This window comes from Magnolia sinica, chromosome 12, assembly GCF_029962835.1.
Source record: "Magnolia sinica isolate HGM2019 chromosome 12, MsV1, whole genome shotgun sequence".
In the NCBI taxonomy this organism is placed as follows: domain Eukaryota; kingdom Viridiplantae; phylum Streptophyta; class Magnoliopsida; order Magnoliales; family Magnoliaceae; genus Magnolia; species Magnolia sinica.
The window spans coordinates 68,214,713-68,358,891 of record NC_080584.1 but is presented as its reverse complement, the minus strand read 5'-3'; the positions used below and the strand labels follow the sequence as shown (position 1 = coordinate 68,358,891).

The window sequence follows — 144,179 nt, the reverse complement described above, 5'->3', positions numbered from 1 at the left end:
TTATAAGAATTGAGAATAGGTTAAGGTTTAGGTTTAGGAAATCGGGTTCTGGTTTGGGATCGAGTTTAGGTTTGGGCTTTCAAGTTTACGTTTAGGTTTAGGTTAGGGAGTTGAGATTAGGATTAGGTGTAGGTTTAGGTTTAGGTATTTGAGAACACATTTAGGTTTTAGGTTTAGGTTTAGGTTTTAGGTTTATGCTAAGGTTAGGTTATAGGTTATAAGTTTAGGTTATAGGTTATATGTTAAGGTTTTAGGTCATAGGTTTAGATTTAGGTTTAGGTTAAGGTTTAGGTTTAGGTTTAAGTTAAGGTTTAGGTTTAGGTTATAAGCTTTAGGGTTATAGGAATTAAGAATAGGTTAAGGTTTAGGTTTAGGAATTCGGGTTCGGGTTCAGGATCGAGTTTATGTTTGGGTTTTCAAGTTTAGGTTTAGGTTTAGGTTAGGGAGTTGAGATTAGGATTAGGTGTAGGTTTAGGTTTAGGGATTTGAGAATACATTTAGGTTTTGGGTTTAAGTTTAGGGATTTGAGAATACATTTATGTTTTGGGTTTAGGTTTAGGTTATAGGTTATAGGTTTAGGTTAGGTTATGGGTTAAGGTTTAGGGAATTACGTTTAGGTTATAGGTTATAGGTTATAGGTTAAGGTTTAAGGAATTGAGTTTAGGTTATAGGATATAGGTATAAGTTATAGGTTATAGGTTAAGTTTTAGGTTTAGGTTATAGGTTTTGGGATTTGAGAATTGGTTTAGGTTATAATTATAGGTTTAGCTTAGGTTGTAGGTTAAAGTTTAGGAAATTGAGTTTAGGTTATAAGTTTAGGTTATAGGTTATAGGTTTAGGTTAAGGTTTAGGTTGTAGTTATAGGTTTTGGGATTTGAGAATAGGTTTAGGTTATAGGATAAGGGTGTGGTCCCTACAAATACAGATATAAACACGGCCAGCTCCAGTTGGTCAGGCCCTTCCAATGCTGTTCATAGGAAATGGACAGCTTCATCATGGTTATAACAGCGGTTCCTACCTTTCAAGAACCCCCGCTCATCCGGATAGCTCCGACGCACATCCGGGTCTGCTCCATTAATGGCGACCAAATACATAAACACGGCCTGTCCAAATGGTCAGGCCACTCCATTGCTATCCATAGGAAATGGATAGCTTCATCATGGTCATAACAATGGTTCCCACCTTCTAGGGACCCCCTCTCAACATCCAGATAGCTCTGGCGCACATCCGGGTCTGCTCCATCAATTTTTATGGATTATGAATGTCCTGCTCCTGAGCATGCCTAATATTGTCATTGCATGGGATTCAGCACAAATACCTTTTCATGATTCAAAGAAAGGAACTCAAGGGTTTTCCTTACATTCCATTGTATGGTTCCAATGTGCAAATGGCCCCTGAAACACACATACATCCTAGGAATCGCTTCTCAAAACTGCAGACTGTTTTGTTTTGAAACTCGATCATCTCACTTGAAAACCTGTCACATAATGAATAACTGTAACCACAATGATAACTATTATGAATGCACTATAATGAACAAATTATTATTATTATAGATAAATGTAATTACAACATAGCTATCATGCACACGATATCACATAATATATTGTTTAATGAACTACACATGTGCATTTTTCACATGAGACGTACCAGATGCTTAAATTTGAAATATACAGCTCTAATCCTCTCACATGCAACATCCACCTGAAAGAATGCGCATAACCGTCATGCTTGAGTAATCAATACAGGAATGTACAAGTAAAACCATAAAACCAGAGATACTGCATTTTTAGGATCTTCTCCATAGTAAACGATCTTATTCTAAATCCCTTCTCCCTCCTCCTTTACCCGGGCTTGGGACCGGCAATGCAAGGAGTTGCATTGGCGGAGTTAAAAAAGGGCTTAGGCTCCATTTGGTTTTAAAAAATATATATATATATATTTTCATAAATACTAATGTGATAACCAAATGGAGCCTAAGATTATAAATATGTTCAAATATAGAGTACAAAATTCATTCAATATTTTTTTTAAAAAAGTGCCAAATTAGTTCAAAATTAGTTCAAAATGCACACTACACATGTTCACTTATAGAGTACCAAATTTGTTCAAATTATTGAATTCTCAAAGCCTCTTTCCCCCATTGCACAAATGATCCCAGACCGGCCTCTCCAAGTGTAGATGCGAACCCATCTTCTTTCCTCAAAGGAGCGTGAGGTTGTATAACCTCAGTCAGGACAACAACAGAAGCTCCATCCTCCAACGGTTTGCAATGGACAGTTGCATTTGGATTAACTCATGTACTTTATCATGAACAACTTCACCACGTTTTCCAAAACCAAGCAAGTCGCATCTCTTACCGATATATATAATATCTGGCTACATTTACACATAAAATGACATTGATATTGTTAGCATTTATAATATAATTATAAGCTCAATACAGAAAAAAATTTATACTTGCATACCGACGATGCCTAAGTAAATTTAGCTACTGTTGGTGATGAGAGATTTTGAGTATACTGTCTCTCTTTTTGCATATCCACCAATGTTTTCTTCATCTCAACTATATCTTCAGTCATATTATCCAATTTTTTCTTCACCTAAAATAACTCTTGAGTTACGCTCTCTTTTTCTTTTATCACATTCTCTACCTTTGAACGAGCAGGGGCTGACTTCTTCCGTCCTAGCTTGCTTATTGAGCAACCTAGACCCCGCATTCGCCCTCTATTGTCAGAACCAACCAACTGTAAAATATTGTAAATCAAGTTATTAGGATATTCATAATTATCATAAAACTTAAGTAATTTTTAAATTTTATTAGTACCTCTGTGAGGGCATCATCCATGCCGGTCATCCTAGAAGCAGGATTGCTACTATAGAGCTCATCTAGTTTTTCCTATGAAAAAATACAAATGAATGCAATATAATTCAAAGTTATACATAAACTTTTCATAAAGGAACTAGTTAGTGGTACAAGGAATGCACTTACAGCAAGGCCAGGATACTGGACCACTTTGTCCTTCCTTATATGGGCTCTTAAGAAGACTTCACATCTACTTATCTCGGCATCAGAGGTAAGATTCTTCTCCATCGCCTTTGGCACATTACATATCATTCAAATACAATGAATGATAATTCAAATTTAAATTTAATTTTAAACTATAATATCTATTTTTAAATACATACAATCTTATGGCAAGTAACAGCCATGTTGTGCCTCCCAAGACATGCAGGTCCTTTTAGCTTGGCCCGAATAACTTTATTCCTTGCGCTTGCCCTCTTGAATTCCTCGATGGTACGTTGATCCACGAAGACCCTCCAATCCTCCATAGGGATACCTGGGAGGGCAGGACCATCTCTCACAGCAATAGGATCCTTGTTATTAATATATTTTGCAGTCAATCTTCTCTTGTAATTCCTTCATGCTTCATTGATGTGTTTTGTAACGTAATCAAGACTTGCATCCCAACTTTGACCCTCAAACTCATAAAACTGTGACAATGTTTCTGTGACCATATGAATTTGTTCATGAGGCACCTGGCGAAAGTCCGGGTATATGATCGGGATATGAGAATGGGTGAGGACACCGACATGCGATGCAAACTCTCTGTGATCAGAACAGTCCTCATTCGGTTACCTGAATTCATTCGTCTTTAAGACTTTTTTCTTATCAGGTTGCACAAGTAAAGAGACCCCCCTAGTAATGCCTCTCTTTCTAGATGAAGAAGAAATTGACACAATTATATAAAAAGAATAATAGTTATATATACACATCATTGAGTACCGCTAATATATAAGAAAAGTGAAATTTACATATATAATTAAGGAGAAGTATCATATTACCTTTAGTGTTGCTTGAATCTGTAATCCCAGGCACCTGCGCACCCAATACCTCTAGTTGTGAATCCATGTGCCTATTTCTTCCCTAATATGAAAAGAAAAAAAAAGCTAATGGTTAGGAAATAATTTAGATCATAGATAAAGTATAAAAAATTCACTATATTATCCAAACCTTGATTAGATTTCCTCCAATAAATATCATTTTGTTACATGCTTAGAAAATACAAACAAATCAGTAGATTCTCTTTGATCATTTTCTTTTCTTTGTTTTCTCAACCACAACACTGACATCTTCAGATTCATTGAATATCAACTCATCAACCATTGCTAATGAGGTGAGATCAGGTCCTGCATCGGCATTACTTACAGCCTTTAATCATTCCGATAGAACGCACGTCTCTTCTTCGACAAATTTTTTTTTGAAACCTCCAAGACCACATGTCAGTCAGGTTTTTTTGGATCTGTGAAGTAGAAAACTTGCGTGGCATGCTCTGTAAGAATGAAGGGCTCATCACCGACTTTGTCTGAACTATAAAGACTAGACAAATTTACTAATCTCAAATTCGCTTCGACATCAAAAGAAACACCATGATGTGTCACTTTCACCCAATCACACTTAAATAGGACGGGTTTGTACCCTGTTCGATACTCCAATTGGATAATTCTACGAAGGACTCCGTAGTAAGGTTAATTTTCATCCACTATATTGATATCCTTAGCACTTGATCGGAAGATTGTCATACCCTCTATCCTAACCCAGTGTTTTGGTTCATTTTATTCTCCTCATAGTCCTTAGTGACAAAGAGGAAACCATTAATACAATACTTATCGTATTGCATAGAAAAAGCTAGAGGTCCTCTCACTACATCTTTAAATTCATTATCGTCAGATTCAATAAAATCTGATTGCCTCATCAACCAAGATATGAATTCGTCCTTACTAGGCACCCTGTTGGTCCTCTTATAGCATTGCTGCAAGAAATCTTTGTACTTCCTGTGCGATATTCGATAACATTATTATATTGAAATCGCATAAAGTAAGGAAGATATATATATATATACATGTATATATATACGTATACATATATATATATATATATATATATATATATATATATGAGCTTATTGTACATACCCTTCCCACTCGTCATAGCTGGGATGACTCTTCAGTACCCATGTATGAGCTTGTTCATATTCGATACCAGCTAGGATAAGACTTTGACCCGAACCTACTGAACCAACGTCATCATTATTAGGGTCACCATCAACGATATCTTCCAACTTACGAAGTCCTGTAATGACTTTGTTAAACCGTTTTTTCAGCTTTTCCAGTAGGCTTGTTTTCTATTTTTCTTTATATTGGTTGCAGAATATAATTCTCCTCTTGGATGTACTGCTCTGCAATACAACCCTCAGGTCGTGTCTTGTTAAGGACATAGGCCTTGAATGTCTTCATGAATCTGACAAAGTTAATGATACATTATATATATATGCAAACATAGATGTTAAGCCGATTTATTCTTATCAAGCTCACAAAGTACCTTTCGAAAGAATACATCCATCGACAGTATACAGGACCACATATGTGAGCCTCGTAAGCCAAGTGGATCGACAAATGCATTATAATGACAAATATCGATGGTGGACATATAGTTTTAAGCTGATGTAACGTCCTAGCCATGCCCCTCTTGAGAGTAAGGAGTGTTTGAAGGTCCACGGTTATCGAGCACAAGGCATTAAAGAAGGTGTAAAAGCTTGTAATTATAGGACGAATGACCTTCCTATCCCTGAATGCATGCTGGATGAAAACTGGAAGCAAATGTTGCATCAACACATGGTAAGAATGTTACTTCATTCCTTTTAAATCCACGCAATCTTCCTTTACGATGGTCCTCCAATTCGCACTAAAACTGATCGGAACACGCATTTCATGCAAAGTCTGGATGAAAAGTTTTTTCTCTTCTTTTCTTAGACAGAAAGGACTCTATTTCTGAATCACTTTGCCATTATTCTTTTTCATTCATAGACGCTTCTTAATTCCTAATTGTTTCAGGTCCCTATGTGCATTAGCATCATCCTTGGTTTTGTCAGGCGTGTTCAACATCAGGGCAACAAGGATTTCACATATATTTTTCTCAATATGCATGACATCAAGGTTGTAACACACGGGAATATCTTTCCAATACTCCAGATCAAATAATATAGAACGTTTGAAGAACCACGGTGATTCAACATCATCTGCTAGCTCTTGTCGGCCTCCATCAATACCCCTTATATTACTCTTCACAGTTTTCCCCCACTGCATATTCAAGTTCGCGGTTTGTCTTTTAACCTCAATCCCATCCAGACGAATCGGTTGACGTCGTATCCCCACCTTCTTGTTGAACGTGCCAGCACTTGTGTCCTTCCTAGCCTGTTCTGACAATGGCAACCATCGTCTGTGGCCCATATAAACATGTTTCTTTCCATATTTGAGTGACAAAGAATTGGTGTTGGGACCACAAACAGGACAACCATACTTACCCTTTGTCCTACAACTAGAAACGTTTCCATATGCTGGAAAGTCATGGATTGTCCGAAGCAGAACGACACACATGTTGAATTTATTTTCATGGTATGCATCGAACGTCGTGACCCCTTCTCGCTATAACTTTTACAGTTCATCAATCAATGGCTGTAAATAAACGTCAATATCCTTTCTTGGTTGTCGCGATCCTTCAATGAGCAAAGTCAACATAGTAAACTGAGGTTTCATGCAAAGCTTTGGTAGAAGGTTGTACGTTACACACATAACGGGCCATGAACCATGAGACATACTGAAAGCGCTGAATGAGTTAAACCCATCTGTAGCCAAACCCAATCGAACATTGTGAGGCTCAGCTGAAAATCTGTATACTTGTCATCAAGATTCTTCCATACAATAGAACCAGCCAGATGCTCCATCTTTTCATGTTGAAATTTCTTGGTTGAGTGCCAAGACATTTCTTTCACCAACCATGGCACACTGAACATTCTTTGTAGCCCTGGTGTTAATGGAAAATACCTTAACATCTTCCTAGGTATTTGAGATTGTTTTCTCTCAGAATCCATTTCAATCTTGTACCTAGGAGTTTTACAATTTTGAAAAATGGTTTTCATCTCACTCTCTCTCTAGTATAAGATGCAGTCATTTGGATAAGCATGAATTTTCACATAATCAAGACCCAACTTTGTAATGATCTTCTTCGCTTAGTAGGTATTTGTTGGGGCCTTATTACCGGAAGGTAACACCTTCTTTAGTAGTTGAAGGAGCTCTGTAAAGCTTTTTTCACTCCATCTATGATTCACCTTTAATTTGAAAAGCTATATAATGAAAGTCAGCACGGTGAAATCTTGGGCCCCAGGGTATAGCTTAGTCATTGCGTCTCGTAGATTTGCTTCAAAATCATTGGTTTCATTTTCTCCAAAGACACCTTCAACTACAGGGGTCATATTCGGCTTATCCTGTACAACTTCATCTAGGTTATTACCACCAAGTTCTTGAACAATCACATTGTGAACCTCATTTAAGTTCAGGACACTATGGTATTGTTGTGAATTTGATTCACGTACAGTACACTTAGGTGATACACGCTCCCCATGCATGTTCCAAGCCGTATAGCTTGGGTCGAATCCATTTTTCATTAGATGTATTTCCATATCATCATAAGAAACTGGAAAATGTGCACATCTGCAAGTGGTGCATGGACAAGGAACGGATTCTCTACCAGGAAGGTTTTCTTGTGCAAATTTTGAAAAACTTCTTATTCCAAAAATAAAACGTAGGTCTGGGAAACTTAGTGTCATCCACTCCCTATTCATTACAGTCGAATCTTGATTAACCAAGGAGTCCATTTTCAACCTGCACCTAACCAAAAATTAAAGTTAGAAATTAGCCTAATGCACCATCCTCCTCAAAGTTGGAAATGAAGGAAGTTCTATCAGATGATTAGACCCAAACAGATATTATATACCAAATATAATGTATTAAGGAGTTTGTAAACTTTTTAAGAAATGGTGGAAATGCACATCTTAGTAGCTTCATGCCACTACTTGATACCTGACAAATGCAGTGAGGTGAATTAACATGTATTATGGAACATGTGTGGTGGATGAGCCACCACCATTTAAGAAATGGTGGAAATGCACATCTTAGTAACTTAGTCTAGCCCTGCAATCACATTTCTAAATGTATATGAATGCTTGTTCGAGTAACATAACAGACATTACACTAAATTAAAAGCCATTCAAATTGATCTCGCAAACTGACAAACCAACAAATTTTCTGGAATTCCCTTCAAGATTATATATATATATATATATGCTGAATGAAAGTTAGTTGATGTTTGCAAACACTATGACCAACTATTGCAGCAGTGTGCAACAAAGTCAGATGCATCTCAGTAGCTCCATACCACTGCTTGATTCTTGATGAATGCAATGCAGTGGATCAACATGTTTTATGACACGTGTGGTGGATGAGTCACCAACATTTAAAAAATGGTGTAAATGCACATGCTAGTCTAGCACTTCAATCATATTTTTCAATGTATATGAATAGGGGTGCACATTTAACCGTTGGAACCGTGTAACCGGACCGGAATCGTTGGATCGGTTCGGTTTGGTCTGGTTCCAGGGTGCTAACGATCCGGTTCCGGTTCCCAAATTTTCTAAACCGTTGATTACGGTTTGGTTCCGGTTTAAGGTCATGTAGAACCGAACCGAACCGTTGATCCGAACCGTTAACCGAACCGTAGAACCGATCCATGACAGGAACCATGGATCCAATGTACTTTAAAAAAAAACCCTAAGTTTCCTAAGTCCACGCCCTGCCCTCCTCGCGCCGCACTCCCTGCCCTCTGCCCTCTCTCTCGCCGCACTCCCTGCCCTCTGCCTTCCCTCAGTCCCTCTGCCCTCTCTCTCTCTCTCTCTCTCTCTCTCTTAGTTGGGGGAGAGAAATGTTTAGAGGTAGTGATCTAGAAAGGCTTCCTCAAAGCCTCCTCCCTGAAATCTTAACAAAGCTGGATGTTGAATCTCTGTCATTAACAGCTCTTATCTGCAAAGCCCTTCATTTCTCGACCTCCCAAGCTCTCTCTTTTCTCTCCACCATTGATTTCTCTGTAAGTCTCCAAAAACCCAACTTCTCTATAACTCATATTCTCTTCTAACCATGTTTTTAGAATAAGTCTCCAAAAACCCAACTTCTCTGTAACTCTTATTCTCTTCTAAGCATGGTTTTAGAACATGGGTTTTCTCATTTTCACCTTTTCTTATGAGGCTTTCATTTTGTTGAGATGGGTTTCTATTCTTTATACTCTTTTGTACTGATTTCTCTCTTTTTTGTGAATTTCAATCATTTTTCTTATATGGGTAATTTATATTTTAGCTTCTATGTTCCTTTTAATCTTGTTATTATACACAACTTTTCCTTCCTTTGATTTCAATCTGGAAAATGGGAGATGTGTCTTGTGAATTTTGCTCAAGGTATACTGAAGGCACACTTCAATTTTCAGTTTGTATAAAATGAGAGATGGGTCTTGTGAACGGTGGATCCGATCTGGGACCGAACCATTCTTCACGGTCCGGTTTCGGTTCAGTTCTAGGGTGCTAACGGTCCAGTTCCGGTTCCAATAGTTACAGAACCATTAGGAACGGTTCGGTTCCGATTTCACCCCAAAACCAGACCAAACTGACCCGTGTGCACCCCTATATATGAATGCCCGTGCCAGTAACATAAAAGACAATGAAAAAAGAAACATAGAAATTCAAATTGATGTCACAATCTGACAAACCCAAAAAATAAAAAAAAATCTGGAATTCCTTTTAGGATATTAAGACAATCCACTGACATCACCATCATTACCTTTAAATCCCATCCAATCCACCTTAATCCCTTCAAAATTACTTGGGACGTGTTTGGTTCAAGGGATCAAAAGGGATTAGAAGGTTTAATCCCGGGATTGGCCGGGCGTCCCAAACACACCGGAAATAGCAATCCCGAGATATAACAATCCCATAGATCTTGCACTAATCCACTGACGCAACTATCATTACCTTAAAATCTGTGCAATCCACTCTAATACCATCCAATTTCATCCAATCTGCATAGCCAAACAGGCCCTAATGGTGGGCGTTCAATCACCACACCATACCCACCTGAGATTTGGCCCTAAAATGAGTTGAAAAAAATGAATGGCCTGTATACACATATTATGATGGAGCCCACAAAGCATTTTTAGGGCCAGTTTAGCTAGGTGGATTGAAAGGGATTGAATGGTATTATGGTGGATGGCCTAAATTTCTAGGTATAAATGGTGTTGTCAGTGGATTGTCTTTAGATACATGGGATTGCTATATCCCTGGATTGATATATCCAGTCTGTTTGGCACGCCCGGCCAATACCGAGATTAAACCTTCCCATCCCTTCCAATCCCTCAAGCCAAACACGTCTCAGGGATTGAGATCAAATCACCGAGTCTGTTTGGCACGCCCGGCCAATCCCAGGATTTAACTTCCAATCCGACCGGCCAAACGGCCCTTAGATTTCAGAAACAGAAGGAGGGGAATGCGGATTGAAGGATTGAAAGATTTGAGAAAGAGATAAAGAGGGAGAAAGAAAGAAACTAACCGTACATGCTCCGTCTTCTTCTCCTTCTTGTAGCGAAATAGGTTTTTGAAAACAGAGAGGGGAATGCGGCCTTAAGATAGGGAGAGAAGGTGAGGGAGATCGGGAGATCGAGAGAGGGCAAGGGAAAGAGAGAGACTAAGTGCGAGAGAGAGAGATGGAGAGATGGGTTCATTAGCGAGCAGGAGAAAATGGTGGACGGGGGTTTTTGTTTTTGGAGGGGTTTGGGGTTTTGGAGGGGCGCATGACAGATGACACCTTGGACATTTTATGGTTTTAGGACCGTGGGGCCCACTGTGATGTATTTCATATATCCACTCCATCCATTAATTTTAAATTATTATTTTAAGTGCTGATAAAAAAATGTGTTGGATCTAATCTGTAAGGAGACCACACAACATATTAACAGTAGAAATTTAATTTATATTATTTCTTATGGTGTGGTCCACTTAGACATCTAATCTACATAATTTTTAGGCTCGTGCACTAAAATTATATATCAGAATTTTTGGACGGCTTATATCAAACACATATATTCCAATGGACCTCATGGATCCCCATAAGTACCATCTATATTTAATATGTTTTAAGTGGGGAGGTACGCTTTAGCTACAGAGCACTTAGGCTATAGCTACGGATTAAATCCGTAGCTAAAAGCTTTCAACTTCCATAGCCATTGCTCGATTTTTTGGTAGTGTAGGCCTGTCATTGGGACCTGTGGGTACATTTTAGATTGTCCATCATTTGTGTATCTTTTTTTTTCATCACATGCACACAAGCACACACACCCCACACACTCATGCAATAGTGGGATTTCACCACCTATGGATACTCGAACCCTTGACTAGGTGTTGAAACTCCTGAGAGTCTACCACCGGAGCAAGAGTAAGGATCCATCATTAGCCTATCCATGCATCACTCTAGCTACATGTTCTTATGATCAAGTGGTTCATCACATTCATCGTACCCTAATGTAGTAAGTGCATGATGCAAAGGACAGGATAAGGTGATTGCCTTTTTCATGATCCATGAATCCATAAACAACCTTAATCGCAAAGTAATCTTTCTCTAAAAATAAGAATATTATTGTGAATAATAATGAATTGTTGTTTTCCACATACCTGATGTGACTTATATAATCATGATATTCATGACTACTAATTCAATCAGAAGAGGAAGAATCTGGAAATGGTTAAACTTACTAAAAATAATAAAGATGTCTGAACCAATTCAAACTTATAAACCACTTTTAGCTAATCCAAAATGGACTTTGAAACAAGATAGGATACTCAAAACCCTAAATTGAAAATAATAATAATAATAAATAAATAAATAGCAACCTCAAAACTTACTAAAAATATAAGTTTTAAATTAAAGTAGAACTTTGTCCTTCAGTTGCCAGTGACTTGTTCTACATCCCTTGCGATGGGTAAAAATACATATATAAATCCAGTGATTAAGGGGTCTCCATTGGTTGGCCCCCTTGATAAAGGACCGAAAAATAATAATATTAATAATAATAATAATAATGGTCAGCTCTACAATTTTGAAAAAGAAAATTGAATGACATAAGTTTTGTATTAGGTCCCTTTGGAAGTTAGGCGAGACTCAAGTGGCTAACTTTCCTTTTAGGGTTTATGATAGGTTTCTGCTAGGTTATTTTTCTCCTGGCAGTAGCCTGAAATACTGTCCATGTTTGTAAAAATTTTGAGTTTGGAATGAAAAGAGGCCTTTTGTTTTGTTTTTTTTTTTTTTTAAAGTTTTGCATTAGGTAGTCAGGCAAGTTCCTCAACTTAGTCCTCGCAGAATGTGGTTATTCTATAAGCACTGGGCATGGAGCCTACCAAGGTGTGTGCATGGCATCCCAGCCATTGCATTATGTTAGTCCAACTATGAAAATTGAATGCGTCAAAAGTCAATCATGATGTTGCCCATCGCTCGAATTTAGAATTAATCTTAAGAGGGTTGTCCTATTGTTTTGTTTGACCCTCCTGCGATGTTGCGTGCATGTCATCCAAACCACGAATTGCATGAAGCAAATATGATGATGAGATCCCCCAAAAATTGGATCTATACAATAATTAGGTGGGCCACAACATAGATCAAGTTTGGAAGCTGTAGAAATTGGAGCCTATATATCTGGTAGTTTTGCATTTTGGAAGTAGTTGAACTACTAGAGATTAGAGGCATATTGTGTGGCATGCGATCATTGTTGTGTCCCAACCCAAAAACCTCGGTGACCCACTATAGATGGTTGGATAGGCCATATTTTTTTGTGGGTGTCCAACTTTCATTTTCATGGTTTGACAACTCTGTATGACAGGTTGGATGTCACAAACACACACCCTGGTGAGCCATACCACAACGGTTTGCAAAGGAACTGGTCTTGTCTGTATTTTGCATGAAGGTGGCCATGTAAGATAGGACTTGGCAGAGGGATGGTCAGTGTCATGCGATATTTCAGTCAGGTGGGCCATAATTAAATGGCCAAGGACGATGGAAGGGCATGTGAAGTTGAAGTAAAAAGTCATCTCTCAACTTTGTATTTAACTGAGAGCTTGGGAAGAACAATGCTTCCATATCATTACCATTCACGTGGCATCCAAGGACGAGATCAGAACCATTCATTTAATTGGGGTAATAGTCGACATCACAAATACCAAGTATCACATTGTTTGTAGTATTGAAATACTTAAGGCAAGTCTGCAATGCCTATTTTGGGTGAGAGAGAGAGTTCATTAGATTACTTGTGATGATCTAATTTGGCAATTTTGGTTCGTGCCGAACAAATGGAGGAAACCCGGCGGATGCACTGTTCTGATATTCATAAACGTTTGCCATGTGTAAAACACATAACATTGTAGAGAGGGATGGAGATTGGATCTCTTCCCTCCATCGGGAGCTATTGGTTTATTTGGATTTTGGGGTTTACCTTTGTGTAATTTCTTACTCGCCCAACTACAAAGGTAGATATAAGAACCAAACAGAACCAACCCTGAAACCGCTGCAACAGTAGTGATGATCGAAGTCATTGATCGCTTCTTGCATTTCTCTTTCTCTGTAGCAACAGTAAACCCAAGGATTAGTATAATATTCTTGTTGTGGTTAAATCTCAAATTTGGTCATGTGGATTAGTAAAATACTCTTGTTGTGGTTGAATTTCAAATTTGGTCATGTGATGAATGCGGGCATGACATAATTGAATGTGCCACTCAATTCAAACCAATTGATTAGGAATCCAGGCGCAGAAGTAGGCAGATACATTGTATGTAACCCAAATTAAATAAGATCGATCACCTATTCAGGCACTCACACAGTATTTAAAATGATCAAGAGATTATCAGAAGGTAGGGTTTGTCCTTTAAAAATGTGTTTCACCTTTGACTTCTGTACGAAAGGATCCTTTTCAATACAGATATACTAGAAACAGAAAAGAAATTTTTACAGTTGGCCGCAGAGAACAACTGCAGTGCACCTTTTCGAATGGAGGACTTTACTTGATACTTGAATTGAATCCAACTCATGAGTGTAAACTTGAATTATAGCTAAAGCTAATAGTTACTTGATTACTGTCATAGATTACACTATGAAATGTAAATGTTGATTACACTATGGAATATAATTGATTGGTAATGCTAAGGAGCATAAGATAATATTGAAAGATAAATTTAATTTGGTTTGTTTGGTTGTACGAGACCTTTTCTTCTACTCACTCGCCTTACTATTTATAACCTTAAGCTGATCATTTCAATGGTTCCCACATCCTCACGATTATTATAATTGTTTTAGTGCTACTTACTTTCCTTATTCCTAAACCTACCATATGTCCTTATAACTACTTCAGCACGACTATTTTTCACCCAGCCACACTCTCTTAGTGGATGACATGGTACTACTCAATAAATACCACCGTATTGCCATAAAATCCTCTCCGTATATTCCTAAATATTTTTAAATGCACCACGAAACTCTTCCTGATTACTTGCAACCTCTCTCGAATGGTTCTTGTATGAACTGACATAAATAAGGATAAACATTGCCTCCCATGTTGCTTAACCTTTTGGTAAAAGGTAAAAGCAATGTATGAGTCCTCATAGATATAGCCATCCTTTGAACCACGTGACAATGTTTCAGCTACCACCTCTAATCGAGATAATCCTGAATGTCAATTACAACTATTCTTTTTTTAAATAAAGAGTTATTCCCATGGCGATGAATGCATAAGCATCGTACCAAATGAGAAACTACTGATACCCTAATTAATACACTGAATTTTCAGTCGATATATGCTTTATATTAAAATATTCTCCTACCTCTCATCTTTTTCCTTATTCCTTTGTCTTTTGAAACTTTGAACTAACATTTTCTTTCTTACAATGGCAAACTCCTCATCTTCTACTGCAACTTTACAAGAAGATAATCTGATAGTCATCTTAGATAGCCCCTCCGAAAAGTTTTCTAATGAAATGATCTTCAAATCACCAATTAAATATTACTACTTATTGGGACTAGCTTTCTTTTCCTGAATCAAATTTGACAAAATTTACTCGGTGGATCCCTTGTTCCCTATCTCTCCATGCGAAGCAATACAGGTTCGATCCGAATTCGTCCTAAACCCCTCCAACGCTATAAAGAATCTAGGATCCTAGCCAAAAGCTCTGCCAAAATGGGCCAATTGGTTCAACCGCGTCGCTGCCCAACATCAAACATCTTGGAGAGAATCTGACATCTGTGAATGCATTATACTATCTCTATATGATTATCCATCGGATCCTCCTTTTCTTATAGTAGGGCTGTCATTTTGGAGCCCATCCGAAAACACATTCTTCTTTGAGTGTGGTCCTATGAGTTCAACGATTTTGGACATTATTGCTCAACCAAATTCTTTCCTTCAGTGAAGCAATCTTCCCAGGCTTTGCTCAAAAGGAATAAAAAGCACTTCACCAATAAGGTCGACAAGGCTTATTCACATATCACGCAAGTGTATCACAAATATGAAGGCTGAGTTGAGTATGAAGAACATACAACCTTCCTATTGATCTGGATTTGTCGTTATTTACTCTATGGCAATGCACTCCATATCATCAATAAATACATCCAATAGGCCGAGGCACTTGCACAAGATCAAAAACTTGTCCTTGTGAAGTTGGTCACATATACAGAGGCATCTATGAAATAACTACCAAAGGTCTATATCTCGATGGAAGACCACAATGGCTTTTCCAGATGTGGATCTACGAATACTTCTGTCCTACTCTTATACATTCTCCTATCCCATTTGACATTGTTTATACTTCTTATGGTCACCATGTCATTCATTTTTCTCAAGGGATTTGTACATTCTCCACTTATATGAACTCGTTATTATTTTATCCATACATTCTCCAGTTATATGAACTCCTTATTCATTCCCCTCAAAATAGGTAAATGTTGCCAAACTTTTACCCCTTTCCACCTCAAAGAATTTGACCCGGCTTAGTTTACCCACCGTTATGAAGATACTGATGAACAATAAGCTTCTTATATGCTTCTCGCTTGGGAAAGCTACCTCATATGCAGGGATCTTTCCTATGACAGTACCATAGATACTAGTAAAAATGATAAGGATAGAATCAACTAGTATTATCTGAATTTACTAACTCATCGATTTCATCTTGTCCAATGCATTCCATACCCATTTACTCAAAAAACTTGTAATCAATCTCCTTTCTCTCGGCTTGATTGCTGATCAAATCAATATACACTACTCTATTCATTCTACTTACGAGTCTACTAACATGGCTTTTAAGCTTCCCAACTTTCCAAAACAACCACAAATAATCAATACTTTCTCTGATTGTTGAGAGAGCCATCACAAGAGATTGTTTAATAAATCTCTCAAGCTCATCACTGCCCAATTCTATTCCTCAATGGAGTTGTAATAAAAGAAGAGAGACTCTCCCAATCGGCCATGACTTTCAGTCAAAAATTAAATAAGTTCAAGAATACGTCGGTCATTATCACAACTGCAGCAACTCTAATGACTAGGACGACTCTAAAACCAAAACGCCAAAAAGTTGTAGTGGAAAGAAATCTCCCATTCGACCATCTCCATCCACTCCCAAAAGGATTCTGGATTTGGTGACACCTCTCGGTCCGGCTCCACAACCACCTACTCTAGCCCTTCCTCACATTGGCTTAACTCCACAACCACCATCAGTGTGACCTTATTAATATGTTAGATGGTAAACAAACAATATCGTGGCCCTAGGAAGGTTTTAATAGTGGGCATCATTGTCCCATTGTGTTATATGGTGTGGTCCAATTCAAGTTTGGATCTGCCTAATTTTTGAGCTCATGCCCTTAAATAATCTTGTAAAATAGATGAAAGATGTGAATATAATACATACACCATGACACAATTTGGCCCCGCCAACACACCACCTAGGTTAGTGGTGTGTGCACATCACTCAAGAGAATGGATTAGGCCTCACCCAAGCCGGTGGCCCTAATGGTGGGGTTATCATGGGGCCTACCTTGATGCATGTATTATGTATCCAGGCTGTCCATCCATTTTTCCAAATCATTTTATAACATTATCCAAAAAATGAAACAGATCTAATTACCAAATGCACCATATGATAGGAAACAATGTTGATCGACCAATAATGCCCCACAAAAGTTTTGGATCAAGATATTATTTGTTTTATCCTCTCATACAGGCTTTATTTGACATTGTCAATAGATTGGATGATAAATAAGCACTAGGGAAATATTAAGTTGAACCTTAAGATGTTTTTAATGGTAGGAAGGTCAATCACCATTGTTTCTTATGGTAGGTACACATGACAATTGGATCTGCTTAATTTTTTGAAACAATGCCAATAATTCTGTGAAATGATTTAGTAAAACACATGAATGATGTAGATACATAATTCATATATTAAGGTGGAACTCACGGTAATCTCAAGTACGGAGTTAATCAGTCTCAGGATATCTACACTCAGCGCCAGTCTGACTCCCCGTCTTGGACATAAGTTGGGAAACTTCTTAGTTTGGTTGAGGACAACTCCTGCATGTTATTGGGGGATGGGCACAGTAACTTTTGGAAGGATAACTAGATGGGCCTTGGCCCTCTTCACGATTGGTTCCCAGGGAACATTCCTTCTCAACTCCAAAATCTGAGGATCCTAGATGTGACTGGGCCAAAAGGCCTTCTCTATAAAGCCCCTTTCCTTGCCTCCCTTCCCGACTCTGTTCTTCAACACATGATTGCTGAAGGTACAGCTTTGAATCAAAGTGTGGACCACGTTGTTTGGGCTAGAGAGAAGACAGGGAAATTCTCCATCAGATCAGCAAGGTGGCTTATTCGTCCCCCGAGCTAGACACGCGCTTGGGCCAAGTGGATGTGGCATACTAACCTTCCTCCTAAAATTGCAGTTCGTACTTGGAAGATTCTGAACAATACCATCCCAGTCGATATCGGTGTAAAGAGGAAAGGAGTTCGTATGGCTTCTTCCTGCGTCTACGGCAAGCCAAACTACCGCAAGGAAGAATCTCCCAACCATCTCTTCGCCAAAGGTGAGCTAGCTTCTTCCCTTTGGTCTCAGTTGTCTGCTATCCTCTCGGTTTCTTTCCTTTACGGTCAATCTGTGGGGGGAAGAGCTTCCCAGTGGTGGGCCACTACCAAAGATTCTACCACCTTGGGCTTCCTCAGAGGGCTGAGTCCAGCCCTGATCTTCTGGGAGATCTGGAAGGCTAGGAACAAGCAACGGTTTGAAGATATCCAGTTCAGAGTAGCCCACTCCATATGCCAGGTTCGGTCCTGGCTCTATAGTTTGTCCAATACCTTTCCCCTATCGGCAAGTAAAAATCAGGAAGATAGAGATGTTGTGGCTGATCTTGGGCTTGTTTCAGGGAGAGGCATTATTACTTCGGTGTCTTTTGTGAAATGGAAAAGGCCAAAAAGGGGCTGGGTGAAGTTGAATCTAGATGGCTCTTCCAGGGGCAACCTAGGGCCTTTAGGTAGCGGGGGCATTTGTAGGGATGATGTCGGAGATTTTAAGTTTGCTTTCTCTAATGGCTATGGTATGGGGTCGAGCTTCCAAGCGGAAGTAAAGGCAGTGATAGACGGCCTCATCATTTGCAAGGCCAATGGTTTCTCCAACGTTAAGGTGGAAAGTGATTCGCTAGCAGTGGTTGACCTATTCTCCAAGGTAGGTGATATTCCATGGATCATGTTCTATTGGAAAAATCGGTTTGATGCCATCTGGGCCACAACTACCATCTCAATCAAGCACACCCCAAGAGAGACCGATAAGGTAGCAAACAGCCTGGCCTAATGGGGTGGTACAAATCAGCAGAACGAGATTTTTCTGGCTGTCTCCGACCTCCCCTGTCTCTCTCGTGGGGAGTTGGTCCTGGATAAGACAAGTTTAAGTGTGGTGTGTGTTTCTTAATTTTTTTGATTATCCTCGAGTTTTATTTTCTGCCTAGGCTTACCCACCCAGCTTGTAAGAATTTTTCCATATCAATGATACTTTGAGAAGATTTTTTTTTTTTTTTTTTTTTTTTTTAAATCTCAAGTACGGAAAGTGCCGCACCGTGTTGGGTGAGGCCGGGGTCTCACCTAATCCGCTCTCGTCACTCAATCCGCTTCAAACGGGGTGCAACTTCGGTTGATTTGTGACTATGGGGTCCACTGCGATGTATGCACCTCACATCCACATCGTGCATCCATTTTGAAAGCTCATTTTTTGTGATGATTCGAAAAATAAAGCAGATCCAAATCTTAGGTTCTCAAGGGTGACCCTTTTCTGTTAAGGGAGCAGCCAGGGGCGAGACTGGGCAATCACCCCCCAATCGGTGGGGAGTTCCATACGTGTATCGTCAAATGGACAAAACCAACAAAGGATTGGGTCAAACTTAACATAGATGGCTCGGCTAGTGGCAATCCAGGTTTGGCAGGCGGGGGAGGCATATGTAGGATGGATAGTGGAAGCTTCATTTTCACTTTCTCGAGAGGTTACAGGGTGGGGACGTATAATAGAGCGGAGCTCCATGTTATTTACGATGGTCTTCTACAGTGTCTGGATAGAGGGTTGACCAAAGTCGAAGTTGAAACAGACTCTAAGGTGGTGCCCAAGCTCCTCTCTGGAAAATCTGGCACGCCCTGGCTATGGCAACCTTGGGTAAGGCGGATCTCTATCCTAGGGTGGAGAGTGTCCTTCCAGATTCGGCTCATTCAGCGGGAAGGTAATGGTCCGGCGGATGGTATGGCCAGTAAAGGAAGTAAGAGTCAGAGGCACGTCAATCTAAACCACTTGAGGGATCTGCCTTCCCATGTGCGCGGGCTTGTCTTTGTAAACAAAGTTGGTGTAGGTTCCATTAGATCTTCCCATGTGAAGTTGGATCTTAGGTGAACTACAGGAAGCAGTTGTGGTTGGATCCTCGCTCTTAGAGGTCATCGAATGTTTATTTTCCATTTAACTTACTGACAAGGTCAGAGGCCTGAATTAAGAGGCCACGGAAATATGATCAAAAGTTTTTGTGGCCCTCAAGTAAAAAATTAATTGACGATTACCACTGTTTCCTCTATTATTATCCATCCTAAAATGTTTTTTTAAAACGAATGGATATAAGACACGTCCATCAAAGTGGGCCCACAGTCTGGCATCCACCCACCGGTGGATCCGGAGAGCCAGAAAAGTCGCGCCCGTCAGTCTCAATCAAAGTTACAAACTTCACAACAATTAATGTCGCATCTTGAAGAAAAAACGGAACAAGGCGTCTGCCCGCACCATACGCGATGTGGAAAAACTCGCAGGCATACGTGCCAATATACGACACATGTGCAGGGACTGACACTCTCATCTGAGAGCGGATTGCATGTGCCCCGTCACCGAGATATACCTGTGCCGGGGCTGTTTGGGGCCCACAGAGATGTCCGTGATAAATCCACTCCGTCCATCTGTTTTTAAAGACTACAAAAGGGAAGGAATCTATAAATCACGCATATCCAAAACTCATGTGGATCATACAACATGAAACGGCAGAGATTGAATGCCAGGGTGGTGACAGAAGTTTCATACTAGGATGATATTTTTTAATACAGTTTATGCGTGTTAATAAGCATATGAACAGCTTGGATGTCATATAAACATCATGGTCAGCTCCAGGAAGGTTTCAACGCTGGACATTTCCGTAGCACTGTTTCATTTGTGAGGGCCCAACTTAGTTTTGGATCTGCCTGATTTTAAGGATCCTATCCTATTGGAGCATTTAAAAACAGAAGGATGGAGTGGATATTTCACAAACATCTCATTAGGCCCCACACAGCCCCAGGCACAGGTATATCTCTTTGCCTGAGGAACATGCAATCGGCTCTCCTTTCAACTGCTTGAAAATAAGCCCGTTTCCACACTTCAGACGGGCTACTACGGAACATATAAACTGATGGTTAAAACAATTTTTTGTAGACATTTATTTATTTTGTTCAGTGTGGCCCACCTGCCAATCCCTTGTAAGTAGGGAGTGGGTTGCATGTTACCCCGGTAACACATTAGTGGTTGTTACCCTAACCGTGGGGGGCCTACCTTAATGTATTCGTTGTATAGTGATCAGTCCATCTAATTTTCCATCTGATTTTAGGACCCATCCCAAATCATAAGAAAATACCAATATCAGGCGGACCATGCCAAAAGGAACGGTGATGAAAAACCATGAAATTTTATTTTATTTTTGTGAGACAAAAAGTTTTGAAATCAATTTGATCTTTCTAAATTGTCCTTCATCCAAATTATCTTCTTGAAATTTTATTAGTATTTATTTATTTATTTATTTTTGTTAGCTTGTTTGTACACCCCACCTAGGATCGATACGGAGACCTCAAGTGTTAAAACGAGGTATCTTTCACTCAGTCTACCACTTGAGCTATGGATCAGGGTGTAAATTATCTTTTTGAAATTATCAACACATTAGATTTCAAATAAACATTACCTAAACCTTATTATGGGCCCTTTTAAATTTTGAATGGTGACGCACTCAATCACCACTGTTTCCTGTCGTGTGGTCCACATTAATTTTGGATCTGCATAACTTTTTGTACCCCATTCTAAAATGGCCTGGATCAACGGATGGAAAGTATGGATATACAACAATCATCAAAGTGTGCTGCAAAGTAGGGGTAACATCCAATCCTCTATGGTGTAAGTAGATATTCTATTACATTTATGGTTGAAAAATACCCGTCCAACTCAGGTGCGTAGAACATTAGTATCACAAAAATTGTAGGCGAACAGAACAGTTTAATTTTGGGCCCAAAAATCTCCATCGTGGGGCCTACTATTTTGATAGTACTGATGCCGTGCACAAGGATGGCAGGTACCACAATTTTATTTTATTTTTATTTATTTTATTTTTTTAAAGGCAAAATTCATTGATGAAGAAGTAGTTACATTCGGGCTTCATCGGGGAAAAAAAAAAAAGGGACCTGGGAATCATAAGCCTCATCAAGACTAGGCTAAAGACAACCCAAAAACAACAAGGGAAAAAACGCCCTCAGGTACCGCAAGTTTGAATATGCAAATCGTATGTAAATTGCATCATTTGTATCCTGTAGATCCACCTCATCCACTGGCTCCCATAGCCCTAGACAAGCCAAACAAGCCCAATATTCAATATATTTTAGGGTGTAGAAACATCAAGTGAATTTTGACGATAGAAAACACTGTTTGCTATGCTATGGCCTACTAGAAATTCAGATCAGCTTTATTTTTCGGTTCAACGCCTAAAATGATCTAAGGAATGGAATGGACGGCTTGGATTAAATCCATACATCAGGGTGGGGTCTACTTGAGTGGCCCGCCCAAAAGCTTGTGAATTCAAGCTAATATTTTTGTTTTTATTGCACGTCCAGCGTCTCTGGACACTGGACAGTTTGGTATAACACATACCTAAGGTGGGCCCTGCTCAGGTGGGCTACCAAATGATGGATGGTGTGGATACAACACATATGTAAAGGGGGCCCCACCTACAGATGGCTTGGATAAAATACATGTTTCATGGTGGGGTCCATCCGAGTGGGCCACACGGTCACATCATCACATACAATAGGAAGAAATGAAAGAGAGGGGGAGAGAGAGAGAAAAAAAAAAGAAAGGGACACGTGTGTGATGGAGGGACCTCGACACTATAGGCCCTCCTTTTTAAGCATTCAATCATACATCAAGTGGGTCCCAATACATGTGGGTCCACCAAATAAAAAATCAATGGTGGAGATTACTTCTCCACCAAAATGGAAGGTCTAGATGACCTCTTTAGATCTTAAGAAAGTAAACATCATGATGGAGTCCATGGAGAATGACCCCATCATGGAATGATAATGAAAATCAAGGTGGGCCGTCGGCCACATCAAGGGTCCAAAGTGAGATCCATACCATCGATCGGTAGGCCTCACTTGGCCCATCATAAAAATATGAAAATCTAGCCTATAGAAGCACCCACCGTTCGATCTTCTTGGTTCGTTGGAAAGTCAGTCTCCTTGTGTCTCACTTTGATTGAAGATGATGAATGATGAATGGCTAGGATGAAGGATTTGGGATAGAAAAGTGGGCCACTCAACACTCTTTTCTCTCATGAAAAACCATGGACGTCCACACTCTTTTACTTCTTTGGTGTTGCTTGGAAAGTGTGAAGAGAAAGAGGGAGAGAATGGGATGTAAGGAGAAAGAGTGATGGGTGATGAAGTGATGAATGTGAGGTGAGTGATGGGTGAGGTGAGTGATGTACTTGACATGTATGGGTGTGTAAGGGAGAGGCTGAGAGAGAGTTGACTTGGTGGTTGCTTAATTTAGGGAGAAAGAAGGCATTGATTGATTGATTGATGGGATAGGTCGTAGATATTCTCTTGGGTTCGTAAATGCACGGCGTTTCTTTGAAATAAACGTTGGCCTACATCTCCCTGTCAGGGTATCGGATCGGTATGCAAGACACAGCGTTAGAACCACGGCAACGGTGTGGTCGCAATGGTACAAGTCTCGGATTAAGCCGACTCAAATCTACGGGATACGACTTAAGATCGCGCGCAAACATTGATTATAGGTTGCGGATTGCCAGACTTCGACGGGAAAGATCGCGGGAGTCGACGGAACAATACGGACTAAGATACGAGCCTTACAGCTATTTTTCACTCAACCATTCTCTCTTAGTAGATGACGTGATACTGCTCAATAAATACCACCGTATTGCCATAAAATCCTCTCCATATATTCCTAAATATCTTCAAATGTATCATGAAACTCTTTCTGATTACTTGCAACCTCTCCTGAATGGTTCTTGTATGAACTGACATAAATAAGGATAAACATTGCCTCCCACATCGCTTAGCCTTTTGATAAAAGGTAAAAGCGATGCATGAGTCCTCATAAATGCAGCCATCCTTTAAACCATGTGACAATGTTTCAACTACCACCTCTAACAAGATAGTCCTGAATGTCGATTACAACTTTCCTTTTTTAAAATAAAGAGCTATTCCCATGGCGATGAAAGCATAAGCATCGTATCGAACAAGAAACTAATGATGCCTTAATTAATACACTGAATTTTCTGTCAATATATGCTTTATATTAAAATATTCTACCAGATCTCACCTTTTTCCTTATTCCTTTGTCTTTTGAAACTTTGAACTAACATTTTCTTTCATACAATGGCGACCTCCTCATCTTCTGTTCCAACTTTATAAGAAGACAATCTGATAGTGGTATTAGATAGCCTCTCCGAAAAGTTTTCTAATGAAATCATCTTCTAATCACCAATTAAAGATTACTACTTCTTGGGACCAATATATTTTCTTTTCCGGAAACAAATTTGACGAAATTTGCTCGCTACATCCCTTGTTCCCTATCACTCCTGGCGAAGCAATACAGGTTCAATATCCGAATTTGTCCTAAAACCCTCCAACACTATAAAGAATCTAGGATCCTGGCCAAAACCTCTGCTAAAATGGGACAATTGGTTCAAACGCGTCACTGCGCAACATGAAACATCTTGGAGAGAATCTGGCATTTATGAATGCATTAATTTCTATATGATTATCCATCGGATCCTCCTTTTCTTATAGTAGCGTCGTCATTTTGAAGCCCATCCACCAACACATTCTACTTTGGGTGTGGTCCTATGAGTTCAACGATTTTGGACATTACTACTCAACCAAATTCTTTCCTTCAGCGAGGCAATCTTCCCAGGCTTTACTCAGAATGAATAAAAAGCACTTCACCAATAAGGTCGACAAGGCTTATTCACATAACATGCAAGTGTATCGCAAATATGAAGGCTGAGTCGAGTATGAAGAACACACAACCTTCCTACTGATCTGAATCTGCCGTTATTTACTCTATGTCAATGCTCTCCTGATCATTAACGAATACGTCCAACCGACCAAGGCACGCGCACAGGATAAAAAAACTTATCCTTGTGAAGTTGGTCACATATATAGAGGCATCTATGAAATAACTACCAAAGGTCTATATCTCAAAGGAGGACCACAGTGGCTTTTCCAGATGTAGATCTATGAATACTTCTGTCATACTCAATCTCATACATTCTCCTATCCCATCTGATATTGTTTATACTTCTTATGGTCATTGTGTCATTCATTTTTCTCAAGGGATCTGTACATTCTCTAATTATATGAACTCCTTATTCTTTCATCCATACATTCTCTAGTTATATGGACTCCTTATTCTTTCCCCTCAATATAGGTAAATGTTGTCAAACTTTTACCCCTTTCCACCTCAAAGAATTTGACCCAACTTAGTTTACTAGCTGTTATGAAGATATTGATGAACAATAAGTTTCTTAGATGCTTCTCGCTTGGGAAGGCTACCTCATACGTAGGGATCTCTCCTATGACGATACCATAAATACTAGTAAAAAAGATAAGGATAGAATCAACTAGTATTATCTGAATTTACTTACTCACCGATTTCATCTTGTCCAATGCATTCCATACCTATTTACTCAAAAAACTTACAATCAACCCCCTTTCTCTTGGCTATTGCCAATCAAATCGATATACACTACTCCATTCATTCTACTTACCAGTCTACTAACATGGCTTTTAAGCTTCCCAGCTTTCGAAAACAACCACAAATAATCGATACTTTCTCTGATTGGTGAGACAACTATTACAAGATATTGTTTAATAAATCTCCCAAGCTCATCACTGCTCAGTTCTATTCCTCAATGGAGTTACAATAAAAGAAGAGAGCCTTTCCCAATCAGCCATGACTTTCAGTCGAAAATTAAATAAGTTGAAGAATGCGCCCGTCATTATCACAACTGCAGCAGCTCTAATGACTAGGACAGCTCTGAAACCAAAATGCCAAAAAGTTGCGGCGGAAGGACCTGTTCTCCAAAAATCTCCTAATCGATCATCTCCATCCGCTCCCAAAAGGATTCTCGATTTGGTGACTCCTCTCGGTCCAGCTCCACAACCACCTACTCTAGTCTTTCCTTGCACTGGCTCAACTCCACAACCACCATCAGTGAGTTGGTCGATGTCGATTACAACGCGTTGGCGAAAGCAATGAGGTTCTTCCTCGACTGATGTTGTGTCTTCTTTGGAAATATATTTCAAAACCAAATATTAGGTAAGGCTCTCCATTGAAGACTAAGCCAAGAAAATTAAGGAAGACATCAAACATCACAAAGACGCTCATTACAATTAATTCTAGAATAACCGAAGGCAGGATAGGAAGAGATTGAATAATCCTATGGAAGTTTTAGATCAAGTTGATATTTATGTTTTTCCTCCATCCAGGCTATGACCTTATTAATAGGTTAGATGGTAAATAAACAATTTCATGGCCCTAGGAAGGTTTCAATAGTGGGCATTGTTGTCCCAATGTGCTATATGGTGTGGTCCAATTCAAGTTTGGATCTGCCCTAAAATAATCCGGTGAAATAGATGAACAATGTGAATATAATACATACACTGTGACACAACTTGGCTACACCAACACATCACCTAGGTCAGTGGTGTGTGCACGTCACTCAAGAGAATGGATTAGGCCTCACCCAAGCCGGTGGCCCTAATGGTGGGGTTATCATGGGCCCACCTTGATGTATGTATTATGTATCCAGGCCATCCATCCATTTTTCCAAATAATTTTATAACATTATCCAAAAAAAGAAACAGATTCAATTACCAAATGCACCATGTGATAGGAAACAGTGTTGATTGACCATTAATACCCATCAAAAGTTTTGGATCAAGATATTATTTGTTTTATCCTTTCATACAGGCTTTATTTGATATTGTTAATAGATTGGATGATAAATAAGCACTAGGGAAATATTAATTTAGGCCTTAAGATGTTTTTAATGGTGGGAAGGTCAATCACCACGGTTTCTTATGGTACGGTACACATGACAATTGGATCTGATTAATTTTTTTTGAAATAATGTCAATAATGCCGTGAAATGATTTAGAAAAACGCATGAATGACGTAGATACATAATTCATACATCAAGGTGGAACCCACGGTAATCTCAAGTACGGTAAGTGCCGCACCGTGTTGGGTGAGGCCGGGGTCTCACCTAATCCGCTCTCATCAATTAATCGGCTTCGGACGGGGCACAGCTTCGGTTGATCCGTGACTGTGGGGTCCACTGTGATATATGCACCTTAAATCCACACCGTGTATCTATTTTGAAAGCTCATTTTTTTGGGATGATTTGAAAAATAAAGCAGATCCAAATCTTAGGTGAACGTACAGGAAACAGTAGTGGTTGGATCCTCACTCTTAGAAGTCCTCCGAATGTTTATTTTCCATCTAACTTATGGGTAAGGTCACAAAGACTTGAATTAAGAAGCGCCATAAATATGATCAAAATTTTTTGTGTCCCAGAAAAAATAATAATAATAGTAATTGACGATTACCACTGTTTCGATTATTATTATCCATCCTAAAATGATTTTTCAAAACGAATGGATATAAGACACGTCCATCAACGTGGGCCCACTGTCAGGCATCCACCGACATCGGTGGATCCGGAGATCCAAAAAAGTCGCGCCCGTCGGTGTCAATCAAAGTTTCAAACTTCATAAGTACAGTCCGCTGTTATTGAACACTCGGTTTTCATTCAGATTGTAACTTTGGACTTGTACGACTGATGTCGCATCTTGAATAAAAAACGGAACAAGGCGTCTGCCCGCACCATACCCGATGTGGAAAAACTCGCAGGCATAAGTGCCAGTATACGACACATGTGCAAGGACTGACACTCTCATCCGATAGCGGATTGCATGTGCCCCGTCACCGAGATATACATGTGCCGGGGCTGTGTGGGGCTCACAGAAATGTCCTTGATGAATCCACTCCGTCCATCTGTTTTTAAATACTACAAAAAGAGAGGAATCCATGAATCAGGCATATCTGGATCCTTACTCTTGCTCCGGTGGTAGACTCTTAGGGCCTGTTTGGCCGGGCAGATTGGATGGGATTGGAAGATAGATCCCCGGGATTGGCCAGGCGTGCCAAACAGACACGGGATCCTGATTCCCGAATATAGCAATCCCATAGATCTTAAGACAATCTGCTGACATCACCATTGATTGAAAGGGATTTGAAGGTTTAATCCGGGATTGGCCGGGCGTGCCAAAGAGACCGGATATAGCAATCCCATAGATCTTGCACCAATCCAAAACGTGCAATCCACTCTAATACCATCCAATCCCATCTAATCTGCCCAGCCAAACAGGCCCTTAGGAGTTTCAACACCCAGTCAAGGGTTGAGTATCCATAGGCGGTGAAATCCCACTAAGGCATGAGTGTGCGGGGCATGTGTGTGTGTGTAAAGCATATCCAAAGCGCTGAGTTGAGAGCCGTGTATGAGGGCCTTGGGGCCTGCTGTATTGCACCAGCCTAGGCCTCGAGAAGGCTGTGGTCGAATCAGATTCTAGTGTGGTTGTAAATGCATTGAACTATAAGTCCGAAGCTGGGTGGAAATGGAGGTATTGGATAACTCAGATTTCTTCCATTAATCATCCTGGGCTTTGCTAGTTCATACACATCAGAAGGGAAGCCAATGGGCCAGCAGATGAGCTGGCGCGTGAAGGTAGCTAGTGAAAACAAAGCTATTGGTATAGTGAGGCGCGACATCTCCCTCCGTTAATCAAAGGGCTGATCTTTTTAGATATGGTTGTGCTGGGTTCAATTAGAGAAATTGAAATTGTTTAGGTCTGCATGATAGGATCCATCAGGGCCATTTTATTCCCTGTGGTTTTCCCAAAATACTGTAATTTTCCCACAAATGAATACAATGAGTGTTCCTTAAAAATTGAATAAAAAATATTTTTAAAAAAATTTAAAAAAAGGCATATCCTAAACTCATGTGGGTCATACAACATGAAACAGCAGAGATTGAATGCCAGGGTGGTGACAGAAGTTTCATATCAGGATGAAATTTTTTCCTATTTTTTCCTACAGTTTATGCGTGTTAATAACCATATGAACAGCTTGGATGGCATATAAACATCATGGTCAGCTCCAGGAAGTTTTCAATGCTGGACATTTCTGTTTCACTATTTCATTTGTGATGGCCCAACTTACCTTTGGATCTGCCTGATTTTTAGAATCCTATCTTATTGGAGTATTTAAAAACAGATGGATGGAGTGGATATGTCACAAACATCTCATTAGGCCCCACACAGCCTCAGGAACAGGTATATCTCTATGCCTAGAACATGCGATCCACTCTCCTTTCATCCGCTTGAGAATAAGACCGTTTCCACACTTCAGACGGGCTACTACGAAACATATAAACTTATCGCTAAAACAATTTTTTGTAGAGATTTATTTATTTTGTTCAGTGTGGCCCACCTGCCAATCCCGTGTAAGTAGGGAGCGGGTTGCATGTTACCCCGGTAACACATTAGTGGGTGTTACCCTAACCGTGGGGGGCCTACCTTAATGTATTCCTTGTATATTGATGCAGTCCATCTGTTTTTCCATCTGATTTTAAGACCCATCCCAAATCTTAAGAAAATACCAATCTCAGGCGGACCATGCCAAAAGAAACAGTGATGAAAAACCATGGTTTTTTTTGTTTTTTTTTTTTTTTTGTGAGACAAAAAATTTTGAATCAACTTGATCTTTCTAAATTGTCCTTCATCCAAATTATCTTCTTGAAATTATCATCACGTTAGATTTCAAATAAACATTACCTAAACTTTATTATGGGCCCTTTAAATTTTTGAATGGTGACACACTCAATCACCACTGTTTCCTGTCGTGTGGTCCACATTAGTTTTGGATCTGCATAAATTTTTGTACCCCATTCTAAAATGGCCTGAATAAACAGATGGACAGTATGGATATACAAACAATCATCAAAGTGTGCCGCAAAGCAGGGGTAACATCCAATCTTCTCGGGTGCAAGTAGATGTTCTATAACATTTTATGGTTGAAAAATACCCGTCCAAATCAGGTGGGTAGAACATTAGTATCACAAAAATAGTAGGCCTCATCTCGTCAAGATCACCCTTCTTGAAAATCAGGACAATATGATTAACAGATGCCGCATACTTGTATACTTGGTCAAACCATAAGTTGCCGGTTACTTCACTTTATGTCTCCGAACTAATGAACAGAGTAGTTTAATTTTCGGCCAAAGAAATCTCCATTGTGGGGCCTACTATTTTAATAGTACTGATGCCCTGCACAAGAATTAATGGCAGGTACCACAAGTTTGAATATGCAAATGGTATGCAAATTGCATCATTTGTATCTTGTAGTTGTAAAATGTTCACGCGGAAACGTTGTATGTAGACATTGACAGTGCTTTCCTTGTCACCAATAAGTGACTTGTGTAGAAAATATGATTCATCCTGAAGGGTCGCCGCCAGTGTTGTAACGAACGGATTGCAAACGACCTGACTCGATGTATGGGTGTGGCCCCACCTAAATAGTGAATTTTTAACCTATGGTACGTACAACCTGGATGATCATGCTCATGAGGCAGGCTACCTAGTTGACTTGGGACCCGGATCTACTAATATGGTCTTGAATTGAGCTGAGACTCAAACTGGATTTTGGGTAAATGGGATCGACTCACCTGTGTTCGGAGTGACAAGCCGTAAACCGTAAATTCTAGTTGTTCTAAATTCTCAAAAGTGAGATTAATGAAATTCTGTTTTTCTCATTCTTTGGGTATCGACCCCACTTGAAACTCACCTACTTCCATTTTACCTTTCCATGAGCGAGCGGGTAGTCCAATTCAACTTGGATGACTCATACGGGATTCGACCGAGTCTAAAAACCATGGTTATCCTATTGAAATGAATGGGCCGGAAATAGTCTGATTTAATGTATGGGAGTGCTCCCACCCAAAGTGTGCGTTTACGGCCTAAACCATGGTTATCCTATTGAAATGAATGGGCCGGAAATAGTCTGATTTAATGTATGGGAGTGCTCCCACCCAAAGTGTGCATTTACGGCCTAAGGTGAAACCAGATGGTTAACTCATCTGGCAGCCTTCATTGCTGAAGTCAATGGACAGCCGATGACCTGAATGGATGTGGTTCGTGCCTAATGAGTGGGTTTACCATTGGTGGGCTTTATGGTGCGCCCCACCTTCTGCACTATTGGGAAATTCCACCCAAGTGACACGCAACGAAAATAAAGTATTGTATATGAAATAGGGGTATGAAAGAAATATTGACACGCAACGGCCGTTTTGTAATCTCAACAGCTTAGAAACGATGCTTACCAGCAGTAGGGGCAGTAGTTGGAGGTGGAGGTGGAGGTGGAGGTGGATTTAGAGCAGTTGGCACTACAAGAAAAAGGGGCTTTAGCCTCGGTTCAAAACTATGGCTAAATAGGTTAAAAACTGAGGCTAAAGCCTTTAGCCTCAGTTTTGCCTCGATTATCCAAACCGGGGTTGAAACCCCGGTGGCTAAAGGCTTTAGCCTCAATTTTAGCAACCGAGGCTAAATTGACTTTTATAGCCTCAGTTCTTCAAGTGAGGCTAAAAACCTTTTTAGCTTCAATTTTCTCGAAATGAGGCCAAATCAAAATTTTAGCCTCCGTTATTTTCAACTGAGACTAAATCCAAATTTTAATATCAATTGCTTCCAACCGAAGCTAAATCTATTTTTAATCTCAGTTCTCAACAACCGAGGCTAAAGCCTTTAGCCACGGGAGTTGTAGTCTCAGTTTAGGTAACTAAGGCAAAACTGAGACTTTAGCCTTTGTTGACATCAATTGAGGCTAAAATCAATTTCTAACATCATTTATCAATAATCGAGCCTAAATCATTTATTTTAACCCATTTATAAACCTATGCATATTCAGGGGCCATTGATCAAATGGCTTGCATTTTTGTTCTCATAAGGTAACAACTCATGGAGAAAAACATGAGAATCACACCGACTTTTTAAATTGAAATTTTAGTTTCTATTTGGAATAGAAATCTGGGAAGAAAAAAAAAAGAATTCAACAACTGAAGCTTTGATCAACCGTCATCACTGGATTCTACTTCAGATTGCTAGATCTTGACTGCAACAACTGAACCCTCTGGTCCATCTCAGAGAAATCAGCCAACATGATGGAGCTGTAGTTGGAAGAGATCTAGTGCGTCATCGGCAGTGGAAGCTTTCCTCTGCCAGCGGCCATAATCACAGGATCGATGAATTCAACATCAACATAGCTGCTATTTCCAGCAACTTGTTGTTGCAGATTCAAATTAGCTAACTACCAAGGAACGATACTGTGCAGCTGAACCTGCCACAAGAAAGAATATAAGCATCCACAACAAAGAGAAAAAAGATCTTACCAGTAAGAAAATAAAAAAGGAAAATAAAAAATAGATGGTAGCAAAACTACAAGAATTTGAGCCAGTAGATCAATGGTAGACAGGGTGCATTTCAACATCGAGGTCTCAGATTTGAACCTTGCTTACCTGCTAATCAACAAAAACAAAAGAAAAGAAAAAGATTTTTAAAAAATAACTTGAAACTGCCAATGACATATCGGCATGTATTCAACAATGAATTATCAGACTTATAGATATTATGTTGCACCAAAAATCCGTGAATCTTGATCTTAGTAATGACACTGCTAGCAAAATAAGGTGAATGCCATTTTAATGGGAATCTACATATGTCATGGTTACAAAAGGGGATAAAAATGGTCATGCCTGAGGAATCGGAAATAAAACTAGAAAAAGACCTGGTTAGTGAAGCCGACTCCACACCTCAGGAAGATCCTTCCTATAATGAGCATGGCAAGGTTCTAGGCAGCTGCATTTAGCACCGCGTCAATGATGAAGAAAATCCCTGCAATGAGCAGGGTCAGCCTCCAACCGAGGTTTCTTGTGGTGTAGGATGCGAAGAAGGACGAAATCAAGCCAGCCATCGATGATGTGATCAATAGTTGAAGGCCGTGGTTGTCGTATTTGCAGTAATGGCTGTCCAAACCAGGATCTTTTGTCTTTTGATAGACGATTGGGAAGAACTTTATCAAGTAGGCGTCCATCGATGTTACATCACCTGTAACAGAGAAACCAATATACCACCATGTCAAAGGAGTGATTCATAACAATTAAACTTGCATGTTTATTTTATACTCAAGGCCCCGTTTGGTAGTCACCCAAAAAAGTGAGTTGATCTAATTGTTCAATGTAATGATTGATTTTATGCATTGGAGATCAAAATATCTAATATATAATTACTGCTATCTAGAGTGAGATTAATTCCTATGAACAATGATAACAATGTAGTTCTTTGCATTGCATGCATAAAGTATAAGTCTACCAACCAACATAACAAGTCAGTTCATCAGAGAAAAAGGAAAGAAAATAGAAATAAAAATTACATGTAAAAGATGCCAGATCGAATTGGTCTTTGAGTAGATCACTTTCACGGGAAGTAATTGCCGCTTCCCCTGAAGAAAAAGTAAGATGGTGAGATTGCCAGCTTTGCCATCAGCTGACAACTTCCTAAGCTCAGGAATAACAAAGGTGGCTTCTTTTTTATCTCCACTCCCAAACTCAGAGAAAGCTTTCAGAATGCATGTCCTCCTGAGCTGATAAACTGCAGAATGCTGTTGTACAACCACATCAGGGCTTATCCAGAAAGAGACAAATAGGCAGCATGCCACAGGAAATTAAATGACCTATGGAAGCATATACATTTGATATGGCATACCTCATACAAATACACCATGTCATTCATGGAGCATGTGATACATTCCTCCAAGCAACTCAACTTACCTCTGATTCTGAAATCCGTATTTCCTGAATCTGACAGAGCAAGACCAACTCAACCCACGTATCTGTCTCCAGACAAATCACTGGAGAGCTGCTTATGAATGGAACATGCCCCAAAAATATACTCCACCAGATGATCTTGATTTTCTGATAGGTGGCCTGAAATTTGAGGGTTTAGCCAATGGTCTGCATAATAAGAAAAATATTCATCAATTGCATGGATGGGATTTGTGATGGGGGAGATTTCAGGGGGGATGAACCAGTCATGTCATGTGGGTTCCACCAGATGGATGGCCTCAATTGCAAGAAAGGTGGGCCCAACTGTACAGTCACTGGAAGAACATAAAAGACAGTTTAATTTGGTTGAGTAGTGTATATTTCTTGTCCAATGGCTTAGCGATAAGATAAGATGACAGCATCATACTTCCTTTTTTTTTTTTTTTTTTGCATTAAATTTTCCATCTAAAAAGAGGTAAAAATGATGAAGAGATTGATAGAATAGGATATGATATTCTATGCTCGCAAAATGTGCCAGTTGCGTGAGAGATACACACCAGTCATCAGGTGCACCCCACAGTATATGTCAAATGCCTGAAAGGAGGCCAGTCTGTTCATCAAGTAAGAGAAATGTGTAAAAAAAGAAAAAAACTGGTGTTAGAAAGGATCATCAACAATGATGTGCATATGTGGGCCATGTGATGACAGTACTGGCCTGATTTTGGACCACTTCAAAAACCATGTAGGGCCCACTTGATGAACCCATACATGCCGGTTAGGACATTTGCATGCAGGACAAGAAACCCTACTCTTTCAAAGAGCCTTCGTAGCGATGTAACAGTTGCATTTAATTTAAACAATGGCTGTTTAGAAAACACATGAAACAAAAAAGCACTATGAATGCCTGCAAAACATGGGAGTAACTGGTGAAGATTTAAAGATACCTCACAGACAAGAGTGAGAATAAGGTAGTTGATAGTGACATTCCGAAACAGAGCCAGTGTAAAGCAAACGAGCAGCACCAAATGATGTACAAGGATGGACGGAATCCAACCGCTGTAAAGCCGGTAACGGAGCATGTCCCATTGATCATATGCAAAGTAACCGCAAGAAAAGCATAATGCTGTGTATGCCCAGGGCCACGTGCTGCTGAACAACCGTGAGTGGTCGAACATCACACTCAGACTATTATTCATCCACTCGTTAATCAGAATGCTAACCACTGCATGTCATCCACAGAAGTTCAGCACAAGGAATGAGCTAAAGCCCAAAAGCTAGTATATACCATACATGTGGCTTTAGAATAAACACAAGCAAATTTTCAATGTTGAGTACAGCCATGATTTGTTTTAGTTCATCTTTTAATTCTTTGAAAGTAGTTAGGCCACCTCTTACTTTCATAATTTAAAAACTCATTAAACAAGACAGGCTTAACCAACAGTTAAACATCACTTTGCAAACTGCGGGGCAATCCGATTTTATTGTGTGAAAATCATGGGTTGCTAAAGTGGGTTATAGATTCTAGCATTTTATGTGTATGTGGTCAATCTAGAGATGTGAGGATATGAAATCTATGGCTTAAAACCCTTTAGGACACCATGTCAGATATGACTCAACATGTCATGGGACCTGTGATACCAGGTAGTTTTTGGTATGTAATATATGGTATAAAACCATTCAGGACACCCATGTTAGATGCGACAAAACATGGCACAGAACCTGTGATACTAGGGCATAGTTTGGCATAGAGGTAAATATGTTATGGTATAAACATCTGGAGACAGTTATGAGGCTGTACAGCTGCATCAGTTGAAACTAATCATTTTGAGAACTTCCTCCAAGATATTAATAGGCCAAAGTATTTGTATATGGCAGTATGGCTTAACAACTATCAGTAGATATTTATATTATGTATTTTTCTACCCGTATTCTACTTGGAGCCTTAGCCCATACATAAAATAAAAATATTAGAACACAACTTCAATGTGCCCCAGGGAACGTGGAGAGTTGGTGCACACATCAACATCTGTCATTTAAAAACAGTTGGCAGGAAACTACACATTTCAAAATTTGAAATTTCAGAAGTTCATTTTGAAGTGCTTGTGAAGATTCCTACCATAATTTTTTGGAATACATGTGAAGATTCCGATTTACTCTCCTTGCACACCGAGTGCACACAATCTTTCCCCCAAAAGGGAAAAAAAGAAGAAGAGGAATTAATATAAAATGTGTAGTCAAGTCCCTGAACCCTGAGATTTGGGGGTCGAATGAGTCCAATGCATGGGCTAGTAGCAGCATCTGTATCCGAGCAAAATAGTACAAAAATGTTATCTAGGGGTTTGTCCTCACTGAAGAGACGCAGCTACGGAATCATAGTTCAACAAGATACTGTGGATCTGACAGTTTAAAAGTGCTCACATGTTTCCATATGTATTAATACTGGAGGATTATAGATGCTAGTTGACTAGGGCTTGCACAAGAACCAGCCAATTGATCCTAAACTTGCTGTAGTTCTGGTACAACTCATTTGATTGGAAGAGTTCTTCATAGACCAGGTGAGTTTGTAACTTCATAATGTTGGGCAAAAGTACATACTGGGGATTTTGGGCGAACAATTTTAAAAGGTGAATTCGGTCACTTGTATGTTCTGCAAATATCAACATTTGTTTATAAAAATACCAAAAGTGTCTATTCTCTGTTTCTAAGTTTACTACAACCCATGTGGGCATACCCATCTCTAATATCTCGATAGTAGCAGCGATGGTGTCTGGGCTAAAGGCCTCAGTTTTTAACCTATTTAGCCACAGATTTTGTGTTTGGTGCAGTGAGAAGGGGGTCCATGAATGTTGAGATTTTGTGTTTGGATGGCACCTCCTGGAAATCATCCCAAAGGGCATACCACAGAAGTAGATAGAAGAGTTAAGCTGCAAAACATGTGCCAACTGCCAACTTAGCACACATGCAAGAGATTCTAGCCATCTAATAACCAGGATCCTAATACTACCGTTGGACTACATCTAGTAGAGTATGCTTGCAGTAGGAATGCAGAGCAGAGAGCAGTTTTTGTTGAAAGCTTTGTCCTTGGACAACTGCATTCCATCCTTCCTCATGGCCATTGGAATATTCAGAATCAGCAAAAAACAGGCAATTACTGTGCTTTGTTTCATTTTGTTGCTAATGGTGGTAGTTCACAGTTGATGCATGTGGTGATAGGTACTTCTCTAGATACAGAAATTAAATGACCAACTTTATAGAAGCGAAGACTTGAATGAGGTAGCATCTCTATATGGAGAGTAGAGAGGATTAACACACCTTATTTGCTAGCTGTACAAGGCACTTCTCTAGAGAAGAATGCAGAGCAACCCTTTGCTCATTTATGGCTTCTCCCAATTTTGGTAATTCAATGGAGCACAGGAAGCATTTGGCAAGTATCTCATCAGGTCATTTATTGCACCAACTATAGCTACCATATCGAAAAAGAACAAAGTCTTTTGGAGTTCGTTTCAAAATGAGATCCCGCACACAGCCTCCAACAAGGTAAACGTCATATCCTGCACCAAAAGCCTTTAGAATTGCAAGGAGGATGATATGAAGATACTGCAGACACTGAAGTCAATGATTCAGAAAATCAAAACACATTGAAAGACTAAATTCAAACCCGATGCCTTATCAAGAAACAACATGGACTTGAAGAGTTTTTTATTTGAAACAACATATATTTATATCATTCAGAACAATTAAAAGAAATTTAAATTCATTGCTACCCAATTCACTAGTACACTTGTTGGAAGAGCCTCTTTTTTTGGAAGAGCCCAATATGTCAGCATATGCATAATTACCTATCTTTGATTAACGTATCCATGTGCAAAACCCAACATTATGGAGGTATCACACAATGCTCTCTTTAGCAAATAAGCCTTCATCACTTAGGCCAACAGCCATTGAGGTTAGGCTCACCTTTCGGTGATACAAACCGTTCGTTTTGGTGGGCCACATCATAGCATAGACCATGACTCCAAATCTGCCCCACAGAAGGATTGTATTCATCCATATATAGCCAGTGCTCTACCTTTAACATTAAAATGATCCGTCAATCAGATAGTTAAGAACATCCATTGACTTGCAAAAGCCTGCAACTCCCTAATGAAATCTAATATATACTTGCATACTTCTAGGAGACGGGAGCTTTTGATGGGACGCTTCTTTCTTCCAGCTTGAATCCATAGCTTTGTCTACCATGGGAACATATTCATCAAACTCTGAGAACCCTGCCCTTCCAAATTAGAGAAGCATGTCAAAAACAACTGCTAGACACTGTCACAGTATTTCTAGAAGACGGAACATTAATTAATTAAATACAAATAAAAGAATAGCCTCATTGAGAGTACATGAATCTTTGAAGTGGTTTTTCTATCGATAAAAGACTACACTGTCCTCCACAGCAGCCTAAAACCAGGGCCAGCATTAATGATAAACAATCGGTACAATGTCTGTACAAGAGCAAGTCCAATGTTATAGGCAAGCACTATCTAGATGCACATTTCCATTAACAACTCGAATTCCTATTTAATTTCTGGTCTGAACCAAATAATGATTATAAGTGACATCAGGACTCCATACTCAAGACTGCAATTTCTAATACAATTCTGCTTTATAAAACAATGTATATGGAAATATGTTGGGCGAATCAAGACATACAGATTTCTTTTCTTGGCAATATCTGTGGGTGACTTCCTGAAAGCATGCCAAGGCCAACACAAATACAATTCTAGCAAATCAATCATGGTGGGTGTACAAATCAATTCCCAAACAAGAACTAGGAACAGAGCACAACAGAGAATCAAAATTAGAAAACCTGAAGTCTTGTCTGTCTGAGACTGGAAGTTACTGAAATTTAGACTCCCAAGCCTTGAAGTAGACTTTGATTCTGCAACTAAAATCAATAGATGATAAAAGAATAAGAGGAAAATTTTGGATGGGATAAAGACATAGGAAGAAAAATCAATAAAATCAATGCATACCAGAAGCTTTTTCTGAAGGATGGTGGGGTAGCTGAAAAAGTTAAGGTTCTCTCAAATTCCACTATTATTTCTTGCAAGAAAGAAATACTAGATATAAGAGGGAAAGCTCGGAAGAGGATAAAGACACAGAAACTTCATCCAAAATCACCCCAAGTTTCTTGGGTGGGGTTATCAAATCCAGAAGTTGCTCAGGCTTTAGATACCATGTGTGTGGGACCCACAGTTGGGCGATCCAAACTGTTGATATGATGGGCTGCTCTTTCATCCCCCATCTCCCAAAAAGTCTTCAAGATTGGAAGACCCTATCCACCCAATCTTTGGCTCTCTCTTTTCCATTGAAACTGGTCCTATATTTTTTTCTTAACTGTTCATCTCTAGGCAATCAACTGATTTTTACTATCTTAAAAGGTGGAAGATTTTTGGGAGCATAGTCCATCCACTGCAAGCTCAACATCTCAATGGCCTAGATCACCAGACAACAGGCCCACACACAAGGAATTGAAATCCTCAGTAAAATCCACATTTCCTGAGGCTCAACATTCCATAATTCCTCACATAAAATGCCATTCTTACATCCCAAGTTATAGCTTAAAAAGATATCAAATTACCTTAGTTCAAAAAGCTATCTACAATATTCTCCTTTGTTGTTTTCATTTACAATGGGTAGTTATTTTTCTACTGTGTCGTCTTTTTCTCAGTTCGTTTCCTTGAATATGAAGTCTCAGCTAAAAGAAATGGGCTGCAATAAATTGATATTGGGACCATCTTGGCAGCATTGATATAGATTTCTCATAAAGATAGTCCATATGAGTTGAGTAGTTCTTGTGCCATCTGTTTTGACAGAGAAATTCAGATGTCTCCATCTTTCATTGAAATACCTTATCCACCACTAAAAAATCAATACAATTTTTAAATTCTCGAATTAATTAATCATTAGGTAAACTTGCCCGAAAAAATTTCGAATGTTGGGTACTGATTTCCTTAGAAAACCAACATGAATTACAGATCTAGCAGAGGGGCATTTGGAAAATTTAGCGCGTTCTTGAATTGAAGAGAACAGGCGGTTATGCAATCTGCAAGAGAGTTTGGTAATTTCTGCGAAATACGAAATAAGGCATGTAGTAAAATTTTTTTTAAAAAAATTGGTAGAAGGATTTAAGAGATTTTGTTGGATTTAAAAGGTAAAGAGATGCTTATTACTTACCGGAAGAATCGAATGAATCTTCGTCGGTTTGGCTTATGGTCTCCTCTTTGGATGAAAACATTCTTGGAAGAAAAGACTGCAAGCATCATGTATAAAAAAAATAATTAATTAAAAAAAACCCACTGTTTCAAAATGAAAATAAAAGAAGCAGACGAGATTCTTCTTCTACCAACCAAGAAATGTTCCAGAAAATTGGATTCTCAGGAATTAGAATCTAAGAAAAACAAAAGCCCTCTGAAATTAGAATCTAACAAACAATAGAGGATATACCTTCCTGAAGGTCATCTCTAAAATCTCTCCTCCTTTCAATGGAGAATGAAAAGTCTAAACTTTAAATACAATCAAACACCCCAAAACTTGAAATCTGTTATTCATGCATAAAAGATTCAGAAGAAGAATTTCCAATAAAGAGATGGGAATTGGAGAACACCCAATTTGAACAAGTTACTTTTAACTGGAAAATACAAGAAAAAAGAAAGGGAATCCTTTCAGTGGCTCTAGATTACAAGCCCTGCAACCACAAGGCATTAAGAGGAAAAAAAAAACCATAAAAAAAGACCAAATAAAATTATAAATGCAATAGATTTCACAGACTTCACAGCATAGACAACAACTCAAACCAATTACATAAAGTAGGAAAATGATGTGTATATATACATTCATGAAAGAAAATCCAGTTCCACCAATCATAAAATGCTCCAAACTGCTTGTTTTGAAATGGATAAACAATTTTGGAAGATGTGGTTGGCTGGTTGCAGCTAGATATTTGGTGCAGATTCTGTTTGGTAGTTTATGGAGCTATTACTTTATATAAATAAACTAGTAAAATGCATGTGTTGCACATGTGAGTATATCTTCGTAATTACATGGACTAATGTTGTTGATTAGCTTAATACCAACATTTAAAAAAATCAATTATATGTAATAATATGTAGAGTACTAATGGGAAGGGGAAGAGCTCGTCCACCGCTCAAGTGGTGTACATGTGCAGAAATTTAGAGCTTATAATTGTTGACTCCATTTTGAATAGAGATTGCATTAACACCAATCAAATAAACTTCAGTCATAGAATTTAGACCTTCACCATTTTAACTTTAACCATTCATTTGACAATGAGCACTAACTGAAAGAAATGACTGATTGCAACCTGTTTGGATCAGTAAAAAGGAAAAAAGATGAGCTAATTGCCAACTCTCTCTCTTTCTTTTCCTTTTTTGGATCAGTAATAGTAAATTTTATTGAAAAAAAAAGGTCCAAAGACTGAAAATATAGGCCAAATTAAAGGAACAAGAAGACTGATTAAAAAGGAGGATCTTCCCCAAATACAGAGAGGGGATTGCAACCTGTTGCTTCTGCCCAAGAGTAAACAAACTGTGAACTCTATATGAGACTTCGTAAGCCAACGAGCAAATACCATCAAACAAAACATGGAAGAGCCAGAGATTTAATAAATATCGATCACAAATTAAACATGTGATGTGAAGGTGCCAGTGTATTGATTCCTCATACCCTCAGCCTCTGTGGTGTGAGGAGAATGTATGAAACATTATCTAAACAAAGGAGAGGAACTGTTTGAAATACAACTGGACCCTGTCTACTCCAACAGGCTTACAACAATGCCAAATGTAGAACTATAATATTATCACTACTAGTTAACATTGACAAGATCCTTATGATGCACCTTCTAAAAGGAAAAGGAATACCGAGCAGTGCTGCCATTGTTACTGCAAAATCAAGCTGCAAAAAGTAGAAACAGTTAATGAAATGCACATCCAAAAGATAATAGAAAAATATTCTAATCAAATTTAGTGAATGAATGCGAATCCATGAGATCCACTATCTAGGAAAGAAAGCTAGTTCTTCCAAATGCCTGTTGGTCTTAATCACAGCTACATCACATCTATACCTACGAAAGACAAATTCATTTCATCCTCCCCAAGTTGCATCCATTCCACATTGCCGAATCTCGACATTGTTACAATCAATGCCAACCGGAACCATGGCCCAATGAGAAGAAAAGAGAAAGCAATGACAGATGGAATGGATTTTGGAATAAAAACAGGGATTTTGAGAGAAGCTCACCCACGGCATGCCTGAAATCCTTCAAAGATTCGGAGCTCACCCACCGGCGGAAGAAGAAAATGAGAAACCGAGCAGAGCTCGGGCGTCGTTCGAAAGAGGGATTTGGAAATCCCTCTTCTGAAATGAGATATTAGTTTCAAATCCGAAAACTGTGAGTTTTCCATAATTTAAGACATCAATTACATTAATACCCATACATTTAAGGGACCGTTTACTGAATGATTAAGATATTTTTATATACGAAAAGGTATAAATATTAACCATTAACAAGTAGACCCATTATTTAGATGGTCTGGATAATTCTATAGCATTACCACTATTAATATGAATGAGTCACCACTGTTTTACATCAAACACAAAACTCACATATTGCCTCTGTAGATATGTAACGTCACTTGCGCTTTCCATCTGATAGTGCTCTACGGGCCCACCATGATTTATATGTTTTAATCCATACCGTCCATCTACTTCTCCATATCATTTTATGGTTAATCCCAAAAAATGAGATCGATAAAAATCTCAAGGGGACTGCACCACGGGAAAACAGTCAAGATTGAACGTCCACCATTAAAAGCCATACCTTTGGCTACGTCCACCAAAAAATGAGCTCCATATAAATCTGTGTTATATCCACACCGTCCATCCATTTTGAGATATCATTTTAAGTCATGAGCCAAAGAATTAGGCAGATAAAATTTTGTGGTGGACCCCACCACAGAGCGGGGAGAGTGATTCCCACCTTTGAAACTATCCTAAGGCCCATCATAAAGTTTATTTAAAATCCAACCTGTTCAAATGTAAAAAAAAAAAAAAAAAAGAAAAAAAAGACATGAAATAAGGGAAAACACAAATATTAGCTTCATCTAAAACTTTTGTGGCCTTTAGAAGTTTTTAATGGTAGGCGTAACTGTCCCACAGTTTTTCTGTGTTGGGGTCCACTGGAGCTTTGGATTTAACTCATTATTTAGATATTACCCTAAAATAATCTCTCCAAATGGATGGAAGGTGTGGATACAAAACATACATCATGGTGGGGCCCACGGAACTTGTTGACGTCCCTTTTGTAGCTAGTCTCGCTACTCCCCTTGACACCAGTCCCGTGGCCGGTGGTCGGTGCTCTGTAGGCCCCACCATGATATATGTATTTTATCCATTATGTTCTTCCATTTTTAAAGATCATTTTAGGGATTCATTCCAGAAATGAGAGGTATATGAATCTCAGGTGGACCACACCACATGAAAACAATAGTGATTGAATATCCATCATTAAAATCCTCCTAAGGCCCACTGTACTGCTTATTTGACGTCTAATCCGTTTATTAGGTCATGTAGGCCTAGATGAAGGGGGAAAACAAAAATCATCTCGATCCAAAACTTTATGGCCCCCAAAATGTTTTTAATGGTTGATGCTCATTCAACACTGTTTCCTGTAATGTGGTCCATTTCATATTGGATATACCTCATTTATTTGTCTCATGTTGTAAGATGATCTTTTAAAATAGATGGACGGCATGGATAAAACACATACAACATGGTGGGACCCACAAAGCACCAACTGCCAGCCATTAGCTGGTGTTAGGGGGAGTAGCCAATCCGTTCTCCTTATTTATGGTGTGGTCCATTTAATCTTTGGATATGATTTATTTTTTGGATAATTCTCTAAAATGATCTTGAAAAATTGATGAACGGTGTGGGTTGATCCCAAATTTTCAATAAATCCAAAACTCAAGTGGACCATGTCACACAAAACAGTGTGGAATAATGATTTCCATCGTTATACCTACCTTGGGCCCATAGTAATGTTTATTTGCCATCCAACCTGTTCATAATATCAAAAAGATATGAATGAAGAGAAAATACAAACATTAGCTTGATCTAAAAGTACTTTTATGGCCTCCAAGAATTTTTCAATGGTAGAGGTTCAATTACACTATTTCCTGTGGTGTGGTCCACTTGAGCTTTAGATATGCTTCCTTTTGGTCCTTTAGACCTCAAATTATCTGTTAGCATGGATGAATGGAGTGGATAAAATAAATAAATAACGGTGGACCCCACAGAGTTTACTCAGTATGCTAAGGGTAATTAGTAACTCACCTAAATGGAATAAAGATGGGTTTCCTTAAAACATTTATAATCATATATTGGGCTCACCTAAATGTGATTCACATATCCAACCCACTAATTATGTGTATTCCACTTGGATGAGGGGTTAGACCAAGTTTCAGCCGCATCCAAAACTTATGTGGGCCCCACCAAGTGCTTATATATTTTTTAGGATGTCTTCACATAGTTTTAGATGGTATGGCCCACCTGAGTTTCGTATACGGATGGTTTTTGAGATATCTTATAACCTAAAAGGGACACATCAAATGCACGGTGTTGATGTTCGACACACATCATGATGGGCCCCACAAAACTTACTAACATTAATTCTTAGGTTATCGCTAGGTCAATAAGTTGGGTCACAATTTTGACCAGAATATTTGGCCCATTTTATATGTTTGGTCTATTCAATCTATTTTACTGATCAATACCCTCAATTTGACTAGTTACTCGCCCTGATCAGGTTACATATTTTTTTTCACAGATAAATTTTAATTTCCATTTAAAAATAACATTTTTTTCAAAATGTATATTTTTTACGCTTAATTTTTCTTTGAAAACTTTTAACAAAATATCAATTTTATTATAAAATATTAAAAAAATAAAATACAAATTCTGAATTTTTATTTTCAACATCTCAAAAAATTTCTCAAAATTTATTTTTCTCAAAAATTCCATAATGCCAATTTTTTTCCTTTGAAAGCATATCATTTTGTTTCAACTTTTTAATTTTCCTTTTTAAAATGATATATTTTTTTTTCTTTCAAAATCTCAATGTTTTTATAAATAACTTTTCCTTTTAATTTCAAAATTTTAACATTTCAACTATTTTTTAAAATCACAAACTTTTTCAACTTCTTTATTTTTTGTTTCAAAATGTTTGTTTTTTGTTAAAGTATCGATTCTTTATTATTGTTTAATTTTAAAAATTTCAATTCTTTCTAACTCCATTTTTTGTCAAAGCATTTATTTTCGAATTTCTCAATTTTATTTTATTTTTCAAAATACAAACTCTCATTTTCTTTTTTAAAAATTTTTTATTTTTCAACATTGTCAAAATTTTCACATTTTTTGAAATCTTTTTAATTTTCTTTTTCAGGATATTATTTTTTTCTCGAAATCAAATTCTTTTTTTTTTTCCAAATAATCAACTTTAATCAATATTCTTTTTTTTCCCACAAAATAGATTTTTTTAAATCACGATTTTTATTTTTTCAAAATCTCATTTTTTTCGTAAACATTGTTAAATTTTTTTTTCTCAATATTTTTTTTCGTCATATTACAAATCATTTAAATATTAGTTTTAAATTTTAAAAAATTAATAATTTCCACTCACTTGATATAAAAACAATTTTTATTTATTAAAATTTTTTTTTTTGCATTCAATCAATTGTTAAAAAATAATATTAGATACAAATATGTACAATTAAACCACTGAATTTGTATTAAAAAACAATTCGTAGACTAGAAAAAAACATGATTTTCCACCACTCTAAAAAAAAAAATGTCAAGGCAGAAGTCCTTTTACGACGGACCATGATCCGTCGCAAAAGCAACTGAAAAGCGTCGCCGTTTGGTATTGTAGGCGGGAAGCAAAATCAAAATTTGCGACGGATTTAGTCCGTCGCCAATTTACGACGAACCAAATCCGTCGGAAATACGTCGTAAATCAGATTTTAGCGACGGATTTCAATCCGTCGCGAAATTCTGCGACGTCTGGACTCGAATTTTTGAGAAAGTCGGGCATAGCGACGGACCTTTTTTATTAGCGACGGATTAAATCCGTCGTTAAACCAAGCAATTTTTGCGACGGACCAAGTCCGTCGCAAAAATACGTCGCAAATCAGCTGTTTTGGCGTAGTGTTTGAATATGCAAATCGTATGCAAATTGCATCATCTGTATCTTGTAGTTGTAAAATGTTCACGCGGAAACGTTGTATGTAGACATTGACAGTGCTTTCCTCGTCACCAATAAGTGACTTGTGTAGAAAATATGATTCATCCTGAAGGGTCGCCGCCAGTGTTGTAACGAACGGATTGCAAACGACCTGACTCGATGTATGGGTGTGGCCCCACATAAATAGTGAATTTTTAACCTATGGTATGTACAACCTGGATGATCATGCTCATGAGGCAGGCTACCTAGTTGACTTGGATGATTAATTGACTTGGGACCCGGATCTACTAATATGGTCTTGAATTGAGCTGAGACTCAAACTGGATTTAGGGTAAATGGGATCGACTCACCTGTGTTCGGAGTGACAAGCCGTAAACCGTAAATTCTAGTTGTTCTAAATTCTCAAAAGTGAGATTAATGAAATTCTGTTTTTCTCATTCTTTGGGTATCGACCCCACTTGAAACTCACCTACTTCCATTTTACCTTTCCATGAGCGAGCGGGTAGTCCAATTCAACTTGGATGACTCATACGGGATTCGACCGAGTCTAAAAACCATGGTTATCCTATTGAAATGAATGGGCCGGAAATAGTCTGATTTAATGTATGGGAGTGCTCCCACCCAAAGTGTGCATTTACGGCCTAAGGTGAAACCAGATGGTTAACTCATCTGGCAGCCTTCATTGCTGAAGTCAATGGACAGCCGATGACCTGAATGGATGTGGTTCGCGCCTAATGAGTGGGTTTATCATTGGTGGGCTTTATGGTGCGCCCCACCTTCTGCACTACTGGGAAATTCCACCCAAGTGACACGCAACGAAAATAAAGTATTGTATATGAAATAGGGGTATGAAAGAAATATTGACACGCAACGGCCGTTTTGTAATCTCAACAGCTTAGAAACGATGCTTACCAGCAGTAGGGGCAGTAGTTGGAGGTGGAGGTGGAGGTGGAGGTGGATTTAGAGCAGCTGGTGTAACGGCAGCTGAAGATTCATAAAAGGCGTAGACCTCGAACCTCAAATTACAACTCGCACCAAGAATTCGCCCGCCTAGCTTTCCATCACAGAACACCGGAATCTTAGAAATGGCATCTTGCAGGCATGCGTTGCAATCTTCATTAGTTAAATCCTGGGCGCACTGCACAAGCCCATATATTGTCTGATTGATCGTAGAATTAGCTTCTCCGATTGCAAACTTCGGAACCAAAGGATCGTACGCGGCCACAGAAGAAATATTAATCGTCAAACGGTTCAGTGTCGCTTTAAACTGTTCAGGGACCGACGCATTCACCACATTCGGCATAAAAAACTGTAAGGAATTATATGCGGGATCGTATACAGATCTCAATCTACGGTCTGAGTAACGCAATGTGCAGTAATCATACCATATGACTGCAGCTGTCCTCATGTGGTACGTCTGTTTGATTTCTTGACTGGCCTGGTTGACGCAGGTGTTGCAGAGGTCACTAGTGATATCTCCTCTGCAGAGGAAGATGCCATGCATTGACAATTTCCCCATCATCGCCCTTGGTGTCGTAGAAGTACTTGATGAAGCGAGCGTTCGAAGTTATAACGGAAAAAAGCTGGTTGAGGTTAGTTTCGAAGGTGCTGTTAGCAGTGTAATTAGCTCTAGTTGAGCAGATATGGTAGAGCTATTGGGCATGAGAAAGGGTAGGGAAGAGTAGAAGAAGAAAGTAAGTTAGATGGAGGCGGAAATCCAACGGCTTCGAGTGGAAGTTATGCATCTCTTCTTCGTCGGTTTGTATGAAGAGAAAAGAGAGTATAATAGTGCAAGGAAACTTGTTTAAAAACGTATTTCATATGGGAGTGCGGATTATCTGTTTCCTGCAAACAACGAGTAGCTGACTCCAACCTTATTATTGTTCCACGTCATTGTATTGCCACATCAGCAGTTTTTTTTTTTTTTTTTTTTAAATTATATTTCTAAAAGAAATCTAACAGAAAAGGAAACTTCTAATGACGCTTTCTATTTGAGATTTTTTTTGGATTCTTCATTTTTCTCTTAAATCTTTTTGATCTGCTTTTCAATTCCTTTCTGATTTCAATCATGGCTTCGATTAAAGCTTCGATTAGAAGATATTTTTTTGTAAAACGGTCATTTTACAATTACAAAAGGGGAATTCATAGCCCCTCTCTCTCTCTCTCTCGAGTGCATGCATACGGAATCAACCTAGAGTTTCGACACACTGCCCCCGATAGCTAATATCCGGGTATTGATGCCTCTTTCATCCGTTCTTCCCTCGATGATTTACGGCATTTTATAGGTTTTTCTCAATTTATTTTTTTTTCTATTATTTCAGTAGACCACATAGATATATAATACATACATCAAAGTGAGCTCCTCGGACAGGTCTCCATAGAAGATGTGAATCCGTACAAGTCCAAATGCAAGCAACTGCGTGGAAAAGTTTCCATCAACCAAGCACACTTAATCGTCTCCCTTCTTCAATTTCTACTACCTCTGGAATGTGTCGTAGAGCCTTCCTAAACCCACATGCATATGCAGTGAAGCTCACGTGTAAGATTCAATCCATCCATAAAAAATATGCCACTATGTTGCTGCCCTGGCCCAGTAATAAGATTGAACCACTTGTCAGGTGGGCCACATTTTGCCAAAAATATACCGGTTTAAAAAAATAAAAAAAAACCACTTGACTGAAGATTTCTATCCCATCCACTTGTGTCCAATATTGGGGTTCACATGTTGAGTGGACTAAATTTATTTTCGGTAAAACATTTACCAGTTCAACCTAATGGATGGATAGAATCTAGCACATAGGTGGAGTTTACATGAGCTTTATTGCCCACGTGTGCGTTCTTAGTAAAGCTTTGTTCCCTAAATTATATTTTAGGTGGTGTGAATATGTAAGCTACCTACTTTTCTAGTAAATTTTAGGATGTTTGGATAAATGTCCCTTGTATTTGTTGGCCAATTTTTTTATGTTATTAATGTAATAATGAATGCTAAATATATTTAGATGGCTTGATATACATGGCTGTTAAATAGAGATTGGAGTGGACACTACCTTAGGTAATGTCCCCTAGCAGGTATTTTTTCAGTGGTTATGGTGATTATGGTGTTTGAATTCGGAGGTTAAGGTAATGATCTTAGATGAATGAGAAGGAGATGGGTATATGCACTCTTCTAATGTGAAGCAACATGAACCTTTTTACATTTCAACATCTAAAAAGCCTATACAATCAATCTCAGACCATCTATTCGTGTTATCATTGATCTGATTTTTCATGCCAAACATGCCCAGATCCAACTAGATGCATGAGATTTTTAATTTATAGCCCATTTCAAAATGACCTTAATAGTCTTTTTCACCAAATGTTGACTGGTATAGACTACGAGCATTCATTTACTTGAAAGAGTTACAAAACATGATACAAAATGACTCTCTTACAATTGCAATTATATTGGTGAAAAACTAAAATAAAATTTCATTGGTGGTTTGACTTTAGCTAATGTTCGGCAATGATCGAGTTCTCTCATCCATCATTGCACATTTTCTCTGTTTCTTTTTAATTTTTTAGAGTCGATTTGGTTGAAGTTATAATTAGTTTTTTTCCCTCATTTATTATTTTTTATAGAATTTATTTTTAACCTATTTATTTAGTACCAAAGTCAACACAATATTGTTTCGTAATTGTATTTGGCCCACGACATTCGCTTGAGTCGATGGTCATTTTTGTTACACATGATTTTAGTAGTTCTTAATTAGATTATTGTTGTAAAGTATATCATTTATTTTCAAACATTGTTTTTTACCTTCTAGGTCAATGGAAAGTACACATTTGTTCAAATCATGTACACCATGTGACGTGGAGGACATGTCTCACTTACGACCTCATATAAACATTGAATCAAATATGGAAATAAATGAATTAAGAAGCTCTAATACATCTAGCGGTGATTTAGGAAAGAATAAAAAGGAATCGAATCTAAAAATTCATATGGAATTTGAAACTGAGAAAGATACATGCGAGTTTTACAATAGTTATAAATGGAAGTCTGTTTTAGTGTTTGAATTAACAGTAGAAGTATATATAGACCAGAAGACGAGAGAATTGAAAATGAAAAAATTTGTGTGCTTTAGAGAAGATAGACGATCATTTGATAAACGCAACATAAATGTGAAGCAACAACGTGATGAAACAAAAACAATTTATGAGACATACATGATCATTAGATTGGGAGTTAACGGTAAATATCAAATTACTAATTTTAAAAGTGATCTTAATCATATAATTATTGGATCTCCAAAAGAATCCCATTTAGTAAGATTCATAATAAAAACTTTTTGTAGCTCAAGTAATGGCAGTTGATGACAATGATAGATCGAGTATAAAGCTAAAAGCAACATTTGATTTAATGCATAGACAAGATGGCGATCGACAATATGTTGAACATAATATGGTAGATAAGAAGTACTTACAAACAAAAAAGCTGAATGCAATAAAACAATTTGATGCTGAAGTTCTATTTCAATTTTTTAAAACAAAGCAAGTTGAATATCCAAAGTTCTTTTACTCTATGCAAATTGAGATTAGTTTCAAAAGTTGTATTACCGTCTACTGCACCTTGCGAGGTTCTCAAGTTCCCCCTATTCATGCACAGGAATTGGCTCTTCATTTATTCGTTTCAAGCAAGGTAGCACAGTGAGTGTGGTATGAGATTGGTAGGGATTTTCAGATTGCTGTCATGGAGGCTATGTCGATTGAAGCTCGGCTTCAACAGTGGTGGGTGGTGGTCTTGTCGAAGCCAAGGAGAAGTCTAATCCAGATGCTTACGCCTTGCATCATCTTTTGAGAGATTTGGAAAGCTCAAAATGCAGCAACTTTTGATTCGGCAGTGGTGTCCGCAGAGTCAGTTTCTGGTAAAATCAGGTAGTGGATGGCTCATATTTCTGGCTCAACGGCGGGTGACTGTAAACCTGTCGTGGGTAGATAGTACCGTTAGCAGTTATCTCAGGTGCATTCTGGTATTGATTTTGGGGGACGAGCCTTCGTAGTGAAGTGGGAGAGGCCTCCGCATGCTTGGATTAAGGTAAATGTGGATGGTTCCGCTCGTGGAAATCCGGGTAGATCTGATGCGGGCGGAATTGGTCAAGATGATACTTTTTCGGTAGGCTATGGTATTGGAACGAACACAGTGGCAGAGTTATGTGCGGTTCACGATGGCCTATTCCATGCTCGCTCAAGTGGCATGTCCCATATCATTATTGAATCCAACTCTAGACAAGTGATTGATATGCTCAATGGTGTGATTAAGCCAGGTTGGAAATGGAAAGCTTGGATCTTCAAGATTAACCAGCTGCGAACGTGGGGTCATGTTATATTCGTGCATGTCCTGAGGGAAGGAAATTCTCCGGCTGATCTCCTGGCCCGGCATGGGAGTGGTTCCCAATCCTTTTCTTATTTCGATATGTATGTAGATCTTCCCCATCAGGTCAGAGGTTCTATTTTTCTCAATAAGGTTGGTCTCGGTTCGATTAAGTCCTTGTAAAGGTTTGCTTTCTGTGTGCAGTTAGTTTCTCAGGATAAGCACCTGTTTTTTGCCTTGGGGTGCCCAAATGTACAAACCGTCTCTATCAAAAAAAAAAAAAAAGAAGCTACTGAGCAGATAGAGTAGCAGAACTCATCGTATAACTGCTCTGCTTGAGAGAGGGAATTGAAGAGATAAAGAAGAAAGAAAGATAGTTGGAAAATATGCGTCTCTTCTTCCTTAGTATGGAAAGGGAAGAGAATATGAAACCTCATTCTAAAACTTGTATAAATTTCCAATGATCTCGTCTGCAGTACTTAGTCATACCATAGGGCCGCACATGAAGAGACGATTTGACTAGAGCACTCCATATTATTTCTTGCAGTGGATGTCCCACAATTCATAGCTGATGGTGATTGGGTGGTTTGAATCATTAATATAAATAGTTGAATTTTACACATTGAGATGAAAAATCAACACTAACATCCACCACATGAAATCAGCGATTAGGATCATCCATAAAGCATGATCCAATGCGCGTCTCATCCACAGCAATTCTATTAGCTGAGTTTGAACGACTACAAATATCCATTGAGAATGATCGTGGTTGGCTCATGTTCTAATTCCCATTAATTATTGTTTGGGAATGATCTATTTTCAGCTCGCATCCGTCCATTTCAGAAGTAAAGGATGATTAGATGATTGTATGTTTGGAAACATTATCTATTCAAAGTAGGGGCCACTGGATGGATGGACCTGCTTGATTCAATACATTGCCACTTGAACTATGGGGAACCGATCTGCAATATTCCAGTTCTACCGGCTCCAACTTCTCATCTCCCATTCTCTTTCATTGCTGCTCTACCTTTTCTACCGCCTACTATAGTGATTCTATTATCTGATAGGGTGGTAAGATGATCTCGCCGATGGTGTAGATATAATAAATACATTATGATGGGCCCCACAGAACTTTGATCTTCTTTCCATAGTTCATTCCATTAAGGAACGAGGACTGCGGGGCTCTTCTGCATGCGTACATACACCAGCAAGGACGCTGGTGTGTGGTGCAGCAGCTAATCCTCTTCCAGCGTCATGATCAACTATATAAATTTAGGCATATGCAACAAATTCGAAGGTTCAGATTGTTCTTTCAGAGAAAATTTTGAGCAGTAGACATGGCAGGACACAACATATCAATGTTCTAGATTGAGTAATGCTACGGTGATTATGTTGCAAAAATATTGATTTTAATAAAATATATTTTAATAATAAAATAATATATAATATATAAAAGTTGTTTTGAAAAAACACTTTTTTGTGGGTTTTTGGAAATAGTCCCACATGGAAAAGAGAAGAGAAAAACTGTGCTTTATATAAAGGATGTAGAGTATTATAATATTTACCTACCTAGTCCGTGGACTATAAACCTTACGTGTTCCAGTACTCGTGCTCGAGCTCGGGCACGGGCACGGGCTCGAGCACGGTCTCGGTCTCGGTCTTAGTATGAAGGCGTGGGCATGTGAGGCAGTGTAGCTGTAGAGGCGCTAGTGGCGCACTTTGCACTTCAGCTAGAAAATGGCTAACTGTTGTCTCACAACAGTCAGCATGCAGCAGCTTAATGGCCCATGCACAATAGTCAGAAAACGGCTAGTTTTCCAACAGCCAAAAATGGCTTAATGGAATTTAAGTTTCTGGACCATAACCCCCTAGCCACCATAGCTTATAAAAGGAGGACCTGGATGGGTTTCCAAACCATCTCAACTCACTCCAGCAAACCCATACGAACTGAGACAGTCAGCTCTTCTCCACTCAAATATTCTAGTGTTTCTAGCAACATAGCAAGGCTTAAACCTTAGCTTGAAGAACAGACCAACGGTGTGGTCTAGGACGGTTCAATTGAACCAGTGGCTGAAGATTTGAACTGACTTGTGCAGAAGTCGAAACCACTTTTTCTCTTCTTTTCTTCTTCTTTGGGATTTTTCTTTTATACTGTATTACCGCCAGAAAGTGTGTAATTGAGTTCCATTTGGTGGGCCTTCGTGTTTGCTGAACGCAGACCCACACCAGGCTCGTCGTATCCTGAAAGCTATTTGCCTGTAACCTATCAGCATACTCAATTCACTTGAGTAGGGGCAAATGACGCTTTAAGGACAGCGTTTCAGACGTGCTTCAGCCTGTCCTGATTTCCAATTATTTTGCAATTTTCGGTTTCCACATTATACAGAAATACATTAATCTGTATAATTTCAAACAATCTTAAAGCATTGTTTTACTGATGGAAGCCGACAGTGTTTCATCCATCAAGTTGATGAATCAGGACTTGATACGTTTTGATCGGTTCGATGGAACCAATTTTACAAGATGACAAGATAAGCTGAAATTTCTCCTGACGGCGCTGAAGATCTATTACATATTAGATCTAAATTTGCAAGCACTACCTGAAGCATCTGACAACGACACACCTGAACAAGTAGCTGTTCGCACCAAAAGAGCCGAAGACGAACTCTTATATCGAGGACACATTCTGAACGCTCTCTCCAACTGCCTGTATGATCTGTACCAACAGACATCATCAGCAAAGGAGATCTAGGCCGCTTTAGAATTCAAATACAAGGCTGAAGAAAAAGGTACCAACAAGTTTCTCATCGCTAAGTATTTTGACTTCAGCATGGTAGATAATAAAACGCTGCTGCCCCAAATCCAAGAACTGTAGCTAATAGTAAACAAAATAAAAGCGATAAAAATCGATCTTCCTGAATCATTCCAAGTCGGGGCTATAATCATCAAATTGCCACCGATGTGGAAAGACTATAGAAAGAAGTTGCTGCATAAAACCGAGGACTATACACTGGAACAAATCCAGAAACACCTCAAGATTGAGGAAGAATCCCGTAACTGCGATAGAAAAAATGATAACGTGAATACCTCGTCCAAGGTATATGCTGTAGAAAACACTAATAACAAACATCTCGAGAAGGACGATTCCTTGAAACCTAATCAAGAACAATTTTAAAAGAACACCCAACAGAAGAATGGAAAGTTCAAGGGCCCATGCCATGTCTGTGGAAAAATCGGGCACCATGCTCGAGTATGCCGTTATCGAAAATCTAAAAAAGAGATAAATGCAATAGAAGAAGGCGATATCGTGGCTATGATCACTGAGGTGAATACCATCTAAGGCAAAGTTCCAAGTTAGTGGTATGATACTTCCGCTACTGTACATGTGTGCTATGACAAATTAGCCTTCAAAACCTATGAGGAATTGACCGATGGTTAAGAAGTCCAAATGGGTAATGAAGTCCAATAGAAGGTCGTCGGCAAAGGGACTGTCGAACTGATATTCACCTCTGGAAAGAAAGTGATTCTATCTAATGTACTGCACGTCGCAGACATAAGGCGAAACTTAGTTTCTGGGGATCTTCTGGGAAAACCTGGCATACGGGTGGTGTATGAGTCAAGTAAACTGATTCTGTCCAAAAATGAAAATTTTATCAGAAAGAGATATACTTGTAACGGAATGGTTAAGTTTTCTCTGAATGAAAGTAGCACTTCTATGTATATGGTTGAATCCACTAAACTGTGGCATGATAGATTAACCCATATAGGGTATAGTACTTTGAAGTTCATAGCTAAGAATGGTTTAATCTCATACACAGATAATGAAACTGAAAAATGTGAAGTGTGCATAAGATCCAAAATGACAAAGAAACATTTTCCAAGTGTTGAAAGATCGTCTCAAGTATTGGATCTTGTGCACAGTGATATCTGTGAGTTAAACGGTATTCTTACTCGTGGAGGTAAACGGTACTTCATAAATTTTATAGATGAATACTCTAGGTATGTGTATGTGTATCTATTAAAGAGCAAAGATGAAGCATTAAACATGTTTAAAATATATAAAGCAGAAGTAGAGAATTAACTGAATAAGAAAATAAAAATTCTCCATAGCGATAGAGGAGGAGAATACTTCTCCAATGAATTCGATAACTTCTGTGAAGAACATGGATTGATACATCAATAAACAACGCCATACATACCTCAAAAAAATGGTATAGCTGAAAGGAAGAATAGAACATTAGTAGAAATGGTCAACTCAATGCTGATAAGAGCAAAGTTACCACTAAATCTATGGGGAGAGGCACTGCTTGCAGCATGCCATATAATAAATAGAATTCCATCTAAAAAATATAAAATATCTCCATATAAAACATGGAGAGGTAGAAAATCTAACCTAAAATATCTAAAAGTGTGGGGGTGTCTTGCATACTACAGAACCCGTAATCCAAAAAGAACTAAGTTAGGACCAAAAGCTATTAAGTGCGCCTTCGTAGGGTATGCATAAAATAGTAAAGCTTATAGACTTCTAGACATAGAGTCTAATACAACAATAGAATCAAGAGATGTTAAGTTCTTTGAGAACTTACTATCCTTGGAGTCAAAGGATAATGAAATCCAAACTCCTAATAGAGAACCAGATAGCACAACTTCACAGATAGTGGAAGCTCCTATTGAGCCTCGTAGGAGTCAAAGGACAAGAATAGAGAAGAGTCTAGGAGATGACTATATAAACTCACAATGTGTCATTTTCCATCTTGTAGAAGGAGATAGAAAATGTTATAAGAAAAATACCTATAGTAATAACTATAGAAGATGATCCTAAAACATATAAAGAGGTCATATCCTCTAGAGACTCAGCTTTTTGGAAAGAAGCTATAAACGATGAAATGGAATCTATACTATCAAATTAAACATGGGAACTAGTTAACTTACCTCCAGGTTCTAGACCCATATGTTGTAAGTGGGTATTTAGGAAGAAATATCACACTGATAGGACTATCCAAACCTTCAAAGCTCGAATAGTAGTTAAGGGTTTTAGACAAAAAGAAGGGATATATTACTTTGACACATACTCTCCTATAGCTAGGATAACACCCATTAGGATATTATTTGCACTAGCTTCAATATATCATCTTCACATCCACCAAATGGATGTAAAGACCGCATTCTTGAATGGTAACCTCAACGAGGAGGTATATATGAAACAACCTTAAGGATTCGTTTTACCAGGAAATGAAAACAAAGTATGTAGATGATGAGGGTCGAATATTGCATAGCAGACCCTAATTATTGTATGATTTTACGTACATGATAATGCTTAATGGAATATTTTAATTATATTTTTGTTGCAGGATGAAATCAGGAGCGTTGATGGAAAAAGAGTATTACAAGCATGGATTTGACACTCCGAAGTCACCAGAGTAAGGGACGCACTCCAGAGAACTAAGACTGAAGAATTTACATGCCAGGGATCCGAGGAAATCAAGCCGTTCACGTTAAAACGACCCGAAAATAGTTCGGAATGCAAGATCACATGGTTTTCGCCATCCGATTGACTCGAAACTTCATACATGGGATGGGGGGCATAAATAAACCGTACACATAAAATTTCAACCATTTCATATCTCGATAAGTGGCCCAACAGCCAGATCAGCCCATTAATTTCCAGTTTGGGGTCCACCTGCAAGCTGGATATGCCTCATCTTTGGTCTCAACACCTTAAATTATATGGAGAACCATATGGATGGAGGAGATTTTGTACATACATCATGATGGACCTCACATGTGCACTGCATGCACATAGTGCGGACGCACACCAGCCGTGCACCCATGCACTCAAAGTCGGTCAGCAGGCGCTGACCGACAAAATACAAACAAAAAAAAAAAAAATTTCTAAAAACGCAACAGCGTTAATGCTGTCCGGCGTCGGTTTCAGTAGTGGGGCCCAAAAATCATCATTTCACAAGATTTTAACCGTCCACTGTGCCTCTTGGGTAGGGAAGACCCTCGCCTAGGTGGCATTTTGGCCTCATACATGCGATCACACGATTTCCACCATCAAACGCAAGACGGACGGTAGAGCAGAAAATCAGGTGGACCGCATCAAAAGCAATCCAAAAGCAGTCATTTCCAACTGAAATTTCGAGTAAATTATAATGGACGGCATGGATTTCCAATTAGAATTCGATCATGGGTCCTCTGACACCACCGACTTAAAATGAAAATTTCCGTTTCTTCTTGCATGAAAACAGGGACTTGCAGTTCCCTGTTGTGGGCCACAATCATGATTCGTAGGTCCAATCTTGACCGTCTATCAGACCATAATGGCCTATATTACCATCACCTAGGTGGCAGTATTTCAGATGACAGCAGAGATCGGTTTTCAACCGTTCAAAAGCAGAATGGATGGCAAGAAGCGAAATCACGTGGGCTGCATCAACAGACAGTGAAAACCATCCATGCTCGACCAAAATTTCATCTTGCATCCAATGGACGGCTTGGATTTATCAATATAGCAACGAAGTGGGCCCCACCAATGTCACAGCGCGGTTAGTGCGAAAGAAGACGCCCGGACGCTGTCCGACTTTTACAGCGGTTGTGGCCCACCATATTTGATCAGATAGAAGATCTGATCCGTCCATCATGTAGAGAACTCAAAAACGTCCTAAGGGACGGTATTTATTTGGAAACTGAGCGAGGAAAGAATATCTGTTTTGCATCTGAACTTGGCTGCGAAAAGGAGTATGCACTCTGTTGCGGAAGATCTTCCGCTGTTGCTGCGTAAATAGCTGTCCAGCTCTCCACCGCACCTAACAGCTATAAAAGAAGGAGATCAGCAGAAGGGAGAGGTGGTTTTTGGAGAGAAGAAAGCAGAAGAGAAGAAAGGGGAGCCAGGGAACAGATCCAGAGAAGAAAAAGAGAAGAAAAGAGAAGAAAGAGGAGAGAAGGATGTTTTTATTTCATCAATTTTATTTTTCTTGCTTTCTAATTGATCACATGGATAGCTAAATTCCTTAGCTAGGGCTGAGATGAAGCCTCTAACTTGAATGATCCTTGTTTGTTGATTTAATCTTAACTCGATTGATTTGCTTCTTTCTCTAGTGTGCTTGACTGGAATTTCTGTACTTCTCTATGCTATGAGCTTAACCAAAGTCTAGTTATGGATGTTGTTTGGAATATTATTCTAGGTGCTTGTGTCTGACCATGAACAGGTTTCCTATAGAGGAAGAAACAGGAATCTACATCTCTTCATGTCTAACCATAGATGGAAAGATGTGATCCATATGCTTTAAGGGATTATACATTCTGTGTGCCCGACCAAGGACATAGTTTGTGATTTATTTAATTTATATCAATCTGAATAGGGTGAATCAACTGGTAAAACAAGGGTTAGGATAATTAGAGGTGGATTCGGAAGTCCTAGTCTTCTCCTTGATTGAATTTTCCTCATTATTCTCAATTATTTTCCGTATATTTGTGTTAGTAGTTTGCTCAATTATTTATTGGATTAGTTAAGAAGAATTGTAGATATAAATTGTGACAACCAGTCCTCGTGGGAACGATCTCGTAATACGTACCATATTTACATCTGATTCGTATACTTGCGAGTTTAAAATCATTTAAATCAGATTGGTTTAAAAATAAAACATCAAGTTTTTGGCGCCAAAACAGTGGCATTTAGAGGCAAGAGAAGTTTGATTTCAAAATACTTTCTCATGGTTTCATGCATAATTGTTCACTCCCCAAGTATAGGGTTGTGATGTAGTAATAAACTCGGTGAGACCGAGGTCGAATCCCAAGGGATTGATACTTATATATTACCTGAAACTAGGTAGAAATAGAACTAGCCTAAGATGAAATCTAAATCAAATATAAATTGATGAATGATGGTGAGAGATTAATGTAAAACTTAAGAAATTCTGAGGAAGGAAATTAGGGATTCAGAGGATCCACTTGTAGAGGTCAGGGAGATCTTATGCCTGCATCAAGAATCATGAAAATTAAACTGTACTTACTTGATCTAGTTTTCACGAGATGAAAGGTATATGAATTAGAATGGATTCCATTACCAAACCATGCTCAGGAGACAAAGCAAACAACAGAATTAAACTAATTATCAACCAGTCAACAATGCATGAAGGTTAGGAAGGATACTATCATCCGTCCATGCCCATGAGACGATGGTGAACAACAGGGCTTCCTGACGTCATAAACATCAAAAGGAGGAAGAAATACTCAAAGCCATTGCAGATCTATTGTAATTTTAGTCACAAGAAACCATAAAAAAAAAACTGAAAGTATCCCTTTAATTGAACTAAAATCAACATTAGTCAGTCTAAACAAGAGGCACAAGCAAAGTCTCTCCCATCAGACTACAAGCTTCACCTCTTAGCCTAGCTAAGAGGTTCAGCCAGACATGGATGGCTAGTTCTCTTAAAAATAAAATAAACAAAATAAAATAAAAATAATAGGAAAAAGAAAAAGAAACAAACTCTCAATCCCTGTCTCTCTCACGTTCGCAGCCTAAGCCAAGCTTCCCTTTCTTCTTCTCTTTTCTCCGTTCCCAGTACTCCTTTCCTTTTATAACAGCAGCAGGAGTCGGTGGAGAGGCTGGATTCGGTGTGCGTGAAAAACTTCCGCAGCAACAGCCGCGTGTGCAAAAAGGAGTGAAAACACCCTGCTTTTGAACTTGGATTGCTCAACTGACTGTCCAATTCTTTCGAAATTGACATCATGGATAGAGTTAGGACCACCCTTTCAAGAGGTTGAATGGTGTGGATCATCGATCCGATCACGGACGGCGGCCCGTAACTGCCCGTAATTTTCAGTTTTCTCGGATGCGCGTAAGGCTTACGCGGACGTGCTGACGTGTTCGGTGGGCCCCGTAGTGATGTTTTTGATGAAATCCACCCCATCCATTAGATTCCTCTCGTTTTTTCGGTTGGAATGGACTAGTTTTTGTCGAGTTTTGGTGTGGTCCACATGATTTTCCATATTGCCGTTCAACCTGCGTTTGAATGGTATTTTCCTGTGTATGCGAGCATAGATCAGGAAAAACCTCATGCGTACGGTCGGTTTGACCTTCTGAAACAAATGGACGGTCCAGATCATCCTGTTGGTGGCCCACACTAAGATCTCAAATGGGCAGCTCGTTCGTCTGTTGTAAACAGAGGCGGACTCTGTTGCGGGCGGAAATTTGCGGTCAAACGCAAGTTGACCTTTTTCCTTTGCTCGGTGCACTGCGAGTGCACAGCCCATGTGCACTCCCACGTACGCACGGTGGGCCCCAACTTGATGCATGTGAGAAATCTGATCCGTCCATCCTCTTTTTCATTTAATTTAAGGGGTTATCTATCGGGGGCCACCCGGATCGAAGGGTTAAAAATTTTTTACCTTTTTCCTCGGGCTTTATAACATTTAACCAATTAATTAAAATATTTGCATTATGGTGTCTTTAGGCGTTTAAATGGGGTGGAATTTCTCCACTCCCAAACCCATTTGGTCCCATAGCGAATGTTGGGATCTTATTTAAATATGTTTTAATCTCTTTCTAATCAAAGTCCTTATTACTCCTACCAAAACACAATTAAATTATAATATTAAGATTATCATACGAAAATCAAAAAAACCGTTGCATCAATCCAAGTCGTTCATTTCATGCGCCCAATGCTTTGAAAGTCAAATCGGATCATAGGATTGAAATTACAAAATTTCTTAAAATTGAATGATTTTGAAAAAAATCCACCTAGAACTATGTTAGAATTTGGGCTTACTTTCCGGACCGGGCACGATAACTTCATAGGAGCAAAGAATTAATCCCAATTTCCCAATTCTAAACTTTTCCATGGGGTAAGTTAATCTCATTATCTTATTAAAATTCACTTCTCTATTTTTATATCATTGGTAACCAATAAGAAATTCATACAACCAAAACTTAACCAAAACCTATCTAAATTTCCTTTTTTAAAAATTAAAAGAATCCAAAAAATTAGCTGAGATAAACTATACCATTGCCCACCCCTTTCTGTCGGCTTCTTTGGGAAATTGAACCTTCACCATGGGACAAATATGGTGAAGATTACGAATCCTTTCAATTTTCTAGGGTTCCCAGAGGAACCAAGTTAATTTAATACAAAAAACCTTAATTGAAAGCGAGATGTGACACTAACTAACTCAATCAATGTTTTAATTCTAATTTGGTTAACAATTCAAACTTAACTAGAAATCTAATGAATCGAACCAAGGTCTTAAATTACCAAAACAGTAGAAATTCCAAGTCCTTAATGGACAAAACACTTAATTCACAAGAAATCCAAAAATATTAAAAATTTTACAATTTTTCATTAATTTGAAATCTTTTAAAAAACCTCCCCAACCTAAAATCTACATTGTCCTTAATGTAAAAGATATGAGCATGCATTGCACATGGGACAACAAAAGTAAATGAGAAGTGATGGGAAGATAGTACCTAGAGGAAGAAATCAAGAGACTTTTCAAAAATATCTACTTAAGAGTGGGTCAGCACAAGAGAGAAACCAATAGAAGTAAAATAAAAATAACAAAAATAAAATCCTACCTACACCACTTTCGCAGGTGTTCTCGATTGCATTTAGCGTATGCAACAAGCTTTTAAACCCCTAAGTTGCCCCTAGTGGACGAGTTGTTGTCTCGTGAGGGTTTGCAGCAATGTTACCCACAAACATTGAACTAACTAACTAGGAAAATGAAACATAATGAAAAGCTGGGTTGGCTCCCAGGAGCGCTAAGTTTACTGTCTATCCTAAAACAGCATAAAGGAAACTATCCTAGTCCTATGAAAACAGGAAACCTACCTATACCTCCATCAGACTAGGAGATCAATCCTGCTAAACAGGATCAGTTAGAGGTATGGACATGTCCTCTGAATCAAATTTCTCGACAAATGGCTTTAAGTGATGTCCATTTACTTTAAACTCCTTGCCATTGTCAGGATCTCTTATCTCAACGGCCCCATGAGGATACGCAGTGACCACAATGTAAGGGCCAGTCCAACGAGATCGAAGCTTACCTGGAAAGAGATGTAATCGAGAATTATACAAAAAGACTTTCTGACCAGGTGTGAATGATTTTCATAGAATACGTTGGTCATGAAACGCTTTCATTCTATCTTTATAAATTCTCGAGTTCTCGTACACATCGTTCCGGATTTCTTCAAGTTCATTTAATTGAAGTTTACGTAGCGAGCCAGCGTTGTCCAGATTGAAATTTAGATTTTTGATCGCCCAGTACGCTTTATGTTCCAACTCCACAGGCAAGTGACAAGCTTCCCATAGACAAGTCTAAAGGGAGACGTTCCAATAGGGGCTTTAAAAGCAGTACAGTATGCCCATAAGGCATCGGTCAATCGGATTGACCAATCCTTACGATCAGGGTTAACCATTTTCTCTAGGATATGTTTGATCTCCTCATTGGAAATCTCAGCTTGTCCACTTGTCAATGGATGGTATGGGGTGCTCACCTTATGAGAGATACCGTATTTCTTCATTAAGCTCTCGAATGGTCTATTACAAAAGTGTGAGCCCCCATCACTGATGATGGCTCGAGGCGTCCCGAACCGCGAAAGGATGTTCTCTTTTAAGAATTTAATGACCGTGTGATGGTCATTATTTTGGCACGGAATTGATTCGACCCATTTAGTGACACAATCTACTGCGAGTAAAATATACAAATTTTCAAATGATTGGGGGAATAGTCCTATGAAATCGATGCCCTAGCAGTCAAATGCTTCTATGATAAGGATGGGGTTTAAAGGCATCATATTTTGATGGGACAATGCTCCCAATTTTTTACAATGCTCACAAGCCTTACAAAACTCATGAGTGTCCCTGAACATAGTGGGCCAATAAAAGCCATACTTTGAAATCTTGGCCGTGGTCTTTTTAGTAGAAAAGTGACCACCACAGGCCTGTGAATGACAGAAGGAGATGACACTCTGATACTCGTCAGCTGGCACACATCTCTTTAGAATTTGGTCTGGGCAATATTTGAATAAATATGGATCATCCCAGAAAAAGTTGCGCACCTTGGTAGAGAATTTCTTCTTATCTTGTGCAGTCCAATGCGTCGGTATGGAACCTGTAGCAAGATAATTAGCAATATCAGCGAGCTAAGGTGAATGGGAGACTCTGAACAGTTGTTCATCAGGGAACATGTCATTGATATGGGTCGCCTCAGAGGAATCAGAGGTATTAAGGCGAGAAAGGTGGTCGGCCACTACGTTCTCTACTCCCTTTTTTATCTTTAATCTCTAAATTAAAATCTTGGAGTAGAAGGATCCATCATATCAGGCGGGGCGTAGAATCATTCTTAGAAAGAAGATACTTAAGTGCCGTATGATTTGTACAGATAATGATCTTAGATCTGATCAAGTAGGACCTAAATTTGTCCAAGGCGAACACTACGGCTAAGAGTTCATTTTTCGTAGTCGAGTAGTTCACTTGGGCAGGATTTAAAGTCCTATTCACGTAATGAATGACGTAGGGCCTCTTATCTTTTCTCTGACCTAGAACCGCTCCAAGAGCATAATCAGAAGCGTCACACATAAGCTCAAAAGGACGGCTCCAGTCGGGTGGTTGTATGATCGGTGCACTAGTAAACATGCCCTTAAGCTTAGTTAAAGCTTCCTGACATGGCTCAGTCCACTCGTATGGTGCATCCTTTTGAAGTAGATTACATAAAGGATGAGAGATGAGACTAAAGTTCTTTATAAATCTTCTGTAAAACCCAGCGTGTCCTAAAAAGGATTGCACGTCTCGTATGTTCTTGGGTGGAGGTAGATTAGAGATAAGATCAATTTTTGCCTTATTCACCTCGATTTCTTTGGACGAGATAATATGTCCAAGGACAATTCCCTTATGAACTATGAAGTGACACTTCTCCCAATTAAGTACCAAGTTCTTCTCTTCACATCTTTTCAGCACACATTTAAGACTTTCTAAACACTTGCTGAAAGATGAACCAAAAATAAACACTTGCTGAAAGATGAACCAAAAACAGAGAAATCGTCTATGAAGACCTCTAAATATTTTCCCACAATGTCAGAAAAGATACTCATCTTACATCGCTGAAAGGTGGCAGGGGCATTACATAATCTAAATGGCATCCTTCTGTAGGCAAAGGTGCCGTAGGGACATGTAAATGTGGTCTTTTCCTGATCCTCAGGGGCGATTTCAATCTGATTGTAGCCCGAATACCCGTCAAGGAAACAGTAATAGGAATGACCAGCTAGCCTTTTCAAGATTTGATCAATGAAAGGAAAAGGAAAGTGGTCTTTCCTCGTGACGGTGTTCAGCTTCCTATAGTCAATGTATATTCTCCAACCAGTAGTAACTCTAGTTGGCACGAGTTCATTATTGACATTGGCTACGATGGTGATCCCAGACTTCTTAGGAACTACCTGAGTTGGACTCACCCATTGACTATCAGATATGGGGTATATGATACCCACATCTAATAGTTTAAGAACCTCAGTCTTAACCACTTCCCTCATGTTTGAATTTAGTCTACGTTATGATTGCCGAGAGGTCTTCGCATTATCCTCAAGATATATGTGGTGAGTACAAATCAAGGGGTCGATTCCCTTGAGGTCCGCTATCGTCCATCCAAGGGCTCCTTTATGCTCAATGAGAGTAGATATGAGCATACTCTCCTGTTCTTTCTCCAGGTGGACAGAGATCACCACTGGGTATGTCTCATCTTGACCTAAATAAACATATTTCAAATCAGAGGACAAAGATTTTAGGTCAAGCTTCGGCGGTTTGAGGTTAGACGGTAGAGGCACTACATCAGTTTAAGGCAACTCTTCAAATTGTGGCCTCCACCAGTTAACTTCAAGTACCAGTGCAGTATCAAGCAAGGCACACGTCTCCTTAATCATGTCATCATCAAAATTATGGAAGTAGGCCAGGCACGTCTCTAGAGGGTCAGAGGATAAGGTCAGAGGTGTCGTATCTTCCACTAAAGAGTCAATCATGTTGATGTCGTGGAAATCGTCATCATCCTCTAAGTTTCTGCCGTTATTAAAAAAGATGTTTGACTCCAATGTCATATTCCTAAAGGACATAGTCATGACACCATTCCTGCAATTGATAATTGCGCTTGAAGTGGCAAGGAATAAGCGACCAAGAATGACGGGAATCTGAGTGCTCACGTTATTGATGGGTTCGGTGTCCAGGATGAAAAAATCTACAGGGCAGTAAAATCTATCGACTTGGACCAACACATCCTCAATTATCCCTCTTGGTACATAAACAGAGCGATCAGTAAGTTGTAGTGTGGTCAGGGTGGGTTTTAATTCACCCAAACCTAACTATTTGTATACCGAGTAGGGAATCGGATTGACGCTCGCTCCTAAGTTAAGAAGTACATGATCAATTCGATGGTCCCCGATTACACATGAAATGGTTGGGCTACCAGGATCTTTGAATTTCTGTGGCACGTCTTGCTTTAGGATGACACTCACTTTCTCGGTCAAGAAGATCTTCTTTTAAATACTCTGCCGTCGTTTGGTCGTGCATAAGTCTTTCAGGAATTTGGCATATGAAGGTATTTGTTTTACAACATCAAGTAAAGGAATGTTGACTTTCACTTGTTTCAACACCTCTAGGATATCCTGAGAGTTAGAGAGAGGTTTTGGAGCAACCAACCGTTGGGAAAATGGAGCAACTGATTTTTCTAGAAGTTCCGATTCTAATTTTTGTGAGGCCTCACTAGATCCATTATTGTCCTCTTCTAGTTCTTGAGGTATTTCGGGCCTAACCGGAAGGGTTTTATCAATGATCTTCCCACTCCTAAGAGTGGTGATGGATTTAGCGTGCCCCATTTGATTTGAAGAGCTAGGATCACTTAGCTCATATTGCGGTTTAGGATTGGAGAGCGGTTGTGCAGAAAGCATCCCCTTTTGTATAACCGTCATACGTGAATCCATCTTTTGCATAAAGTCTCGCATTGCCTAGGTCAGCTCTTACATGGAATTTTGAACCGGTTCTTCTTAAGGTTTTCCCTGATTTGGATTTTGATTGGAGAAACCTTGAGGAGTAGCAGTTTGTCCATTTCTCCAACTAAAGTTTGAATGATTTTTCCAACCAGGATTGTACGTATTAGATGTTGGTCCATTGAAAGGTCTTTGATAATTATTTATGGCATTGGATTGTTCATTCAACACTTATCAAAAGGCGTGTACGTAGGACAATTTTCAATTGTATGAATGTTGCAATCACAGATGCCGCAAACACTTTCATTAACCTTATCCTTCTTTCCTTCCATGGCCTCAACTTTCCTTATGAGCGTAGTTACTTTACACTTGAGATCATCCTCTTCTTTCAAGAGATATAATCCACATTTCTCCTTTAATTGAGTCGGCCGAGACCTGGTGTTCAATTTTGGGTAATAATCCCATGATTGTGTTTTTTTAGCAAGACTATTGAGGTAATCCCATACCTCGTCAATATTTTTATTAATGAATTCTCCATTACACATTGTCTTGACCATTTGGCACATGGAAGATATCAGTCCATCGTAGAAAAAATTTATAACGCACCACGTTTCAAAGCCATGTAGTGGGCATGAACTGACCAAATCCTTGAACCTTTCCCAACATTGGTAAAATGTTTCATCCGCCTTTTGGGTGAAGTTCATGATTGCTTTTCTAAGGGTAATCATTTTATGATGTGGAAAAAATTTCTTTATAAATTCCCTTTGCATATCATTCTATGTGCTAATAGATCTATGATGTAGTGAATGTAATCACGTCTTAGCCTTCTCTTTTAAGGAAAAAGGAAAGAGTCTCAGCCTGACTGTGTCCTCAGACACATTTTGAAAATATAAAGTGGCTATTATGTCATCAAACTCTTTCAAATGTAGATATGGTTCTTCAGATTCAAGCCCATGGAACTTAGGAAGGAGTTGGATAATGCCTGGCTTGATGTCCATGTCCTGTATTTTCAAGAAAAATTATGCATGAGGGCATAAATAATCTCGTAAAGTACGTGGCGGGGGTACTTGATGCACCTTATTCTCATCCTGAATGTCCTCCACCCTAGGTTGGGATAGAAGAGGTTGGTTTTCAGCTATCACTTCAATTAACTTAGGGGATTTCGAGTGGTGTTTAGTCCTACGATGGATAGTTAACCCCTCAACCAATCCTCCTTCTGTCAAGAGACGTCGAGTGTTGTCACGGGCCCACTTGGGCATGAAACACTCGCAGACCTCAATCAAATTTGAAACCTAATCCTAAGAAAGGAAAAGAAAATCTAAAAAGAAAGAGAGGGTTGGAAAGAAGTTACCAAATTAGAGTCCCTAAGTTAAAAACCTGCAAAATATAACAAAATAAGTTAGATTCTAAAAAGAGAAGAAAAATCCTTAAAAAGAAAGATAGCAGTAAACTGATTTCTAAAAAAAAGAATTCCTAAAAGAAAGTGGAAATTTCTAAAATAAATTAGGAAAGTCCTAAACTAGAAAGTAAGTTCCTAAAAGAGATTTGAAAAATAGAAAGTAGAAAAAGAGCTTACCGAATTAGAAATTTCTATCTTAAAAACTTATAAAATAGGAAGGTTAGTTTCTAAACAAAAAGTCTACAAGTAGAGAATTTCTAAAGATAAATTAGGAAACTAAGTTAGATTCTAAAAGAGTTAGAATTAGAAAGTTACTAAAAATAAAAATAAAAAGTTAGTTTCTAAAAAAAGAAAAAATTTCTAAAATTAGAAAATAGAAAGTTAAAAGAAAAATCTAAATCTAAAATTAGAAAAGTACAGAAAGTAAGAGGAGAAGTTAGAAGGATGATACCAAATGTGAAGTTCCTATGTTAAGATCCTATAAAAGAAAACAAAAGAGATTAGTTTTTAAAAAGGAAAGTTCTAAAATTAGAAAGTTTCTAAAATAGAAAATCTAAACCTAAAATTAGAAAGTTTCTAAAAATAACATAAAGGAAAGATGAGTTAGTTTATAAAATTAGAAAGGATTTTTAAAAAAGGAAATAACTAACCTAGTTTCTAAAAACAAACTATTTCCTAAAAATAGGAAAACAATAGAATTTAACAAATTTCTAAAATTCAAACCCTAATTCTAAAAATAGAAAAAGTAGAGGAATTTAGAAAGGGATTACCAATTTAGAAGTTTGTATTAGGATTCTACAAAACAGGAAAGCAGGTTAGTTTCTAGAAATCAGAAAAATCTAAACCTAAAGTTAGAAAAATCCTAATCTTAAACTAATCCTAAAACTAGTTAATTTCAGAAAATGAAACCGTCAGTCCCCGGCAACGGCGCCAAAAACTTGTTCACTCCTCAAGTATAGGGTTGTGATGTAGTAATAAACTCGGTGAGACCGAGGTCGAATCTCAAAGAACTGATACTTGTATGTTACCTGAACGTAGGTAGAAATAGAACTAGCCTAAGATGAAATCTAAATCAAATATAAATTGATGAATGATGGTGAGAGATTAATGTAAAACTTAAGAAATTCAGAGGAAAACTAGGGATTCAGAGGATCCACTTGTAGAGGTCAGGGAGATCTTATGCTTGCATCAAGAATCATGGAAATTAAACTGAACTTACTTGATCTAGTTTTCACGAGATGAAAGGTATATGAATTAGAATGGATTCCATCACCAAACCATGCCCAGGAGACAAAGCAAACAACAGAATTAAACTAATTACCAACCAATCAACAATGCATGAAGGTTAGGAAGGATACTGTCATCCAACCATGCCCATGAGATGATGGTGAACAACAGGGCTTCCTGACGTCATAAACATCAAAAGGAGGAAGAAATACTCAAAGCCGCAGATCTATTGTAATTTCAGTCACAAGAAACCATAACAAAAAAAACTGAAAGTATCCCTTTAATTGAACTAAAATCAACATCAGTCAGTCTAAACAAGAGGCACAAGCAAAGTCTCTCCCATCAGACTACAAGCTTCACCTCTTAGCCCTAGCTAAGAGGTTCAACCAGACATGGATGGCTAGATCTCTTAAAAATAAAATAAACAAATTAAATTAAAAATAATAGGAAAAAGAAAAAGAAACAAACTCTCAATCCCTGTCTCTCTCACGTTCGCAGCCTAAGCCAAGCTTCCCTTTTTTCTTCTATTTTCTCCGTTCCCAGCACTCCTTTCCTTTTATAATGGCAGCAGGAGTCGGTGGAGAGGCTGGATTCGGCGTGTGTGAAAAACTTCCGCAGCAACAGCCGCGTGCGTAGAAAGGAGTGAAAACACCCTGCTTTTGAACTTGGATTGCTCGACTGACTGTCCAATTCTTTCGAAACTGACATCATGGATAGGTTAGGACCACCCTTTCAAGAGGTTGAATGGTGTGGATCATCGATCCGATCATGGACGGCGGCCCACAACTGCCCGCAATTTTCAGTTTTTCTGGACGCGAGTAAGGCTTACGCGGACGTGCTGACATGTTCGGTGGGCCCCGTAGTGATGTTTTTGATGAAATCCACCCCGTCCATGAAATTCCTCTTGATTTTTCGGTCGAAATGGACTAGTTTTTGTCGAGTTTTGGTGTGGTCCACATGATTTTCCATATTACTGTTCAACCTGCGTTTGAACGATATTTTCCTGTGTATGCGAGCATAGATCAGGAAAAACCTCATTTGTACGGTCGGTTTTGACCTTCTGAAACAAATGGACGGTCTAGATCATCCTGTTGGTGGCCCACACTAAGATATCAGATGGGCAGCTCATTCGTCTGTTGTAAACAGAGGCGGACTCTGTTGCAGGAGGAAATTTGCGGTGAAACGCAAGTTGACCTTTTTCCTTTGCTCGGTGCACTGCCAGTGCACAGCCCATGTGCACTCCCACGTACGCATGGTGGGTCCCAGCTTGATGCATGTGAGAAATCTGATCCGTCCATCCTCTTTTTCATTTAATTTAAGGGGTTGATACCGAAATTGAGGTATATCTAGAGATCAGGTGGGCCCAAAATCAATGGTTTATGGGTTGATCTATCAGTTGGGCCACTTTCATAGAGATCCAAGGGTTCAAATTTGCCGTGTATGGTTCATTTATGGTCCTTAGGCCATGTATAACGTTTGGAGCCGATTAGATGGTGAGAACCCTGTGATCTTGCATTATGGACGTCTTTGAGGCCTGTTTAAAGTGAGTGGCTGGAATTTCTCTGATCTCCAGCATTAAATCCTCTATTTTGGTCCCATGAAGTCCCATCCAATGCCTTGATGATGCTTGAGTGTTAAATCCATGCTTTTAATACTCTTTCTCAATCAAAGCTCCTTATTACATCCTGCAATAAAAACACGATTAAATTATAATATTAGGCATTATCGTGTACGTAAAATCAGGCAGTAATCGGGGTCTGTTATGCAATATTCGACCCTCAACAATAATGTAGCTGACAAATGCATATATTCTAAAGTAGATGGTAGTTACATCGTTATATTTGTCTGTATGTTGATGGCATGTTAATAATAAGTAATAAAATGAAAGGTGTAACTGAAACAAAAAGGTTTTTATCTTCCGTATTTAAAATGAAGGATCTTGGATAAGTTGATACCATTCTTGATATCAAAGTTAAAAAACTTTATGGGGGTTATACTTTGTGTCCATCTCATTATATTGAGAAGATACTAAACAAGTTTAACCATCTAAATATAAAGGAAGCAAAGATCTCATTTGATCCAAATATTAAGCTAAAAGAAAATACTGGAAGAATAGTTGCACAATTAGAATATGCGAGTGCTATAGGGAGTCTTATGTATACTATGCAATGCACTAGACCTGATATCGCATATGCTGTGAGTAAACTTAGTAGGTTTACTAGTAACCCTAGTATTGAACACTGGAATGCAATAAGTAAAGTCCTTGGTTACTTAAAAGCAACCAAAGACTTAAGACTATTTTATTCAGAGTTTCCTGCCATATTGGAAGGATATACCGATGCGAGCTGGATATCGAGTGCAGGGGACAACAAGTCTACTACAGGATGAGTATTCACCCTCAGAGGTGCAGCTGTATCTTGAGGATCCAAGAAACAGACTTGCATAACGCATTCGACTATGGAGTCTGAATTTATAGCCCTGGCTATAACAGGCAAAGAGGCTGAGTGGCTAAGGGATCTTCTATTAGAAATTCCTTTCTGTGTAAAGCCTATATTGGCTGTGTCACTACATTGTGATAGTGAAGCCACATTAGCTAGAGCCTATAACGGCACTTATAATGGTAAGTTTAGACATATTAGTCTTCGACATGATTATGTCAGACAATTGATTCGAGATGGAATCATTGCTATTTCTTATGTGAAATCAAGCAATAACCTGGCTGATCCTTTCACTAAACATCTATTGAGAGAGGTAGTAAAGGCTACATCTAGAGGGATGGGATTGAAACTCTTCAACCAAAGTTCCACCAGTGATGGTAACCCAACCTAAAGTTAGAAAATCTCTAATTTTGGGTTTAATGGGTAAGAACAAGTCACTGATATGTAGAAAGTTTTCAGCACTAAATTATAAAACCTCATTTATAATAGATAAGTGCTGAGCGTTACAATAGAGGGTTAAGTCTTAGAACTCTTAATGAAATCCAGTCTATAAGGACAAGTATCTTATAGTAACGAAGACACTGGAAGGATTTCACCTATATGAATGTAGAGATGGTGCCATCTCTCATGAGAGTTAGGAGTTTTTCTCTCGGGATCATTCATGAATTAGGATAAGCACATGACCATTAATTGTGCTGAGCAAGATTGTGGGAACTCTAACAAATACATAGCTAATATGTGTGTAGTATTTCCAATTCTGTTATCTAGGAATAACTGGTTCAAAGCTGCGGCTACTAGTTATTTCGACAGAGTTTTGAAATACTTACACTAAGAAAAGATTAAAATCGAAAGATATCTTTCTTTATGCATATAAGCAAATTATTCTGGCAATATTGTTTAACCGAAAAAATATTTTTATAAAATCAAGTGGGGGATTGTTGCAAAAATATTGATTTTAATAAAATATATTTTAATAATAAAATAATATATAATATATAAAAGTTGTTTTGAAAAAACACTTTTTTGTGAATTTTTGAGAATAGTCCCACATGGAAAAGAGAAGAGAAAAAACTGTGGTTTATATGAAGGATGTGGAGTATTATAATATTTACCTACCTAGTCCGTGGACTATGGACCTTATGCACTGGAACACCCGCATGCGCGCGGGTACGGGCACGGGCACGGGCTTGGGCTCGGTCTCGGTCTCGGTCTCTGTGCAAAGGCGTGGGCATGTGAGGCAGTGTGGCTATAGAGGCACTAGTGGCGCACTTTACACTTCACATGTCCGCATCGTGTTGCAGAGGGTCGCTCCTTCGCGACCTTGAGCGAACTGGAGCGAGATGTGTGCAAGTCGCGGTGCGACTAAGTGGCTATGGCGGGTGCCTAGTTAGCAGAGAGACTAAAGGATTGGGAGAGAAATCTCTCAGTATAAATAGAGGGACTGAAAAGAGCTTTCGTTTTTATTAGTCTCGATGCGATGTGGGTGTAGATACTTCTTCATGTTCTAGCCCAAACTAGAAAACGGCACCAGGTTTGCAATCGAACCTCCAGGCCCAATCTGATTGTGTCTGCTTCAACAGCCAGAAATGACTTAATGGAATTTAAGTCTCTGGACCATAACCCCCTAGCCACATAGCCTATAAAAGGAGGACCTGGATGGGTTTCCAAACCATCTCAACTCACTCCAGCAAACCCATACGAACTGAGATAATCAGCCCTTCTCTACTCAAATATTCTAGCGTTTCCAGCAACATAGCAAGACTTAAACCTTAGCTTGAAGAACAGACTAGCGGTGTGGTCTAGGACGGTTCAACTAAACCAGTGGCTGAAGATTTGAACTGACCTGTGCACAAGTCGAAACCACTTTTTCTCTTCTTTTCTTCTTCTTTGGGATTTTTCTTTTATATTGTAATACTGCCAGAAAGTGTATAATTGAGTGCCATTTAGTGGGCCTTCGTGTTTGCTGAACGCAGACCTACACCAGGCTCGTCATATCCTAGAAGCTATTTGCCTGTAACCTATCAACATACTCAATGCACTTGAGTAGGCATAAATAACACTTTAAGGACAGCGTTTCAGACGTGCTTCAGCCTGTCCTGATTTCTGATTATTTTGCAATTTTCGGTTTCCACATTATACAGAAATACATTAATCTGTATAATTTCAAACAGATTAGCTCTTCTATTCCTACAGTGGGCCCACAGATGTTTTTCTTGTGCGATCACTCCAGGTCCATTCAAACGGGAGGGGGAGGGGACATGTTTCGCTAGTGCAGGCGAATGTTGAAATTGGATTACGAACTGAGTTGAATAAACTATGTTGGGCCCACCGTGAATGTATCATGGTTTATCCACGCCGTCCATCCGATTTTTCCAGCTCATTTTAGGGGGTTGAGCCCAAAATTTAGGCATATCCAAAGATCAAGTGGATGATACCACAGGAAACAGTGGGATTAATGATCTCCACCATTGAAGCCTTTCTAGGGCCTACATTGATGTTTATTTGTCATCCAACCTGCTCATAAGATCACACAAATATGGATGAAGGGAAAAAAACAAATATAAGCTTTATCCAAAACTTCCGTAGCCCCTATGAATTGGTTCAATTCACACAGTTTCATGTGGTGTGGCCCACTTGAACTTTGGATATCTTCATTTATAGGTTCAAGCCCTAAAATTATGGGGTAAAATGGATGGACAGAGTGGATAGAATTAGTAAATCACGGTGGACCCTACAGAGTTTACTCAGTAACTTAGGGTGCACGTAGTCGGCTTCCCCTAGCATTACTTTTTTTTTTTTTTTTTTGGGTTAGCTTGTTAGTAGACCTCAAGTGTTGAAACGAGGTATCTCCACTCAGTCTGCCAGTTGAGCTATGGATCTGGGTGTCCCTACTCTTGCATACCAACAACCCAGCCACCTTCGTAAACCTGGCCACCTTCGAAAATGGTGCAGACCCTACCAAGACCTCAAGTGTTGAAACGAGGTATCTCCACTCAGTCTGCTAGTTGAGCTATGGATCTGGGTGTCCCTACTCTTGCATACAAACAACCCGGCCACCTTCGAAAATGGTGCAGATGCCTCTGGAAAGCGGATTAGGTGAGATTCAAGCCTCACCCAGGACAGTTAAGCCTTTACCGTAGGGCCTACTTGGATGTACGTATTATGTGTCCATGCAGTCCATTTTTCCAGATCATTTTTGGGCATTATTTTAAAAATAAAATAGATCCACCACCCCCCCCCCCCCCCTTTTTTTTTTTTTTTTTTTTTTTTTTTTTTTTTTTTTTTTAATACAGGCACACACACCCCACACACTCACCCTAGTGGAATTTCACCACCTATGGATACTCCGAACCCTTAACCAGGTGTTAAAACTCTTGAGAGTCTACCACCCGATCAAGAGTAAGGATCCAAAAAATAAAAATAAAAAATAAATAAATAAATAGATCTTATTATCAGGTGTACCATACCAACAGAAACAGTTGTGATTGACTGTCCTACCATTAAAATTTTCTTAAGGCAGACCTTAATGTTTCTGTATTGTGTATTTACCGTCAAATAATTTTAAAAGGCCGCCTGGATGAAATGAAAAAATAAATATCAACTTCATCCAAAAAATTTTAAGTCATTAATCGTCAATCGATACTGTTTTCTATAATTCTTCTATAATTCGGTCCACCTGATAATTGGATATGTTTCATTTTTCAGATAATATAATAAAATAATCTAGAAAAACGTTTGGATGGCGGATACATAATTCATAGATCAAGGTGGCCCCACGGTAAGGGCCGCACCGTCTCGAGTGAGGCTAGGGTCTCACCTAATGTTGACGTCACCAAATTCTACAGGCCCACTATGATATATGTATTACCATCCAAACCGTCTAGCCATTTGGCGAGAATGTTCTAGGCTATAATCCCAAAAATTCAGACGGATTTAAAGATCAAGAGAACTACACCATAGAATTCATGGGGATTGAACTTCTGCCATTGAAAACTTCTTGTGGCCACTGAAATTTTAGATCAATCTGATATTTGCTATTTCCGTCAAGGTTTTTGTGATCTTATGAACAAGTTAGATGGAAAATAAACATCATGGTGGGCCTTAAGAAGGTTTCAACAGTGGGAATCATTGTCTCCACTACTTACTGCTTTCTGTGGGGTGGTCCACTTGAACTTTGGATCTACTTCATTTTTCGTCCTGTATCCTAAAATGATGTCACAAAGCAGATAGACAGTGTGGATATAACATATACATCATGGTAGGGGCCACAGAAGTTGATGACATCAACACACCAGGGACACCACACAATCGGCTTCCGAAATAAAGGTCATGATAGACAAGCCGACGGAGACTGTTGACATTACAAGAAAAGGGGTCTTTAGCCTCATTTCAAAATTGAGGCTAAAAAGGTTAAAAACTGAGGCTAAAGCCTTTAGCCTCAGTTTTGCCTCAGTTATCCAAACCGAGGTTGAAACCCCCGTGGCTAAAGGTTTTAGCCTCAGTTTTAACAACCGAGGCTAAAATGACTTTTATAGCCTCGGTTCTTCAAGTGAGGCTAAAAGAACCTTTTTAGCTTCAATTTTCTCGAAATGAGGCTAAATCAAAATTTTAGCCTCCATTGTTACCAACTGAGACTAAATTTAAATTTTAGCCTCAGTTGCCTCCAATTGAAGTTAAATCTATTTTTAACCTCGGTTCTCAACAACCGAGGCTAAAGCCTTTAACCACGGGAGTTGTAGTCTCAGTTTAGATAATTGAGGCAAAACTGAGACTAAAGATAGATTTAGCCTTTGTTGGCATCAACTGAGGCTAAATTCGGTTTTTAACATCATTTATCAATAATCGAGGCTAAATCTAGTTTTTGTCAACAAAAGCTAACAATATTATAATCAACCAATGATTGAATCTGTGCATGTTTCACCCATTTAACATCCATCAAGACAACAATCAACAAGACAATTAATGGTCAATTTAAAGTTTTCAAAACAAACAAACTGCCACATAGCCTTCCACATTCAGTAAGGTCCCCTTCCACGTGACTATTTTCTCTCGGATCGGAGCATCATTTCCATGAGTTACCATCAATCCTGTAAAAAGGAAAATAGAAAACTAAATTATGATGAATATCATTAGCTTAGAAAGAAGAGCATGATCAGTTTTAAAATACTCACTGGAGGTTATTGTTTAATTTTCTCAACATGTGGAATTCTTCTGTTTTTTAGCATTGGCATGTCACTAACCATCCTCCACATCAAGTAAGAGGAGAGTGAACGAATTAGCACCAACCTGGGACTACACTGTTCGTATAAGGAGAATCCGAAGGAGCATGGATCATTACATTCTGAACCTGTACATTGCTGCATTAATCGAAATAATATGAATTCGACCATGTTCAGCTTTCTCAGAGAAACATACATTTTCTAGTCATGAATTTTACAAAAACGGAAAGAATTCATATTCGGGGTGTATTTGGATGCTCAAATGAACTAAATTGCAATTCATTCGATTCATGGTAGAGGAATGAGTAAGCCCAGGGTGGCATCTTTTAATCCATAATGACAACCGAACACCCAATTGCAATTCTGGGAATTTGAAATTGCAATCAAGATTGTAGTGATTGAAACATACAGGATTGAAAAAGTTTGGTCATGTACTCCTTGTTGACTCAAATTACAAGTATTCAATAAGAATGGGCATTCAAACACAGCCTTAGAAAACATACCTGCAATAGACTGGATGAATGTTCCATGCAGGAGAATTCAAGAGAGTCAGATTTGAAATGACAATATCGGTGGAGTTCTCAAGCTCCACAAGGTGAGGGCGACTATAGTTCAATGAATGAGAACTGGACCACTCCCACCAAACGGCACCCTGACCATCGATGGTTCCATTATTACCTGTTCCATCAATGAAAAGAAAAAGAAGAAGAAAATTAAAGGAAAGATGAGATCCCCCAACTAAGAAACCATGTAAATCTCCAATTCAGTTTTACTAGAAATTTGATTAAAAGAAGTAGAGAAGATATGCATCATGCCTGTTATAACCACATCCTTTAACTGGTGTCCATTTATCAAGCTTCGATATCGTTCACCTGGAAGTTCAATCCCTCTACCATATGAAGGTAAGGGTTCAACGACTGGCCACAGAGATAAGTCCTATAAGAGAATGGGAAAGAGAAAGTTCAGCAATCTAAAAAGCTAGAGATCTTATGAACTTTAACCTTGGATATTAGTATCTTCTTGCAATAGGTTGAAATTTACCCAACTCATTTGCTTCAAAATCGGAAAATGCCCCTAACAACATTTTTTGAAATAGTTCACATTGCTCTTCAAACAGGAAAGGAATAAAAAACACAGGTCAACAATGTAAAAACCGACTAATTGGGCTATATTAGAATGCAATGTAAAAGAATATCCAAATGAGTAAAACTACAGTCCATAGAGAGTGGAAGAAGACCTGAGTTCCAAGGATGACAGCATCTTTTTCCAAGAAGAGGGTAAGATGACTGATGAGATTAAAGCTTCCAGTGAGCCACCTTCCTGCTAGAACATAGAGCTGAGCCCCGCCCTTGTCGGCAAACGACCGAAGATAGAAGATGGCATTCTGGAATGCAAGTGTATTCAGTGTCTTCCCATCTCCTTCAGCCCCAAATTCCAAGATGGAGACACTGTGAGGCCTCGGGAGCAAAGTCAAATCTCTACCGTATTTGCAGTGCACATCGCTGTCTCCTTCAATGCCTTCAACACCATCACTTAGGGCAAGAAGCAATAGCAGTGCCACCTGATGAAACAACTGCAACGATGAGATAAAACAAGAAGCAATTACCATTTTCAAAGCATATTCAATAAATTCCATTGATGCAAATACTAGAAAGATAAATGATATTCAATTCAATTATACTTTGCCCATTGATGCAAATACTAGAAAAAGATAAATGATACTCAATTCAATTATAATTACAAAATTTCAAAATCGAAGGAAAATAAGGAGTTGAGAACAGAACTTCTGAAAACCAGCAATCAGAGCAATTTTTTTCAATCCAATTTTCATAATGTGCTAGTTTGAATTTCATCAAATTCACTAGAGACTGGGAATTTAAAAAAGCAAATGTAGTAGACTGACAATTGGAACAGTTTTTCCAATCCGGTTTTCTCTTGTGCAAATTTGAATCTGACTGAATTCATAAGAAATTCTGAAAACTTTTGAAGTGAAATCCATAAAAAGAATAACAAAAGGAAAGCAAGAGGATGAAAATAAAGAACCAAAGAACCATTCATTCACATAATGATGGATAGACAGTGGTTGATAACTCCGTGCAAATTTGGGAAGGCAGATGAATTTATACAATATTCTCAAACATAGACGGCGGAATAAATCAAATGGGTCACCCGAAAACCTCTAATCTAGGCCAATACAGGAATTTCTAAATACACCTGTTAATGTAGAAATCAGCCTCTCAACACCTACAAGAGCGCCAAAACCAAAACTGGAGTCGAGTACATGATAGGAGGATTTGAGAAGCAATAACAGATATGAAATTAACACCTAAAGTATAATTAAAAAAATCAAAATAAAAAATACAAGTTGGGAATTTCGCATAAAAAGAAAATTGCAAATGTTACCATAAAAAAATAAATAAATAAATAAAAAGCTGGAAAAAAGTCGAGAATTCATATCCGTGAACCAGAAGCTAAAAGAACCAAAAGAATCTCAAAACACAAAAAGTCGATCTAAAAGAAGAATAAAAAAAAATCCAGGAATTTAGATTTCAAAACAGGATTCGGTTCCTCTTGTATTGGCTCCTGTGATGGCAACTCAGTTGGCATGTCATCCACACCTGATATTCCAAACACATCATGCAACAATCCATGCATGTCATCACGTGGAGGAATATCATCATGTGTACTAGTTGCAGGGCCGGAAGTCGATGAAGAAGACGCCTCCCCATGGAACACCCAACGGGTGTAATTCGGCATAATTCCCTCACACACAAGATGATCTACCACTTCTTTATGAGCACGCCAAAAGAGGTTGGTGCACTTTACACATGGACATAAGATCTTCCCCTCACTAGCAGCATTGTTGAATGCAAACTCAATGAATTCCTTCATGCCCTTAACATATTCCAAGCTCACCCTATATTGTCCAAGGAAACAAAGGGAACTCTTAAAACAATGCAACTTTATAAGGAATCCAAATTCAAAGGAGAGGGTGTTGCTCAGCACATTACCTTGACTTTTGCATCCAACTCTTATCCATCACTTGTATCCAACTTTGAACAATGCAATACTCTGCCCAAAATTCATGTCAATCCACTATAGTTATTACTCTACTCAACATTGATCCTGCTACTATCTTATATTCTAGTATATTTTATCCACTCTGTTAATCCATTTTAACAGATAATTTTATGGCTTGAGACTAAAAATGAAGTATATCAAAATCTCAAGTGGACTGCACCACGGTAAACAGTGTGAATTGAAATTCTACCATTGAAAGATTTTTGTGGGCCACAGAAGTTTTAGATCAAGATGTTATTTGCTTTTTCCCTTCACCCATGTCAACGTGATCTTATGAACAGGTTGGAGGACAAATAAAAATCACTTTGGGCCCTAGAAAGTTTTCAACGGTGGAAGTTATTATTCCCACTGTTTCCTGTGGTGTGGTCCACTTGAGCCTTGGATATGCTTCAAGTTTTGGCTCAACCACTAAAATGGGCTAGAGAAATGATGGACAGTGTAGATAAACTATATATATATTCATATATATATATATATATATATATATATATATATATATATATATATATATATAGATATCTATATTCACAAAATGGCCCAACTGAGTTTACTCAATAGGATAAAAGCATACTGAGTTACTCAGTACGCAATCCGATTTCACTTGGAAGAGCCGTGGGGTCCAAAGCAATGGTTGGATTTGAATTTCTTCCTACCACCGTGAGGGTATTTTGAGATGTTTGTAGCAGATCCGGTGGTGTAGATATTCAATCTAACATGTTCTAACCATCAATACTACACATGTTAGACAATCTAATCCATCAATTTTCTCCAAGTTTCTATGCTAATTAATAAACAGCTGGGACATCCTATTAAAGTTTGATTTGGTCCATTTTACCATACAAGACTATTTGGATAGTAATCAATTGATACATCTTCATTTCACAGAAGAGAAGGCTTTGTCATGTTCAGGTTCCATAGGCTACACCATACCATCCTGGGATTCACATAAGAGATGGGGCATGGTTTTTCCTTGGCCAAAATTACTTTTCAAGTTGGCTGAGACAGGGCATTGCTTTTGTCCCTACACTTTTTCAGTGGTTGGAGAAGATAAGCCATGACTTCTGTAGCTAGACTTGATCCTGCTACTATCTTATATTCTAGTATAAATTTATTTGTAATTTCCATTTTCTATCTTGTATCTTATGCTTGAGGCAAAGTTAATCATGTGTGTGAATGCAAACGAAAATTTTAATTGTTTTGAATTATCATCTGCATGCCACGTGAATAATAGATTACTAACATAGTAACACCATTGTTACACATCTGACCATCCGCCGAACAATTTTGATCAATGTGTATTCTCAATCAACACTCAACCACCCACAAGAACATAATAAAATTTCTTTTGATCTCCGAATTCCAAAATATATGAGATTACTAAAATTCATGTTTTTTGAAAGATTACTAAAATTCACATGAAATGCTTAGAAGCAGAAACAGGTAAAAGGATGAAGGTCAATGTACCTTGAAGTGAACCCTCAGATCCGATCCCCTGGCCTTGCAGGCTGAGAAAGCAAACACAACAAAAACAGATTAGAAAACAAATTTCTGAAACCAAAACTTCCTACACGCTTTTGACCTTTCAAGCCTAATCCAAATGACCATGTAAAGAATTGAGCTTGCATCTGACAGGCTTGAACCCTGAACCATGAGGAGGTAGAAATGAAAAGAATTGAGCTTTTGTACTGCAGTGTCTATAATAATAACATTTATCCTTTCATATTTACCTATTAATTTGCAAATAAAACTATATTGTACATGCACATTGTATGTACTGCAGCAACCCACATACCCTAGCATACCATGTATTGTAAGAAGGAGCTTAATACAAAAATGTATGGATTTCCATGTCATATTAGACCTCTGACACAACACTCCACCTAAAACAACAAAGATCTCAATTTGATCATTCTCTTTCCAAGGATTATAAAGATCTCAATTTGTTCAGCATCAAACTCAGTAATGAAGGGGCTCATTACACTTTTTTTTTTTTTTTGAACAAGATCCATTACAAATCAGTTTTTCCCAATGTGTCTTTCCATTCCACAAAAGTTCAATGGAAACTATCAGATTAAAAATGCACTACATTCTACCATATTAGACTTATCTGGCATAGAAAATGCGCCGCTGGACATAACTTTTTTTTAGATATACTTTTAGATAAATCTCTAAAATCTAAATACAAAAACCTAAATTACAACTTAAATCAGCAAGAATCGAAACAAAATCCAATGAAATCTCTAAGAATAAAGAGACATAAGTTAGATCAAGATCAAAACAAATCAAGCACCAGAAATCAAGAAAAAATTACAAAAACCAAACCCTATCCATGTTTTTGCAATCGGTGAGGAGCTACAATCGGTGTATATGCCCCTTATTTTTCTAACCTGCACGGAAATCGGCAATGGAGGAGCAGATTTCGCACCAGAGAACAGGGTTTTGCTCTCAGATCGAACACCAAACCCTAATCGCTGATATTGCAATGTAGAAACTGCTCAAATCCAGCAAATGAGCTAGAAACGACAGGATTTTCCACTTCCTGAGCAAGATTTCAGTGAAATCAGCAAAAAAAGCTCCTCAAATCGAACCAAAAAACGTGAAAATTGGATTTTGAATGGCCAAATGGGGAAAACGCACGAAAATGAGAGATTTCTGCCCCGATTTTTGATTTTTGAGAGAATTTCAGTTGAGAAATCAGTAGAGAAAAAAAACAGAGAGAGAGAATGAGTACCTGAAATCGGCGAAGAGATTGCTGGTGTGGAGGACAGAATTTCCTTTCGGAGCTGAGGGATCTTGAGAGAGAGCTGAGGGAGTATGAAATGACCCGATTTTGAGAGAGAGCTGAGGGAGCTGAGGGATTTTGAGAAAGAGCCGAGGGAATTTTTTTTTATAGCTCATCTCATGTAAAGCTCAGATCTCAAACACGTGTTACAACTATGAGGTTCGTAAGCCCACACGTATGTGAAGCCTTGCCTATCTACACGCCAACATGGAACACATTGGAGAGATCCGAGCCTTTCATCAGGTGGGCCAAGCTGTTTAGATGCTAACTACTAAACATTTAACTACTAGGTGACAACTAGACGGTTGAGAAGAAAATGGTACTAAGCTGTAGAAATTTAACTATCAGATCTGATGGTTTGGATTATCTAACGAGTTTGATTTTTTCTGGCTGTGATCCATCCGCAGCAGGGTCCATGATTTTTATGGTCCTGATTTTCCTTCATGTAAGCAAGGATCTGAAAGAAAGAACCTTACATTCACACATGCATAACTGGAGCAGATATAACGTTGGAGTATTGCAATTTTGTAGCTGTCCATTGTTCATCCCATTGCTTGTAAGATGTGACCCACCTGAGTAGTGAAACAGCCTGGTTTGTAGGCCTTAAGATCTAAACAGTGAGGCCCACCTGATGGAAAGTTGTATCTCTCACAGGTGTGCCATGATTACGTGGGCCACATGCTTTGAAAAAAGAGAATCTCTCTGTGTGTGTATCAATGACTGCTAATACGTACATGTGGGCCACCTTCTGCTCTAACTGGCCTGATCTGTGTATCAATGACTGTTAATACGTACATGTGGGCCACCTTCTGCTCTAACAGGTAATAATGGTTGTGATTTCTTAAAGATGAATCTGGAGTGTACTTTTCACTCATCTGTGAATCAAATAGAGCAATGTCTAGATGGAAAATGGCCCATTCATCAAAAATTAGACCTTTCACCTCGGTTCTTATGCAACTGTGGGTAAAACGTAGACATTTCGCCTCGGTTCCTAGCAACTGAGGCTAAAAAGTAGACCTTTCACCTCGGTTCCTATGCAAGTGAGGCTAAAAAGTAGACCTTTCGCCTCGGTTCCTAGTAACTAAGGCTAAAAGTAGACCTTTCACCTCGGTTCCTATGCAAGTGAGGCTAAAAAGTAGACCTTTCGCCTCGGTCCTAGAAATGAGGTTAAAAAGTGAATTTAGCCTCGGTTCCTATGTGACTGGGGCTAAAAAGTAGGCCTTTCGCCTCGGTTCCTATGCAATCGAGGCTAAAAGGCAGCCTTCGCCTCGGTTCCTATGCAAGTGAGACTAAAAGTAGACCTTTCGCCTCGGTTCCTCTGCAATTGAGGCTAAAAAGTAGACCTTCGCCTCGGTTCCTATGCAAGTGAGGCTAAAAAGTAGACTTTTCGACTCGGTTCATATACAAGTGAGGCTAATGTGTAGACCTTTCGCCTTGGTTCCTATGCAACTGAGGCTAAAAAGTAGACCTTTCGACTCGGTTCCTAGCAATTGAGGCTAAAAAGTAGACCTTTCGCCTCGGTTCCTATGCAACTGAGGTTAAAAAGTAGACCTTTCGCCTCGGTTCCTATGCAAGTGAGGCTAAAAAGTATACCTTTCGCCTCGGTTCCTAGCAACTGAGGCTAAAAAGTAGACTTTTCGCCTCAGTTTCTATGGAACTGAGGCTAAAAGTAGACCTTTCGCCTCGGTTTCTATGGAACTGAGGCTAAAAGTAAACCTTTCGCCTCGGTTCTTATGCAACTGAGGCTAAAACGTAGACTTTTAGCCTCAGTTATTTAGCAACTGAGGCGAAAAATGAACTTTTAGCCTCAGTTCCATAGCAACCGAGGCTAAAAAATACATTTAGCCTCCATTTTTTCAATTGAGGCTAAAAAATTGAGGCTAAAGGCCTACTTTCTTGTAGCGTGATACAAATTTTCAAAAGCGTGCCTCTCTGTTGCTCTCGCTGAACCGTTAGTCATTTGAAAATTTAATCACCGAGTTATAAGAGCCATAGTGGGTGGGTCAACTATGGACACATATTGCTAAAATTACAACTTACAATTTTAGAAAAAATATTAAATAAATTGAAAAATTAAGGATAGACTTGAGCAAGTGTGATCATGGTCTGGTTTAATTCCATATGACCATTTTATGGATGTTGGTGAGAAACTAACAGTTATTGGTTGTTTCTAACCGTTATGCATGTGGGACAATTAGCTACTGCATGCTAGCCATTTAGACTCATCAGCTAGCCGTTTTATGATCGTTGAGCTAGCAACATGTAGCAGTTTCTGCATGGTCTGGTTTAATATTACATGTGCAGTTACACATATCTTAAATGGCTAGTTTTCAGCCTCTATAAAGATAGACTGGTTTGATTCGGTCATAACACGTTGCGAGGGAGTGACTCACATGGGACGCGATGTGCACGCATAAAGTGCATGGTGCATTAGTAGCGCCTTTACAGCGACACTGCTTTACATGCCCACACCTTCATACTAAGCTCGATCCCAAGACCGTGCTCGTGTCCATGCACTCGCCACACAACTCAAGGTACTCCACGTATTTACCAAGTAAATAATAAGTTATTTCATACCTCATATATAAACACATTATTTTCTTCTCTCTTTTCTAATGTGGAACTATTCCCAAAATACCAAAAAACCAAGTTTTTGATATATATATATATATATATATCACAACAACATGTGTGTACATGTGGTGGTAAATCCACCTTCTTTTCTGCTTGTGAATAAACAGAATGAAATCTTAAATAATCAGGGGTTTTCTCTTATTGTGCAATGGGTAGATCCAAACATCTACATAACAAGACATGGTATAAACATTGGCCCATTATAGGTACAAAACCTCAAGAAAAATACACAGTCAAATTGTGGAGAAATTCTGACCTAATTAGCTGATCCATAACCTCACAGTGATTTTTCTCGTTGGGCAAGGCATTCCATGGAGCATCTCAAGTTTACCACGGGCACATATGACCAACCTTCTATTTATCGATTTGTGCTTGTCATTCTTGTCATCCTTGTGCAGGGGCTAGGCCTTTTTTTTTTTTTTGAAATTCACCAGATGTCTAAAGTCAGAGACAACTTTCAAACGGCCATTACTTGTTAACTAATTAGTTTGGTATGAATCAATGCAACCATAAAAATATAATCAATGCAACCGATGTACCTTTTGGTTTATGATTAATCTAAACCAGGGGTTCAAAGTTTGAACAGTTTAAATTGAGTTTCATATATGCATGGTCTGAAATTCCTTAGTTTGTATTATCCGCTACACTGTATTCTAGTATCAAAATTTCCCTCTTCAAATTTAGAAGATACCTCTAAGAACATTTAACAGGTTTTTATTTTATTTTATTTTTTAAAGGAAGGTGGGAGCAGGTTCTCCATTATATACCATGTCTTACGACCAGGTCTTCCCCACCGAAGGACAGCTGCACATGAATTCTATCACTACAAAAAATACCAGTATTAGGGGCGTTTTTATCACAAGCGGCCACAACAAACTGCCACTATAAATGAAAATCAGGGGCGTTTTTATGTGGCCGCCCCTGTACAGTGAATCCACCGCTGTTCCTTCCAAATAAAAAACCCAAAATATAATTTTTAGCCCTCAAATCGCGTGCCCTCTCCAAATCGCGTTTCTTCTCTCCGGCGCCTGCTCTCCCAAAACCCTTCTCCCCTCTTCTATTCCGCCTCTTCTCTCTCAAAACCCTTCTCCTGTCTTCTCTCATCCCTTCAATAACCGACCAAATCTCTCTCTCTCTCTCTCTCTCTCTCTCTCTCTCTCTCTCTCTCTCTCTCGTTTCAGCAGCCCGTGGTACCATTTTAAAATGTAGTCACCAACCCTTCCGCCATGCTAGAATCGCCCTGCTGGGTTGGTGACTTTTTGCTTCTCGATGATGAATCTCCTGCCATTTCATCGTCATCTGTCCATTTGCATAGGGAGTAAGGGTCGGACGAATCATATAATCCATGGTGCCTTCCATGGTTCAGGACACTCGATTAACAGCTCCAATCAAGTAGGGTGTAGGCCACTGCTGCACCGCTTCCCATAGACTACCATTTTAGGTGCTCCTACTGATGGCGTACCTTTTTCTCCCCTATTTAGGTCTTTCTCAAAACCCCTGAAAATCAAATTTCCATTTCTTCCCCCTTTTCTAACTTATAAGATCTCAAGAAGATCCAGCGTCATCGGCTCGCCAAACCCCGGCCTCAGTACTTCTCTCACTTCCATTTCTGATCCTTTTTTTATTTTATTTTTCTCCTGTTGATTTGTTGGATTCTTGAAGTTTCTGAAAAATAATTAGAATAAAACAGGAATGTCAAGCGAGTGGACAGGATGAGGTACCTGCAAATGCACGGGCAGGTGTGTGTGTGTGTGTGTGTTTTTTTTTTTTTTAATTATTATTATTATTTTATTTGTCTTTGTTGAGTTTTGATGGTGGATCGGTTTTGGAAGAGCAGGGCCTTCATCAGGGAGGAAGCCACGGAACCCCTGCAGGTTCAGGCCAGGGACTGTGGCTCTTCGGGAGATAAGGAAGTATCAGAAGTCCTGTGAGCTGTTGGTACCTGCAGCTCCTTTCATTCGATGCGTGGGTATCTGTCTGTTCACCCATTGCTTTTGTTTGGATTGGATGGTTATGATTGTTTGATCAGCCATATGACACTGTTAGGACTGAATGGGCGGTTCAAATTGTTGGATTTGACTATTTGAGCATTCAGTACATTTAGTGCCCATTTGGATTGTTGTAGTGGTCAATCCAGGATTTGCGATGCTTGCTGTTCAAACAAATTTTTTGTGCCAATCCAGTTTAAAATGCATGTATTGGTCCATTTTGTATTGACCAATACAAGGTTCCAAATGGTCTCTTGCAATGCTTGGCTTGAATGATTGCTGTTTTAGTTTTGGCGTGTATGTCTGGATATTTTGGCTATAGCTTTCTACTTGGATTCGACTTTTACAATGCTTAGCTTGAACTATCGATGTTTTAGTTTGGATGAGCATGCTTTGGCCTTAACTTCCTACTTGAATATAGAACTTGGGAGTCTTCGGCTGTAAGCTCTTTTAATGCTCTAAAACAGGGTGATTTTCACACCCACATTTCTTCAAAAGGTCCCATGACAGTCTTCAAAAGTTGTGATTTGAAAGTCATAGGTTTGGTTGATTGGACCAATCGATTAATAGATTCCTACTTGGGAGGTTGTAATTGGGCAAGGCTTGCTCTGTTAGAAAGGTTTTCCTACAACGTATATTCCATGTAATGGTGAAAGTTTCATCTGCAAGTTCTTTGTAGTCTCCTAATCCAATTTTTTAGGAAAGTAGATGCCTCCCTTGCTCATTTGCTCATAGATGTGCTGTTGTGATTTGATTTTGTTCTCTATCTCGAGGTTTGGTTACTAATCTGGTCAACCTCAATCCAACTCAAAACAAAATCATAGTGAAACACAATTAAACTTCTTTGATACCATTTTACATGTCAGAAATATCAAAGCACAAGAACATTTTATATTAAAAGAACTTGAGAACTCTACAAAAGGTCTGAGCTCTGAGGTGCACAAACCGCTGGCTAGCTTATACAACTTAGGCCCCCTGAAATCAACGAGTGTCTTCGGCTATTCTCTATGAATCCAGTGGGGATTAAACAGCAGTGCAATAATATATACACATACTAGGTCTCTGTTTTCAGTATGGTGTAGGAGGATAGACAAGCTTGTTGATGGCTAGGTTTTGGAAGCCTTTGGAGTAGATCCCATCAAGGGGTTTACAGATTTTCTGGTATTTGCTTGAGTTGCAGTCTACTTTGTAATTACCGTGACTCTATTCTTCATTTTTAAACTGAGGAATTTGGGTTCTTGATGGTTTCGCTAGAGCTTCATTCTAAATCTCATCTTTATTATGTTTATGCAGGTGGTGGAAAATGCAAAAATCTAGGCAAAAACGGTATGGATTTTTTTTTTTTTTTTAAATAAATCCGGTCTTTTTTAATGGCCAGAGAGAGTTCTATATTACAACGGTTCTTTTACTGTATAGCTAATTTCATTTTTTTGCTAACATTGTTGTAGGAGGCAGCCATGATACGATTGGATATGAGTGAATATATGGAGCGGCAAAGAAAGTAGTTGTCCTACTAGCTAGATGCTTTTAGCCATGGTCCATGCAAAGCAGGACCAGATTAGGTGGATGGTCCCAATCTAGGGTCTCTCTTCTACATTTGCAGAGGTGGAATCAACTGCCATTCATAGGCAATTTTATAGAGGTGCACTTGTCTGTACCAGCTCATCTAACAAGCAGTAAACATCCACTAGTACTTTCAATATTCTCAACCAGGTGGTTATTTTCAAAGTTGAGCATATTCATAGGTTGAGCACCCTGTAATGGAGATGATTGTTGGCCAACACCTTGTAGAGTGGCAGATCCGTGTAGCAAATGGAGAACCTCTTCCCTTGACTCAGTTACAAGTGCCTTTATAAGGTAATTGCTATCAAATAAGCAATACTTGACATCAGACATGAGCTAGAAAAGTATGCTGCATGATATGTTAATTTGAATCAATTAACCATTCCTCACTAGAATTGTTCGGAATTCCGCATCAACTTTTATTTCACTTTTGTCAGATATGACTTGGCTTCGAGCATTGTCAAACCTGATTTTACTTTTTTTTCCCTTTTTTGGTAACTACTTTTCTTGCACATGGTTGCAAGTTTCATCATTCTTAAATATGAAGCAATTACAAGTAAACAAGATATCAGAATCATCAAAGAATGCATGAAATGATCCCAATTTTCAAAAATTTACTAAAAACCAATCTTGTTTCATTTTCAGCATTAACTCCATTCGGAATTATTGCAACAAAACAGGTTGGGGCTTTGTCAGTGTTATTTTATATAGGTGTTGAGAGTTCCAACTCCATAGAAGCAGAAACTTGTACTTGAGGCACCTACCCATTTCATGAAAATGTGTGTGTTTTTTTTTTCGGCTCACATCATCCAGATAATTATTCTACTTGACTATTGTGGGCATAACATCATTGAGGTGTATTCAATTCAGCAATCAACAAAGCAGTTGCCTGGTGTTGTTGGGTTCAAGTTGTCTGGAAAATTGAACAACAGCTACCGACTTAGTTTTAACTGTGACGCAAATGTTGAGGAAGCATGGGGTTGTTTCAGCAATTAACCATGGGTGCATGTGCATGCATGCTTTTGATTTATGGTCAGCATTTATAGTCAATATACTGCATCTTCCATTGACATGCTAAACCCAATCTTGTTTCAGGAACCTATTATGCTGCAGTTGTTGAGAACCGTGCAGATTTTCATGGTCGTGTGGTGGTTGATGTTGGTGCTGGTAGTGGTATTCTTTCATTATTTGTTGTGTAAATTACTACATTTTGTTGTGTAAAGATGTTGTGGGTGGAAGGCTAGGAAAGGAAAACATTTGTAGTTTGTTTTAGTAAATTAATTGTTTTGTTGATATTGTGTTGATTATTGTCTTGATGAATGTTAAATGGGTGAAATATGTACAGGTTCAATCATTTGTTGATAGAGAAATAAGGTTAAAAGTGAATTTAGCCTCAGTTGATGCCAACAAAGGCTAAATCCATCTTTAGTCTCAGTTACCTAAACTGAGACTACAAATCCCATGGCTAAAGGCTTTAGTCTCGGTTATTGAGAATCGAGGTTAAAAATAGATTTTGCTTCAATTGGAGGCAATTGAGGCTAAAATTTGATTTAGTCTCAATTGGAAACAATGGAGGCTAAAATTTTGATTTAGCCTCATTTTGAGAAAATTGAAGCTAAAAAGGTTCTTTTAGCTTTACTTGAAGAACCGAGGCTATAAAAGTCATTTTAGCCTCAGTTGCTAAAACCGAGGCTAAAGCCTTTAGCCACTGGTGTTTCAACCTCGGTTTGGATAACTGAGGCAAAACTGAGGCTAAAGGCTTTAACATCAGTTTTTAACCTTTTTAGCCATAGTTTTGAACAGAGGCTAAAGCCCTCTTTTCTTGTAGTGTTTAGTGGCACTTTGATATGTCTAAACGACTTTTCCTTAGGCCTTTACTGGCATTTTTGCGTATCTTTTCTAGGTGTTGTGGCAACCTTTTGTGGCGCTTTTTTATTCATTTATCGATGCTTTTTCCATCTTTTACTAGCGCTTTTTATAGTTTTTACCGGCATTTTTTCATATCTTATTGGCATTTGTTACATCTTTTACCGGCATTTGTTTCAACTTTTATTGGCGCTTCGTACAATTTTACTGGCGTTTTATACAGTTTTACTGGGGCTTTTACAAACTTTACTAGCAATCGTCAAAAGAGCCAGTAAAGGATAATAAGCGCTGGTAAAAGTATTTGTTTTAGTGGCGGCCATCAAAAACACCGTTAAAGAGGTTCGACCGCCGGTAAAAGATTTAGCGACGCCCCCCTTTAGCGGCTCAAGTACGACTGCCGGTAATTCTTTTTCGACGATTTTTTGGCCTTTTAGGGGCGTTTTTGGCCACTGGTAAAGCCAGATTTTCTTGTAGTGTATATCAAAGAAATGTTGGCCCCCACCATGAATATATCGCTTTTCATCGAGAAAAAAAAAAAGATGGTTTGGCCAATGAGGTGTACCACAATAGTAGCACTCAACATATACTTATGGCTCCCCTGATTTGTGGACCGGCCTCATTTTTGTGCAAGGTGATTTTGCAGTGGGGCCCACCATTTCCATGGCATGAGTTTATGTTGGCTGGAATGAATTGGTTGATGGACTATGTCTCCAAAATTTTCACACTAAAAGATACTGGTGACCAAATATGGGGCTTGTTTTAGGGTTCACTTAGATGCCAGGAAATTTTGTGAGTTGGAAGGGGATTACATGTAATTAGATTGTAGAGCTGTTTGGATAAACACTGTTGCCATAATTTTTTTAATATAAAAGGTATAGCCTTTATAGCCAAAAGGATATTAGACAGGGTAGAACATCATGGTTGACACATACTTATGATGTCCTAAACCTGGTGCATGACCTGTCGAACACAAAGTTTAGCACCCAGCACTCATATAAGTCTTGAGCTTGTGACCTTGCCAACAAGTTGGATGGTTGGAGTCATCATAGTGGAGTCCATGGTCAGTGAGTCTTATAAATTTTTTATTTTAAATGAAGTTAATAATTGTATTTTCCTTTCCATCCAACCATCGGAAAATAGTGTTTGTATTTTCCCTTCCATCCAACTGTCGAATAATCTAATCGGTCCTTGATCTCCACCATGGGATCCACCACCTCTTGATCCTACACCTACGCCAAAAGAGAAAGAGATTCGAAAGGATCCAAAGAAAGAAAAAGAGAGAAGGGGGAGTGCACTGAACTTGATTGATGTCTTGAATCAGTTTGGATGGTAGTGATGGTCTTGATCAGCGGTCCACCTCCACTCTTTCTCTCACTTTTATCAATGAGTGAACTAAGGATAGAAATTATGCATTAATGTACTTAAGATTTGGCTAGGTGAGGGCTATATGTAGAGGGGAAAGTCATTAGGAGAGATTTCTAGATTATTTCTTAAGTGGAAGCACCTCTTTAATTCAAGCTTGATTTATTCTACAAAAACATGATTTAAGGGTATTAATGACACCTTAATTAATCTCAAGTTACATTCTAGAAAATTAAAGGGCAAGATACCTGGCTCTGCATAATTTTAGAAAAAGTCATTTGACTTTTGTTCATGCACTTTATTATTAGTCTTAATTTAATCATTATTTTGGGTTGACTAATCACACTTAAAAGGGGCCTTAATGGTATTTAGATTAAGATTAATTGTTTCTAGAAAAAGTGTGCTTGCAAGCTCTCCTTAATTTTTGATACTTCAAGAAAAGAAGCATGATTCTAGTATTTGCATCGCTCATCATTTTCATACATAAGATTGGGTGCAGATTTGACCCAAAATGAGATGCCCCTTTCTTATTTCTTAAGAAAACAATGATATATTTTTTTTTGCGAAAATTAAAAGTCTACCAAATCAAAATGGGGCAATACGGCTAAGTAAATGTGCAATGAGATGAATAGTCCCGTAACAACGCGATCTCCAGTCATGTATCTTCATGAACTTTCATTCTCTCATAAAGCAATGATGAAGAATGATTAATAAAAGAGAAAAGTCAAAGAGAGATACGATCTTCAAATATTCCTTTAAATATATTCCTCCAAGTGGTAAAACAAGACTATTGATCCCTTGATCTCGAAAGAAAGTAATTGTTGATCTTTTGAGATAATAATTGCTAATAATAATCTTGCAAAAATGACACTTGGGCTGGAATTATCATCGCAACTAAATTATTATTGCGATCTCCAAAAGGAATTTTATATATATATATATATAAAACCTGAGCAGACTATCACCAAATGTTTTCGGATTATCTGTAATTATTGGAAGGCTATCGTTAAATACTTCTAGAGTATCTCCAATTATTTACATGTTATTACAAATTAATTATGGATCATTGTTGATTACCTATGAGATTATCGAGCACTAATTATTTCCAGACTATTATCAAATATCTGCGAGATTATCGAGATCCAATCATTTTCAGATTATTACTGATTATCTGTGTGATTATCGAGCACCAATTATTTCTGGACCATTGCCAATTATTCGCTATATTATCAAGAACAAATTATTTTCGGATTATTGCCGATGATCTGCGAGATTATCGAGCGCCAATCATTTTCGGACTATTTTTGATTATCGAGCGCCAATTATTTTCGAACTATTGCCAATTATTTCAGACCATTACTGATTATCTGCGAGATTATCGAATGCTAATCATTTTCGGACTATCACCGATTATATGTGAGGATATCCTCGATTATTCATGAATTTCTAAATATTATATACTCCAACAACTTATGAGTATAAACTGTGAATACTCTAACAACTTACATGTATAAATTGTAAATACTCCAACAACTTACAAGTATAAACGGTGAATACTATGACAACTTATGAGTATAAACTGTGAATACTCCAACAACTTACGAGTATAAACTGTGAATACTCCAACAATTTATGAGCATAAACTATGAATACTCAAACAACTTATGAGTATAAACTGTGAATGCTTCAAATACTTACGAGCCTAAATTGTGAATGCTCTAAATACTTGAGAACTTAAACTGTGTTGTGTTTGCTCCTAATACTTTAGAGCTTAAATCATATTGTGTTTGCTCCAATTACTCAAGAGCTTAAATTGTGTTGTGTTCGCTCCTATTACTTAGTTAAGAGCTTAAACTGTGTTTTGTTCGCTACAATTACTTAAGAGCTAAAACTGTGTTGCGTTCATTCTAATTACTTAAGAGCTTAAACTATATTGTATTCAATCCAATTACTTGAAAGGCCGATTTTATGTCAGCCCAACAGCTAAGTTGTTGTTCATCATCCGCATCCATGGCATTAATGCCATGCACCCAAAGACAAGAAAAATTCCTCAGCTCTTGCGTTTGAGACAGATATTTAATGGTGTGTTTCTGAGGGTCAATAAGGCCATTGTGAACATGTTGCATAGGGTTGAGCCCTACGTGACATATGGCTGTCCTAATTTGAAGAGTGTGAGGGAATTAATTTACAAGAGGGGTTATGGCAAGAAGCAGAGAATTGGTTTGACTGACAACTCTGTTATTGAGCAGGCGTTGGGTAAGTTTGGCATAATTTGCATAGAGGATCTCATTCACGAGATCATGACTGTTGGACCCCATTTCAAGGAGGCCAATAACTTCTTATGGCCGTTCAAGCTAAGGCACTGCTGGGTGGTCTTAAGAAGAAGAGAAACCACTACATTGAAGGAGGGGATGCTGGAAATAGAGAAAAGTATATCAACGAACTCATCAGAAGGATGAACTAACCCTTTATGCGAATTTTTCCTTCATTCCACGTTCTTCTATCGATAATAGAAATTATTAGTACTCATTTTTTCCCTGCAAGAGGGCAATATTTTGGAGAACATGGAAGTAGTTTGCAATTTTGTCACATTTGGATTTAGAATTAGAATTATGTTGTTTCATGAGTAGTGCATGTTTTTTTTTTTTTTTTTTTTTATTAAATATTCACCAATTATGCGTGAAAAAAAAAAACGTAAGAGCTTATACTATGTTTCATTACCAGAAAATGGGGAAAAGGCTATAGAAAAAAGTCGTAGCTAAAGAATTATGGCTACGATTATCGTCTGTAGCATGACCGTAGCCATTGGTACCGTACCCATAGGTCTTAAAGCTATGACTACGGATTTACTATAGAACCAATAATTACGAATTAAATCTGTAACTAAATGTACATACAACTATGGATAATATTTGTAGTTAAAAGTAGAAATACGCCAAAGTTAACAACAGCTATGGTTGCTGGATCAAGGACTACGAATAATATGCATAGCTATTTCCTATTAAAAAATGAAATTATAATAATGGTACCTCTTACCATTGCTAGTACATGCTCAAGTAGATCATGCTCTGATAGATCAACTCATCTAAGCTGATAAAGATAAAGACTTCATGGCTTACAAACTCATCTAAACTAATCTAGATTAATAATATAATAAATACATCACATTTAATTACATGCACAACGAGAGAGTATTCTGTCTTAAAAGCTCTTACAAGGGCCATCATGTCTCTCACACATGGTTAGTTAAGTTTTCAGGTTTTTAAAAGAAACTATATATATATATATATATATATATATATATATATATATATATATATATATATATATATATATATATATATATATATATATATATATATATATATCTTTCCCATCTTATGGCCCACCATGATGTATTTTTTAATCCATGTCATCCACCATGTGGACCACACCGCTGTCCATCCAGGGGCCCACCTTGTTACCCGTTTTCAGGTGGGCCTGGAAGAAGGAAAACACAAATGTCAACTGATCCAAAATAGGTGGGCCATACCCATGTGGGACCCACTCACCATGGTAGTGGTCTGGCTGGCCTACCGCACAGCAACTATATAGCTGTTATGATGTAAATCCACATCGTCCATTCATCTGGTGGGACCCACCTTGATGCTTATGCTATCCTCACCGTCCATGGGACGATGGGACCCACCAGGTGGGGCTCATCTAGACCGTCCATATCATGGGCTAGCCATGATACATGTGTTTTATTCCATACCGTCCAGATAAGCTGGACGGTGGAGTCTGCTATGAAGTATGTGTTTTAATCCACACGTGTGGACTGCACCATGATGCATGAGTTTATCCTCACTGTCCGTCTAGCTGGGACATGGACCCCACTGCTAATGTATGTTTTACATCCAAACCGTCCATCTGATTAGGACGTGGCCCACACCACACGTGTAGGGGTGAGACCCACCTTAATGTATTTATTTTGTATGCACACCGTCCATTCAGACATGCTGCGTGGGCCACCCCATGATGTATGTGCTGTATATGCACATCATCCATTCCGATGTGCTACGTGGGCCACCCCATGATGTATGTGCTGTATATGCAAACCATCCATCTGGACGGTGCTGCGTGGAGCCCAACCGTGATGTATCCGCTATCCAAGCTATCCATCTTCTAGACGGTGATGCGTGGACCCGTCATGTTATTAGTGTCTCATCCACGCCGCCCAGTCCAGCTGGACGTGGAACCCCACCTTTGATCTATGTATTTCAGTTGCATCATCCATCTATTGGCTGGACTGTGTGGGGCCCACCTTGAGGTATGTGTTGTACACACCGTCCCTCCATGGGACTCCACCGCGATGTATGTGTTTTATCCATCCCGTCAGTTCGGAATGGGCTGGATGTGGGCCCATCATGATGTACATGTTTTATCTGCACTGTCCATGGGACGTGGGCCCAACATGATGTACGTGTTGTATTTACTCTATCTGACCATGTTGGACATGTGGCCCATCTTGTTTGTATGTATTGTATATTCAAGCCGTCTAGACCATGAGGCCCACTGAGATATATGTGTTTTATCGGCATCATCTATCCAGATGGGCTAGACGTGGGCCCACCATGTTGTATGAATTTTATCTAGGCCGTCCATCCCTAGATGTGGACCTCGCCATGATGCATATCCGCACCGTCCATGGGGCGTGGGGCCACCGCCATATGTGGTGTATTCGCACTGTCCATGGCAGCGACCCACCCTGATGAATGCATTGTACATCCAGGCTGCCCATCCATTTTTCCTGGATTATGGGCTGCCCATTAGGCCCATTTTATGGTGTATTAGGCCCATGAGATGTGGCCCATTGCGATGTGTAAGGCCCATGGGTTGTGGCTTATTGTGATGCATTTGAGGCCCATGGAACGTGGCCCAATAAGATGTGATTGAGGCCCATATGTTAAGGCCCATATGATGTATTTGTGGCCTTTTTGGCGAGGCCCAATATGATGCATTTGTAGCCCATTTGACGGGGTCCGATGTGATGTATATTGGCCCATATGATGAGGCCCGATGTGATATATATATGGCCCATGTGTGAGGCCCGATGTGATATATATGAGGCCCACATGGTGAGGCCCAATGAGATGTATATGTGGCCCTTGAGTGAGGCCCACGGTGATGTATATTAGGCCGTTGTGTGAGGACATGGGCCCATTATACATGTGGCTTTATGAGGGCCACTCCTTGGGAGCAATGTTTGTTAAATGTCCACATTGATGAGCAATGATGGTTAAATGTCCACATTGTGACCTTCCCTAAGGACCTTTGTAAGGCCGATTATCGATACCATTTATGAGTACGTGATAGTATAGCATCATGACACATGCCCATACGCATCATCTGCATGCTTGATATGAGGAGTGATTGATCATTACACACGCCATTGGGCGGATTATTATGGGACTCCTTGAGAGACGGAGTTGCCCCACATGAGTGCGTAGTATGCGTATGTCACGCCCCAAACCCGAAAATCGGATTCAGAGGAATCTCAATCGCTAAATATGGTGCCGATAGCCTCCATAGTACCCCATTCTCGGCTCCCAGCGCTCATATGCCAAGTTTCGATCCTAGGATCATATAGGGAGGATTTTAAACATGAATTTATTTCATAAGAAGCATAACCACAAGTATACCCAAATCATAAGAACAACATCATTACCACATATCCACCAATATAATCATTTGAGTACAATACTAAAAAGGAAATACATGCATATAATAAAATCTCCAAAAGCTCTGCCACACGCTCCTGCCCCAGCTCGACTGCGTCCTATCGACACCTGCACGCATCTATCGTGCATAAGCTTATAAAAAGCTTAGAGGGTAGTGTAAGTGTATGCACAAGATAAGTGCCAAGTATTCAATGCAATGCTATAATCATACAATGTCAGAGTAATGCGAAAACATATTGATATGCCCATAAATACCATCAGCCTTATCCAGGTTATATGATGTAGAAATATAATAAAAATAATATCATATACTGATGAAGCAATGTAGATCAGCTATGCATGCGGAGACAATAAGGTAAACATCAGATGTTGATAATGCAATACAATATGTAAATCCTAATGAGTCTACAAATACCATCAGTCGTATCTAAGCCATATAAATGCAGAAACATAGTAACCCAAAATGCCATATGCTGCGCATGTAATGCGATATGCGGTGCGAATGGAATGACCATGCTGAAGTGTGAAGTCGGGATGATGGTACGTAATATCACAAGCTATGGGACCCACCACAAGGGACTTATATCCAAACCAGTCTCATACTTAAATTTGGATAGTTAGACTCAATGTGGTATACTCCTAATCTCAGGTTAGTCGCACGCCCCAACCGAAATCCTAGCCATTATGAAGGTATACGTAACAAATAGTTGCGCACCACCAGCCTGAGTGGATAGTGAATGAATAAATAAATGAGTATGCAACTCCTGCTCCACAAATCAGTATTGTACATCTCTGGGATCATCACCGGGGTTTAGTATACTCTACATGCAAATCTCCGCCCACTGATGCGCGACCATGCAAGTGGAAGAGACCTCACTATCCGCCTGACCATGCACATCGATAGCAGACCCATTCACGAGTTGGTCAAACTTAGCCTAACTATGCCCCTTACTCTCGAGCGGGTAAGGCCACACCCCCTCCCAACCAACTATGACATGGTGGGAGAAGTGGCCTCCTGGTATTCGGCACTCGAGCGCTCATGTATCCACTCGGTCTCGACATTGGGGCGTCTCTTGGCCACAGAGATTTAGAGACTTTCACTCATGGACATCTAAAGTGCTTAGATGCTCGAACCAAATATTTCTGGTGTCCCATCTAGCCATTCATGACATGCCTGTAAAGGCTACGACCCTGATGTCACTAGGGAGTACAGTAATCACAACACACAATGCAAGATGCATGAGTCATATAATCCAGTCATATATCAATCCTGCACATACCATGTGCTTATGTGAGATAACCTCCGCCTATCAGGGAGTCTCATAACAACCTGCCCAATGATATATGTAATTGTCAACCATATCTCATAACAAACATGCATTTGATGCGTATGGGCATGTATCATGATGCTTATACTGTCTCATACTCATAATCGGTATCAATAACCGGTATCGATAATCGATCTCGACAATATGGACATTTACCAACATTGCCCCCAAGGAATAGCCCACATAGAGCCTAACATATAGTGGACCCATGACTTCACACAAGGGCCAAAAATACAACACCATAAGCCTCACTCAAGAGCTTAATATACATCACGATGGGCCTTTCACATGGGCCTGACATACATCACAATGGGCTCCATAGCCTGACCCTCAAATGCACCACAATGAGCCTCATACAATCTTAATGGGCTGCATCACATGGGCCTAATACATCGGATGGGCCATGTCCCATGGGCCCCGAATACATCACAATGGGCCACAACCCATGAGCCCCAAACACATCGCAATGGGCCTCTCACACGAGTCCATTATGCATCACATTAAGGTGGGCCTCAATGGATGGCCATAAATATGTCACATTGGGCCTTATATATATCAAGTGGACCGTATCACATGGGCTCCATATACATCACAATGGGACTCTAGCATGGGCCTAATATACATTACAAAGGGTCACATCTCATGGGCCTTATATACATTACATTAGGCCTCGACAATCAGAAACGACCTCAACAATCAGAATCGGCCTCATCAAACAGAATCAGTCTTGATAATTGGGATTGGCCTCGACAATCAGGATCGGCCTCGACAAACGGAATCAGCCTCGACCAAATGGAATCGACCTTGACCAAATGGAATCGGCCTCGACAATCGGAATCGACGTCAACAATCAGAATCGGCCTCATCAAATGGAATCGGTCTCGATAATCGGGATCGGCCTTGATAATTGGGATCGATCTTGACAAACGGAATTGGCCTCGATAATCAGAATCGACCTCGACAAACAGAATCGACCTCGACCAAATGGAATCGATCTCGACTAAACAGAATCGACCTTGACCAAATGGAATCGGCCTCGACAATCAGAATCGAACTCAACAATCGAAATCAGCCTCATCAAACGGAATCGGCCTTGATAATCGAGATTGGTATCGAAAATCGGAATAGGCCTCGATAATCAGAATAGAAATCAGCCTCAACAATCGGCCTCGTCAAACGGAATCGAAATCGGTCTCAATAATCGGTACCAATGATTAGCATCGACGATCGGCACCGACAATCAGCATCGATAATCGGCACCGATAATCAGCATATAAACGATGCGAGGTCTATAGATGAACAGCCGATCAATCATAACATATATAGATCGGCCCTGGGCCGTGGTTATATTAAATTTGATAATGCGAAATCATCTTTCTATGGCGAATGGGGCCCACTTATCTAGGTTAACCCATAAGAGAATTATGAGAATAGGCATAACAAAGCCTAAGGGAAGGTCACAATGTCGATATCCAACCATCATTACCCATCAATGTGGATATCTAACTAACATTGCTCCCAAGGAGTAACCTACATAGGGCCAAACATATACTGGGCCCATGGCTTCAAATAAGTGCCTAATATACATTGCCATGAGCCTCACTCAAGGGTCACACATGTATCACAATGGACCACACCCATGGGCCTTGAATACATCACAATGAGCCTCGCCCATAGGCCTCGAATACATCACATTGGGCCTCACCCATGGGCCTCGAATACATCAGAATGGGCCTCACCCATGGGCCTCGAATGCATCACATTGGGCCTCGTCCATGGGCCTCAAATACATCACAATGCGCCTCGCCCATGGGCCTCAATACTAGGCCTCATATATTAAGTGGGCCGCACCAATGGGCCGTAAATGTATCACCATGGACCCCATACGTGGGCCTCATATACAACATGTGGGCCACGTGTCTGGGCCTATCAACACAAATACATGGGCCCTGCCCATCGGCCAAAATACATCATAATGGGCCTCATCTTATGGTTTCCAAATATGCAATGGGTGGGCCGCACCAATGGGCTTCATGTATATGAAATAGGCCGCACCGATGGGCCTCATGTATATCAAATCGAGCCCACCCTTATGTATTTTTGAGATCCGACCAATTCACAAGTTAACATAGAGATAAATGAAGTGAAAACAAATATCAGCTTAATTGGAAACTACTGTGGCCCTTAGATGTTTGAGCGGTGGATGTTACGGTCCATTATTTGAATGGTGGGGTCCACTTGAACTTTATATCTGACCCATCTTTTTTGCTCATGCCATAAAATGATATCTCAATATGGTTGGAAGGTTTAAATACAACACAAGCAACATGGTGAGTCCCATAGATAGATGGTGTGGATGAAACAGGTGGGACCCATGGAACTCGCTGTCGTCTGCACAACAGCTAGTGGTGGGGTCCACATAGCTGAAGCAGGTCCCACAGAAATGCTAACGTCAATAGAGCAGCTGTATAGTTGTGGTACGTGCAACTTTGCTGCTTAAAGAGGACTGAGGTGGGTCCCATGTAGGGCCCACCATAACATTGTATTTATATATTATATTATATAATATATATATATATATATATATAATACAATATAATATATTTATATATATAATCGTCCAGGCCTTAGACGGCCTGGACAATGCATACATCAAGTGTAGCCCCACGCCAGGGGTGGGTCCCATCGTCCTTGGATGGTGGACACGTCACATGCATCATGGCGTGGCCCAGCTAATGGATGGATGACGAGGATGGTCTCATGACCCTGATGACGTTTCTAGGGCAGCTGCCTAGCTGCTACATGTTGCAGCTCAAGGAGCAGAGGTGGGTCCCATGTGCAGGCCAACGTGCAAGCCACCCTCCCCATAATGCATATTATATTAATATATTAAAATAATATTTATCTTTTTCTCTGCACCGTTAGCCACCCCACTATCAGTTAACACTTCACTATTAGCCACCTCCACTGACGGACGGTGTGGCATATACCTCATCAAGGTGGTCCCACATGGCCCACCTATTTTGGATCAGCCTGATATTTGTGTTTTCTCATCATCCAAGCCCACTAGATGGCATGGATAAAACAGATGGATGACGTCGATTTAAAGGGTATGATCAAGGTGGGCCACACTGTCTTGGGGTGGACGGGGTGGATTATACTAAATACATCAAGGAGGGCCCCACCCACACGTGTGGAGTGGGCCACGTTCTCGATGGACGGTTGGGATGGCATATAAACATCACGGTGTGTCCAACATGGATGGGGTCCACCGATAGATGGCTTCGATGTAAACATCATGGTGGGCCACACCTCATCATCACCATTACCATACAAAAAAAAAAGAAAAGAGAGAGAAAGAAAAAAGGGAGAGATCGGATGGTGGTGGAGGGACCTCGCCACTATGGGCCCTCCATGATCACAATACATACATAAAAATGGGTCCCATCACAAGTGGGCCTTCTAATAGCAAATTAATGGTGGATCACCCACCTATCGGCCTTCTCCTTAGCTCTTTGAACTCCTATACTTATTAGCTTGCCTTTTAATGGAGGTTGATGGAGGATGAATGGTTGAGATGAGAGATGAGTGAGTAGAAAAGTGGGCCACACATGTTTGCTCTTGGAAATGCTTGGATATTGGAATTTGCTCTTGGGTGTTTGGAGAATTGCTTAGAGAATGAGAGAGAGAGAGAGAGAGAGAGAGAGAGAGAGAGGGAGGTGATGGATTGATAAGGAATGGTGGGATGGGTGTTGTAAGGAATGGGGATGGGAAGGTATGGGTTTAGTTAAAAATTGTGTAAAAGAGGGATGGGTAGGGAGAGAGAGAGAGAGAAAGAGAGAGAGAGAGAGTTGACTTGTGGAAAGAGGGAATGGTCATTGTACTTGTTGTAGGGTGAGGTGGTATTGAGGTATGGTAGTGTATTTGACTTGATTTGATGTGAAGGGTCGTAGAGATTCTCTCAGAATTCGCAACGCGCAGCATTTTTCTCGAGATGAACGCGGGCCCACATCTCCTGGCCTGGGTATCGGATCGGTGCGCGAGTCACGACGTTGGAACCGCGGTGACGGTGCGGTCGCTAAGGTACAAGTCTCAGGTTTAGCCGACTCTGAAATATGGGACATGATTTAAGGTTACGCGCAACTATCGATAACAGATCACTGGTCATCAAAATTCGACTAGGAGGACCGCGGAAGCCTACGGAATAGTACGAGATAGGATACAGGCCTCACAGTGCAGGTTTGATGCATGATTGGATGGAATGACTCATGCATATCACATTTTGGGATATGATTACTGTACGCCCCAGTGACATCAGGGTTGTGGCCTCCACAGGCATGTCATCGATGGCCAGATGAGACACCGAAAATATTTGGTTCAAGCATCTGGTCACATTAGATGTTCGTGGGTGAAAGTCTCTGAACCTCCGTGGACAGGAGACACTCCAACATTTAGACCGAGTGGATATACATGAGCGCCCGAGTGCCGAATACCAGTACGCCGCATCTCCCACTGTGTTGTGGTCGGTTGTAAAGGGGTGTGGCCTTATCCGCCGGAATAAGGGGGCTGTAAGCTAGGCTGAGTTTGACCAGCTCCCAAATGGGTCTGCTATCGATGAGCCGGGTAAGTATTGGTATGCTGCTAGTAATGGGTAGTGAGGTCTTTTCCACTTGTATTGATGTACGGCTAGGGAGGTGGCAGCCAGTGTGGAGTGTACTAGACCCTGGTGATGATCCCAGATATGCACGGTACTGATATGTGGACTTATTGAGCAGGAGTTGCATAATTAATATTTTACTCATTCATTCATTCATTCACTATCCACTCGGGCTAGTGGTGCGCAACTAATTGTTATGTGTACCTTTGCAATAGCTAAGATTTCGGTTGGGGCGCGCGACCAACCTGTGATTAAGAGTTTACCACATTGAGTCTACCTATTCAAATTTAGATGTGAGACTAGTTTGAATAAAAGTTCCTTGTGATGGACCCTATAGCTTGTGATACTATGTATTATCATCCTGGCTTCATACTCCAGCTTGGTCATTTCATTCACACCGCATATTGCATTGCTTCCTCAGTATATGATATTGGCTTATTATGTTTTTTATATTGCATAGCCTGGATAAGACTGATGGTATTTATGGACTTACCAGCATGCTTCCGCATTGCTCTAATATTATATACTTGACACTTATTTTGCGCACACACTTACACCACCCTATAAGCTTTCTATAAGCTTATGTATGATAGATGCGTGCAGGTGGCATTAGGTCGCAGCAGCGTTGAGCTTAGAGCATGCAGCTGTCTTCTAGAGCTTTGATTTACGATATATGTATTTCTCTTTCAGCACTGTATTCAAATGTTTATATTAGTAGATATGTGATGATGATGTTGCCTTTGTGATTTAGGTAAACTTGTGGTTATGCTTATTACGAGATAAGTGTACGTTGAAAAAATCCTCCTTGTAGGATCCCAGGATCGGAATCTGGAGTATGGGTGCTGAGAGCTGAGAATGGGGTACTTGTTCACACCCCAAGTATAAGGTTGTGATGTAGTAATAAACTCAGTAAGACCGAGGTCGAATCCACAGGGACTGAAACCTGTACATAGTCTAAAAATAACCAGAACTAGAACTACAATGAGATGAAATCTAAATCAAGTAAATATGAGGGTATAATGGTGAAATAGGAAACTAAAATTTGTAGAATTTAAAGGTGAGAAACTAGGGATTCAGAGGATCCACTTGCAGAGATCAGGGAGATTTATGCTTGATTCATGAACACAACTAGACTTCGAGTCCTATCTTCATTCAGTTGAAAGATATATCACTAAAGCACAATCTGAACTTCTTTTGACATAGTTTTCAAAGAGATGAAAGGTGCGAGGATTAGAGTTGATTCCTTCACAAAACCATGCCCATGAGACAAAGCAAACAACAAAACTAAACCAATCCATAACCAATCAAAAGATGTATGAATGTTAGGAAGGATTCCATCATCCAACCATGTTTAAGGGGTAATGGTGAACAATAGGGCTTCCTGATTTCACAATAAAAAATAAGGGAAAGGAAATACTCAAAGCCATTACAGATCTATTGTAATTTTAGTCACAACAAACCATTAAAAACTGAAAGTATTTCTATTAATTAAACTAAAATCGACATAAGTTCAGTCTAACATCAATCAGAGCCGTAGAATTATTCCCATCATGCCACAAGAGGTTTAGCAAATCATAAACATGGTTAACTAAAATCCCTAAAACAAAAACATTAAAGGAGCAGAAGACTAAGATAAAGAAGAAGAAGAAGACTTTGGCCAGCCCATGGTCTCTCTCTCCTCTATTCACACCCAAGCTCGCCTTCACGGCTGCCCAAAGATCAGATACCCTCTCCCACGTCCTTCTCTCTTTTTTTATAGCCACATAGAAGTCGATGGGAGAGCTTTTACGCAGCTACAGCATGCGCAGCAAAGAAAAACACAAACTAGCTGCGTTTGGATGGGAGTTTTGGACGGTACACGGCCAAGAAACCCATTCTAGCTCCATGGTTGGGGTAGAGACCCCCTGCTCGATCTTTTCGATGGTTCAAATCATTCAACCGACGATTATCTAGGCCGTACAACGCCTCACTGCGGCCGAATTTCACAGATGCGGGCTTCCTGCAAATTTTCTTGCGCTGACATGCTTGGTAGCCCCACAGTGATGTTTTATCGAAAATCCACCCCGCTCATTAGATTCCTGATGAAATTTCAGTCGGAAAGGAGTAGTTTTGGTCGAGTTTTGGTGTATTCCACTGTATAAAATCAACTCGCCATTCATCCTGTGTTTTCTGATGATCCACGTGTGTACATGTGCACGGGGCTAAAAGGAAAGCTTGACAAGGGGCGTGGGCCCCCTCTAGAGTGAATGAATGGTTCGGATCATTGATACGGGTGATGGGAGGGGCCCACTACATAAAAATGGATGGACAGCATCCGCCTGCTGTCTCCATGTGTGAGACGGATCGGGTCAGTGGGCACTAACCGGTTGTCTCGGTCCAGTGCACATCGTGTGCACTTGTGCACTGTGCACTGGCGCTGCCAGTGGGGTCCACTCATGATGTATATATGAAATATGCTCTATCCATCCATTTTACCACCTCATTTAAGGGGTTGAGACCAAAATTGAAGTATATCCTGATATCATGTGGACCCCAAATCAGATATCTGTGGGATGATCTATCTGTTGGGTCACTTTCACATCGATCTAATGGCTGAAATTTGATGTGTACGGTTAATTTATGGCCCTCGGGCCATATATAAAGTTTTAAGCCGAAAGGATGGTGGGAACCCTATGATCCTGCATTCAGAAAAACTTTCAGGCCACTTGAACTTCAATCACTTGATTTTATTGGATCTTTGGCATGTAAACTCTTTGATCTTGGTCCCCTGAGGTCTGTCCCTTACCTTGGTGATTTCTGAGCGTTAAATCTAGGCTAGCACTCTTTTAAGTCCAAGCTCCTAAATTCACCTTACAACTAAAAACATGATTAAAATAGGACGTTAAGCATTATCATGTTCGTAAAACTATGTGATTACTGGGGTCTAATATGCAATATTTGACCCTTAATAGTACTACGGAGACTGTAGGCACTGGATTCAGAGATCGAAAATTTTGTGAGCCGGGTTTCCAAGTTTGGGGCGTGACAGGATGGGTTAGATGTCATACTTGTACAACATCAGTCCTAAAACGGCCTAACTATATGTCTTAGAGGGGGGGTGAATAGGACTATGCCAAATTATAATTATAACAGTGGAATAAAATAAAGAGATAGCCAAATAAAATAAATCAATTTACAATGCTGAAATAAAATCAACATCAATAAACAAGTATTGAGGGGTTGATACGAATTCAATTCTAAGGACAACCTTACACTATAAAAACCAAGAGTTTATGGCAGGACAACCTTATTTCTAGAACGTCCTTTATATCAAAAACTCAATCTAAAGAGAAATAAATAAATAGCAAGGAATTGAAATAAATTGCAGGAATTTAAATCAAAATTATTACAACATTCCATACACTTGCTTGAAATGTAAATTTTACAACATTCACATCCACACATACATCCCACAAACTTGAATGGTATAAGATATAAAACTTAAGCAAGCATTCAAACCACAAGACAAAGGATTGCAGTGGTTCGCCTGTGTGTACACCAACTATTTCACAACAGCCACACAAAATGCTACTCCTCTCCTAATATCCTCACACAGGGGATATTAGCATTCACTAACAAAATAGGTTTCACAGGTTCACCTAAAACCTTCACAATTGTGTCTCTTTAACTTGGGCTTACAAAATCCAAAAACCCACACTTTCTGAGTTTTCTGACTCTCCTCAGATAACCACATAATGAGATTTTTCTGCCGAATCTCAAACAAAAACCAAAAGAATAGAAATTTTACATAAACGTAAAATACCTGGATTTCTCCTTTCATAGAAGCCCGGAAGAACCAATCGGAGTAGAAGTTCGAATCAACGTTCAATGTCCAATACTCACTTAAAATGGTTCTAAGTTCTAATTGATTTTAAATTAAATCAAATGGGCTAGCTCTATTTGATTTTGATTCCAAGAAGAAGGAATTACAGAATTTCTCCTTTTCAAATCAGATTGGAATGTAGATCAAAATCAAATAAAAATAAGCTAACAAAAGAAAATATTAATTATGCACAAAGTAGCTTAAAATGAACACTAACTTATCTCAGAGTGGAGCCTTGAATTTCTTTGAATTGAGTTATGAAATTCTGAGATTCGTGCTCAATTTATAGAAGCAGAAATCACGTCTACGACTGGTCTTAGGGAAACTTCGACTGGTCGTAGCTTTAACGGCATTTTGAATTTTTAAGCGCGATCTTTGAAAATCGTTCTACGACTGATCGTGGGGTGTCTACGACTGGTCGTGGACCACCTACGACTGGTCGTAGATGACCCAGGACTGGTCGTAGACTGCATGAGTTGGTCGCTGTAGTTTGAGTCGAGGACCCACGACTGGTCGAAGTTCGAGTCATGAACACACCTACGACCGGTTGAAGGACCTCCAGGACTGGTCGTGGGCTAACCAAAAAATTTTAAAAATCTTCAACAACTTAGGACTGGTCATGAAATTTCTTGGACTAATCGAACCAGTGCTAAGACTAGTCGAACAAGGTCTAGGACTAGTCTTAGAACAGACCAAATTCATATATAAGCATACAGTTTGAATTATGTATCTGAAATAACCTACCCTAAGGTTAATCTAAGGTCAATCATACCTGGGGCATGAAGTATGGACATTGAAACTCCATTCTATCAAATGATTCTTGACCTTTGAACTTTATAAAGCTTGAGATCTCTACTTGATGTAGCTTGATCTTGAGATCTTCGAAAGCTTGACATCAAACTTCAACTTGAGTTGCTCTTGAGTCTTGAAATGTACTTGAGTCTTGTACTCTTTATTGATGTAGCTCTGAACATTGATGTTTACAGTACATGTCTTGACTTGGCTTGAAGTCGATCATTGTACTTAACTTGAAGCACTTGTGAAGCAGTGTCTGGAACATATATAACAACATACAAACACAAGACACAAATAGAGTTTTGGCACAACAACATTTGACAACTGAAGGAGCATGAGACCATAGCACTTACAATCTCCCCCTTTGTCAAATTTGTGACAAAACACTCTCAAAGAAAATAAGAGAAGCACAACATGTTCAATAAAGAATCATGCACCTGTTATTATAAACTAGCACACACATTCATTTAGAGGCAAGTCTCCTCTATACTCCTCTATACTTAGTACTCTCCCTAAGTAGCACACATAGATATTCAAAATAAAAAAATACTACTTAATCCATAGCCAATTAGCTTCAAAAAGTCTTCTCCCCCTTTTTATCACAAAATGACAAAGGAAGAACACAAGGATTATAAAGATAATTAGGAGAGCAAAGTAAGTAAGAGATGAAATAAAGTCCATACATCCAAATATCAAAGACCAGTCAGGTCCATAGACAAATAAAAACAGTCATACAAACCAAGATAAAGCAAAATAATATATGAGTTATCACAGACCAGCAAATAAAAACATTCAGTCAGATCCTGAAGGAGTAGGAATAGATGGATCAATTTTGTACAAATCCTTAGTAAAGCGCCACATATACTTGCGCATATAAGCAAATTGAGAAGTTTGGGTTACATGTATTTCAGCCACCTGTTCCTCAAGAGAACACAATCTCTCATTAAAGCCAGGCGGCACAAAGTCAGGATCATTTCGAAATTTAGATTATATTTCATCAAATATATTGTCCATATTAATATTGTCTGGAGGAAGATTATCATCCTCTTCTTCATTCACACCTGCTGCTCCACCTTCTCCAACATCTACTTGGCCCTCAGCCAATCGCAACTTCATTTTGTTTAAGTTAGAGTTATTGAAAATGAGGTGTTGGATAGGAGCCTCTCCAACAGGCATAGCGACTAGCATGTGAGTAGCTAACACAGTCATTAAGTAAGCAAAGGGAAGATCACTATGACCTGGATGGATAGGGAACTGAATGACGGAATGACATATTAAAGAGGGCAGACAAACATTTGCAGTCAGTTCTGTTTGTTACCAGAACGAGGATACAGATTAGAAGTAAAGATACGATGCAAAACTCTGTATCTGGGTAACACATATTTGATTGCGAGGGCATTCCCGTTCTGAGTCCATTGAGCATCCATGTTACAAATTGCTCTAGTATAAATACGTTTTTTATATTCAGAAACTTTCTTAGCTAGAGTGCTAGGTGGAATACCATCATTATTAACAGGTATATCCATAAGGCCTGAAATTAAATGATGATCAACAGGAAAAGGTCCTTCTCTAGTAGCAATAGAGAAAGTTAATTATTCAGTAGAAAATTTAGATATGCATGTAAACATGCTCTGCACAATGGATAGGTATGCCGCCCCGCCCCAACGTAGGATGTTATCCTAACTTATAGATTGGAGAAGAGGAAGGAGACCGAAACGAGCAATGTGATCCAAATCAACGGCTTTTTCCACAATGACATTATGCAGACGCAAATCACGCACATAATATGGATCATCTTCGGGAGACCAAAGATGGCGTCTTGTAATAGGATTTGATCTGGATGATGAGGGACCTCTAGTATTTTTCTTTTTCCCTCTAGAGTCCATATTCTTGAATAAAAACAAGAAATCTCAAGTAGAGATGGGATTTTCTAGATAAGCAAATGGAGAAGAAAACCCCAAAAAGCTCAAGACAAACTTGAAATCAACTACTCCAATGAAGAAATTGAAGAAAATAAACCATGAATCTACAAGAAAGACAAGCAAAATGCTCTGACCTGGTTGAATCGAACACTAGGGTTCGACTAGTCATAGCTCGACTTATTGGAGAGAAAAGTGAAAATGAGGAAGAAGAGAAATTTCTCCAAATTAAAGAGGTCAGCGCACTCCACAACCGGTCTTAGAAAATACACGACCGGTCGTACCACGACTGGTCGTGTACGACCACGACTGGTCGAGTACCGGCCAAAAATTGTATTTTTCAGCGAATTTAAAAATTTAACCATAAAAATAAATAAACATATATACAATATGTTACAATTATGCAAGAATATTCAATATAAATTGCACATACCAAGGTCAAACTTTAATTTATTGAACCTGCTTTTATCAAATGGTTTAGTGAAAATGTCAGCAAGTTGAGTCACGGTTGGAATGTATTCCACAGATATTATTTTTTCTTCCACTAATTCACGAATGTAATGATACCTAATGTCAATGTGCTTGGTACATGAATGCTGGATTAGATTTTTAGAAATATTTATTGTACTGGAATTATTGCAATATAAAACCATTGAGTCCTGTGCAATTCCATAATCGCTTAACATACGTTTCATCCAAATAAGCTGAGTACATGCATTGCTTACTGCGATGTATTCAGCCTTAGCAGTGGAAAGCGATATAGAACTTTGCTTCTCGCTAAACCAAGAAACCAAACAATTTTCAATATAAAAACAACCACCACTAGTTGATTTTCTGTCATCTATATTATCAGCCCAATTAGCATCTGAGTACCCAGCCAACTGAACATTAGTATCATATGGATACCAAAGACCCAAATTAGCAGAACTTGCGACGTATCGCATAATTTGCTTAACAACAATTAAATAAATTCTTTAAGATTAGACTGATATCTAGCGCAAATACCAACACTAAAAGCAATATCAGGTCTACTAGTAGTTAAATAAAGTAAACAACCAATCATGTTATGATACAATTTAGGAAGTACATCTTTACCTGTAGAGTCTTTTGAGAGTCTTAAAGTTGTACTCATGGGAGTATCAAAATTCTTACCATTCTCAAATCTAAACCTTTTAATCAAGTTCAAAGCATACTTGGTTTGAGAAATAAAAATTTCATCAGGTTGTTGTTTTACTTGTAACCCTAGGAAATAATTTAATTCTCCAACCATGCTCATCTCGAACTTAGATTTCATTAAATTTGCAAACTCAATAGTTATGTTAGTACAAGTTGATCCATAAATAATATCATCAACATATATCTGAACCATTAAAATATCATTGTTGTGTTTCTTAACAAAAAGCGTCTTATCGACACTACCCATTTGAAAATTATGACTGAGTAAAAACTTAGTCAATTTCTCATACTATGCCCTGAGAGCTTGTTTTAGACTATAGAGAGCCTTTTTAAGATGGTATATATGATCAATTAACTTAGGATCTTCAAACCTTGTAGGTTGTTCAACATATATCTCTTTATGTAAATCGTCATTCAAAAAGACATTCTTTACATCCATTTGATAAATATTAAATTTTCTATAGCATGCAATGGATATAAAAGGTCTGATTGATTCAAGGCGAGCAATTAGGGCAAAGGTTTCATCATAATCGATGCCTTCAATTTGAGTGTACCCTTGTACAACCAGTCTTACCTTGTTTCGAATTATATTTCCAAGTTCATCAGACTTATTTTTGAAAATCCACTTTGTTTCGATAATGTGTTTATTTTTAGGTCTAGGAACGAGATACTAGATATCATTACGAACAAATTGATTAAGTTTTTCCCGTATGGCAACTATCCAGTTTTCGTCAGAAAGAGCTTTTTTTACGTTAGATGGTTCAATTTGGGATGTAAAACATACATAATTACATATGTCTTCTAATTGTCTACGAGTGCGCACACCAGTGAGAGGGTTTCTAAGAATCTGAGTAGTTGGATGATCTTTAACAGTCCTTAATTAAGAATTAATTTGATTTGATGAATTATCTGGTTTGTTAATTAAAAGAACTTCATCATTATCTGGACTAGGGGCAGGTGTATTCAATTGGTCATCAATGACCACATTAATGGACTCTTGAATCACACCGTTCCTGTTGTTCAATAAATGATATGCACGACTGTTTAAAGAGTATCCTAAAAAGATCCCTTCATCACTCTTAGTGTCGAACTTTCCCAAATTTTCACGGTCATGTAAAATATAGCACTTGTTGCCAAAAATCCGAAAGTATTTAACAGTAGGCTTCTTATCAAACCAAAGTTCGTAAGCCGTTTTATTATTAGATTTACAAGTATAAACCTGGTTAATAATATAGCAGGCAGTATTCACTGCTTCAGCCTAAAGATTTCTAGGGAACTTCATACTATTTAACATTACGTTTGCCATTTCTTGAAGCACTCTATTTTTTCTTTCCACAATTCCATTTTGTTGTGGTGTTTTGGGCACAGAGAATTCATGCGATATTCCCCGATCGCTACAAAATTTCTCAAAACTACTATTCTCGAATTCAGATCCATGATCACTACGGATCTTACTGACATGAGAACCTTTTTCAATTTAGATTTGTTTGATGATCTTTTTCACTTCATCAAGGGTTTCTGATTTGTCCCTTAAAAACGTTACCCAAGTGAATCTGGTATAATCATCTACGATAACCAAGATGTATTTTTTGCGACCTCAACTCTCCGTTCTAGTTGGTCCTACAAGATCGATGTGGAGTAGCTCGAGTGGTCTTGATGTGGCATTGGAGTTCACCTTTTTGTGAGAGCTCCTAGTTTGTTTACCATACTGGTATTCACCATATATTGTGTCTACTTTTTGCAACTTTGGTAGACCTCTAATTAGTTCTACTTTGCTCAATCTGTATAAATTCCGGTAGTGTACATGTTCAAGGTGTTTATGCCATAAATCTGTCTCCTCGGTATGGACCATGTAGCACGATTGATTAGATGAGCTACCATCGCTTATAATATAGCTGTTTTCAGAAGTTCTGTGACCAGTTAATATAACAGAACCCTTTTTGTTTATTATTTCATAACCTTGATTGGAAAATTTCACACTATGGTTGTTATCGCATATTTGAGATATGCTTAACAGGTTGTGTTTTAGCTCCTCAACATATAAAATGTCTTTAAATAAAGGGAGGTCATAGAGTTGGACTGTACCTTTGCTAATAATCTTGCAATTACTACCATCACCAAATGTGACTGACCCATCAATCATATCTTTTAGATTGGTGAATAAAGCCTTGTCGCCTGTCATATGCCTGGAGCATCCACTATCTAGGTACCACTTTGAATGGCTTGTTGCTTTGAAAGCAGTGTGGGCAACCAAGCAAGCAACTTTAGGAACCCATTTCAGAACTGTTTTGGGTTTAGGAGTATAGTTGGTCTTCTTCTGTCTGTTGTTGTACGAATGACCTACTAAGTTAGATTTTAAGAGCTCTTTGAATAAATCAACCATTTTTTCAGCTAGTGGGTTTTGGTTCTGATTTTTAAAGTTGACATAGCTGCTTTTAGGTTTTTGAAAAGCTTTTATACTTTTAGAAAAACCTTGATAAGTACTTTTCCCTTTTGAGTTTGAGGTCTCTCCTTTCACAAACTTTGGAGGAGTGTTCTTTTGTTTAGGAGGTATATTCTTATCATAGCCCAACCCAGATCGATCGCCACATTTTCTTGATCCAGATAATAGTTTTTCTAACTTTGGATCACCTTGGGCATATCTCCATGTGTCCTTTAAACTCAGAAGAGAAGATACTTTATTTTTAAGTTTCTCATTTTTAGATTTCAGATTTTCAATTAGGAAGGTTTTGAATTCTAAATCGCATTTTGATTTTTCAAAACAATCTGTAATTTGGAATTTTTCTAAAACAAGTAATTCAAAACATTCTTTGAGTTTAAAAAACTTTTCTTTTTGAAGTTTAAGTTTGACAGCAATTTTACAACTTTCCTTGTATAGGGCATTATAAGCATCTTGAAGATCATCTTCATTTTCACATTCACTATTCAGATTTTTCTCACTAGTTGAATCATCATGATCTGAAAAAGTGAACTTGGCTAGAGTCATAAGGGCTTTAACTTCATTGCTCGACCCAGTTTCAGAATCTTCTAATTCAGAAGAAGCTTCAGGATCAGATGATTCATCCCAAGTAGCCAATATACCCTTCTTTTTTATTTTGTCCTTCTTAGGACATTTGTTTGCTAAGTGCACGTACTCTTGGCAGTTATAACATTGACTATCTTTCAAAGACTTTCAATTTGTAGATTTAGATTTAGATCTTTTCTTATCATTTGATTTTTGAAAATCTATCCTTTTCTTGCTTTGAAAATCTTGTAAAACTTTTTCGCTAAAAGAGCCATATCGTCTTCAGAATTTTCTAAATCCAAGTTTTCTTGATAAATACCTTTAGAAGATTTAAGAGCGATGGATTTACTTTTAGGAGCTTTAACGTTTAACTCATAGGTTTGTGAAGAACCAACTAGTTCTTCTACCCTCATATTATCCGTATCACGAAGTTCCTGGATCGCGGTTACTTTAGAGTTGAACCGTTCAGGAAGAGAGCGTAGTATCTTTGCACACACTTTACTTTATGGGATTTTATCGACAAGACCCCATATTGAGTTTACAATGTCATTTAATCTTGTGTAAAAGTCTATAAACATTTCATTTTCCTCCATATGAATTTCTTCAAATTTGGTTGTGAGGAGTTGGACTTTAGATTTTTTTTTTTTACAATTGTAGTACCCTCGTATGTTATTTCTAATATATCCCAGGCTTGCTTTACAGTATCACAGGATATGGTTCTTTTAAACTCATCCGGTGATAGTGCGCAAGTGATTGCATTTAGTGTTTTTGCATTGGCACTACTCTCATTTTTCTGAAGGGTGGTCCAAGAGAAATAAGGAGTTACTCTCATTGATTTTGAACCATCGATTCCAATCACTTCAGTGATAGGAGAATTCCATTCAGTCACTGTGTCTTGCCACACACTCTCATCCATTGATTTGGGGAAGATCCTCATCCTAACTTTCAAAGAAGCATAGTTGGAGCCATCAAAGGGTGGAGGTCTAGTGACTGATAGGCTATCCAAATTTGACATCTTTTATATAGCTTAGATCGTTAGCTAAGGAAATAAATCCAAATAAAAAGTAATGAGAGTGATTTATTAAGCTCTGATACCACTTGAAACAGCCTAGCTATACGTCCTAGAGGGGAGGTGAATATGACTATGCCAAATTATAATTATAACAACGGAATAAAATAAAGAGATAGCCAAATAAAATAAATCAATTCACAATGCTGAAATAAAATCAACCTCAATAAACAAGTATTGAGAGGTTGATACGAATTTAGTTCTAAGGACAACCTTACACCATAAAAACCAAGGGTTTATGGCAAGACAACCTTATTTCTAGAACGTCCTTTGTATTAAAAACTCAATCTGAAGAGAAATAAATAAATAGCAAGGAATTGAAATAAATTACAGGAATTTAAATCTAAATTATTACAACATTACACACACTTGCTTGAAATGTAAATTTTACAACATTCACATCCACACATACATCCCACAAACTTGAATGATATAAGATATAAAACTTAAGCAAGTATTCAAACCATAAGACAAAGAATTATAGTGGTTCGCCTGTGTATACACCAACTGTTTCACAACAGCCACATAAAATGTTACTCCACTCTTAATACCCTCACACAGGGGATATTAGCGTTCACTAACAAAATAGATTTCATGAGTTCACCTAAAACCTTCACAATTGTGTCTTTTTAACTTAGGCTTACACAATTCAAAAACCCACACTTTCTGAGTTTTCTAGCTCTCCTCAGATAACCACATGAGGTGAAAAAGGCCTCAAGAACTTGCCTGATGTAGTAGTTGTGGAAGAAGGCCGTGGAGGCAGTGCTGCATCAGCTGCGTAGAAACGCTGCACGTCGTATCTCAAATTACAACTTGCTCCTAAAACTCTCCCACCTTGCTTTCCATTTTGCAGCATGACGGAATCTCAGAGATAGCATGTTGTAAGCAATTTTTGCAGTCATCTCTTGCCAAATGCTGGCCGCACTGTACAAGCCCATATATCGTCTGAAAGCTCGTAAATTTCACTTCCCCAGTCGCGAACATAGGCCTCCAAGGGATTTCGGTTGCATCTCTCACAAGCTTAGCCATTAAACCATCCAAGACCAGATTGAACCCATTTGGGTCCGTAACGTTTTCTGTATTCGACGTGTTAAATCCTTTTAATGATTTATCTGTCGGATCGTAAACTGAGTAGATCCTCTTTTCTGAGTAGTGTAACATACATGAATCGTACCATATAATAGATGTCCTGTTAGGGCACCTTCGTGTGATTTCTTGACTGGCCTCATGGATGCACTTCTTGCAAACTTCCCCAGTAACGTCTCCCCTGCAAAGGTAGAGGGCATGGGCAATATCTGGGTCTTCACCTTTCTCCCTATAAAGGAAGGGCGATGTACCAGCATTTGCAGTTAGAATAGAGAAGACTTCTTCCAAGTTCCATTGGAAAGTGGTATTGCCTCTGTAACTAGCTGTATTTTCACAAAATTGGTAGAAGGGGTCTTCGGCTTTGCTGGGATTACACAGGAGTAATAGATATTGGATCATGATTAAGAGAAGGAAACCCAAGGCTTTGGATGTGAAAATTGGCATTTTTTCTTTGCTGGTTTATGCTGAGAGAGAAGAAAATAAGAGGAAGAATGCATTGAGACTTTCAAGTCCTGGGATATTAACATTTCTATCATATATAACATTTTCACTATGTAATTACTTTTCACCACATTGGTTAAGAAAAATACCTTCTTCGTAAAGACTTGTCCCTTAACAGGAACAGTGGAGTTTACAACATGAAGGATGACGTCGATTGGACTCGCTTTCTCTGACTTCTTTTAATACATCTTTTACCAACTTCACCTCTTCTCCACACGTGGCGGCGAAATGCTTTATAAATAAAATACTCAAATATTATAAGACCTAACATGTTACATATATAAAATTTGCTCCATTCATTTGTTAAGCACCATTATTTAAACTATATAGAGAAAAAGCTTGATTAAAGTTCACACGGGTCATGTTGATGCATAAATCTAGTTACAGCTCTCTGGACCGGTGAGCTTGCATACTCACCGGTTCAGGGAAGACTAACCATATTTCTGCATCAACAGGTCGCACAACCAAAACCACTAAGTTCTATGGCCCTTCTGAGTAGGCTGATTTGTGTATCTTCTCTTCATTCTGGTGAGTTAGGCCTGCTTAACAGGTTTAACGAAACAAGTACCATATGGTGGGCCCACAGATAAACTTAGGGCCTGTTTGATACCAGGAGATGGTAGATACCTTGGAAATAGGTGATTATTACGGTTTCACCTGTTTGAATATTCACGGGGATTTCACTTATTAGATACCGGTTCAAAAGTAGTATGGGCCATTTTAGGACCCCATCTTGATGTATATGATATATCTATTCCGTCTATCTATTTTATCACAACATTTTAAGATATGAGAAAAAAAATGAGTTAGATCCAACACTCAACTGGCCGATACCAAAAGAAACAATGACCCAAAGAAGTTTTTAACGGTAGGTATTTAATTCACATTTTTCTATGGCGTGGTCCACTTGAGCATTCGATATGCCTCATTTTTTGGCTTATTTCATAAATTTATCTGACATAATGGATGAACGGTGTGGATATATGATATGCATCATGGTGGGACCCACAAATGTTTTACAGCATTTGCCATTTTTACCTCAAAAAAGTAGGCCGCCGAATCAGTTACGGGGAAGAGTGGGGCAACTACGGAGGGTAATAATTATTACCATTTAGCCGGGTATTTCCCAGTGAATTGGAAAATCAAACACGCCCTTATGGTGGAGAAGAATTTGCATTTACAATATGGTGGCCCTACGATGCATAAAACAGGTGTTGAAAAGGGGCGCGGATTAGCTACTGACAGGTTGAGTAGTGAGACTCCCTACTAAAGTGAGGTCACCAAGTTCTATGGGTCCCACCATGATGTATGTTTTGTATTCACACGGTCCACCCATTTGGAGAGATCATTTTAGGGCATAATCCAAAGAATGAGTCAGATCCAAAGCTCGAGTGGACCCATCAAAGAAAATAGTAGAGAGATTGACACCCATCATTAAAAACTTCTAAGGGCCACAAAAGTTTTTGATCAAGCTGATATTTATTTTTTCCCTTCATTAATGTCTGTTTTAAGTTATGAACAGATTGGATCTCAAATAAACATCACAGTGAACCTTAGGAAGGTTTCAATCGGTGGGTGTTACTCTCTCTACTATTTTCTTTGGTGTGGTCCATATAGCTTTGGATCTGCCTCATTCTTTGAATCATGCACTAAAATGATATTTCTATATGGATGGTGTGGATACAACACATGCATCATGTTGGGACCCACAGAACTTGGTGACGTCACTTCAGTAGAGTTTCGCTACTCAACCTGTCAGTACCCAATCCGCATCCATTGAAAAGAATTCCGGTCCCTCTGAATCTTTTCACATTGTCTCTCTATTCCTCGTCGGACGCGGATTGCGTCCTAACCCCGCCCAGACCGATTACGTCCGTGTAGGGCTCTGTGAGGCCCACCGTGATGTAAGTGGTTTATCCAAGCCGTTCATCCCTTTTCTTAGATCATTTTAAGTGTGATTCTAAAAATGAAGAAGGTTCACAACTCTAGTGGACCACACCAAAGGAAGCTGCAGTGATGATGACATCCACCGTTGAAACCTTTCTAAGGGCCATCGTGATGTTTTTTTTTACCATCCAACCTATTAATAAGGTTATGTAAACGTGGATGAAGTGAAAACACAAATATCAGCTTGATCGGAAACTTCTCCAGCTTCCAAGAAGTTTTTAATGGTGGACATTCAATCCCCACTTTGTGGTCCACTTAAGACCTGTACCTGCCTCATCTTTTGGTTCATATCTTAAAATGATCTGCGAAAAACGATAAATGTCATGGATAAAACACGTACATCACAGTGGGCATCCCCTCGCTCCACGTGTGCTGCACCTGCGGGAAGCGATTTGCCTATCTAAGCGTACCGAGTAAACTATGTGGGAACCACCACGATTTATGTCATCTAGATCTATGTGGGACCCTGAATGTGGAGCCCATTGTGATGTATATGACTACATCCATGCCGTCTAAAGAATGAAGCAGATGCACGTCACAGGTGCACCACAATACAAGAAAAAGTTATCATTGACCATTAAAAGCTTCTCTAGGGTGATAAAAGTTTTGAGTCAAGCTGATATTTGTGTGGTCTCTTCATCTAAATCTTTACCTTTGTGACCTTACCAGTTCGATGGAAAATAAACATTCCAGTGGCCACCATTAAGTTTTTAATGGCGAAGATTCAATCATTACTGTTTCCTGTGGTATGGCCCACGTAAGATTATGGTCCCCGTTCAATTATTCCATGGAAAATGATCTTGTATTGGGAGGCCGATTGACTAGTCTGCCATCCATTATTGACCTTGATAGTGTGTTGAGGTCACCAAGTTTTGTGGGTTCTACCATGATATACATTTTGTCGCTATACTGTGCATTCATTTTCAAAGATAATTTTAGAGCATGGACCAAAATTGAGTAGATTCAATGTTCAATTGAACCACACCATAGAAAGCAGTTTTGGCAATCACGTCCACAGTTGAAACCTTTATATGGCTCACCATGAAGTTTATCTGTCATCTAACTTATTCGCATCATCACACATACCTGGATGAGGGGAAACACAAATATCAGCTTGATCCAAAATTCGGATGGTCCCAATAATTAAGTTTTCAATGGTAGACGTTCAATCCCCTTTGCTTTGTGGTGTGGTCCACTTGAGCTTTAGTTTGTCTCATTTGTCAGGCCATGAACTAAAATGATCTCCAAATATGCATAGACTGGTGTGGATATAACACGCATCTTGGTGAGGCTCAGAGAACATGGTGACCTCAACACACTACTGAGGTAGGTGCAATCCGCTTCCCTTGTATTGATGGTGGGAATCCTCGACTAACTGACATTGCTGGGCATGCTCCATATGGCCTGTTGTGGCTAATTTTTCAGTTCTAATCATGTAATGATTGCCAGCATAGCATAATTGAATTTGAGGCTCAATTCAAATGGAACAACTATGACCCAGGCACCGAAATAGGCAGATACATTGTACATGACCGAGATCAAATGAAATCGGCCACCTATTCAATCACTCACTCGGTATGTAGATAGAATTAAGAAATATTTAGACAATAAGGTTCATCCTCTAATGATGGGTTACACATTTACCTTCGGTATGAAAGGACTTTTCAATAAAAATAAAAGATCAAAAGATGAATTCTTACAATCATGGAGAGCAACTGCACAACACCTTCTTAGATAGAGAATTGAATCCAGTATATTAGTGTATATCCAAATTATAGCTAAGATTACTATCTACTTGATTAACATTACGAATTATACTACAAAATGTAAACAACAGGCAAAAAATAAATGATTACACTAAGGAATGTAATTAACTGGTAGAAATGACAAAGTGATTACACAAAGGAATGTACATGGTGGGAAATTGAATGGACAATTGAAAGATATATTTGGTTTGATTGGGTTGGTGTGAGATATTTTTTCTTGCTAAATTCATTTGTTATTTATAGCCTGGTGTTGATCATCTAAATGCTTCCCACATTATGGTGGTTATAGCATTACTTGTTTTCCTTCTGGATGCTCACGTTCTAATAGTTTCTATAACCATTTCAACACTATATGGCTTTTTGGAGATTTCCTTCCAAACTTGCCACCTGTCAGAGTAACCACTCTAGACCCCCTTACTGACTCGATTGCATTCCACTCGGCTGCTTGGTTGAGCTCCTGGATGACTCTCGGCTGCTTAGCTAACCTCTTGGATGGCTATCGACCGCTTTGTTTGCCTTCTAGATAACTATCAACCACTTACCCAACCTCCTGAATGGCTATCGGTCGTCTGGTTAGTTGCTTGGTTTTCTTTTGAATTTCCCTCAACTGTTTCATGTCTTGTTATCCTATTAAATACAATTCCGTAGAATGTATTCTACGCATTATTGAAGATCTTTAGTCTGCAATATTTTTCCATTGCTATAACAATGTCCTTACATCACTTTGCCTTTGGTAAAAGGTAAATGCGATGTTAATTTGTTGTTTGACATAATAAATGTGATTGCGCAGTCGTGTAAAAACATAAATTTCAACTATCTTAGTCAAACTCGGGTATCATGATAAAAGAAAATAGTAAATTCAGCTGTCTTGGTCAAACTTGGTCATCCTGATTGAAAAATAGTAAGTTCGGTCATCTTTGTCAAACTCAGCCATCATGATCGAAAAATGGCAAAATCAATCATCCTAATTAAACTCAGTAGTCTTGGTCGAAAAACGGTAAATTTGGCCATTTTGGTCGAACTCATCCTCCCTGATTGGAAATCAGAAAAATCGGTTGTGACAATAAAAACTATTTATTAATTCATTCTGAATCAAGCTTATGATTGACCGAGGTAGTAATATGGCCAAGAACTTGGTCTGCTACTTCCTAAACCATTTGAATAATCTGATCACGGTGTAAATGACGTGATTCGGCCATTAGAGGTGATTCAGGGCCTACCTAATTTCGTCTTCCATCATATGGTAGCCTAAGGAAGGGCTACCCCAGGTATATATATATTAGCTTCCTTCTTCAAGAATAAAATTCTTGACCTCTTGCTCTAGTCGCTTGAATTCAATGGACAGTGGAGTGTTCCGTCCATCCTATTCGAAACGGAAAGGGTATTCCAATCTAATGGGTGTTGTTGGTCAATCCATTCAGGATATATGGCTTATGATAGACAGGGATAGTGTTATAGCCAAGCACTTGGCTTGCCACTTCCTGAACCATCTATATGATTTGGTCATGATCCACTCGCAGGGGTTCCATCATAGGTGATAGATCAAGACATAATCAGTTAATTTGGTCCCTCTTGGAGCAATGGGTTCCTAAGGAAATGTTGGATATTATACCCTCTTTATAAACCCTGATTCCAAACTTCATGATTGAAATTCCTAGCCTTTTGCTCTGATCGTCTAAATTCAGTGGGTGGTGAAGTATTTCGTACCTCCTAAACTGAATTGGTGTTGGGTTCCGATGTGGAAGAGGCATTGGTGGCGGCTGGACTACATTACTGATAGAACTTCCCTCGACATTATACTATGTTACCGTAGGTGTTCTTTTGGCTATCATAGACATCAATAAATGCATGACCTTAGTCTAACTAGTCATGTATCTATTAGTATTATCAGTTTTAACATGAAATTGCTCGACTTGGGCTTTCCCATATTCTTAAACACGTTGGATACTTGATTGTATATATCGGAGTACGACCGTTATTTCTTCCAAAAGAACGGTATAAGAGGTCAAAGCCCTTCTTTACTCCCGATACTAAGTATTAGGATACTATTTAAATTTAAAATTCCAGGGGTCATTGAACCAACACGTCCTCGATCAGAGGTGGTGCCGTTGATGTGGATGGTTCAACCCCAACGATTTGATTACTCCCTCTATTAATAATATTAATTGGCAATGTCGTGCCGATAAATTAGAGACGGTCCTACCGGGCGTGCCAAGAGATATTGTGGCTTGACTTTCGATTCTAGTCACATGATAAGTGCGGGTATGTTGGAATTGAATTTGCAGTTTAATTCAAAACGAACAACCATGACCCTAAGCGCTAAGATGGGTAAATATGTAGTATATAATTGAGATCAAATGCGATTGGCCGCCTATTCAGCCACTCGCTTAGTATGTAAATATATAGGATTAAGTATTATTCAGAGGGTAGGGTTCATCCTATGATGATGGGTAACACCTTTGCCTTCTATATGAAAGGACTTTTTAATACAAATAAAAGATCGAGAAAGGAATTCTTACACTCAGTTGTGGAGAGCAGTTGCAAAACACCTTCCTAAATAGAGAACTGAATCTAATGTATGAGCATAGACCTAAATTACAGCTAAAATTACTAAGTGCTATACTTGATTAACGCTATGGATTACACTATGGACTATAAACAATAGGCAAAAAATAAATGATTACACTAAATAATATAATTGACTAGCAGCAAAGGCAAAGTGATTACACTAAGAAATGTAAATGACAAATAATTGAAAGATATATTAGGTTTGATTGGCTTGGTATGAGATGATTTTTCTTGTTGAATTTATGTGCTATTTATAGCCTTGTGTTGATCATCTGGATGCTTCCCGTATTTTGATTGTGGTTATAACTGCTTTAACAATAATTGCTTTCCTTTTATATGCTTCCTACATTCTTATGGTTGTTGTAACTATTTCAGCAATACATGGCCTTTTAGAGATTTCCTTCTAAACTTTCCACCTGTCATAATAAATGATTATTAATGTTTTAATGGGAGGGTAACCCTTCTAAACTTTTGTATGTGTAGTGGCCCACCCAAGTCATAGATTGACTTGGTTTTTAATCCCATGGCCCACCATGGAATGGTGCATCTGGTTGATGGGGTAGATGTTCAACACACATCCTGGTGAAGCCAACACAGCTCGACCTCATGGGAAGTTCCCAGAACTCAGGCGGCCCACACCATAAATATATATATATATATATATATATATATATATATATATATATATATATATATATATAGAGAGAGAGAGAGAGAGAGAGAGAGAGAGAGAGAGAGAGGCATGCTCACCTACGCACCTACACATGTGCACACCTTTGCACACGTGTCATGGGTGTCGAATCCGAATGGTCCATAAGATGCGGAATCCCATGAAACCTTAGGGGGTGAATTTTCACCCTGATCTAAGATTTTGGTGGGCCATAGCAAAGAGAAATTCAAATCAAGGGAAGAAACTATTTGCATTTTTCATGGCCCACCGAAGTTTTCGATCAAAGTAAAAATTTGTACGAGGGGGTTTTATGAGGCTCTGCTTCATGTGGACCGTTCAGATTTTCGAGACTCATCAGGTATGATGAGTTCTCAAAAAAGTTCGTATGTAGTATGTACGAACTGGTTCGCAGGTGAGCGCTTCCATGTGTGTGTGTGTGTGCGTACGTGTATATATAGACACACACACATTGTGTGTTTGTGTATTTTTTGTTTTCACACTGTTCATCTATTTGGAGAGATCATTTTAAGGCATTGACACAGGGATGAACGTGATGAGGATAACTATTCCGAATCCACGGAGCTTCTCTGGACTCCTCACAGAGACTTCTCGAATCCACGAGGAAAGAAAGCAGAAAATAGAAATAAATTCTAATAAATTCGAAATTGATTAATTGATGAATAAAAACGAGTTCACAACCCTTTAAATAGGGGTACCAAGCAATGAGAAAGAAATTGGAATCAAACTATAACTCAAACTCCTAGAATCCGTGACTTACTATAAACAGTAAACTTACTATTTATAGACGGTCGTGATGTCTACTAGTGCGCAAGGTTTTCGGCCAAAAATAGTAAGTGTCTTATTTGGCTTCACCAAACCGTTCTCCTAATTATTCTAAGCTCTTTTCACGTTGGGCGCAACTCCTAAAGCCCGACGGATGAAGAGTTATAATCAAACTAAAACTTACTATTTATAGTAAAAACGAAATTAAAACAAGGAAACGACCGTCGATCCAGGGGTTTTTTGCAATTCCGGGCTGCGCAACCTGGCGTAACTCGTTCTACCCCAAAATCATATATTTTACGTCAGGTAACTCATTCCGGATTGCAAGATACGCCCGATTTAAGGTTCGATGGTCTGGATCACTTCTGTCGTCGACCGGGCCTTTTCTGATCCATCTTGGCCATGTAACTGTCCGCGACCTACTCTACATCAGTTTCCTCCACTTTAAAAGAACTCGTCCTCGAGTTCTCGTTATGCTCTGGTTCATGATACTCGGTCAGGTCCACGACATTGAAAGTCTGTGAGATTGCCATGTCATCTGGAAGATCAACAACATAAGCGTTGTCATTGATCTTTCGAATGATTGGTACTGATCCAATCTTTTTATTTTTCAACTTGTTGTACGTCCCGGTTGGAAATCTCTCTTTGCACAGATGGACCATAACGCGGTCGCCCACCTCGAACACTTTTTGTCGCCAATGCTTGTACACTTGTTCCTTGTACTTCTCGTTCGAGGCATGTAGCCTGGTCTGCACTTCTGTATGGATGCCCATAATCTTGTCTGCCATATGTTCTGCTGCAATGCTCGTGCTTGGGTAGAGGGACCAAGTCAAGTGTGTGGCGAGACACTCGTCCGTAGATAATCTGGAACGGTGATCTCCCTGTTGAGCGGTTCACCATGTTGTTGAATGCAAACTCTGCTTGAGACAAGGCCAAATCCCACTGCTTCGATTTTTCTCCTGAAATACAGCGAAGGAAGTTTTCCAACGTGCGATTCACAACTTCAGTCTGCCCATCAGTCAGTGGGTGGTAAGCACTGCTGAATTGAAGTCATGTATCGAATCCATTCTATAAAGTCCGCCAAAAGTGGCTAATGAACTTCGTGTCACGATCGGAAGTAACGGTCTTGGGGACCCCGTGTAGCTGTATGACCTCCCTGAAAAATAAATTCACAACGTGTGTTGCATCGAGGGTCTTCTTACAAGGGATCAAGTGCGCCATCTTAGAGAAACGATTTACCACCACGAACACCGAATCCATGCCGCGTTGTGTTCGTGGGAGACCAAGCACGAACTCCATTGATAAATCCTCTCAAGGACCGTTAGGCACAGGTAACGGGGTGTAGAGGCCCGTATTCTAAGATTGCCCCTTGGAGGTCTGACAAACATGGCAACATTGTACGGCTTTTCCCACATCGCGTACTAATTGTGGCTAGTAATACCGCTCTTCCACAAGAGCTCGTGTCTTGTCTCGTCCCAGGTGTCCATCGAGGCCATCTCCATGTAGCTCTTGAATAATCTGCTCCCTCAGAGAACTTTGGGGGATGCACAATCGATTCCCTTTGAAGAGAAAATCATCCTGTATATGAAGGTCACTGGAGTGACCTTCTTGGCACTTCATCCAAGAATCTTTGAAGTCCTCATCCTCGGCATATAGCTCCTTGAGATAGTTGAAGCCGACCACCTCGTTGCTCATCGTAACAACTAGTGATGCACGACGGCTAAGTGCATCAGCCACCTTGTTCTGCTGCCCTGACTTGTGCTTCAGAACGAACGTGAATTTCTATAAAAATGTAACCCATGTAGTATGCACACGATTCACGTTAGTCTGACTATTAATAAACTTTAATGTTTGATGGTCAGTATACAAAACAAACTATCTTTGAATCAGATAGTGCCGCCAATGTCGTAGTGCCTGAATAACTGCGTACAACTCAAGCTCATAAGTCGACCACTTCTTTCGGGCTTCGCTGAGATTCTCGCTGTAGAAGGCTACCGGCCTGCCCTCCTGTGATATTACTCCTCCAATTCCGACGTACGAAGCGTCACACTCAACCTCAAACAATTTATCGACATTAGGAAGCAACAAAACCGGTGTTGTAGACAAACGATGCTTGATCTCATGAAAGCTCTTGTCAGCTTTTTCGGTCCACTGGAACGGTCCTTTTTTCATGCAATCTATTATAGGCGCGACTATGGTGCTAAAATCTCTCACAAATCGACGATAGAAAGTCGCCAACCCGTGAAAACTCCTCACCTCATGAATATTTGTCGGGATCAGCCATTCCCTAATAGCTCGCACCTTTTTATCATCCACATGAATGCCTGTGGACATTACAACAAATCCTAGAAACAATAGGCTGTCAGTTAAAAAACTACACTTCTTCAAGTTGATGTACAACTTGTTAATTTGTAGGACCTGCAGCACCTGCCTGAGATGTTTCCTGTGCTCCGCCTCATCCTGGCTATATATCAATATGTCATCAAAATATACTACCACAAATTGGCCAGTGAACGGTTTTAGAACTTGATTCATTAAACGCATAAAAGTACTTGGTACATTCGATAGGCCGAAGGGCATGACCAGCCAATCATACAACCCTTCCTTAGTCTTGAATGTCGTTTTCCACTCATCACCGGGTCGAATACGAATCTGATGGTACCCGCTCCTTAGATTTAGTTTAGAGAACACCTTTGGCCCTTCTAACATATCGAGCATGTCGTCCAACCGTGGTATTGGGAACCGATATTTGATGGTAATTTTGTTGATTGCCCGACTGTCGACACACCTACGCCAGCTTCCATCTTTTTTAGGCATTAATAATGCTGGTACAGCACATGGGCTCATGCTCTCTCTCAAGAGACCCTTACGGATCAATTCATCCACTTGCCCCTGAAGTATCTCACACTTCTTCGGACTCACCCGATAATGAGGGCAATTGGGCAGGCTAACACCAGGAACGAGGTCTATGTGATATTGGATGTCCCTCATGGGGGGCAATCCATCAGGTAAATCCTCAGGCCAGACTTCTTTGAATTCGTTTAGCAACAGTCTTAAACTTGAAGGGATGTTTGAGGGTTCCTCTTCCTCGCCCTTCACCACTACAGCGTATACCTCGCCAGTTTCCTTAGATTCCTCCATAAAATCCCGAATGGTCAAGAGGGAACTCCCCTCCACTTTAGAGGCTTCAAGGTGGTTCTCTGATGCCATAAGGGCAAGGATTATTTTTTGACTATCCTTGACGAATACGTAAACATTATCTCATCCCTTATGGGTCGCATCACGGTCCGACTGCCAAGGTCGACCGAGTAAAATATGACAAGATTCCATATTGACCACGTCACAAAGTATTTGATCCTTATAATTTTTGTCAATTGAAAACGAGATAGTGCATTGTTCAGTTACCTTAGTCTCATTCACCTTTTTTATCCAACCGATTGAGTACGGGGAAGGATGTTTCATCGTTGGTAGCTACAACTTATCCACCATCACTCTCGAGACGATATTCTCGCTACTACCACTGTCTATGATCACATCACAGACCTTTCCGTTGACGGTGCACCGAGTATGAAATATATTGTGTCGTTGTGGATGTAATTCCTTTCGTGGGGCATACAGTAATCGCCTCACAACTAGAAATTCGCCACGATCCTCGCCCGTTATTTCATCGCCACCTGCTATTTCTTCAGTGATTTGTTCATGTTCATCAAAGCGATGGTCTTCTTCTCGGCCTCATCTTCAGTGCCCCCTTCGTTTATAGTTAAGTGTGCTATGGGACGTTGAGGATAAGTATTTGATAAGTGGCCTGGTTGGCCACAATGGTAACAATTGTTCGACCTTGGCCGAGCATAAGGATTTGGAATCCTACTCGGACCCGCTGTTGTGGGTGTTGCACGTTGAGGTCTGGATGAGCCACTCCTCGTATCACGGTTTGCGGTTGTAGGAAGTTGAGGTACTGGGTCTTTTCCTTGTGGCAGCACTAGATCTTGCGTGGGACCCATCATGGGGGGTCGAGTTGAAGGATATGGACGAGCAGGAGCTCTTGCAAGTTGTGTTTTTGCCCTACCCGCCAATTGAACTGCTTCATCCACAGTCCCGACTAGGTACATCTGAACTTGGTCCTGAATTGTCGGTCGCAACCCACCTATAATTTGTGCTACCTTTTGTGACTCAGATTCTAATAGATCGTTTCGTGTAGCCAGCCATTAAAATTCTTCAGTGTAATCTGTGACTGTTTGATTTCCTTGTCTACAATTTTGATATTGCTAGAATAATATCTGCTCATAATCCCTGGGGAGAAATCGAGATCGAAGAAGATGTCTCATCCGTGCACATGATGAGATGGGCTCCTTGTTCTGGCGGGCTCGTGAGAGTTGTAATTGTTCCCACCAGGTAGAAGCACTAGATTTTAATTTAAACACTACCAATTTTACCCTTTTATGATCTAGCACGTCCATGTAATCAAAATATCTCTCTATTTCGGCTAGCCAATCGAGAAAATCTTCTATATATAATAAACCGTTAAAACTAGGAAGTTCAGCCTTACCTCGATAGTCTCTTTTAGCATGATCTAGATGATCACATCCATGGATTAGTCGTCGAGCAAAACCCTCATTAAGTTCCTTGTCACTAGAACTTGAATCATCTGGTGTAGCCCTACGGTTTGCCACTGGTAGTGCTCTACGAAAATCGGGGTTACATCGTACAGCAACCATGGGTAGTGGAGCCACCATAGGTGGGGGAGCAACCAAAGGCGGTGGAGCACCGCCTAGGGCTCGGGGCGGGAGTAACGCATCTGCAAGATGGTCGAGAGTTGCCTGCAGCCCTTACATGGTCAACTGACTCTCCCAGTGGAAAGCTTCTATTCTTTCCGAAAGATAACGAATCCCCGGATCACCGTCCACAGGATTTTGATTCATACCTTCACTGTTTGTCATCGGCCCGAGGGGAATCCTCGCTTTGATACCAATTGACGCAGGGATGAACGTGATGAGGATAACTACTCCGAATCCACAGAGCTTCTCTGGACTCCTCACAGAGACTTCTCGAATCCACGAGGAAAGACAGCAGAAAATAGAAATAAATTCTAATAAATTTGAAATTGATTAATTGATGAATAAAAACGAGTTCACAACCCTTTAAATAGGGGCATCAAGCAATGAGAAAGAAATCAGAATCAAACTACAACTCATACTTCTAGAATCCGCGACTTACTATAAATAGTATACTTACTATTTATAGACGGTCGTGATGTCTACTAGTGCGCAAGGTTTTCGGCCAAAAATAGTAAGTGTCCTATTTGGCTTCACCAAACCGTTCTCCGAATTATTCTAAGCTCTTTTCACATTGGGCGCAACTCGTAAAGCCCGACGGATGAAGAGTTATAATCAAACTAAAACTTACTATTTATAGTAAAAACGAAATTAAAACAGGGAAACGACCGTCGATCTAGGGGTTTTTCGCAATTCCGGGCTGCGTAACCCGGCGTAGCTCATTCTACCCCAAAATCATATATTTTACATTAGCTAACTCATTCCGAATTGCAAGATACGCCCGATTTAAGGTTCGATGGTCTGGATCACTTCTGTCGTCGACCGGGCCTTTTCTGATCCATCTTGGCCATGTAATTGTCCGCGAGCCGCTCTACATCAGGCATGAGCCAAAGAATGACGCAGATTCAAAGCTCACATGGATCCCACCACAGCAAACAGTAGAGCCAATGACACCCACCGTTGAAACCTTCCTAAGGCCAGTAGGATGTTTATTTGAGATCTAACCTGTTCACAGGTTAAAACGATGAAGGAAAAACACAAACGTCAGCTTGATCGAAAACTTATGTAACCTCCAAGGAAATTTTAATGGTGCCATAACTTGTCCCCAACCAGGTCTTTCCCGGAAAATGCCACTTTTGCAGGAATTCCATGCCAAGCATCCAATGCTATGCCCATCCAATACAGACCTTTCCATTTAGATTGAGAACAAACGGTATTAACTATCATGGAATCTACTTCGTACATAGGTGATCTGCATTTCTAAATTCTAAGTCCTGATGATGAAAACCAGCAGATAGACAAATCAAGTAGGCTAAATCCCACAGGAAACAATGGGCGTTATGGAACTCCAGCCATAAGTTTTTCTGTGCGGCCATCATATTTTGTATCTTCCATCAAACCCATTCATCATGTGTGAGGGATAGGCTGTAGAGAGTATACATAAAAAAATATATATCAGCATGATCCATGGCTCGGGGATCTGATGTAGACTGGGTCGCGGACAATTTCATGGCCAAGATGGACTGAGAAGGCCAGTTTGAAGGCGAAGGTGATTAGGACTGTCAGAACACCAATGGAGGTGTATCTCACAATTTGGAATGAGTTATTCGGCATACAATATATGATTTTGGGTAAGAGGAGTTACTTTAGCCAAGGCATATCTTATGAACTGGAATGAGTTATTTAGCATACGATATATGATTTTGGGTAAGAGAAACTACTTTTGCCAACCAACCCCGCTATGCTGAGTTGCTGATGCTGAATTTGGGAGATTCAATCACATCGACGGTCGAAAAGTCTATTTTAATTTCATTTTTACTGTTTATAATAAGTTTTAGTTCGATTTTATCTCTTGATCCCTAGATCCTTACTCTTGCTCGGGTGGTAGACTCTTAGGAGTTTCAACACCCGGTCAAGGGTTCAAGTATCCATAGGTGTGCATGTGTAAAAATAAAAAATAAAAATAAAAATAAAAAATAAAAAATAAAAATAAATCTCTTGATCCTTTGAGTTTTAGAAGTGATGCCCAACATGAAAAGGGCTTAGAAATTTTAGGAGAATAACATGGTTAGGTCAAATTGGACACTTACTATTTTTCACCGAAAACTGTTAAGTCTAGTAGAAATCATGATTATATATTAGTAAGTTTACTTTTTAGGGAGTTTGATTATGAAACTTCTTCCTAAGTTTGATATCACTATTTAAATGGTTGTAATTTCATTTTTTATCATCGATCAATTAATTTTTGAATTACTTAATTTTATTTCTATTTTCTCTGGTGTGGATGGGAGGAATCTCTTTGAAGAGTCCAGAGAAGCTCCATGGATTCAGAGTAATTATCCCCTCAAGGAAGATAGTGATCGACCGTCACATTCATCCTTGCCGTAACATCCCTCACCTTGTGAATTTTGGAGTTCTCAAGTGCAATTTTAGATCGTGTGGCATTAGCCTGGTCAAGCCTTATCTTTCGTACAGATGGTGATACATGAGAATTCTGACCAAAGGACGGAGTGAATTCATATATATATCATGGTGCGTCCCATAGAGCTTGATGTTTTAGGGTCCGTGTAAAATCAACCTGGTAGACTATTCCGGTCCATTCACACATGTAACCAATTCTGTGAAGTGCGTGTTCGACTGGCAAATCTCTTTGAAATGTCCCTTTCCATTGTTAGTAGTCTTTTCGAGGTCTTGTGTTCCACATGGGAGCATTGGCTGGTAACTGCGTTATTTTTATGACCGCGTGCCTCTCCCAGCGGACACGGTTTGACTGGTGACCCCAGCACCAGCTGTAGCTAGCGCCAAAGCTCCAAGGACCCCACCATAATGTATGCGTTTTATCCATGCCATCCATCTTGTTTACCAGCTCAGTTTAGATATTAGCCAGAAAGTGACGAAGAAAAAAGTGCAAGGTGGACCACACCACATGAAATAGTGAGGATTGAATGCTTGTCGTTGAATACTTCCTGGGGCTGTAGAAGTTTTTGATCAAGCTGAAATTTGTGTTTCCCCTTCACCTAGGATTATGTGATTTTTTGAACAGGCTGAATTGCAAATAAACATTATGGTGGGCCCACAAAAAGTTGTGCAAGACTTCAGTCCCATTGTTTCCTGCAGTGTGGTCCACTTGAACTTTGGGTTTGCCTCATTTTTGGGATCAATCCTAAAATGAGCTGCAAAAATGGATGAACTGAGTGTATAAAACACATACATCATGATGGCCCACAGAGCTTTGACACCAGCGATCTGGTTGTTGTTGGGTCACCAGGGATCGTCACCAAAATGGTATGGGCCCTGACCGTGGGGCCCACCTTGATGTATATATTGTACATCCATACTGTCCATACGTTTTCCCAGATCATTTTATAACAATATTCTAAAAATGAAGCAGATCCAAATCTCAGGCGGACCACACCACTTGAAATGGTGGTGATTGACTAGTAAAAACTTCCTGTGAGCCACAAAAGTTTGGAACATGCTGATATGTGTTTTTTTCTTCTTTCTTCTCTCCCTTCATCCAGATCCGTGTGACCTTATCAATGGTTGGATGGAAAATATAATATGTTGGGCATTACGGTGGGCCGTAGGAATCTTATACTAATGGGAGTTCAATCATCATAGTTTTCAATGGCATGATCCACCTGAGATTTGGATCTGCTTCATTTTAGGTTTCACGTCATAAATGCAGCTGGCAAACCGTATGGACAGTGTAGATATACAATATGTCTATCAAGGTGGCCAAATGGCAGCACTGCGTTGGATGAGACCGAACCGTACCTAATCGGCTAGAGTTACACATACCGGGTCCTTTCATGTTGGCTGGGAACTCTTCCAATAAATTAGTTAGTTATTATTATATTCTCGACGCAAATTTGAAGGAAACAATCAGACTGGTTATAGTATACTCCTCTCTCCTTCCATTTCTCTCGTTTTCATGGCGCCGAGGAAAAGAAAGGATGCTGAAACTTCAAAGGAGACGGCAGCAGCTCCGGCCTCTCCGAGGAGGACCCGAAGCTTCTCCGCCCGAGTACCAGCATCAGCAGCAGCAGCGCCCGTGCATAAGCGCCCGAGTAAAAAATCCACGCCCTCCAAAGTCGAGGACGGGTTGAAAGAATCATCGAAACCTGCTGCTGCTGCTGACGTGCCCGATGCTGTAGGGTCCAAGACCATCATAGTCGAAGCCTGCAAACAATGCACTCAATTCAAGAAGAGGGCCTTGCTAGTGAAGGAGAGTTTGGAAAATGGTGTCCCTGAGTCATTTTGAAAATCAACCCAGAGAATCCAAGGAGAGGATGCTTCGAGATACGCGAGGAAAATGGTAAAACCTTTTTCTCTCTTTTGGCAATGCCACGGCCTTTTGAAAAGATGAGAGCACTTGACATGGACAAAGTTATTGCGGATATCATCAAGAATATTGTTTGATGGAGGGTATATGAACACTTCGACCGTTTTTGCTCCATGGGTCAATACCATTCGATATCGATCTGAGGGAGAGGGCATGAGGACAAATGTTGCAGCTTCCCGTTCTTTGTTTTGGTTGGAGCTGTCGTCAAGATCCCTGCTATGGTTGCATTTTGATTGAAACCGAAAACCTTAAGAGATGTCTACAACCTGTCATTTTATGTGAATTGGGTGTTGTGAATTACCCTGCTTTCATTCTGAGGTTGGGCATGTTTGTTTTGGTTGAATCCAAAATGTGGATATCAAAATAGAAAATTGGAATCTATATGTAGACGAATTAAATGAAATCCTCGAGGAAAACTATTTTTTGTTTTGCGCAAAAATAAAATAAATTAAATTAAAAAAAAATAAAAATAAATAAAGGCTGGTTATAGTATACTCAAGCAGCATATGATACTTGATAGGCATAGCTTAGGAAATTGCACACATGGCAATCATTATCTGAACTCAACGGATTAGATAGGAAAAAGCCACTATTGCTTAAGTTAAATTTCCAAAATCATATTGATTTGAAAAAAAATAAAAAATAAGATCTAACATTTGATTTTTGGACACTTGTTTGTTGAAATATGATCATTGGATATATTTTGTTTTTTAACTGTCCAATAACTGTCAAGTACTCCGGTAATTAAATAATCTAACAAGAATAATTTCTGGTTCAAGAAACATTTAAGCTGGAAATCCTATTATTTGGATCTAGTTTAATTTCACTTACTTGCATGCTACATGTAATTTCTAATTAATTTCAATGTATTTATGTATCATACATTGAACTCTAGTGGATTATCAAAGATTTTTCTCAATATCGACCTGGTCATTCTTATATTCTTAATTTAACTTTTAGATGATGATCCATCAACAGTCATAATTGCCTTACAACCATGCCATACCTACCGTTCGACTCAGCACCATTTTTTAACGGTCATAAGCAAACATAGAACTCAAGCCAAAAACGACAAACCAATTTTTTGGCAAGAAATTTTCTCCAGAGATTTTCAGATTTTGACATTTTTTCTCAATTTGGAAAAAATAAAAATATTTATTATAAATTAATAAACTATTGAAAATTTTGGAATATAAATTTATATTATTATAAAGTGAGAGTATTATGCATTGAGTGGTGCATATTACTATTTCTTTTCAGATATTTTACTAATATAAATAATAAAAAGGAGTGGAAAAATACTAACCATAATTAACCTAATTATGGTAAACATGGTATCATAGACAGGTTTAACTAACCCTAGCCTCTCCACTGTTCTCCCTTTCTCTCATTGGAAAAATAGTCTTAAATAATAATTTAGATATTAAAAAATATAATTAGAAAATTGATACAATCAGGTTGAAGCACGTATTAGATACGTTGCCCTCGAAGCGTGATTTGACCCCTCTTCTCATATTAGAGATTGCCCACATGTTGTGGATAAATTATTGTTAGGATACAACAAGCCTTCTTTGGTCCTGCATGTATCAATAATGAAGGGACCACTGTAGGAACTCGGCTAACACGGTTAGTCTTTGACAGACTTCCTAAATTCTAGGATTCAATAACAAAATGAGTTACAAAACTCAATTTATTTCTTACTTATCAAAAGAAAAGTGAGAGTTGTATTTTTATAAAGAATGATTGGTTTGTTGATTTCCTGATACTCTGGATTTGGAGAGGCCATGTTTATACAGATGAGGCGAGTGAACTATTGATCTGAGGCCATTAGTGGTCAGAATGTTGCAAGATACATTTTTGACCATTGGCTCATTAATCCAAATGTTTCAGACAGTTAGATCAATGATCTAACCATTTGGATATGCTGATCTAACCATTTGGATATGTTAGATCATTAATATAACCATTTGGATCACTAAATGGCTAACCGTTTTTGAACTATTGTTATTAATCAGCATCATTTTCTAGTTGTTCTCTACAATGGACGAATCTAACTATTGGTAGAAACCCATATAAGCTGGCCATTTCTCATTTCGCACCTCTCACATTGCAATCGCACCGTCTCGCATAATGTCACGAGGGAGCCATTACTTGTGATACAATGTGTATGTGCGAAGTGCAAATTGCGCCACTAGCTCCTATAAAATCACATAGTCATATAGCCACTCAGTCACATTGCCTCATTACCCATGCCTATGCCCTCATCAGTGCCAGCACGCGTTCTCTCTCTCCATTTCTAAGTAAATACATCATAGAATAACGTATAAAGCAAATAAAAAACTCTCAACATCTAAGTGATGTAGGATAAATGAAAAACCACAAGTTTTTTTTATGAAAATTTCAAAATATGTTTGGAAGGAAACAAAAATTTTGAAAATTTGTATTTGAAATTTCATTTGAATTTTGAAAATTATTATTTTAACCAAAATTCTCAACATCTCTTTCTTCTCTGGCCGTCAACACCACTGTAACCTTGAGAAGCTTGAGTTGTTAGAGGATGGCGTATTAATGTATATTAAGGGACTTCAACACTCCACCACACGTGTGGGGTGGAGCTCCACACGGGAGCATATTAAGAAAGGGTGTAAGGATACATATACCATAAATAGGTTGGGCTTGTTTTCCCTGTCCCTATGCTGGACTTGATTTTTCCTGGCCCCTCATTGAAAAATATATTATGTAGGCATATTTAATGCTTTCGATATTCAAACAATTGACCTTTCGCTCTAATACCATGTCAAATCATCAGTTTCTCTAAAAGCTCGAGCTGATAAAGGGTGGAGTATCAATGTATATTGCGGGACTTTAACACTCCCCCACACGTGTAGGGTAGAGCTTCACATGAGAACATACTGGGAAAGGGTGGAGGAACACTCACGCAATAAAATAAGTTGGACTTGATTTGGGTCAAACAACCTATTTCTCTAAAAGCCCGAGCCATTAGTGGATGGTGTATCAATGTATACCAAGGGACTTTAACACTCCCTCGCACATTCAGGGTGGAACTCTGCATAGGAATATACTGGGCAAGGGTGGAGAAACACTCACACCATATAAAACAGGTCATGCTTGATTTCTTGGTCCTCGGGCCAGACTTGATTTTTCCTGGCCCTTGTTAGAGAATATATTACGGAGGCATATTTTCTATTCTTAGGACCCTCCTCTTTGATACCATGTCAAACAACCACTTTCTCTAAAAATTTGAGCTATGAAATGATGGTGTATTAATGTATATCAAGGGACTTTAACACCTTAGTCATCAATCCTCCCTACAATGTAGCCGTAACCTTCCGCCCAAAATCGTCGCTGCTCAGATGGCCACCAACCCCATTCGCTATTGCACCACTTCCGTTGAACTCACCATTGCCGCACCATTTGATCCCAACCTCGCCACACATGCCGAACCAATTGAAATTTCATAAATTATGTATCACAACACAACGAAGCTTGGCAGAGCTTAAAATTATGGCCAATTCCTATAGGGGTGAATAGGACCACTTAAGATATTTTCCTAATTAAATAATTTATCAATTTAAACTAATAAGAAAAATAACACTTAACTTCCAAGCTAAGTGGATCCAATCACATATACTACAATAGATGCAACAATATATAAGCAACTAGCCCATAAATGAGATAGATATTATGTGTGTGTGTGTGTGTGTGTGTGTGTGTGTGTGTGTGTGTTCCATCAATTAGATGCCTAGCATAAAATTCATTCAAGCATTCATATAATTTAATCAATTTAACTCATTAACAAGAATAAAAATATGCACAAAATGACAATTACAAATATACGCATATATAGTGGATCGACCACTTGCCTACTCCACTCCCGACGGACACACACTCCTCAAGTGTACCAAATTTTAATATATCAGAGGTTTTAAATTAGGTTCACTTCTAACCTTTACAACCGTACACAAGGACCTAACACATGTACACTCCCGTGTTAGAGTAACATGTTTTCACCCGTGTCGATGGCTTTCACGAAGACTTGATTTTCTATCGGCTAACTGACAATCACTACGGTCCTAATACAAGAACCTACCTACACTCTCACTGAAAGATCCCTATGGAGACTAACACGTACAAACCTATGTGCGGTGAATGCGGTCCTAATCCAATGCTCTATATTTACACTCGTTGGAGGCTACCACGTACGCACCAATGTCTGGTGAATTCGGTCCTACACAAGAACCTAGGTCTTACATAAGAATATATTTAGGAGTTCAGTTCACGAACTCTATACTCAATCCTTTACAAAGGAGTGTATGAACTCTGAAATGAAAACTTGTTAGATTGAGACCTGTTGTTGTGTGTTCTTGAGATGCTTCTTTAATACTCACATGTGCTTGAATAAGCTTTTCATTTGCTCCAACAGTCGTTGAAGTCGAATGGTTCGGCTCCATGATCAAACACCTTGCATGCGATGTACCTATAATGTGACGAAGGTTATGGGAGTTGGGTTGAATCTCCTATAACTAATAGTTTTAGTTGTTTCCTAGTAGGGATTTACATATATTTTTATTTTAAAGGATATAAACAAGGATATTCTTATAGGCTTAGTGTCTAATATCTAGAAAATGATAGAGATAAAGTACATCTTCATAATAGATGTTAGAATCCTCATTAGAGTGGTAATGTAAAGGAAGATGACTTGCATCTCATATATAGGTTTAGAGGCTTAAGAGAGGGATTAAGAGTGGGGAATCACCTAAGCTCTAATGACACTGAAAATGCATCAAAATGCCCATGGTTCTAATGCCCTGTATAAAAATGTTAAGTTCTAATGACTATAAAATGAGCAGAAAAATGGCACATTCGATTGATCAATCAATGTGTCGATTGATCAAACTTCATTTAATTTTGACCAGAAATGATATCGGACTTTGGTCATTCTTGATTGATTTAATTCAATCATTCGAGATCGATCGAGGATTCACTCAATTAATTAAAGATCAATCAAACTCACCTAGAGTTTTGTTGTTTTTGGGCTATATAATTTACAGTAGCTTTGAACCCATATAATCTATCTAAACATATTCCAATTGAGCTACTAATGTTGAGGGGTGATCAATTACATGTTTACCTATTAAGAAATGGATTATGTAGAGGTTAGGTTGTTCTGGGTCTAAGGTTAGGGTCACCAAGGCAGTATTTGCTTATTCCTTTACTCATTGATGCCTTATGTCTTCATGTTTTTACACTTTTCAGCTTTCGAGTGCTCAAATGACTCACACTGATACATTAACCCACGTGATTGACAAATAAGTACACTAGCACCAACCACTATTATGTCACCTATACTGCACCAACCTAGCCACACCCAACCATGTTGAATCCACTGCCATTAATTTCTCTTGTCAACCCTGACCAATCGAATCCCTTCCGTTGTTTTTGTATTTTTAGGTAAATATCATGATAATATTGCGATATTTTAAAATTTGATTATATTTTTAAAGTATCATCATTATATTATATTATTTTTTATTTTTACCAAAACTATCACTAGATTTTCAAAATCTTTATTCGGGTTAAGTATGTATAAAACTTTATTTATAGGTAGCTCTATGTTATACTACAAATCGAATTATCCTCTCCTCAATCTCCTTAATTACACACCCAAAACAAAAGGAAAAAAAGAAAAAAGAAAAAAAGAAAAAAAAAAGAAAACAGAAAAAAGAAAAAAAGAAAAAGAACAAGCGTTTGGATTTCATTTACTGCTATCGTGGATGGACCACAAAAATGTCCCTTGACCCTGCCACCATCTTTGAAATTTTTTCGTTGAACGTGCTGGCTTCTCTGACTATTATTTGGCCAGAAATCAAAAGCTTAGCTCTCATGTCAAATAGATTTTATGACATTCGAGCTCTCTATTGTATGACTTGATCCCATAACACAAGTCCGCTTAATAAATCCACCCAAGTCTGTTAGGTCCACACGTTCTATATGCAAATCCACTCCGCCCATCACCTGTAAATGCTTATTTTAATCGCATATAGAAAAGATTGGCCGAAGAAAAATCCTATCGGCTACACTAATGAAAATAACATAAAATTGCTGCTGAAAACTCACAGTTCACGTGGGATGATCCTCCTGGGTTTACATTATGCTGACATTTTATCTTTTGGCATGATGGCTGGCTGACACAAACTTATGGTTGGCTTCTTATCCCCATTGTTCCTTATTGTGTGGCCCACCTGAGTTTGCATATAGCTGAATATTTTTTTTTTGAGTTGACTCTAGAACCGAGGGTGGAAATTGATGGACGGAGTGGATTTTACATATTTATCAGGTGAACCCTCAATGGACGTCACACAATACGCAAAGCAGGTATGGCAAAGGTCTGCGTTCAATTTCCGCGTTCCTATTTCTATCTATCGTAAGGTTAGTAAAACTCTTTTACGTAACCACATGGTCAGAAGAAAAGCCAGGCGTGGTTGACTGACCACGGGATGCAGATTGCATATTGACCATGACAGTAGCGAGACGGTCCTCTGTGGACCCTACCATGATGCATGTGTTTTATCCATGCCGTCCATCCATTTTTCCAGTTTATATTAGGTCATGATCAAAAAATTAGGCAGATCAAAATCTGAGGTGGACCACACAACAGGAAGAAAGTGGCGCCCACCATTAAAAACTTCATGGGCCACAACTTTTCGATTAACTAGATATTTGTGTTTCAAATCATCCAGATCTGTTTGACCTAATCAACTGGTTGGATGGAAAATAAATATTAAAGTGGAACCTAGGAAGTTCTTAATGGTGGGCATTCAATCACCGTTGTTTTCCTATGGTATGGTTTACTGTTTTCCTGTGGTGTGGTTTCTGTAAGAATTGGATCTGATTCATTTTTGGCATCGTACTCTAAAATAATGATAAAAAAAATTGATGAATGGCATGGATAAAGTACATACATAATGGTGGGGCCCACACAGCATCATCCAGAAGAAGGGTCGCTGCTGCAGCGTCAGTTTTCAATCGGCGTTCCTGAGGAAAATCCTTTACAAACACGATTTTGCAGAGCTCTCAAGATCTGTCGTCGGATGCGCTCTCAAATGTGGGCGCCGCTTTAGTGGATCCCCGGATCCACCAAGCTGGGTGGATCCGTGACTGTCAGGCCTACCTTGTTGTACGTGCCTTATATAAATCCATGCCATCCAGCCCCTTTTGAAAGATCATTTTAATGCATGATTCTAAAAATGAAGTAGATCCAAATCTTAGGTGGACTGCACCAAAAGAAACAATAGTAATCGAAAACCTACCATTAAAAACTTCTTAAGCGCCACCAGAATGTTTAGTTTCCATCCAACCTTTCGATAGGGTCACATAGACCTGGACGAAGGGACCACACAAATATCAGATTGTCCGAAACTTTTGTAGCCCATTGGAAGATTTAATGGTCCACCTGAGATTTGGATCTGCTTCCTGATGTGAGGTCCACCTGAGATTTGGGATCATGCCTTTAAATGAGTTATCAAAATGGATGGACCACATGGATATAAGTCACGTACATCCTAGATCCACCCCCTCTGCGCCCCTCTGATGCTAGACATTGTAAATTAGCCAATTCTATAGCTTTTACAATACATAGTATTTATAATCATTTTCTGCGCCCTGACTTAGTGTCATCACGTGTTGATGTGTTGATGCTACTCACACTCAAAGAAGATCTTCTGTCGATTTCTCGTGTTGATGCTACAAACCCTTGCACACTTCTTTGAAAGGGTGAATCGTGGCATGTCATATGGCCATAATCAACGTGCGCATTTTTGGGAAATGTATTGAAAGTGTTTATAAAAGACCCACCGAAGAATGGATCTATTACGAATTAGGTGATGATATCTTCGACAAGGCCATCTCTCACAGTCCTTCCAAAATATGAGATTTCCCTATAGATGTTTGGAGAAGCAATAGCAATTGGGAAGCTTCCAAACATCTGGAGATTAAACACTTGTCAAAGCAAACTTGATTTGGGTCCAAACCTAAATTGGTGGATAGATTCTCATTGGATAATCACAAGTGATCCATTGATTGGGACAAAGGCAATGGGTGGATGGAAAGGCAAGATCCAGTCCACCTGATAATTTGGAGATATGAAGAGATAGAGAGAGTAGCCAAATGCCCCTAGAGTCGCATATTGATCAGGAACTCGGGGGTCAGGATGTGGTGGATCCTAATGATTCATCGTTCTCAATCTAAAACCACCCCATAGTGAATGATGAGAATGCCAGAGGAGGCTTGATCTTGACTATCCAACACCTTTGGGTAACCTCTAGCCAAATCCATTCAGCAAAACGTCATTAGAGATGAAGAGCGGTCAAGATTGATTTAAATGCAACCCCAAATCAGGTTATCTTGATTAGAGGGATTTTAATAGATCTTAACCTGGTCCCTGATAGACTATGGACACCCCGCGATGGATGAAGATTTGAGAAGTCAGGGAGTATGAATCTAACTGGAGTCCTTCCCAATCCAAGTCACCAATTCTAGAGTAATCAAAGAATTCACATATTTAGAACAAGAATGTGAGTGCAAAGGATTCAGAATCAACAAGGAAACCCTAAAAAGGGCTTCGCCACCTTGATGATTTATAAAATGAGTAATTGAAGTAGAGCTCATAGCCCTACGTTAAACGCATCAACTTATCTTTTATTTATCTTTCTTTTATCTTGCCTACTATTGCTTAGCTTAATTTATACATACCGCCTAGCGGCTTCCACTACAGTACCTTAGGAGTAAAGATATGATGTAGAGTGGGTCACAGACAGTTTCATGGCCAAGATGGATCAGAAAAGGCCCAATTGATGACAGAAAGTGATCCGGGCCATCGAACCTTAGATCGGGCTTATCTCGCAATCCGGAATGAGTTATCTGACGTAAAATATATGAACCAACCCTGCTATGCCAGGTTGCGCAGCCTGAAATTATGAAAAACGCCTGGATCGATGGTCGTTTCCTTATTTTAATTTCGTTTTTACTATAAATAGTAAGTTTTAGTTTGATTATAACTCTTCATCCGTTGGGCTTTAGGAGTTGCACCCAACGTGAAAAGAGCTTAGAATAATTAGGAGAACAGTTTGGTGAAGCCAAATAGGACACTAACTATTTTTGGCCAAAAACCTTGCACACTAGTAGACATCACGACCGTCTATAAATAGTAAGTTTATTATTTACAGTAAGTTGCGAATTCTAGGAGTTTTAGTTGTAGTTTGATTCTGATTTCTTTCTCATTGTTTGGTACCCCTATTTAAAGGGTTGTGAACTTGTTTTTATTAATTCATTAATCAAATTCGAATTTATTAGAATTTATTTATATTTCCTGCTTTCTTTCCTCGTGGATTCGAGAAGTCTCTGTGAGGAGTCCAGAGAAGTTCCATGGATTCAGGATAGTTATCCTCTTGAGGAAGACGGTGCTCGACCTCACATCCTCCCCTATGTCAAGATAGTCTTTTTGCAACCTTAAGTTATAGATCGTGATCATCTAAGTTTTGATTTGGTTGATCACGCCTACCTCGATTCGTCTATTTCGATAGGCATACGAGGTATTATCCCTTTTCATTTTACTTATTCATTTGGTTGCCTCGCAAGTTATCGATTGTAATAAACATTATTTTACAGTATCTAATGAAATTGATAACATTTTATTTTATTTTATTTGAATGTGTATCTTTGATCATTTAAGAATTATTTTGAACTTAAAATGTTGGGGAAAGAATAGGTCCTTATGTCCGTAGACTCACGTCTATTGTTACAAGGAAAAAGAACTCATTCAGAAAAATTAGCTTCTTTCCTTTCACTAATAATCTAAATAGAGCACAATTTTATTGGGCAAGAGGACTTTGGATCTCTGATCCCAATCTCTAATTTGTCTATCTCGGAGAAGAAGACACCAACAATTCAATCAACCCTTTAGTTAAGCAAACTCTAGTATGCCCACACATCCTACTCAGACACGTGTGCAAAATTTAAAACCTTAATCATATGAGTGGTTCAATTTGATTGAATTAAGTACAACAATATTTCTTAAAATTGCATGGAGTAGTCTACCATGGTGGATGCAGAAACTTGATGGATTTATAAAATTATGGCTAAGTTGTGGGGGATAAATAAGACCACTTAAAAATTCTATAATTAAAAACACAAATGTCTACTTAAATAATTTACCAATTTAACTAAGTAAGGCGATTAACACTCCAAATAAAGTGGGTCCAATAATATAGACT

At 39.0% G+C, this 144,179-nt stretch overlaps 4 protein-coding genes, 1 long non-coding RNA gene, 1 other non-coding gene and 1 pseudogene across 8 annotated transcripts; 4 read left to right on the top strand and 3 right to left on the bottom strand.

Annotated features, from left to right (window-relative positions):
- Window positions 1–2,495: 2,495 nt before the first annotated feature.
- Window positions 2,496–3,688, bottom strand: LOC131221582 (uncharacterized). Its single transcript, XM_058216866.1, has 4 exons — window positions 3,190–3,688; window positions 2,993–3,097; window positions 2,828–2,899; window positions 2,496–2,747 (listed from the first exon to the last, which is right to left on the bottom strand). Exons 1-4 carry the CDS (start codon window positions 3,331–3,333, stop codon window positions 2,604–2,606), a joined length of 465 nt encoding a protein of 154 aa, XP_058072849.1. The 5' UTR covers window positions 3,334–3,688; the 3' UTR covers window positions 2,496–2,603.
- Window positions 3,689–47,505: 43,817 nt separating this feature from the next.
- On the bottom strand, window positions 47,506–79,755 carry LOC131220206 (uncharacterized). The gene is made up of 8 exons (XM_058215169.1): window positions 79,655–79,755; window positions 79,200–79,560; window positions 77,881–78,204; window positions 77,459–77,579; window positions 77,147–77,321; window positions 76,711–76,781; window positions 76,420–76,511; window positions 47,506–47,691 (listed from the first exon to the last, which is right to left on the bottom strand). Exons 1-8 carry the CDS (start codon window positions 79,681–79,683, stop codon window positions 47,506–47,508), a joined length of 1,359 nt encoding a protein of 452 aa, XP_058071152.1. The 5' UTR covers window positions 79,684–79,755.
- Window positions 66,976–67,082, top strand: LOC131222053 (small nucleolar RNA R71). The gene has a single exon (XR_009159761.1). It is a non-coding gene; the product is annotated as a small nucleolar RNA R71 (small nucleolar RNA).
- A 6,840-nt stretch (window positions 79,756–86,595) lies between the features above and the next one.
- On the top strand, window positions 86,596–89,163 carry LOC131221584 (uncharacterized). 3 transcript variants are annotated; one of them, XR_009159438.1, is made up of 7 exons: window positions 86,596–86,728; window positions 86,831–86,879; window positions 86,978–87,105; window positions 88,201–88,289; window positions 88,422–88,454; window positions 88,577–88,770; window positions 88,920–89,163. It is a non-coding gene; the product is annotated as an uncharacterized LOC131221584 (long non-coding RNA). The 3 variants fall into 3 exon arrangements; XR_009159436.1 differs by having other exon boundaries at window positions 86,641–86,879; XR_009159437.1 differs by having other exon boundaries at window positions 86,642–86,879; window positions 88,577–88,733.
- Window positions 89,164–93,877: 4,714 nt separating this feature from the next.
- LOC131221583 (large ribosomal subunit protein uL30x-like) lies at window positions 93,878–94,548 on the top strand (annotated as a pseudogene).
- A 21,720-nt stretch (window positions 94,549–116,268) lies between these two features.
- On the bottom strand, window positions 116,269–116,979 carry LOC131220205 (cysteine-rich repeat secretory protein 38-like). Its single transcript, XM_058215168.1, has one exon. The coding sequence runs from the start codon at window positions 116,977–116,979 to the stop codon at window positions 116,269–116,271; it is 711 nt and encodes a 236-aa protein (XP_058071151.1).
- Window positions 116,980–133,476: 16,497 nt separating this feature from the next.
- LOC131220204 (uncharacterized) lies at window positions 133,477–133,806 on the top strand. Its single transcript, XM_058215167.1, has one exon. It carries the CDS (start codon window positions 133,477–133,479, stop codon window positions 133,804–133,806), a length of 330 nt encoding a protein of 109 aa, XP_058071150.1.
- The last annotated feature ends 10,373 nt before the right edge of the window (window positions 133,807–144,179 follow it).

Coding starts and splice junctions, on each gene's coding strand:
- LOC131221582 (XM_058216866.1), bottom strand. CDS start 3,333: ATGGAGGATTGGAGGGTCTTCGTGGATCAACGTACCATCGAGGAATTC. Junction 3,098..3,189: donor CTGTTACTTGCCATAAGATT/GTATGTATTTAA, acceptor AATGTGCCAAAG/GCGATGGAGAAGAATCTTAC. Junction 2,748..2,827: donor TGGATGATGCCCTCACAGAG/GTACTAATAAAA, acceptor AATATTTTACAG/TTGGTTGGTTCTGACAATAG.
- LOC131220204 (XM_058215167.1), top strand. CDS start 133,477: ATGGCGCCGAGGAAAAGAAAGGATGCTGAAACTTCAAAGGAGACGGCA.
- LOC131220205 (XM_058215168.1), bottom strand. CDS start 116,979: ATGCCAATTTTCACATCCAAAGCCTTGGGTTTCCTTCTCTTAATCATG.
- LOC131220206 (XM_058215169.1), bottom strand. CDS start 79,683: ATGGATAAGAGTTGGATGCAAAAGTCAAG. Junction 76,782..77,146: donor ATTCATCCAGTCTATTGCAG/GTATGTTTTCTA, acceptor CGATTAATGCAG/CAATGTACAGGTTCAGAATG. Junction 47,692..76,419: donor ATGTGGAAGGCTATGTGGCA/GTTTGTTTGTTT, acceptor CATGCCCAATAG/CTCTACCATATCTGCTCAAC.